General features: G+C 43.4%; 2 protein-coding genes across 10 annotated transcripts; both read left to right on the forward strand.

Annotated features, from left to right (window-relative positions):
- The first annotated feature begins 7,177 nt into the window (after positions 1-7,177).
- Positions 7,178-80,523, forward strand: IRF2 (interferon regulatory factor 2). Of its 9 annotated transcripts, none has more exons than XM_054029005.1 (9): positions 7,178-7,404; positions 43,783-43,875; positions 54,686-54,785; positions 55,409-55,585; positions 58,964-59,010; positions 66,226-66,340; positions 71,501-71,665; positions 77,209-77,255; positions 79,201-80,523. In XM_054029005.1, the coding sequence occupies exons 2-9, from the start codon at positions 43,789-43,791 to the stop codon at positions 79,513-79,515; spliced, it is 1,053 nt and encodes a 350-aa protein (XP_053884980.1). In that variant the 5' UTR covers positions 7,178-7,404; positions 43,783-43,788; the 3' UTR covers positions 79,516-80,523. The 9 variants fall into 9 exon arrangements, with proteins under 9 accessions (XP_053884980.1, XP_053884986.1, XP_053884981.1 ...); XM_054029006.1 differs by lacking the exon at positions 7,178-7,404 and adding an exon at positions 7,543-8,041; XM_054029007.1 differs by lacking the exon at positions 7,178-7,404 and adding an exon at positions 7,543-7,969.
- Positions 30,430-34,997, forward strand: LOC128837688 (uncharacterized). Its single transcript, XM_054029012.1, has 2 exons — positions 30,430-31,047; positions 34,968-34,997. Exons 1-2 carry the CDS (start codon positions 30,445-30,447, stop codon positions 34,968-34,970), a joined length of 606 nt encoding a protein of 201 aa, XP_053884987.1. The 5' UTR covers positions 30,430-30,444; the 3' UTR covers positions 34,971-34,997.
- Positions 80,524-105,341: the final 24,818 nt, after the last annotated feature.

The following is a 105,341-nucleotide window of genomic DNA, read 5'->3' on the forward strand; positions in this document are numbered from 1 at the left end:
TCAACTTTCTGCTGGTGGCATCTGATTCAGATGATGAAAATGAACATGCGTTGGTCCGCACTGCTTTGGATCGTTATTGAGCAGAATCTGTCATCAGCATGGACACATGTCCTCTGGAACGGTGGTTGAAGCATGAAGGGACATATGAATCTTTAGAGCATCTGGACGTAAATATCTTGCAATGCCGGCTACAACAATGCCATCTGTTCTCACTTTCAGGTGACATTGTAAACAAAAAGTGGGCAGCATTATCTCCTGTAAATGTAAAAAAACTTGTTTGAGCAATTGGCTGAACAGGAAGTAGGACTGAGTGGACTTGTAGACTCTAAAGTTTTACATTGTTTTGTTTTTTAATGCAATTATTTTTCTACATTTGTAAGTTCAACTTTCATGATAAAGAGATTGCACTACAGTACTTGTATTAAGTGAATTGAAAAATACTATTTATTTTATTTTTACAGTGCAAATATTTATAATAAAAATAAATATAAAGTGAGCACTGTACATTTTGTATTCTGTGTTGTAATTGAAATCAATATATTTGAAAATGTGGAAAACATCCAAAATATTTATATAAATAGTATTCTATTATTGTTTAACAACACAACTTATTGTGATTAATTTTTTAATTGCTTGACAACCCTAAAAATAAGATATGGAAAGATGAATAAATATACTAAAACAGCTTGATTTCTGTTTTCGTTGGATGGGCCAAATGATTTTTTTAAAAATATCAATTGTCATTGACATTGTTGGCTCTTTGTAAAAATGTAGGATTTCCTTGCAGGTATATTTTTAAATACAACAGTATTATAATATTTTAAATGTCAGTAAATTGTGTGAAAAAGAAACTAAAATCTTTTAAAGCTAGATCATTCTGTAAACAAACTGGAAATAAGAGTCACCAAATATTGCATAAGCTCACCCTTGTCACTGTTCTCCTTTTCCAGAATGAATTGTTTGAGCCAGTGTGTTGGGAATTTTCATGTCATGGATGATCTGCAGTCATACACATTTTGTCTTTCTTATTGTTATTTTAAGATTTAGAATACAGTGCTTTAAACAAAAAAATAACGTGATTTACAAATTCAAACCACGCCTGCCAATCTTACTTGAGGCCCAATCACGCAAAGATGCATGCACATTGATGGGATTACTATCACATGTGCAAAATTGAGTTAGAGTGTAAGGATTAGTACCCTATTTGTCTTCCCTCTGGCCCTCTGGATTGGGGCCTATATTTTCAAGAAGTAAATATCATCCTAACTATACCTCTACCCCGATAACGCGACCCGATATAACATGAAATTCAGATATAACGCGGTAAAGCAGCGCTCCAGGGGGGCGGGGCTGCACACTCCGGCGGATCAAAGCAAGTTTGATATAATGCGGTTTCACCTATAACGTGGTAAGATTTTTTGGGTCCCGAGGACAGCGTTATATCGGGGTAGAGGTGTACTACATGTATCTTCAATGCTATTTTACCATCATATTTGAAAAAATATTTAAGGTATTTATTATTAGGGCTCCCATTACTGTAATAGCTGAGCACATCACACTCTATAAAGTATTGAAACTCACAACACCCCTCGGAGGCAGGGAACTACTATCATTCCCATTTTACAGATGGGGAGCTGAGGCACAGAGAGACTCAGGCCTTGTCTACACTGGTAAGTTTCTGCACACTAAAGCAGCTTTCTACATTGTAACTCCTGAGGTGTACACACTGCCAAGCCATTTAGTGCACAGAAACTGCGCAGTTGCAGCGCTATAAAAAAAACCACCCTGACGAGAGGCGTACAGCTCTCTGCGCTGGGGCTACAGCACCGCAGTGCCAGTGTAGCCACCCTGGTCAATTACAGCACTGCGATTGGCCTCTGGGAGGTGTCCCACAATGCCTGTTCTCGCCTCTCTGGTCATCGGTTTGAACTCTACTGCCCTGCCCTCAGGTGATCAACTGTCATTCCCACCCCTTAAATTCCTTTGGAATTTTGAAAGTCCCCATCCTGTTTGCTCGGTGATGCATGCAGTGGTCTCAGCACATCTTTCCAGGTGACCACGCCAGCTCCACGGACCAGGCAATCCCCTGCTTGGAGCAATGCCGAGCTGCTGGACCTCATCAGCATTTGGGGAGAGGAGGCTGTCCAGTCCCAGCTGCGCTCCAGCCATAGGAATTATGATACCTACAGACAGATTTCACGATGCATGACAGAAAAGGGCCAGGACTGGGACACACTGCAGTGCAGAGTCAAAGTGAAGGAGCTGCGGGACACCTATCACAAGGCACGGAGGCAAACCACCACTCAGGTGCTGCGCCCACAAGCAGCCAGTTCTACAAAGAGCTGGATGCAATACTTGGTGGTGACCCCACCTCTACTGTGAAGGCCACTGTCGATACTTCGGTGGCTCTTGTGCCAGTCGAAAGTGGACCAAGCCAGGAGGAGGAAATCTTGGACGAAGATGTGAAGGGTGAGGAGGGCCCAGAGGCAGAGCACGACTCGGAGGTCAGAGATGCATGCAGCCCGGAGCTTTTCTCTACTCTGGAGGAGGCTAGCCAGTCACAGCTGTTGGATCTTGGCGAAGCAGAAACAGGAGAGGAGGCCCCTGGTAAATGGCTTGTATTTTGAGAATTGTTGAAGCGAGTAATTGGGGGTAGGAGGGTTGCAGAAAGCAGGCTTGTGTCTGTATGGTGTGCGTACCACCACATGCCTAGTCTGAGCGGTAGAACAGGTTGTTGATTGACTCCCTCATTTCATGGGAATCTGCCTCAGAGATCTCCAGGAAACTCCCATGGAGATACTGGACAATCCACTGCTGCAGGTTCTTTGGCAGAGCTGCTTTGTTTCTTGCGCCATTAAGGGTAACTTTCCCGTGCCACTCTGCTGTCACTGGGGAGGGACCATTACTGCACACAGGTGAGTCGCATAAGGGCCAGGGTGGAAGCCACAGTCTTGGAGAAAACCCTTCCTTGATTCCCTGCTCACCCCCAGCAGTGAGATATCTTCCATAATGAACACAGCCTGTGAAAAATGTGGGGACAGTAATGATTATAAGGCCCCCACTACAGTGTTGGCTTTCCCCAAGAGCCATGTACCCAGTGCACAGTACGGTCCTGGAACACTGATTTCCCCTGCCCCTGTGGTTACTCACCATTTTGGGGGTCTTATGGCTCATGTGTGCTTGCCTGGGGTCAGCCAGTTAGTGATAGATATGTAAATAGTGACTGTGTTTTAAATCAGTGGTCTCTGTGTTGCAAACAATACTGATTCTGTAAAATGTTGCATTTTGGCTTCACAGATATGACCTTGGGAGTCCAGCCTCCCCCTTTGTTATCACCAGCTGAACGGCTGCACAGAATTAGAAATTGGCCATGAAGAACTAAAGAAGACTTTCTGCATGAGGTCATGATGCACTCTGCGGCCGAAAAGCAAGAATTGAAGGAGTGGTGGGACAGGGAGAAGAGGGACTGAAAGGAGAACGCAGCGCACCAGAAAGAAGCCACGGAGCAGCTCTTAAACATTATGGAGTGCCAAGCGGACATGCTCCAGGCGCTACTAGCACTGCAAACCGAGCAGCTTCGTGCCCACCTTTCGTTGCAGCCACTGTCACAGAACTCTTTCCCATGTGCCCCCAAGACACGGCCAACACACTCTTATCAACCTCCTGGCTCCAGTCTGTACCCGCTGCATTCCACTCCTGCCCCATCACAGTCCAGCCCTGTGGATTCCCAGTACCCACTGCGCTCCACACCGGTTCCTCTGCAGTTTAGCTCTGCTGAGGTACAGTACCTGCTGCACTGTACTCCAAAGGAAAAGGTTGGAGATGATACCTGGACATACATAAATTTTTAACCGTCCCGGGACCCCACCTCCTCCTGGGACCCTCCCTTCCCCCATCCCCCTCAGTGCGGATGTGTTTTTTTGTTTGTGTCTCTGCCGGTTGTTGTTTTTTAATAAAATAATTGTTTTCGTTTGAAAGCAATCTTTATTCCATTAATTAAAAGTAAACAGAGCCCTGCAAAGCAACAGGCAAAATTTTCTTATACCTTCATAGTGCATCGTCTGCACCGATCACAATCACCTCCTAGCATTACAAGCTCTGCATTCCCGAGCATAGAAAAAATATTAGTGGCTTTCAGCTTCAAATTGCTGCCTCAAGGCATCCTTGATCCTTATGGTCCCGTGCTGCGCCCCTCTAATAGCCTTAGTCTTTGGCTATTCAAATTTAGCCTCCAGGCACTGAGCCTCTGCAGTCCAGCCCTGAGTGAAGCTTTCACCCTTCCCTTCACATATATTATGGAGCGTACAGCACGCGGTTATAAGCATAGGAATATTGTCATCAGCCAAGTCCAGCCTCCTGTATAGGCAGTGCCAGCTGGCCTTTAAATGGCCAAATGCACACTCAACAGCCATTCTGCACTTCCTCAGCCTGTTGTTGAACTGCTCCTTGCTGCTGTCAAGGTGCCCCGTGTATGGCTTCATAAGCCACGGCATTAAGGGGTAGGCAGAGTCTCCCAGGATCACAATGGGCATTTTGACTTCCCCTACGGTGATCTTCTGGTCCAGGAAGAAAGTCCCTGCTTTCAGCTTTCCTGAACAAGCCAGTGTTCCGAAAGGTGCACCGGACCAGCCTGCATTAATGTCCATAAAATGCCCACGGTGATCCACAAGCGCCTGGAGAACCATTGAGAAATACCCCTTGCGATTAACGTACTTGGTGGCTAGGTGCCAGAATTTGAATATTCATGCCATCTAGCAGCCCTCCGCAGTTAGGGAAGCCCATTTGTGCAAAGCCATCCACAATGTCATGCACGTTGCCCAGAGTCACGGTCTTTCGGAGCAGGATGCGATTAATGGTCCTGCACTATTCCATCAACAGAAGTCCAACAGGCAATTTTCCTATTCTGAACTGCTTAGCGACCGATTGGTAGCAGTCTGGAGCAGCCAGCTTCCACAGTGCAATCCCCACGCGCTTCTCCCATGACAGGGCAGCTCTCATGCTTGTGTCCTTGTGCCGCAGGGCTGGGTGAGCTCATCACACAGTCCCATGAATGAGGCTTTCCTCATATGAAAGTTCTGCAGCCACTGCTCGTCATCCCAGACGTGTGTGATGATGTGATCCCACCACTCAGTGCTTGTTTCATGAGCCCAAAAGCGGTGTTTCACTGTGGTCAGCACCTCTGTGAATGCCACAAGCAATCTCATGTTGTAGCTACTACGTGTGGCGAGATCAATGTTGCATTCCTCTTGCCTTTGTAGTTTAAGGAATAACTCCATTGCCACTTGTGATGTGATAGGGTATGTGTTCTCTAGCAATGTTAAGGCGCTGCCACAGCCACGAGTGGCTGGTGCCCTGTCTACACTGTAACTTTACAGAGCTGAAACTTGCAGCACTGTAAAGTGGCAGTGTAGACAAGGCCTTAGTCAGAGCGAGCAGCATATTGGTCAACAGTGCGGGATCCATTCCTGAAAACTGAAGAGGTGGAGCACGCAGTTCACAAATCGTTGAAAGATGGCGCCAAATGCAGACGGAAGCACAGGAATTGTTGGGATGCGAAGCAATGCATCACGGGGCATTGGGACAGGACCCAGGATGCCCCACAACCCCTCCGCCTTCCCACAACTCTTAGCAGCAGAAGAGGAAAAGATGCTCTGTGGGATGGCTGCCAAGAGTGCACCACTCCGAATACAGCTGCAAGTGCAACAAGTGTGAACATGCTATTGCGGAGGCAGCTGACACAATTGTGAACACACAACAGCGGTTTTCTTTCAGCGCTCTCTGCACAGCGCTGTAACTCTGCCAGTGTAGACATACCTTAAGGTTATGACTACACTACAGAGCCTATGCCTGCCTAGCCTCCTGGTGTAGATGCAGCGTACGTTGACAGAAGGAGATGTTTTACTGGTATGGGAACACCACCTCCCCAAATGCCATTAGCCATTAGAAGAAGGCTTCTGTCAGCATGACTGTGTCTATCCTGGTGGTTTAGTCTGCGTAGCTGTGTCACTAGAGTGTGTGTTTTTTTTTCACATCCCTGATCAATGTAGCTATGGGCCAGTATAAATTTTAATAGACCAGGCCTCTGTGACTTGCCCAAAGTCACACAGGAAGTCTGTGGTGAAACTGGGAAATGGTCCTGAGTCCCAGGATAGTGCTCTAACCACTAGACCATGTCTTTTCCAACACAACATACTGCAAAGAGCTGAATAACCCTAGGGCCTATTCCTGCAAATCTTTACTCATAATCCATTTGAGCAAAGACATGTGGGATTGGGGCCCAAGATGGGAAATATATATTATTTCAGTGACAACTGAAGCGTTGAATAAAGACTAAAGGAACGCTTGAAAATTAAACTTACTCAATTTCTTCACAGAAGAAAATCTTATGTGCTGGCCATGAATACACTGGCAAACTGCTGAATTTATACATACTCAGTTTTCAGAGTGGTAGTTGTGTTAGTCTGTATCAGCAAAAACAACAAGGAGTCCTTGTGGCACCTTAGAGATTAACACATTTATTTGGGCATAAGCTTTAGTTCTAGCCCACCAAAGCGTATGCCCAAATAAATGTGTTAGTCTCTAAGGTGCCACAAGGACTCCTTGTTGTTTTTGCACATACTCAGTGTAGTGGTAGCACAGACCTGAGTTGTGCTTGTCAAGCATACCGAATTTGTGGACCTATTTTAGCTTCAATCAACCATATTGACTTGGCTTTTAATTTTGGTCCATTTCTTATGTACTTTAGACACTAGGTTTGTTTTCCATAACATTTTATTTTCAGGCTTGTGCATGCCCAATTTCAGTACATAAATTTATTTCCCTTTAAACCTATATTTCCATAGAGATCTGGAGATTGGGACATTTTCCCCCAAAATCCCACTCCACCCTAGAAGAGAACAATCTCACAGTCACTTATTTGTGGATTTGGAGGAGGGGAAAAACATGAGGCTGCTGTCTTGTGTCTTTAGTTTTCTATGCCCTGGAACTGAAAGCTCTTTCTGTCTCTCTCTGCCTTTAACACACTAAGATGCTGCTGCTCGCTGCCGCTGCTGGAGGGAAGTGAAAATGAAATCGACTTTTCCGAGAAATGATGAAAGCGGCTGTGTCTGCCAATGAAAGGCTGCGGTAAACTTCCGCACCTCTCCCATCTCAGCCCCCCCCCCACCCCTTTGCACAAACAGGCCGGGGAGAGGTGGGGGGAATTTCCAAGCCTCAGCTCCTCGCAGTTTCCTCTCCTTGTTTTGCTTTCGATCTGGACTCTTCTCAGCCAAAGCTGAGGGAGTAACTTTTAGTTTTGCTCCTGCGATTATTCAGCTGAGTGTTTTCATTTCCATTTTGCATCCCCTGGCAACAGCGTTAACCTTGAGGAATTATATAAATACCGCGAATAACACATTAAACAAGGTAATTTTTTAACTACTACTGTCTCTGTATGTGGATTTACACAAATGTTTGGCAAACAGGAAGTGCCTGCTCTCAAATAATTAATATTGATTTAAAAATAAAAGGTCAGCGGTGTTATGGATCATATGATTTTAGGTGAAGCTGCTGCTAGGGAAAGGAAGGTTAATTTCACTTTTGCATTTGAAAAGGCAGAGAAGGTGATCGACTGGAAGGAAGGACATGTGTTTGTCTCGGACCGCGTCGAGACCGATTGTGTACAGATCGGCAGGGTTTTGGCTTTGAATTTATTTTGAGTCTAATGGGGGGAGATGATCAACAACGGAAACAAAGGAGGGAAGCATTTAATTCTCCCGCTGTGACGGATGGGAAAGCGAGCGAGAGAGAGTTGGACTGGGAAAAGAAACAGGCAAGAGGAGAAAAAGACGCCAAACAACACAGAGGGACATACAAGCAGCAACTTCCACCCCCGCGGCGCCAGCCTGACCCCCCGTAACTGCGGCACACGGAAAGTTAATGGAGTGGCGGAGCTGAGCGGGGGTGGGGGGGCTGCGGACATTTCCTGCAGGTGATCAGCGCCCCCCGGCCGCGGGGGATCCCGCTCGGTTCGGGGCCCGATGCTGGTGGCAGGGAAGCCGGGGTGAGACATGTACCGAGCGGGAGCAAGTGCTGCTAAGCAGCCGCGGGGGAGGGAGCCGGAGTCACAGGCAGGGCGCAGGGCAGCGGCTGCCCCCCGGGCTCTGCACGTTGGGCGGGGCAGGAGGGGCCGAATAACCCCTTCCCCGCCCGGCCCTGGGAGCGAGCGGCAGACGGGGCCGGGCTGGGCCTGGGTTGGGAGCGGATCCCCGGATGTGCAGGGCTCGGCCGCGGCACTTGTTGCCGCCCGGGGGCCTTGGAGGGCGATGGGGGCGAAGTGAGTCCCGCGGGGCCGCTGCTCCCTGCGGAGGCCTGGCGGCTGCTGCAGGCCCGGGCTGGGGCCGCATGGGCAGAGCCGGGCCTGCAGACGGGAGCTGCCTGGCGGGGGCCGCGTTCCCCCCTGGGGCCCGGTGCTCAGGTCAGGGTTGGGCTGGGGGGTGCGCGTTGGGGGGGTGTCACTCACTCCCCCCTCCCCCCCGTGTTGTTATACAAGCCCCAGCACTTCCTCCCTCCGGCCTTTCCCCCTCCCCCGGCGGTGACGAAGCCGCCTCTCGTGCCCAATGGCGGGGCCGAGCCCGGGAGCCTCCCGCGCGCTCCTGGCTGCTGCCGGCGTTCGGACTCTGGCAGGCGGCGCGCGGGCCGGCGCAGCTCCCTGGGCAGCGACACGGGACAGGGTTCGCAGCGCGCCCCTCCTCCCACACCGCCGCCCAGCTACTGCCTGGGTCTTTTCCCCCTTCCGCATCGCGAGGCCAGGCCCGGACCTCAGCTGCGGAGATGCTGACCCTGGGTGTTCCCTTCCCGCCAGCCGGGGGGAGAGAAGAGAGCGTGGGCACTACTAGCCGTGTAGTTAGGGCCCAGCCCCCTTCCTGACTCGCTGCAGGCCGCGTGCTATAGCCCTGGCCTGAAGGGCTTGTATTCCAGCGGCACCTGATCAGGGCTTCCTTCCTCGTCCGGGCACTGCCCAAAAACATAGGGGGAGAGTCCCTTCCCTGTTAAAAACGCACCTACGTGCACTGGGCCTAGAGCACCGTTGGCCCTGTCTGTGCTACCAGCCAAACAACCTTTACCCTCGAATAGCCCGGGCTGTACTAGCGGAAATGATCCAGATATTTGCTGGCTCAGTTCCCCTGGTGTTAGCAGTGTTGGGAGCCCTCTTGTGACTGTTGGTCTACAACTGGGGCCTATAACAGTTCTGCCTGGTGCATGTAAACTGCCATTTCCTACCACTGTTCTAGGTGGGGTTGTCAGTAGACCTGCCTTGAGCCATTTAGGTGATGTGGTGCTTAAATAGGGTTACCATACGTCCTCTTTTTCCCGGACATGTCCGGCTTTTCGGCAGTCAAACCCCCGTCCGGGGGGAATTGCCAAAAAGCGGAACATGTCCGGGAAAATGGCGGCTCTGTTTAAGAGCCTGGCTGCCTGAACGCTACCAGCTTCGGGCAGCCCCGTGCCTGGAGACCCTGCGCCGCTGGAGCCCGGGAGGGGAAGAGCCCGGCTGGGGGCGCAGGGTCCGGAGGCACGGGGCTGCCCGAAGCCGGTAGCGCTCCGGCAGCCCGGCTCTTAAATAGAGCCGCGGGGACTGGAGCCTCCAGCCGCCGGGGCTGTGTGTAACTGGAGGCTCTGTTTAAGAGCCGGGCTGCCCGAGCGCTACCGGCTTCGGGCAGCCCCGTGCCTGGAGACCCTGCGCCCCCAGCCGGGCACTTCCCCTCCCGGGCTCCGGCGGCGCAGGGTCTCCAGGCACGGGGCTGCCCGAAGCCGGTAGCGCTCGGGCAGCCCGGCTCTGTGTAACTGACACTGTGTCAGTTACACACAGCCCCGGGGTCTCTATTTAAGAGCCGGGCTGCCCGAGCGCTACCGGCTTCGGGCAGCCCCGTGCCTCCGGACCCTGCGCCGCCGGAGCCCGGGAGGGGAAGTGCCCGGCTGGGGGCACAGGGTCTGGAGGCACAGGGCTGCCCGAAGCCGGTAGCGCTTGGGCAGCCCAGCTCTTAAACAGAGCGGGGGCGGCTGGAGCCTCCAGCCCCCGGGGCTCTGTGTAACTGACCCAGTGTCAGTTACACAGAGCCAAAGAGGAGAAAAGCCTCCAGCCCCCGGGGCTCTGTTTAAGAACCGGGCTGCCCCAGAGCTACCGGCTTCGGGCAGCCCCCTTGCCTCCGGACCCTGCGCCCCCAGCCGGGCACTTCCCCTCCCGGGCTCCGGCGGCGCAGGGTCCGGAGGCACGGGGGCTGCCCAAAGCCGGTAGCGCTGGGGCAGCCCGGCTCTTAAACAGAGCCTAAGAGGAGCAGAGCCTCCAGCTGCGGGGGCTCTGCTCCTCTTCAGCTCTGTGTAACTTATACAGTGTAAGTTACGCAGAGCCGCCGGAGCCCCGGAGGGGAAGTGCCCGGCTGGGGGCACAGGGTCTGGAGGCATGGGGGCTGCCCAAAGCCCGAGCGCTACCGGCTTCACGGTTTGCTGGGCAGCCTCCAGACCCTGCGCCCCCAGCTGGGCGCTTCCCCTCCCGGGCACCAGCTGCGCTGGGGAAGCGCCAGCTGGGGGCGCAGGGTCTGGGGGCTGCCCGGGAAACCGTGATGCTGGTAGCACTGGGGCAGCCCTTTCCCCCTGGCTGGGAGTGGGAGGGAGGAGGGGGCGGAGTTAGGGTGGGGGAAGGGGCGGAGTTGGGGCGGGGCTAGGGGTGGGGAAATGGGCGGGGCCATGGCCCGTGGAGGGTCCTCTTTTTTTATTTATGAGATATGGTAACCCTAGCTTAAAACAACGGTGGCAGATGGTGGGTGCCTATACTAAGGCTCCCAACTTTGGTATGTCTAGTGGGAAAGCTGTGCAAAATGCCCTTCAAGGCATTACTGCTAATAGCTATAGTTGTAGGAAGTCCCATCTAGGAAGACCTTGGGGAACCTGCATTATGCATTGAGTACAGAAATAGTGCTTGGTAGTATGCAGAACACAGAGAAATTCCTAGTTCATTCCCCAACGAGTTTAAAATCTAAGATGCTCATTGACAAGTATGGGTAATTTCCCCAGTATAAACAGAAGCAAAATGTCTTTGAGACATGGGTCTGTAGATGTGGCCAATTGCCTTATAAGATTTTTATATGAAAGTAATACACACTTTGAATCTAAGATTTTTCTATAGCAGCTATTACTGTTTCAGAGTAGCAGCCGTGTTAGTCTGTATCTGCAAAAAGAACAGGAGTACTTGTGGCACCTAAGGGCTTGACTACATTCGGGACTTCACAGCACTGCCGCTCTCGCAGCGCTGTATGTACTCCATCTCTCCGAGGGGAATAGCTTGCAGCGCTGCAGGCACTGATTACTCTGGCTCTTTACAGCGCTGTACTTGCTGCGCTCAGGGGGGTGTTTTTTCACACCTCTGAGCGCAGCAAGTTGCAGCGCTGTACAGCGCCAGTGTAGCCAAAGCCTTAGAGACTAACAAATTTATTAGAGCATAAGCTTTTGTGGGCTACAGCCCACTTCCTCCGATGCATATAGAATGGAACATATATTGAGGAGATATATATACACACATACAGAGAGCATAAACAGGTGGGAGTTGTCTTACCAACTCTGAGAGGCCAATTAAGTAAGAGAAAAAAGCTTTTGAAGTGATAATCAAGCTAGCCCAGTACAGAGAGTTTGATAAGAAGTGTGAGAATACTGACATGGGGAGATAGAGTCAGTGTTTGTAATGGCTCAGCCATTCCCAGTCCTTATTCAATCCTGAGTTGATTGTGTCTAGTTTGCATATCAATTCCAGCTCAGCAATTTCTCCTTAGAGTCTGTTTTTGAAGCTTTTCTGAGGCAAAATTGCCACTCGCAGGTCTGTCATTGAATGATCAGACAGGTTAAAGTGTTCTCCTGCTGGTTTTTGAATGTTCTGATTCCTGATGTCAGATTTGTGTCCATTAATTCTTTTGTGTAGAGACTGTCCGGTTTGGCCAGTGTACGTGGCAGAGGGGCAATACTGTGGTATTAAATGCTTGTAAAAGCAGCTCTAGATAATAACACTGGGTTTGTTTGTGTTTCTGTTGTATGTGTTGGAATTGTGGTCTAAATGGGACAGCAATGTCCTGTAAAACATGACTGAAAAAGTATTTCTGTCATGTGCCCTTCATGCACTAAGGTACCAAGTTGATCCACCCAGGTAGATTCCTAATAAATGCAGGAAGCCTTACTGAAGTCAGGGGGGCTCTGCATAGGCACAGAGTACCAGCCACATGGATCAGCTTGCAGGATTGGAGTCTTGTATTTTTAAAAAATATATTCCACACTTGCACTACTTGAAGTTTCATCTTTCAGTTGGTATTGATGTTTGAAATGTGTTATTTTATATTGGTTGTCACTAAGCACATTCTGGGTGATGTGCTTAGGATCTGATTATTAATCAAAGTGAACAACATCAGGCTAAGGGCCATGTCCTGGACACTTTTCCCCAACAAAATTCACTATGAAAACAATAGGAGTTTTGTTTGTGTACAGCATGCAGGATCAAATTCTCACTCAGATAGAGCAGTCTTACTGTTTTCAGTGTCAAAGTCTAGAACTTTGCACTTAATTAGTATATGATTATAATTTATAACACAATTTGATGTGCAGAGATTTTTAGATTGCAGTCACTTAGATATAGTAGGAATTGTAAACTAGCACTCCAGTTTGTTGAGATGAAATATCAACTTCTATATTTAAACATACATTTAAAATAAATCTTTTAATAGTTTTGCATAGTTTACCTCTTGCAGTATATGCTTAACCTAGTACTATGAAAAGAGAATTCACTACTGCACCAACATTTAAATTCACTGTAACTGGAAAAAATGGTGACACAATTATGAAAGCAGCATAGTTAAGATTCAAAGTCTCTGTGAGATAGATCAACATTCTGAATGAGTCTGAATCTTTCCCCTGCTGTCAGATGTTGCTTAGGGCATGAACAAGGCCTATCTATCCTGGGCTGCTCTTTGCATGTCCCTCTAAGTGTTAAGTATCATAAGTATGTCTTCTGAGTAATCTTCAGTGAAAGTATTCTTTTGATTGGCCCTGTCTAAATTATCATTAATTTATACTGGCATAAAACAGCAGAAGAGTTGAGTGTTCAGTCTGAGAGTAATGGTTTTCTTGATACAGTATTCACTTGCATTAGCAATGAATATGTTGTACTCCACACTGCAATTTTGTATCCAGGAAACAAACTCTCAACATGGAAGATAAACAGTGTATTATTACCTTTTTCCTTCTCAACTGATCAATAGCCATATCCTTTAAACTTGCATATACATAGCTTTAAGCAAACCAGTAGTCCTATCAATGGCAATGGAACTACTCGTGTATAAAAGTAAGCACGTGTGTTAAGTGTTTCCAAGTGTTTCCCTGGTCTTGAGCTGTTTAGACCTTTAAACACAAAATTTTAAATTAGAGCTATAAAAGCATGGTGGTGTCTGCTTTGGTATAAATATTACAAATTGCTGGTGGTAGGCACAAGGGACCAGATTCACTAGTACATTTTAATTGCCTTGCACCACTTCAGTTATGTAAAGCTGCTATTAGCCCAGATTAACTGATCATTGATAAATTGCTTGAATGGCATAAGCAGTCAGGCCATATTGGTGAATCTGACCCATACATGGTGTCAAGTATCAGGGGGTAGCCGTGTTAGTCTGTATCTACAAAAACAATGAGGAGTCCGGTGGCACCTTAAAGACTAACAGATTTATTTGGGCATGAGCTTTCGTGAGTAAAAACCTCAAAGAAGTGAGGTTTTTACTCACGAAAGCTCATGCCCAAATAAATCTGTTAGTCTTTAAGGTGCCACCGGACTCCTCGTTGTTTCTGACCCATACAGTATTCTTTTTATCAAATATTGCAGAATATTTGATGAAAGCACATTTTGAATTCGCAGTTGTGTGTGTCCACAATGGTGGCCTAATTCTGAGTTATGCTTATCTAGTCAGAGAGGAGAAACTTACTATGTGACTTATATGTCCATTCAGAACAGTTCAATTTCAAATTTTGAATACTGAATATTCACAGTGAACTGATTGTGAACAAGCCACTGACTAAGACTTTCTGATAACAAATAATTGTAAGAAAATCTTGGTCTATTTGTAGACAATTCCTGTGCTGAAAATGAAGCAAAAAAAAAAATAATTATTCATTACCAGTTCCTTGTCCAACATTAGTATTGTAAATGAACAGGCATATGGCTCTTATTTGGTTCCTCTGACTGTAACTGTAAAGTTGAAGTTAGGGATTTAAGTACAGATTAGCATAATAAAAGCTCAGTTCTTCAAAATCCTGTGACGACTGTAGATTTAAGGACATAAGAGTTATTTAAGGTAACCTGACCATGCAGTATTGAAGGTATACATACTGAGGCCCCAGTCCTGTAACCACTCATGAACTTGACTTCAGTGGGACTATATACACATAACTAATGTTAAGCATGTGTGTAAATACTTGCAGAATCTGGGTCTGAATCATGCTGACAAGACGAACAGGTAACAAATGATACTTTATATAGAATTTTCATTTAAAAAAACCCCAAACTTGCCAGATGTTCAGTGCATTAGAAGTTTATATTGGAAGAAGTAGTAATGGAAAGACTGTTGATTAGTTTAAAACCCCTTCTAGTACATTTTGGGAAATTTACAAGTGAAAATAAATAAATTGGGAGTAATAAACCAGAACTGATCTTTGTTAAATTGTGTGTTAATTATGCATGGATAAAATCATAGTCCAAATGAATAATCAAATTAATGAATTTACCCCACTGTTTCAAAAGTTTTATTGAATTATTAATTAGGATCCCTACTAAGTTGTTATGAATTGTTCTCCTAATAGATATTTTTACGCTAAACAAAGTGGGTGAAGTCACCCAAGAAGAGCTCTCTGGAGCCCAAAAGCTTGTCTCTTTCACCAAGGAAAGTTGGAGCAATAACAGATATTACCTCACCCACCTTGTCTCTTTCATATCTTGGGATCAAGGCAGCTACAACAACACTACAAACAATATTAGAAAAACAGGAATTGACTTGACCAAAAAAAAAAAAAAAAAAAGCTAAACAAACTTTTGGGGGACAGTTGTGTGTGTTTGTGCACCTGTATAACATATATATAATCAGTTAATGATTTACACATAATAATTATACATTTAACACTTACATAGCGCTTTTCCTTCATAGAGCTCAAAACACTTTTTTAATTCCTGTAACCTTTAAAAACAGGATGGGACTTTTCAGATGTAGCCTCTTGTAAATGATTGAAGTATTCTAGTGCTCTTAATGATCTAAAGAGAAAGTATTACAGAAATTTTGAACTTTAAAGAAATGTTTGGGTTTTTTTTAAACATAATGATAGTCAATTTTGTTTAAATTAGTGACCTACTGACATTTTTGTTTTTGTTCGGGGGTGGCTTGCAGCAAACATAACACTCATTAGTTAGACATTTTAACTTGAAGTAGTTTGAATTCATGCATTAAAAAAAATCTTGCATGAGACATTGTTTCACTCAATGTAACATACAAAACTAAACTCTAATTGTACATAATGTTTAAATTCAGTTGTTGCAGTATAGTTCACCTGATTTTGTGGTGCAATTAGAAGAGCTAATTCACTGTAAACATAGATTATTTCTTGCTACACGAGAAGAGCAGATTGCAGAGTTACAACTAGCACATCTGTTTTCAAGTAACCTTCAAAGGTTAGTTTGTGGATATCAGTGAATCCTGATGTCAGGGATGGAGTTAAATTTTAGAAGAGACGTGAAGTTTTAAATGTTACTGTTAACTGCAGTTAGACAGTAGGCTACTGTAAACAGCCACCTACCTTCCTTTTGCTAGTAAATTAGAATTGTAGGAGTCTACATTTTCAGAGGTATTAAAGTTCATGTAAAACTAAAAGGATACATAATTTCTTAGGGGATGTCCAAAGAAAGTTGCAGTTCAAAGATATTGGCCACATTCTGTTCTGTGGATATGTACACTGGCTTTCCATGACATTGAAGGGCGCTTGTGTGCGCATGCAAGGGCAGATTTTGCTCCATTATATTCATATTGATATTGTACATTAATTGCAGACATTGTAGGCCCAGTTCTGATACCTGTATTCATGCTGTGTAACACTTTACTTCACAGGGAGTACCATGTGGCAGGGGAGAAATTAGGTGTCCAGCTAGTTTACAGAGTTTGGCTATGGCTACGCTACAGCTTATGCCAGCATAATTTATGTCACTCAGGGATGTGAATAAGCCATTCCCCTGAGTGACGTAAGTTACACCAACATAAGTGCTTATGTGCACAGCGCTGTGTTGGTGGGAGAGATTTTTCCCATCGACATAGCTTCTGCCATTCTCAGAGGTGGTTTTATTATGCTGACTGGAAAGCTCTCTCTTGTCAGTCTAGAGCAGGGGTCGGCAACCTTTCAGAAGTGGTGTGCCGAGTTTTCATTTATTCACTGTAATTTAAGGTTTCATGTGCCAGTAATACATTTTAACATTTCTAGAAGGTCTCTCTCTATAAGTCTATATTATATAACTAAACTATTGTTGTATGTAAAGTAATCTGAGCGGGGCTGGCGGCCGGTATCCCAGGCCGGCAGCAGGCTGAGCAGGGCCGGCAGCAGAGTGCCACTAAAAATCAGCTCGTGTGCCGTGCCGCCTTTGGCACACGTGCCATAGGTTGCTGACCCCTGGCCTAGAGCGTCGTCACCAGACATGCTGCATCGGTGCAGCTACAGTGCTGTACATGTAGACATGGCCTTTAAAATTTTCCCTTCCTGCAGCAAACTTTGCCTGCATTGTGTAGGATGGCAGGTCTTAGTTTCAAGATCACTTGTCAAATGGTGAGAATGAATGTTGTTTGAGAAGATGTGAATTCAAGTCTCTCTTAAAAGGGACATTGTTGACCTAAATTTGACTTGAACATTAAATTTTGTAAAAACAAGGTTTTTTTTTTTGTTTTTTTTAAAGTCTCCACTCTTTTAAAAAAAATGTAAGAGAGAAAAGAAAACAAAAACAGATTCTAATAATAAACTTTCCCTGCAGTGTCAGAAATTCAAACGTTGTAACATTAAAAACCTGAAAACAAAATTGAAACTAACTATAAATAAAACTGAAACCAACTCCATTGGATTTTATTTTCCAGCTGACAGAAGTGAAAAAAGAGAACACGGAGCATAAGTAGCACAAAGAAAATTGGGTTTAAAAATTGTAATTTTAAATAATTTAAGGTCATATTAGGTGAATAACTCTGAGTGTTTGCATATGATTTTTACGTGACAATGTCCTTTTACCCGAATACATGATAAAAGAATTAAAGGAGTTGTCATCTAAATAGTTTGGCCAGGACAAGTCCTCTCTCACCTGAAGGTATATGCAGTGACTCTACAGTACTAAAAGAGAAGTTGTTGAGGTGTATGTACCAATATAGTATGTATTATTCACTTGTGGAGGTAACTTTTTGAAATGCTATGCAAAATGTTTACTGAGTAAAATGATAGTAGTCATGTCAGTCTGACGACAGTGAGCCATTCAGCTGTTTTATGTAACTAAAATTTATTCAAAATTATTGGCATGTTGAGAATGGAATAGTTAATAGGACTGGTAACAGGATATAGAATTTTTCACCTGTGGTCACCGATTCAGATCCAGGCCAGGGTCAGTAGTAACAAGTGACATTTTTACATCTGATGGTGACTGCTAATTTCACTCAGTTACCTGTGAACAGGTGTTCACAATAGAAAACTCACCACACCACCACATCTGGAACTAATTAGAATGCTATCTGGGGTCTCAACAAAGGGGCAAAGTGCTGAACGGATGTGAAGCCTGACTTAGTCTCCTCTCTAGAGATGGACCTTCCAAGTCTATGTTGAAGGACAGTGCGGGGAAGCTCACACGGTCTATGTTGGAGCTGTTCTATGGATAATCGGAAGACTTCTATTTCCAGGGATTTCAGACTGACATCTTTGAGATGCACTAAATTCAAACACCCCAAAATTAAATTCTTGGCATGCAAAGAATGTTCTGGAGAGTTGAGATTTGGAAGAAAGGTGGATGAAAAACTTTTTAGTTAGATTTTTTTCCTTATTAGATCATAAGTGAAATAAGTTTGGTGGTCTCTATCTAATTAAGTGGATATTTGCCACTTATAGATAATCTCTACTTAGGAAAGTCTCAGGATAGAAATAGCTGTCATGTTACAAGTTAGGCTGTGTCTATTGCTGTTAGTCTCTGAAGAACACCAAATTTGCTAAAAAAAAAAACTTAAAAAATACAAACTGTAGGAGGATGTTCTCTATCAGTGGAAAGAGCCATTGTTGTTACAACAAGGAGGATTACATCATGAGGTCTGAGTAAGAGACAATATTGAGTATTTCTCATTTGGTGCTTCCTTTAATGCAAATCTTTAACTATATTCATGAAAAGAAGCAGTTTTCCTATAAATTTCTCAGTAATTTGAGTTAACCAGTAGCTTTGTAATAACTGCACTTGTTAAATCAGTCTTTTGTGTACACATCTGCTTCTTTCATGTGCTGTTTTTGCAATCATAAATAAGTCCATGCGTCAGAAACATTTTCAGTATACAGTCTGGGTGATTCAAAACATTCCAGGCCCCAATTATGGTATGATTCTGTGTTCATCTTTACTGCTTAGTTAGTTAGCTTAGAGGTGGAACTCAATGAGCAAGAATAAACATGTTCTTATCTTTAATAATGAAACTTCCAGACAGGTGTCAGGATAATTACAGTGCTTTTCAGTTAAGTGAAGTGAACCCCAATCTCATGAGCGGATTGTGTTTGATGCCCACCCATGTGGCTAGGCATTGGTGGCCTAAAGATAGGAATGCTTACCTTTGACAGTAGTATAGGTACAAGTTATTTATTAACTAGAATGGTAGACACCGTCCACACCCAGACAATAAAACGAAACCTGTAAGCAAACATTAGATTGTACTTTAGTATAGGGTGCAAACAGTCCTTGCTGTGTATTGCAGGGAAAGGTATGTTATGAAAACAAAGCAAAGCATGAGACGCAAGTGCTGTTTGAATGAGTTATAGTCTTACTTCAGGTTCAGTCCATGGCTAAATTACTTGAAAACTCCTCCTTCAACACACTCCATAGATTGCTTCCACTGAAACTGGCCTTTTCTCTCCTCCGGTATCTTCAGAAATGTAAACATAGCCTTCCTCATTCCCTCTGAGCTGCTACACCACTAAGGGGAGACTGAGATCATGGGATTTTTTTGTTTGTTTAAACTCTGTTTTATCCTTGATAGTGTATTAAACATTGACAGTGTGGTTGGTGCTGGACAGGAGACCAAGACAGAAACAGTCTCTACTGCGAAGAGTTTCAGTCTAAAGCTGGGATCCTGCAGATGCTTATGCATGTGATTAGTCCCAATGACTTCAGGGAGCCTATTCATGAAAAGCCAGTTACAGAGAAGACAGGATGTACTGGGATACCAGGACAAGGGAGTAATTTAAAAAAGTTATTAATTCAGTTCTTGTGGGAAGCACAAAAGAAGTGATTCTTTAAAGGGATTTGAGCCATAACAAAATTCTTCCTCATTTTCATCAGTCTGGGAAAATTCTTGCACAACAGCTATAAATATTATGGTGTTCTCCGAATGTGTTGCCACTCTAAGAATATTTTCCTTAGGGTGTGGCTACACCGTGAAATTGACTGGCATAGCTTTAGCATCTTGAGAGGTGCTGAGCACTTGCAACTCAAATTGCATTTAACTGGAAGGATCGGGCAATGACTTTGAAACAGCGTTTTCTAAAATGCCTAGAGATTGAGGGATAAGGTGGGTGAGGCGATATCTTTTATTGAACCAGCTTCCATTGGTCAGAGAGACAAGTTTTGAGCTTACACAGAGTGAGGGATGTAACATAATGTAGGAAAGAAAGGTAAAAATACTATTAAGGCACATAATTTTAGTAGCATGGTTCTTTTGTTTTTGGGACCTGCTTCTGCTCCCAGTAACATCAGTCATTAAACTCCTCTTTTGGGAAATTGAAAAGCTTGAGATTTTCCTCTTGATTGAACAAATTTTTCCCCTTGGTTTCTCCATGTCAGGGATGAAAGAAATTGCTTCTGCATATACTTACCAGTGGAAAATAATCTATACCCTCTTAACCCAGGCAAGACTGGGGATCAAGGACTTTAAGAACTCTCTTCTTTGTGCCTTGCTTGGATATGAATTCCCAAGGACTATCTTTGGGTTCAAGTCAAAAGGAGAGGATGGAGGTCTTGTTTATGCTATGAATCTATTTTCCCAAAACTTATGATCCTTTGGGCAATAGTGGTGAAATTTATCTGTAATGCTGAGGGCCAGTGCAAGAACCAGTGTGTACAGGCTGCACAAAGAGGGCCCAGTCTAGCAAAGTATTTAGGCATGTACTTGACTTCAAGCGTGTGCTTAAGTGCTTTGCAGGATTATGGCCAGAGAGGGGTTGGGAATGATGCTGCACTGGAATGCACCACAAGAAGGGTATTCTTGTCAGCCATGTATAGGCTGGCACAGAAGGCTGAAATGGGAATGGGCTTGGAGATCTGCAACTGCTGTGTAGGGGCTGTGGATGCTATCCCAATTTGGGGAAATGGAGTTCACCAAATCCTCTGCATCTCACCTTCATAGAGTCCAATGACTTGGGCTTTATGTAAGTGGAGTGCCTGTTGTTCCAGGTTACTGTTTTCTTTGTTAGTTTGCTAGTATATCTTTAAAACCTATATTGCTCCATGGTATTGATTTTATTCCCTCAAAAGGTTAGTAAACTGCATTTCTGCAAGTTAAATCCCTTCATTTTTCATTACACCTTATATCACAAATCAAGTTGAGACTGATATGATCTACAAATATAGTGTAAATATTAAGGGTGAAATCCTGATTCTGTTGAAGTCAGTGGGAGTTTTGCCACTGACTTGGATGGGGCCAGGATTTCACCCTAAATAATTTAACATTTTAACAATGCATTTAAATGTGTATTGAGCCAGGTCTTCAGCAGATGTAAAACGGTGTAGCTCTGTTGAAGTCATTTGAGTTGTTGTTTCTGTATTATATATGATTTAATGCAAGTGAGATTATTTGTTTAGATAATTGGGAGAAGATGAGGTACGCTGCGTATTTTAAAATTGATCAATTTAATTATGTGAATGAGATGTAGCTGTACTGTATTTACATAGTGTGGGTTTTCTTCAAGACAATTCTAAACTCTCTGTTAATCCAAGGGCGCTCTCTAATAATGCCTGACATCACTGTAAAATAACAGCTCTGTATTTGCTGCTGAGAGAAAATGAGACTTTGCATGGAAACCAAATGATAGTTTGTTCTGATGTTTAATGTATCCCAGCTAGGGAGTGTTAACATCCTTTAGGTAGAGCAGAGATGCTATTGGACTGATGAAATAACCTCTCTATGTTGTGCGAGTCAATTGGTAGTCATTGTACAGTGTCTAGGACCTGTCTATCATGCAATCTGTGTGTTTCAATGTAGGCATGGGATATTTCCTTCTTTGCCCCTTCACAGGTGTTTTTTATTGTTTTGTTTGTTTGAGGGAATGGGAGGGTTTGGGGGTTGGCTGTTTTTTGGTTTTTTTTGTTTTTTTTTTTCAAGAAAGGGAGGGGGTTTTCAAGCTACCTTTGCCTTTTGTGTGTGCATGTCTCTGTGTGTGTGAGAGAGAGCTTGAGGTTCACTTCTCTTTCATTTATTTTGTATTTCCAGCTTTGATATCCCTTAAAGTCTTGATGCCATCACTGTGCTGTTCTAAATCAGCCTGTACCTCTGCAGTGCTTTTCCCTTGATCAATGGCAATCCTGTTGGAGTACTTCTGTTAGTATTTAACTTAGGACCAAGGGAAGCCGAGAGAACCTTTATAATTGTTTGGAAGACTGATTCTTTATTAAGGATCAGAGTGTGCCTAACCCTAGGAGTTGTCAGGGGTCAGCCACCCTTCCCACCTGGTTGTATTAGGATTATCAGGAGATTGGGTTCTTGGGGCTGCTCCTCCCTGCAAGCAAGTGGAGTGGCAGATAAATGAGGAAGTAAGATGCACCGTTTTCTGGGCTGCAATGAATGATTTTTGTTGGTGATGCACACAAGGTAATATAATCCAGCTTCATTTTGCTGCTTCTGCAGTACTAACAAGAGTGAGAAGCAGGAAAAATATATTTGTATCACTGCAGTGAGGAGCTAGAACACTGACTACACATGGGGAGTGGCTCTGTAGAATGAGAAGATGCCACTTGTCAGGGTAGAATTGCACTTCAAACTAATAAGAACCCAAAGTGAGGGTTCCTTCCACCAGGAGTTATAAGGAAATCACCAAGGGATTAATGAAGTTTCCTCAGTGTGTTTTTATAACATACCAATAATATTCCTCAATATGATGAGAGGCACCAGCAATGGTTGAGATTAACAGGCCAGATAACATAGCTCCTGCCTTCAATCTTGACCTCGGTTGTCTAAAAATCCAAGGTATTTTGCAGTAGATTGTTTACTCTCCTTAATCTTATCTCCAGTTTGACAGTCTCAGGAACTTCAGACAACTTCATTAGAAATCTTAACCCCTGCAACACTGAGAATGTATACACCTACATGCATGCCAGATTTTGCTGCCACTTATTTGTTCCATGCTGCTGGTTCAACGATAGATCTTCTTTCAGTCTGTTTGCAATTTTGTAGCTGTGTTGGTCCCAGGATATAAGCAAGACAAGGTGGGTGAGGTAATATCTTTTATTAGACCAACTTCTTTTGGTGGAATGTACAACCTTTCAAGCTACACAGAGCTCTTTTTTGGGTCTGGGGAAGGAAGCAGTGTGTTGTCAGTTTGACCTTCTAGGATGGTTTTCTTTACCACTGAAGAACAGGTCAAGAATTGGTAGTAGAGGGGAGCCAGGTGAGAATGGGAGCACAGGCTTATATCTAAAGTTGATCTATGTATATTTTCATCTCTTTTGTTTATTCAAGAAAAAGTATGTAGCTTGGCTATTGCGCAAGATGCAATTTCTCTCTTCTTCATTGGAGCACTAGTTATACAGGGGAGGTAGGGGGCTCCCTTTTTTAGAGGTTTTTAGGGTCAGGAAGATTCAAATGTCTTAATTCAGTGTACTTGAAAAGTGAAGTTAAATGACAATGCGTGTAACAATTAAAATACTGATTTATATCTTTAAAATACCTCTAATCCAGGTCATTATAGTGGGTCATATTACCTGTGAAAAATCAAAATTTAATGGGCTAGAGCTTGTTTTGAAAGTATTTGCAAATACAATATACAAATATATTCATTTGAGGGGGTAGAAAGTATGTTGATGATGCCACAATCTTAGGCCCTGATCCTTAAAGGGAAAATATGTTTAAACCCCCAAAATGAGCAGTTAAACCAACTGATTTCCTAGCATACTATATTATTGTTATACCAAGTAAGTATGCGTTTGTACTAGCATACTATATTATTGTTATACCAAGTAAGTATGCGTTTGTACTTAATGTTACGCACTATAAGTGTCTCATTGACTTCAGTGGGACTATGTGCTGTATATAAAATTAAGCATGTGTATAAATCTTTGCAGGATACATGCCTGGTGATACATGTTTCCCTATCTAAGTAGGATCATATCTGTGATGTGATGTTTTAGGAACTGCCCCAGACTGATAAGGGGTCCTGTCACTGCCTGCCCTGTAACCTTGGGGGCTTTTGTGCTGTGTGGCTGTGGTTCAATTCCCTGACATCAGTAGCCAGCCCACAAAATGTCTCTCACCAGCCTAATTACTCCTTGCAAGGTGATGCCAACAGCCTTCCAGTCCCAGGTCCCCCCAAATACATCCTCCCCAAGTTCTTAATTACCAGACACCCAGAATCTTCCCCCTCTGGTTGGTTACAGCCCCCAAGGTGTAAAATCACCTTCCAGATACCAGCTTACTTTGGTATACTCCACACAGTTTGCGCATCTGAGACCTGCTCGGGGAAAAAAAAACAAAAACAAAAAAAGTTTATTTAATAGAAAAACCACAGATTCAAAGATAAAATAGTGAGGGAAAGCACGCAAGTTGCACAGAAAAATATAAAAATGCAATCTTAACTTTTACACTTTAATAAAATCCCTTTTCTAATGTAAGTTACCTATTGCCTTGAGTTAGTTTCTCAGCATACCCTCTGGCTACAGGAGGGATCCAGCATTCATGAACAGTCATTTGCCATAAGACTGGCCCTCGTGGTCTAGATAAAAAAACTTCAGGGCAAGTCTACACTACAAAATTAAGGCAACTTAAGTTATATAGACATATGGCCACCGCAGTAATTAAATATTTTTTGTACATTCACACTAGCTCCTTCTGTTGGCCGTGCACATCTTCACGAGGAGCACTTGCACTGGCTGTCAGAGTGGGGTATTGTGGGGCATAGATAGCCAGAGCCCCCGGTGTGGGGCTCCACTGACACTGCGTTGACCTAACTACATTGACCTAAGTGCTATGCCTCTGGACCTAACTGTAGTGTAGACCAAGCTCAGCCCCGAACCTGTTTTTGAAAGACTTTTTCCTTTTTTTCCTTTTCTTTCAGTCGATGGAGACTTAAGTTTATATGAAGTGGGGAAATTCCCTTTTGATGTGATAGCCTGGATGTCTCAATGTCTTCCTATTAACTCTAATGGTCTATCATTGTCCAGCTGGAGAAGACAATGGATCGTTACTTGAAGCAAGTTTTGTGTAAATCCCTGTCTTGGGAGGTGCCTCTCCCCACTTGATTGCTCACCCCCCTGCTGTGAGGTGTAGTGGATTTTTGAGTATAAATTCAGAGTACAGTTTTCTATATACACCTATACATTGATTCATAACCTGAGTCTGTATACATATCTCATAACGACTAATCAAATTCAGAACATTACATGCTTTCATAGAAGACCTTACTTGGTATAACAATAATATAGTATGCTAGGAAATCAGTTGGTTTAACTGCTCATTTTTGGGGTTTAAACATATTTTCCCTTTGGGGTGTCTCAAGTCGATTGTCACACACACACACACACACACACACACACACACACACACACTCTCTCCCTCTCCCTCTCCCTCTCCCTCTCCCTCTCACTCTCACTCTCACTCTCACTCTCACTCCCCCATGTGTCTGATGCTGAAGTTTTGGTCACTGACCATGATGTAAGCTTCACTTCTACTACACCCTCTTTTCTGGATAGGACATCATGCCTTGTTCTCCAACCCCTCAATATGTTTAATCTCCATATCATATGCCTGCAAAATTATACTCCATCATAGCAATCTGAAGTTTTTGTTCTGTGGAGCCATACTAATAGTGAATGATTTGTTAACACTCTGATCTGCCTATTGAAGAGGTAGGGTCTGGGTTGTTTTACAGCACATGCAATAGCATAACACTATTTTTCTATTAGAGTAATTCTGTTCAGTGGGAGACTGCATTTCTGAGCAAAAAACTATGAGCGTTTCTTGTTATCTTCCCATTTCCATTAACACAGCTCTGAGGCTGTGTTGGATGCATCAGTACACAATTTCTATTTATTTATTTATTTATTTATAAAACCTGGACTGGCCAAAACAGGCATCTTTGTTAACATTTCTTTTACTGTTATCAGAACTCTTTTGATAGGCATCTGGCCAAGCCACTTTTTCTGATTTTGTTTTCTGGTATAATCTTGTGATAGGAGCAACGATGTCACTGGAACCGCCCACAAATTTTCGGTAATAGTTAACCAGACCTATAAATGATTGAACCTGTTTTTTCGTTTTAAGGACAGGCCAATTCACAGTAGTTTCTTATTTCAGGGGATCTGGGTGGATTTGGCCTCCACCTATCCAATGACCCAGGTAAGAGGTATTTGCTGCCCAACTGTACACTTTGACACCTTGATTGTGAGACCTGCATCCCTGAGGCTTTTCCACACCCTTGCCACCTGTGTTTTGTGTTACTCCCAGGTGTTGTTAAATATAGTAATATCATCTACAGTGGAGTGCAAACTCCTAGAACCCATGTAGCACCTGCTTGATCAGCTTTTAGAGTGTGGCTCCTGCATTTAATTAATTTGAAGGATAGTACCTTAAACTCAGAAAGCTCAAAATTGGTAACGAATTCAGGATCCTAGGGTCCTAGAGCCTGGGCTCTGACCCAAGCCTGGAAGTCTACACAGCAATGAAACAGCCCTGCAGTTCCAGTCCAAGTTGACTGGGATGGGCCAGCCCGGAGTTTTTCTTTGCTGTATAGACATACTCTTAGGGGTCTTCCCCTGACTCTCAGACATTACATGTAGGAGAGGCAATGCTTTGTGGTCCTCATCTGTGTAGCATATTACATTTGCTATAAGCCTCTCTGTTATAGTAAATGTTCAGTCAGTTAATATGTACAGTTGGGGGTACACTCTGACTATAGGGTTTCTATACATTGCAAGCATTTTCACTTAGGGCAGGGGTTCTCAAACTGGGGGTTGGAACCCCTCAGGGGGTCACGAGGCTATTACCTGGGAGGTAATCATGAGCTGTCAGCCTCCACCCTAAACCCCACTTTGCCTCCAGCATTTATAATGGTGTTAAATATATAAAAAAGTGTTTTTAATTTATAAGGGGGGTCGAATTCATAGGCTTGCTATGTGAAAGGGGTCACCAGTACAAAAGTTTGAGAACTACTGACTTAGGGCTTGTCTACACTTAAACTTTATAGCGCTCTACCTTGCTGGATCAGGGGTGTGAAAAATCACCACCCTGAGCGCGGCAAATCTGAGCTCTTTAAAGCACTAGTGTATACAGGCTCCGAGCGCTGGGAGCTGCGCTCTCAGCTCTTGGAGCAAATCCCCTCGTGGAGATGGATTACCAGGAGCGCTGAGAGACCTCTCTCCCAGCGCTCGCGCGCGACCACACTCGCACTTCAAAGAGCTGCTGCGGGAGCGTTCCTGTGGCAGCACTTTGAAGTTTCCAGTGTAGACATACCCTTAGTCTCTCTATCTCCTCAGAGGACCGTCCTGTGAGTTCTGCATTTTATGCTTTATAGAGGGGCTAATACCAGAACCAAATCACCTGCATCAAAGGCTCTTTCACCTTGCTTTTTGTCATACCACCCTTTTTGTACAGCTTGGCTTTTTTCAAGATTATGCAGTACTAGCTCCATACTGGTTTTTAGCTATGCCCTGAATTTAGATTCCAGTTCATTCACTTGTTCCCCTTCAGAGTCAGTGTTACCTTCCCACAAATTTCTGACCAGATCTAAGGGGGCCTGTGACTTTCCTTCTGTATCGGAGGTTGAATGGGGAAAACCCTGTCAATTCTTGGGGTACCTTTCTGTAAGCAAACAATAGGGAAGGCAGTAGCACACCCCAGTCCTTTGCCTTCCTGTCTACAGATATTGCTAGCATGGATTTAAATGTCCCATGAAATCTTTCAACTAACCCATTTGTTTCTGGGTGATATGGGGCAGACTTTAATTTTCCACAGTTCAGAGAATATGTGGGCCATGAAATTTGACCCCCAATCTGGCAGTATTTCTATTTGAAAATGCACCCTACTAATTATGGAAACAAGTGCACTTGCCAGTTTCTGCTTCTATATTAGCTAGGGCCACTGCCTCTGGGTATCTGCTGGTGCTTTTTGGATGGTTTAGGGCAGTGTTTTTTAACCAGAGGTACGTGAACCCCTGGGGGTACACAGAGGTTTTCCAGAGGGTACATCAACTCATCTAGACATTTCACCTACTTTTCCAACATTCCACATAAAAAGCACTAGCGAAATCAATACAAACTAAAATTTCATACCAACAACAACTTGTTTATACTGCTCTATATACTATATGCTGAAATGTAAATACAATATTTATATTCCAATTGATTAATTTTATAATTCTGTGGTAAAAATGAGAATGTGAGCTATATTTCAGTAATAGTGGGCTGTGACACTTTTGTATTTTTAGGTCTGATTTTTTAAGCAAGTGGTTTTCAAGTGAGGTGAAACTTGGGGGTATGCGAGACAAATCAGACTCCTGAAAGGGGTATAGTAGTCTCGAAAGGCTGAGAGCCACTGGCTTAGGGAGTGGACCAGTAATGTCCATACCAACCCTATGGAATGCTTCTCCAATTACAGGTAATGGTTGCAATGAGGCTTTGCAGAGACCTAAAATCTTTTTCCACTTTTGGTACAAGTCACAAGACTGACAGTATTCCTTCTAGGTTTATACCATCCCAATGAGAATTTTCCAGAAGCCTTTCAAATATCCTCTCTACTCCTAGATGTCCAGTGGCCAAAATGGATGAACATCCTGTGTACCTCCATGGGTTCAGACTGTATACCCCCCTCAGTGTCCTCAGCTCATCAGAGCTGTGTTAATTTGGGCAGGATGGGTTTGGGTTTGGGGCAATATCTCTCAATGTAAAGCTTAGTAGAGTTACACATACAACATTTTCTTGGGCCCCTGTCCTGGGTCAGGGGGTTGTAACTGGGATTACTGGGTGGGTGCCTGTTGGGATATATTTGGCCTCACTTCCCCACTCCTTGTTTTCATGAACAATTTGGGGACTCACTTTTACACAGGGCCTTTGCCCTTCCCTTTGGGGCTTTCGTTCAATACCCATTCTGGCCCTGAGCATGCAAATCAACAGCCCAAGCAGCCACCTGCACTTTATCAGGAGACTTTTCCCATATGGCAGCTCTGATTTCATCTGAGAAAGCATTAAAGAAATGTTCTTGGGTAAACAAATCAAACAATTTCCCATAATCCCATTCTGCCCTTTTACATTTTACCTATTTTTTCATAAAATCACACATTTTATGCATAAACTCCTCATGACTGATATTATCATGCGTCTTTAGGTTGGTAAACATGGTATGATTCTGGAGTAAGTTGAAACCTTGACAATATAGTTTCCTTATATTTATCATAGTTTGTGGCTCCCCCGTGGCCCATGCCAGTAAAGACTTGGAAAGCTATACCCGAAATTTTGGGAACCAGTACTGACATTCATTTCCCAATGGAGATGCCATTGCCCTGGCATATATTTCAAAAGCAGTAAAATATTCTATGCAGTTTGCAGTCATGTATGCAGTTCTTAAAATGTGGACACAGTCTGTCCCAGCTGAGAGAGTTCCGGTAGGGATTGCCCATGGGTTGTGGAATACCTTTTTGCTGCTCCAGTACTCTGAGCTGCATTTCTTGTGTCTCCATTTTCCGCTTGTGTGCGCTCTCTTCTGCTTCAGTCACTGCCGTTTGTCAATGTGACGTTATTGACATAAACTGGGACCGTATAGATCATTGTTGCAACCAAGGTCCTGTGGTGGCACCCAAATCTGGTATAAAGGGGGTCAAATGGGGTGTCTAGGACAAGGTTATGGTTTACTGGTTATGATTATGCTGTCTATATGTGTGTATCAGTTTTGTAGTTGAAGTTATGAATATTGGCTCTATACTGTCTGTATGGCAAACTTATGCTATGCTTCTGGGTGACATCCCAGACAAGCTGAGATTAGCTCTGCCTAGCCTGCTTGATGGCCCATTAAGGACCATCAGCTATACAATGGACCCATTGAGAGAAGGCAGATACGCCTTATAACTCAGCAAAGTATGCAGGGACTGGCCCATGTGACTCCAGACTCCATCTTGCTGTAATTTTCCACAGTAAGAACAAAGAGGTGATCTTACACCTGGGAAAGACTATATAAGGCTGATGCCTCATCTCCATCTTGTCTTCAATCCTGCTTATACCTCTGGAGGAACTTTGCTACAAGCTGAAGCTTTGAACAAAGGACTGAGGACCCATCCCAGCGGGGGATGTATTCCAGAGACTTGATTTGAACCTGCAGTTTATTCCATCGCTGCTGCAAGCCTGAACCAAGAACTTTGCCATTACTGTATGTAATTGATTCCATTTAACCAATCCTAACTCTCATCTCTATCTTTTTCCTTTTACGAATAAACCTTTAGATTTTAGATTCTAAAGGATTGGCAGCAGCATGATTTGTGGGTAATACCTGATTTGTATATTGACCTGGGTCTGGGGCTTGGTCCTTTGGGATCAGGAGAACCTTTTTTCTTTTACTGGGGTATTGGTTTTCATAACCATTTGTCCCCATAACGTGTGGCACTGGTGGTAATACTGGGAAACTGGAGTGTCTAAGGAGATTGCTTGTAAGACTTGCGGTTAGCCAGTGGGGTGAGACCGAAGTTCTCCTAGTCTGGCTGGTTTGGTTTGCCTTAGAGGTGAAAAAACCCCAGCCTTGGGCTGTAACTGCCCTATTTGAGCAATTTGTCCTGAGTTGGCACTCTCAGTTGGGTTCCGCCAGAACCACATTGTCACAGTGGCGTAGTCGTGCTTGGATCCACAGAACCAGGTCAATTAAGCTTTGGGTCAGAACCCCACACTATCCAAATTTGAATTTTGGGATTGAGAGTTTTGTTGGTTAAAGAGCTGCTGCAATGGCTGAGCAAAGAGCATATGAGGGACTTGGCAAAAAAGCCCTGGAAAATTTGTGTTCAGAAAAGATGATAAGCTTTAGAAAGAAAGCTACAAATCAAGAACTGAGAAATCTGTTAATAGCCAGTGATCAGGGGGCAAGAGCACAGCCCTTACCTGAGGCTGCAGAAGAGGCAGAAAAAATTAGAATGCAAAGGGTGACAAGTCAACTGCAATTTGAGCATGAACAGAGGCTAGCAGATCTTCGATTGCTGGAGAAGCAAAAAATAGCAGAATTAGAGAAGGAGGCTGCTGAGAGAGAGAAGGAGGCTGATGAGAGAGAAGAGAGAGCTCGTAAGGGGCGTCTAGAGCTGCTCGTGGCTGAACAGGAGACGGCCAGACTTCAGCTCCAAGTAATGGAAGAGCGGAGAAAGTCATCCCCACCGGGTACTCCACTTCCCCCCCGCCATGAGAAAAACTGGGAAAGGATGTGTCCCATTTACAACGATACTGAGGATATAGAGGAGTTTTTGTCTACCTTTGAACGCCTCTGCAATCTGTACCAGATCCCTGAGGGTCAGCGAATGCCTGTCCTGCTGACCAGACTGACTGGAAAAGCCAGGGAGGTATTTAATGACTTGGGGGAACAAGAAGCCTTGGATTATGGGCAGTTTAAAGATTCTGTGTTAAGGCGATTCAAGGTTACTCCTGAATCTTACAGAGTTAAGTTTAGAGAGTTTAAAATGTCTAAGGATTGTACTTTTGTAGAATGTGCTCATAAGCTGATGGGTTTTGTTAAAAAGTGGGTTGTGGGAGCCAAGGTTCATGGGAGTTTTGAAAAACTGCTGAATTTAATAACTTTGGAACAGTTCTTAGACATTGTGCCTGACAATGTGAGAGCAGCTGTGTGTGACAGGGACCCTGAGTCAGTCCTACGGGCAGCAGAGATTGCGGATGCCCATACCCAAAACAGGGCTCGAGAAGGGTGTAAAACCCCGGGGAAAAGTAATCACCATTCTCCCCAGTTCAAGAGGAGGGAAGGATTTAAAAATAAACCTGACTCTTCTAAAGGAGTTCAAGGGGGCCTGGAGGGTAGGAACTCACATCCCAGGACGGAACAGGTTACATGCTATCACTGTGGTATCCTGGGCCACATGAGACCAGACTGCCCAACACTGAAGGGCAGCCCAAAACCAGCAACCCCAAATGCCACGGCCAATGCTAACCCTGTTGTTGTAAACTCACAGGCAAGCCACACAGAGCCCAGCATTGGTGCCCTGTGTGCAAATGCTGTTTCTGTGGTCTCTGAAAAATTTGACCTTAAAACTCACATTAAAGCTAAATATGGGGGAAATAACGCAGAGTTTATTAGCAGTGCAGAAGTGAATGGAGTAAGGTGTATGGCATGGAGGGACACCGCAGCAGATATTACTCTGGTTAAAGCAAGTCTTGTCAGGAAGAAAGATTATTTGCCAGGTGAAGATGTAACTGTTGTAGCCTTATCTAAGTATTTTGTCAGGGTGCCTTTGGCTAAAATCCACCTGAAATGGAAGGGTTTGGAGGGCACCATGGTTGTGGGAGTAAAAAACATAATCCCTAAGGATATCATGATTGGAAATGATATTAAAGCTATGGTCAGTCAAGTTAATACAAACCAAGCACAAGAGAGGATTGATCCTAAGGTTGTGCCTATGGAGGGTTTCTCCAAAAGCTTGTCCTTGGAAAGTAGCTGTTTGGCTGTGAATGAAGTTTCTGAATGTCCATCTAATGTCTCAGAAGTAAATCTGGAATTAGATCAAGCGAAGGGAGAGGAGAACAAGGAAATTTTGGATAAGTCTAGGCAGTCTTGTGAACTGATGGCTTTATCTAGTCAGCAGTTTGGGGAGGCAAGGAGAGTGGAAGATGAGTGTCCCTATACCTTATCTGTTTCCTGTGCGAAGAATAGCGACAGTGAAGGAAATGTGCCTGTGTCTGTCAGGGGTATTAACTTGCCTATGGAGGAAGCTACCCCAGTCTCCAAGCAGTTGTCTGTGAACAGCCCGGTTTGCTGGGACAAGGGAAATGAAATCCCAAACCGTATGTCTAGTAAAGGAAAATGCGTCTCCAACTCTTTTTTGTCTGTGGAGCAGACAGAAGGTGCCTTTCGGCCTGTGATGGTTGAGAGTAATTTAGCTGTCTCAGAGTTGGTTCTGGATTCAACTAAAGCCCAGGAAGGGAATGGTCCTAAGTTTGCATCTGCTGGGGAGAATGGCACCATAACTAGGTTGCATCCAGTTAGTGTCTTAGCAAAATCCCAGAGACCAGAAAATTCTGGTGCTTGTATTTTGCCTGTTGCTCATGTGTGGTTGGAGAAGGGTGTAACAACTCTGTCTAATCAGGGTGATACCCTAGCCAGGGCACAAGGAGAGCGAAAAGGTAGTTTGGTTGTGGTACCTACGGACAGTTTAACAACTTGTAGCAAAAAAAAAAAAAAATTCCTAAGCTTGTGTGTGGCAAAGAGAAGGGAAGTATTTCTAACCTTTTATCTAGGAAGTCTATGGGTTTGCCTGAAAGGGAATTGTGTAGAGATCTGCCTGATGGGCCAAAGGTGATCCTGAATGCAAGTAAAACCCAGACAAAGCCTGTTGTTGCTCAGGAAAGTGTTCCTTTAGAGCAAGCCCTAGGTGAAGAGGGTAAGGGCAGAATTTCTGTGAGGGGTGATTTGCTGCTTAGAAAAGCTCCTGGAGAAAGGAATCCTCATGGTACTCGGTGCAAGCAGTTCCCTGCAACTGAAGGGTGTGAGAGTGATTTAATCAAGGAAGTTTCAGTTCCTAGCAGCCAGAAATTGTCTGTTGTGAATGGATCCACTGACTGTCCTTTTAAAAGATCCAGTGTGGGTAGCTTTGAGAAGGTCTCAGAGAAAGTAAAAGTTGTTAAGGAATTGAGGCAGCCCTATAACCAAGTGGCTGTGTGGGGCCAACTTGTTGGGGAGACAATGGTGTTGGAACAGAAATGTCTCCTTTCTGATTCTTTAAACGAGCAGTTTGTGCTTCAGGGTTTGAGGACAGATTTGGTTACTGATGTGTCAGAGCAGAGCAGTTTTATGGCTGAATGCTTGAGGATGCGGGGGAGAGCAAGCAAACTCTCACCCGCAGACTCTTTGGATTTGTGTGGTATCTCTTTAAGGCAGAGTCCAGCCTTGGAAATTATAGCAGTTAAGGATATGAAAACTGGTGGACTGGCTCTGGTCTGGGGTAGTGCAAATTACTTGCCTGGCTGGGAAAGGGAGGACTTGCTAATAGCTGTTAGCACAGAGGGCCCACCCCATCAGCCAGTGAATTCTGTTAAGCAAGAGAAATCAGGGTTTAATTCTGCAGGACAAGGAGGACAGAGAAAACTAAATTTTGCAAAGGGAAGCCACAGGTTAACCCTAAAATGCCCAAACTCCAATGGTATTAAGCCAAAGGGGTGGCATGACAACCATAATTGCAGATGGACACTTGCAATGAACTTGTTGTTATTGCTTAAGTTTGTAATGAATGTGTTGCTATTGCCACAGACTGTAAAAATGTACAATGTGTCTAATCTTTGGGAGAATCCCTTGAACATGTTAAAAGGAATACATGAAAACACACATTATGTTAAAAGGCCTTGTTACACTGGGGTTTCACAGGTAATGCCTGTAAACAATATTGGAACTTTTCACAGGGGAAAAGACATTCCAGACCTAATGTGCGGTATAAAAAGGAAGACTGAGGCACACTACCATATTGCTTTCATAGCTAAATGCCAAGATTCCTGTACTATGAAGAACATTAATATCTGCATTTATTCGATGTTAATGGGGTTCCAAACATTTGCCCGAGCTTGTATGGATAAAGTAGCTGTTTTCTTTAGCTCTTGGCAAGATCACATGGCACATACAGGAACCATGCTGCCAGAGCAGATCCAATCCACTATTGTTCTAACTAAGTGTTACCTTGAGTTTGTAAAGAGGTTCAATCATGTGGTTGAACATGATTTTGATAAACCATTTCTGTTATACACTGGTATGGCTTCTAACCCAATACTAGCTGTAGTGAGACAGAACCCAGGATGGGGAGCTCTTGGGATGCAGTCAGTGATGTTTGTGTCATCCCTTCCTGCATCAATTTTGCGTTGGGGGTGTGACGTTATTGACATAAACTGGGACCGTATAGATCATTGTTGCAACCAAGGTCCTGTGGTGGCACCCAAATCTGGTATAAAGGGGGTCAAATGGGGTGTCTAGGACAAGGTTATGGTTTACTGGTTATGATTATGCTGTCTATATGTGTGTATCAGTTTTGTAGTTGAAGTTATGAATATTGGCTCTATACTGTCTGTATGGCAAACTTATGCTATGCTTCTGGGTGACATCCCAGACAAGCTGAGATTAGCTCTGCCTAGCCTGCTTGATGACCCATTAAGGACCATCAGCTATACAATGGACCCATTGAGAGAAGGCAGATACGCCTTGTAACTCAGCAAAGTATGCAGGGACTGGCCCATGTGACTCCAGACTCCATCTTGCTGTAATTTTCCACAGTAAGAACAAAGAGGTGATCTTACACCTGGGAAAGACTACATAAGGCTGATGCCTCATCTCCATCTTGTCTTCAATCCTGCTTCATACCTCTGGAGGAACTTTGCTACAAGCTGAAGCTTTGAACAAAGGACTGAGGACCCATCCCAGCGGGGGATGTATTCCAGAGACTTGATTTGAACCTGCAGTTTATTCCATCGCTGCTGCAAGCCTGAACCAAGAACTTTGCCATTACTGTATGTAATTGATTCCATTTAACCAATCCTAACTCTCATCTCTATCTTTTTCCTTTTACGAATAAACCTTTAGATTTTAGATTCTAAAGGATTGGCAGCAGCATGATTTGTGGGTAATACCTGATTTGTATATTGACCTGGGTCTGGGGCTTGGTCCTTTGGGATCAGGAGAACCTTTTTTCTTTTACTGGGGTATTGGTTTTCATAACCATTTGTCCCCATAACGTGTGGCACTGGTGGTAATACTGGGGAAACTGGAGTGTCTAAGGAGATTGCTTGTAAGACTTGCGGTTAGCCAGTGGGGTGAGACCGAAGTTCTCCTAGTCTGGCTGGTTTGGTTTGCCTTAGAGGTGAAAAAACCCCAGCCTTGGGCTGTAACTGCCCTATTTGAGCAATTTGTCCTGAGTTGGCACTCTCAGTTGGGTTCCGCCAGAACCACATTGTCACAGGCTGCTCCTCTGCCTCCTTGTTAGCCTTGGTTGTGTGGATCGATTCCATTTGCAGCTCCTCTGCCTTGTTGATGACTGCCTTCTCTTGGAGTCTGAGCCATCTGCACCTGGTACTCATCTGCCTCCTTGTCCCTGTGGAGCTGCAATTTAATCAGCTGTACCTGAGCACCAATTCCTGCAGGGGATTAAGGTCTGGTTGGTGTCCCAACTAGGGTGACCAGATGTCCCGATTTTTATAGGGACAGTCCTGATTTTTGGGTATTTTTCTTATATAGGCTCCTATTACCCTCCACCCCCGTCCCGATTTTTCACACTTGCTGTCTGGTCACCCTAGTCCCAACTCTGGTTCATCTCCATCTGTACCCTCCTCCTTCTGCTTAAAATGCTCAGTGAGCATGGTTCTCAGATCCTCTACTGATTTTCCCTTATGGGGTAAACTATATTGCAAACATAAGCTCCTAAGTTGTTTTTTATCCATTGTGTCCAAGGACTCTCTCTGGCTCATTTCCCCCCTTTCCTGGTTATACTTCTCTTAACCCGAAATAAACAAAAGAAAATCATAAACTTTAAGCTTGTACTTTGCTCCCCCCACAATTGACTCCATTAGGGTCTGTTTAGCAAGTATTTGGAGTGTGAACCTCAGTTCGCTGATATTGAAGTGCAACTTCTGTAATGACTATGCGACTCTGTTTTGGGGACTAGTAAGGAGTTCTGTCACTGCCTGCTCTGTAACTTTGGGGGCCTTTGTGCTGTACATATATATTTCAATTCCCTGACACCAGTAGCCAGCCTGCAAGCATAAGATCTCACCCTGACTCTCACCAACCCAGTTACTCTTTGCAGGGTGACACCAACATCCCTGCCAGTCCTGAGGCTCCCCAGATCCATCCTTCCTGAATTCTTAATTTCCAAACATTTGAACAGTTCCCCTCTGGTTTGAGTGCCCCATTGATGGGACTACTTGCAGTACATAAAGTTTAGTATGTGTATAAATCTTTGCAGGACTGGGGTGTTCTCAGTAGACTGTTTTAAAAGATGCTTGGGACACATGTTTCTATATCTAAGCAGGATCAAGTCTGTGATCAAGGGGCAGAATTTTCATCCAAGTGATGGTCCTTAAAATAGGATCAGTGCTCCTTTCCACCTTGGAACAATCCCAGAACATGGACAAACAGACCCAAATTCCCTGAATCCTATAATTAACAGTGTGGACTTATATCAGCATATCTGTCTGGTCACACAGGGTGGTTTATATGCTTATGAAGGGAATCTACATCTTAAAATGAGGGAAGCACTAAAAAGAATATCAGCTAATAAAGTTATAAAATACATCTCTCTTTTAATATATTTAGTTCTTTTTGTACGTGTGGAATCTGTGACAGAAAAATATTTCTCCCACAAAGCTCTAAATATCTTCCCTGAAGAGTAGGGTTTTTTCAAAGCTGTCCCTCCTTAACTACCTCTCTTGAACCATTTACAGTTTGTTCAGATATCAACAAGCTTTTTAAGGCGTGCCTACATCTACAGCGCTGCAGTAGCGCAGCCGCAGTGCTTAGTGAAGACGCTACCTGTGCTAAAGGGGTAGCTTCTCTTGTTGGTGTAGGTCGGGGTAGGCAACCTATGGCACGCGTGCCGAAGGTGGCACATGAGCTGATTTTCAGTGGCACTCACACTGCCTGGGTCCTGGCCACTGGTCCGGGGGGCTCTGCATTTTAATTTAATTTTAAATGAAGCTTCTTAAACATTTTGAAAATTATTTACTTTACATACGACAATAGTTTAGTTATATATTATAGACTTATAGAAAGAGACCTTCTAAAAACGTTAAAATGTATTACTGGCATGTGAAACCTTCAATTAGAGTGAATAAATGAAGACTCGGCACACCACTTCTGAAAGGCTGCCGATCCCTGGTGTAGGTCCTCCACCTTCCGGAGAGGTGGTAGCTATGTCGACAGGAGGAGCCTTCTTGTTGACATAGCACTGTCTACACCATAAGTTCACTCAGTATAACTGCATCACTCGGGGTGTGGATTTCCACATCCCTGAGTGACGTAGTTATATCAACATAAGTTGGTTGTATAGACGAAGCCTAAATCAGCTAAATTTTGCACTGAGAGGAGTAGGTAGGAAACTTGTAAATTTTTTTACCTTTAGAGAAAGGCAGCAACTTAATCAAAGAACTAGAATCTCATCCAGTCTTCTGCACTCAGGGCAGAAGTAAGTATTATCTAGATCATCCTTGACAGGTGTTGTCTAACCTGTTCTTAAAAATCTCCAATGATGGAGATTCCACAACCTCCTTAGGCAATTTATCCCAGAGCTTAACTACCCTGTCAGTTAGGAAGTTTTTTCTAATGTCCAACCTAAACCTCCATTGCTGCAATTTAAGCCCATTGCTTTTTGTCCTATTCTCAGAGGTTAAGAAGAAGAATTCTTCTCCCTCCTCCTTGTACCAACCTTTTAGGTAGTTGAAAAGTGTTATTAATAAGTTAACCTGGGAGGACAAAAGAGAAGACGTGTATCAATTGTGCTTTCAATTATTGTTGCAGTGTTTCCAGTTAAATGCATCTTATCCAGTTGCTAACGAACAAAAAATGAAACTGATGGGATTGGAATATCTTATATTGTTCTGGCCTACTGTATGCTGTACTTTAGTTTCACTTTCTTTCTACTTCTGCTCTAGTTCTGATGTGGAGATCTTCAACCATAGAGGTCACACTTTCTGTATGATGCTAATATTATTGAGTATGTGCTGGTCAACAGGTTGGTCTCTTGATTTTTCCACCAAGGTTATAATCAAGAATGAAGGGAAGCCAACAAGCTCTCATTGGGCATGAGAGAGGAGATGTGAAAACATATTGAAAAGAACACAGCCATCTTACCTTTTCATTGTTTAGTTTGTCTTTAAAGAGGGAGGTTTTCTCAGAAGAGCTAGAAAATAGTCCCATCATAGTTTTATCATCTGTTAAGGCCTTGCAGGAAGACCAGCCTTGCCCAGAAATATACCAGGCAAAATGAGTACAATGCTGTTGTCAACAGAGCTGCACTTTTTCAATGAAATCATAGGTACAACTGTCCCCAGAACTGTCTAGAGATTAAGAACCATGTTCTTAATGATCTTCGCATGACTGTGCAGGAAAATACAGCACTCATTTACACCTGCTGTCACTTACACCTTTGAAGTCACTTTGTGGTCACCGGAGAAAACTGTTTTCTCAAGCCCGTCTATGTTAAAAAATGGACCCTGCGGTCATGTTTAACCAACCACCGGTTGTTGCTATTACGATTTCAGTGTGGACAGGAATTTCATTTTTTTAAATAATCTGTGTTAGCAGAAACTGTGCTATAGACTGGCCTTCTATCAACAAACAATCTGATCCCACAGGCCTGACTCAAGCAAAACTACTGACGTCCTTGGCAATTTTGTCCGAGTCAGGCATGCAGGATTGGCTGTGTCAAGTGTGGACACGTGTGTCTAGCTGTAACTTTATTTGACAGTTGTTTGAAAGACTGACTAGATTGTAAAGATCTAGCAGTATTGTCAAACTGTATGAGCCTTCAAGAAATGGCCAAAATAATCAGTTTGTAAAGGAGGAGGTCACATACTCTGTTGCTCATTGCATGTCATGCCTGCTGCCATGGCTAATTATTTTAAATGAGCAAGTTAAATGTTTGTATTTTATTAACACCCATTAATATATTAAATTCTTGAATCTCACCAATGAGAAGACAAAAGACTAGCCTATTACTGAGTCCCTTTAGGGTAGAGTTGGGTGAGAGATGGAGGCGAAAAAAGAGAATTTTATTTTCAGAACCAGCAGCTTTAATTCACTTAGAAGAAGTGAAATATGGGTCAGAATTCTGGTTCTTTAAAACAAAAATTCTTGGATGGATTGGTTAGCAAGGGGAAGCACTTTTATAAAATTTAAGATCCCAAAAGATGGGCCAAATTCTTCTTTCACTTATACATGGGCTATCCCATTGGGGTCTGGGTAAAAAAACTGCTTTGTTGGGCCCCATGTACGCTACGAAGCTGACCTGTTGCTGACTGTGGAGAGAGCCTTGGAGAAGAGATGAAGCTTTGCAGCGTGAACTAAAAGCCCCCAAATACAGGCTCCGACACTTATGAGGGAAGCAAATTGCAGAGTTATGGACCCTTCTCTAAAAGCACCCTGCCTCCCTCAATGAGATGCCATAAAGTTACTTTGTCATCACGAAGAGAGTTACCTGTTGGAAGAGGAGGATGTGTCTAGTGTTCTATAATTTCTGGGATACAGAATTTATATTAGGGATTTTCCACAAATTCCTACTATAGATTACTTACTTACTGGTAAGATTAAGTTTCTTACTGCATTGTTAATTTAGCTGAGTTGCACATCCTGTATATTTTTATGGTATGCACATAACATAAACAGAATTATTTCAAACTATACATTTAACAAGAAAAATAGGAACACAAAATATGACATTTTATGGCCTAGTTAACATTACAGTAGAAACTTAACTTTTACATTTCCTGATTTTGTTTTCCACTCTAACTATGCACCAGTACCAATGCCTTAGTGTAATTTTTCTATATTTAAATTATTTGTTACCTGAGCTAAATTAATCCTGTGTTAATACTGTACTTTTGTGTAAAGGAGTGGTGGACATGCAATTGTTTTAAAAACCACAACATTCTGTCATATCAGATGTGGTCAGTGCTCTGCTTCTGAGAAAGAACTGCCTGGAGATGTTTCTGAAAATGTTACAGCTTTGTTTTCTATAGCAGAACTCTGAACATTGCCTCTGAGAGCATTGCCTGGGCTTGTATATATTTTGGTTAACAGAACTTTAATAGTGCCTGTGTTTGTTCCTCTGTGGAAATGTGTCCCAGACAATGCCCACAATCTCCTCCAACTGGACATTATTTAGAGGGTTTTGGTATTTTGGTTTTTGTTTTGAAATAAATAGGCCTTAAATCCTCTCTCCTAAAGACCTTTGATCAGACTGAGTGGGTGTGGCCCTATATACGTGATACTGTATATGCTACCAACAGCAGATAGAGTTCTGCCTTAGAAGATCCCTAGTCTGGAGAAGAGGAGAGAGCACTGTACCTGCAGAGGAAAAGCAGGGAGACCCCTCTGGGGGCATCCATCTCCATGGGAGAAAAGAGAGAGCCACACAACTTTGCACTTCCATCCCACGCAAGACCAGCTTCTCTTGAGAAGTGGTGTTGGCAGCTGCATCTCCTGGCTAGACCCAAAGTGGAGCTCACTGTATTACCAGGCCAAGGGCTGGGCACTTCAAGTGAAATTAGCTGCTGCTCCCTTGAGGATGCTGATGGGCTCCCTCCTCTTTGCCTCTTAACTAATTAGTTCCCCAAAAGTAGGCCTGCAATTTTTGTCCTGGATATTTTGGCTTTTACGCAAATATATACAATATATTCTCTTGCTGAGCTTCAATGCTCACGATTGGAACACTGACGGCTGCATTGCATCTTGTCAGGATATATTTACATAGTTTACGTGAAGAAATGCACCGAACCACAATATTTGCTTGTTCTTGTATCTTCCTTGACAGATTAATAGAAAATGCGGTTGGTTGAGTTCACCAGCAACAGAAATTTTCAGTTGCTCAACTTTTGTCCTGCTGCAGTTTTGGGGAGATGGTGTCTGTAAGGGGGCTACTTTTAAGGCTTTCCTGGGCTGCATCTTGTCCCTGATGTATAAACAAAACATGCAGTTGACTTGCGGGAAAGCTAGATATTGCATTTAGGGTTCAGTTCAAACAGTTCTGTCATTTCTGTCACAGAGGATTCAGTGAATCAGCCCTGAGCACAGCTTAAGATACGTACGTAGTGTTTCCTGGGTCTGAATTCTACATGAACTCATAGATACTGTTCCCGTTCTGCAGACATTTCTCAAAGCACCATACCATGTGAGCAGGTGAACCTGCTTTGCTGTGACTCACATGCCAGCTTTGTTGGCAGGTCTTTGACACGAAGACTGAAACTTTGTACATTCAGCTTTCAGCTATGGTCAGTTTCTGGAGATTTGGTTATTTTTTTCATATATGAAGCTGGCGGGGCTAAGCAGTTACTAATTTTCTGTGTTATTCTGAAGTTCTTAGTCATTTTAGTTAGTGACTGTAAAGAAGGCTGAGGTTGAAACGTTTTGTGGCTTGCTCTACACAGCCCTTCCAAGGTAATAAAATGAGGCAGTATGTTTGCCAAGAGCTTATGGTGATCATGCTTGTTATAAATTTGCCTTTCTGTTTGCTAAACATTTTAAAGAGCCATATTTTGCCCTCAGATTTTAAACATAATTCCCCAGTGGTTTCAGTAAACATATCTCCTTTGGGCAGTGAGAGGAAACCTTAATTGTTAGTCAGCCTGATATTTGTAATCCCATAGGAAAAAGAACAAACCCATTTAAACTAATTGCTGTCCACTTTCAAATATATGGCTCTGGCCCCTTTAAAAGTGTGAAGTACAGAACAATAGCAGAGTGGGGAAGCTGGAAGTAATGCAAAGTTCTTTCCCTTTTGACATAAAGAGCAAACAGAGAAAGGGGAGGAATTTGGGGTGAAAAAACCCAAGTAAAAGTCTTTGAACATGGAAGTGATTGATTGCAGGCTCCTTAACAGTTTTAATGTGACAGTTGGGGGAAGGATAGCTCAGTGGCTTGAGCATTGGCCTGCTAAACCCAGGGTTGTGCGTTCAATCCTTGAGGGGGCCACTTAGGGATCTGGGGCAAAATCAGTACTTGGCCCTGCTAGTGAAGGCAGGGGGCTAGCCTCAATGACCTTTCAAGGTCCCTTCCAGTTCTAGGAGATAGGATATCTTTATTTATTTATATCTAATATCTAGATCTCATGGTCATTGACACCTCAGAAATGCCTGGGATAGGTTAAAGTTTTCTTTAGCAGGTTCAAGACTTTGTACTCTGGTGTGAATAATTTACAGGTACAAACAATGAAACAACATCAAGTTTGTGTGGTGTGAGAGAGAAGCAAGTTTGGCTCTAAATTGGCTTGAAGAGCACTGATTCCCGTGTATTTTAAACTGTAAAATGGTTGCTAAAGAAATCAGGAGACCCAGTTTGCCCTCAGGTAGAGTGACAATTGCTACCAGATGGTTGCCCACTGAATTACATTATTCTCCCATTTATACAAAACCCTATTATTCAAATCTGACATCTGATCCCTGCAGGCACAAAGTACAGGGAAGGCTGTGGTCCTGGCAGGACAGAACAGAGTCCTGGCCAACTGTCTCTGCTCTGCCCTGTCAGAATCGCAGCCTTCTCCTGCACCTTGCGCCTGCAGGGATCGGGAGTCACTGGCCCTGCAGCAGCGCCAGAAGCCCTCTGCAGTCCCACTGTCGCAGGAGTGAGTCAGCAGGATAGAACAGACATCCCCAGCCAGGACTGTGAGGAAGAGCCCCCTTCCATGGGGGAGGCCACCCTGCAGCTGAATGGCTCCTGCCATCTTGATTATCTGAACTTTCAATTATTCAAATGAAATCCATATCCCCCATGCAAGTTGGATAATCGGGAGTACACTGTGCTACAACATAAAATGTGTTAGGAGTCTCGGGGGGAGGCTCAGTGGTTTGAGCATTGGCCTGCTAAACCCAGGGTTGTGAGTTTAATCCTTGAGGGGGCCACTTAGGGATCTGGGGCAAAATCAGTATTTGGTCCTGCTAATGAAGGCAGGGGGCTGGACTTGACTTGATGACCTTTTGGAGTCCCTTCCAGTTCTATGAGATAGGTATATCTTCATATTAAAAGTTCCTGGTGGACAGGTTTCCATACTACAGAAAGAGCCCTCTCAGAGGGATAGAGGACTGACTAAATAAGAGTTTGAATTGTTCGTTCAGTTTAGAGGTGATACCACTACAAGATCAAAGTTGAGGCATGGGAAAGCTTCACTGCTGCTGTCTGAGCTGGACCTGATGGGTGGATAAGCAGAACATCAGTCTCAAGGACTGTCAGGCAGATGCTGTTTACCAGCCCTGTGTTCACACACTTTTAAAATAAACAATTCAAATTAGCTTGTTATCGCTAAGAAAGAAAAATCTACTTTTCTGCCTAGGACACGGTTAAGTACCTGTAACACTGTCCCTCATTTTCTTCATCTTCTTCTATTAAGGTAACGATGCCTGTGGAAAGAATGCGGATGCGTCCATGGCTCGAAGACCAAATAAATTCAAACACAATACCAGGGTTAAAATGGCTAAATAAGGTAAGATTTGTACGTATTTGAAAACAGATCAACTGTAGCAGGGTCTGAGATTTGGTTCCTTAGATCTAATTCTCATGGCTTCCTGTGAGACAAAGCAACGAGGGTAGACAGAGTTGAGCTGTTCTTGCTGAACCTGTTCTTCTAGCCCTGCATGCAGGATTTGAGGAGCTATTTTTGCTTATCAGATCAGTGACTCTTTTAAAAAACATTTTTCTTCCTCTGTCTTCTTTTGTGGGAGCAGGTGCTATGGAAACTCCATTGCTTTATGCTGGGAACAAAGTGCAGAGCCAAGCAGCTGCAGTGGGACTTGAGCAGAATGTTCTTCTGAATTGTAACAGTTTACTCTGCATTAACCCCTGAGCTGATATGCTGATCCCTGCTTGGAGCATGGATGCTTACTTGATTTCATTGCTACGGGCCGTATGGTAGAACTTAGAAGGGTAATGGGTGTCTTTTCCCATATAAGTCCCGATCAGCATTCCATACTTACCTAGAACTCTCAGTGGGAGGTTAAGATGTTCAGAGAATATAGGATCAAGCACGAGAACATTGGAGAAATGGTTTTCTTGAGCTAATTTTTAAAAAGTTCAAAATAAATGTAAGGCCTAAACAAACCCAAGTAAAATCACATGTATTCTTACTATGGAAAATATTAATTTATCTCACATAAAAGCGCGAGTCAGTGTTTTTTCAGCCATTGTGTGCTAATTTGTCATTTAAAGGCATGGAAAATGCATGTTATTAAGGCATGTTCTGATGTATAGAAATGTAGGATTTGCCATTCAAGGTCAGACAGTGATCCAATTAGTTTGGAACTCTGTTTCCAGTAGTAACTTGTTGCTTATGTGATCTGCTTTTGAACTGATGTGTGATATTTAGCTTCTATTATTTTTATCATTGCTTGCATAACTGTAAAGGCTAGCAGTCACCAAATTATCAGGTACTTTTTAAAATTCATCCATAATATTTTGTCTCAATAGCCTCCTGCAGCATTGAATTTCACATGCTGTGACTTGATGCTGGGTAAATAAATATTTTCTTTTATCTATCCCCAAATTAGCTTGAGAGTGCTAGTTCTTGTATTATGAGCCTCAGTAAAAAGGAGGGACTGATCAGTTTTGAAAGTTCCCTTTGTAATTTGAATACTACGTTCAGGTCCCTACTGAATCTTCTCCTTTGCTGTCTGTAGTCAGTCATATGTCACTTCTTCCATACCTAGGATCATCTTCATTGCCCATTTCTGGAAATGTTCATTCTCTGCTGAATCTTTCTTAAAGCAAGGCTGTCCATACAGGGCACAGTACTCCAGATGCAGGCATACCACTGTTCAGCGGCGTATTATTGCTTAGGCCGACAAGGCCTTGCTCCCTCCCCAACTCCGCCCCTTCCCCAAATCCCTGGCCCGCCTCCTCCCCCAGGCGCGCTGCGCTTCTCTCCTTCCACCTCCCTCCCAGGCTTGCCGCGCTGGGAAGGAGGGAGAAGCGACTTTCAGTGCGCTCGGAGGAGGCGGAGCAGAGGTGAGCTAGGACCCGCAGGTGCGGGGAGTAACGGGGGGCCAGGAACCGTTCCCCGGCCCGCCCCAGCTCACCTCTGCACCACCGCCGCCGCCATCCCCCGAGTGCGCCGCAACTCCCTGTCTCCCCCCTCCCTCTCAGGCTTGCTGCGCGAAAGCGCTGGGAGGAAGGGAGGGAGGAGAAGCAAGTAGCAGCGCGTTTGGGGGATAGTGGAGGTGAGCTGGGGCTGGCGGGCACGGGGAGTAACTCTTGGGGGGGGAGGGGCAGGGAACCACTCCCTGCCCCAGCTCACCCCTGCTCCACTGCCGCCATCCCCCAAGCGCGCCACAACTCCCCTTCTCCCCCCTCCCTCCCCGGCTTGCCGCGGGGGAGCGGAGGTGAGCTAGCGGGGGGAGAGGGGGCAGCGACAATTTTTTGACGGCCTAGGAGTGGCAAATTTGTTAATCCGCCCCTGCCACTGTTCAACCCAGTGCTATTGTAGCATTTTCTATATTATGTTTCACACCCTTGTTTAATACACCAAAAAAACCTGTTTGCTCTGCACTGAGAAGACCTCTCTATTGAGCTAGTGGACTCCTTAGTGTGTTTGTTCAGACAGTCCTGTGAATTCAGAGCCCATAAGCACATCAAGGTAGACTGTAAGGCACACTGTTGAGTTGTTTAATATTTGCAACTATTCTGCCTAGATCAAGGTGTTACAATGGTTATCTGCCCTTGCGCTTCTGGGCATAAGCAGGAGCCATAACGTATTCTTTGTTCCATTATATCATACTACACAACTGGGCAGCCATGTCGTGCTAATAAAATATTTTGAATTTGGATTATTTTTTTAAAGCAGAAGGCATTGGCTGCTACCAGGAGCAGAATACCAGATTAAATGACCTACATCTTCAACGTTAAGTGCAAAGTGATGCACACTAGAGAAAATAATCCCAATTTTACATACACAATGTTGGGTTTAAATTAGCTGTTTCTACTCGCTCAAGAAAGTAGTAGTTGGAGTCATAGTGGATAGTTTTCTGAACATATCTACTCAATGTGCAGCGGCAGTCAAAAAAGCTAACAATGTTAGGAAGCATTAGGAAAGGGATAGATAAAAAGACAGAAAATCTCATAATGCTACTACATAAATTCATGGTACGCTCAGACCTTGAATACTGCATTCAGTTCTAGTCACCAGATCTCAAAAAAGGTATATTAGAATTGGAAAAGGTACAGACAAGGGCAACAAAAATTACTAGGGGTATGGAACAGCTTCCATATAGGGAGAGATTAAAAAGTCTGGGACTTTTCAGCTTGGAAAAGAGACAACTAAGGGGGGATATGATAGAGGTCTATAAAATCATACATGGTATGGAGAAAGTGAATAGGAAAATATTTACTCCTTCACATAACACAAGAACTAAGGATCACCTGTTGAAATTAGTAGGCAGCAGGTTTAAAACAAATAAAAGGAAGTACTTCTTCACATAACGCACAGTCAACCTGTGGAACTCATTGCCAGGGGATGTTGTGAAGGCCAAAAGTATAGCTGGGTTCAAAAAAGAATTGCTTAAGTTCATGGAGGATAGGTCCATCAATTGCGATTAGCCAAGATGATCAGGGATGTGATCCCATACTTCGGGTGTCCCTAAACTTCCAATTGTCAGAAGTTGGAACTGGACGACTGGGGATGGATCACTCGAAATTGCCCTGTTGTGTTCATTCCCTCTGAAGCACCTGGCACTGGCCACGGTCAGAAGACAGGATAATGGGCTAGATGGACCATTGGTCTGATCCAGTATGGCTATTCTTACGGTCTTGCACTTGTATATGGCATCTGATCTTGCCCTGAAAATTCACATATCTTCATAGTTGCCTCTTACAATGTGAAATGGCTTCCTGAATCCACTTCAAAGTGTTTCTAATTGCAACTGATCACTCCAACAATGAGTCATTAAACCAAAAATAATTCCTATCATTAAGTGTAAATCCTGACCTTAAACAAGGCAGCACATGCAATCTGTGATACATAAGGCAAAGATTTTTGGCATGGATATTTTTATTAGAAATAATGGACAGGACACGGGCAATAAACAATAAATCATGGAAGTCCCAGCTTCGTGGTAGCGGGGCTGGAGTCCCAGCCCCACTGCCTGGGGCTGAATTACTGGAATTTTCAGGAAGTCAAAGAGGTCGCCTAAAATCACGGAATCTGTGACAGACTCGTAGCCTTAATGATACGGTATCATTTGCACCCACAGCTTTGTTTATAGACTAAACCAGGGGTCTCAAACTCAAATGACCACGAGGGCCACATGAAGACTAGTACATTGGCCCAAGGGCCGCATTACTGACACCTGCCCCCCGCCGCCCTCGGCCCCGCCCCACTCCACCCTTTCTGTGAGGCCCCGCCCCACTCCACCCTTTCTGTGAGGCCCCGCCCCTGCCCCACCTCTTCCCACCCCTTCCCTGCCCCCATTCCAATCTCTTCCCCGAAATCGCCACCCCAGCTCCGCCCCCTCCCTGCCCCAGGGGGTGCAGGAGGGGTGTGGCAGGGGCTCAGGGCAGGGAATTGGGGTGTGGGGTGCAGGAGGGATGAGGGGTGCGGCAGGGGATCAGGGCAGGGTATTGGGATGCAGGAGGGGTGCGGCAGGGTGCTCCGGGCAGTGGGTTGGGGTGCAGGAGGGGTGCAGAGTTTTGCAGGGGGTTCAGGGCATGGGGTCCAGGTGCAGGGTGCTGCAGGGGGCTCAGGGAAGGGGGTTGGGGTGCAGGGTACAGCAGTGGGTTGGGGTGCAGGAGGGGTGTGGCAGGGGGTCGGGGTGCAGGAGGGGTGTGGGGTATGGCAGGGGGTTTGGCTGCAGGAGAGGTTTGGGGGGCGGGCTCTGGCCTGGCGCGCACCGGGGGCAGGGCAGGCTCCCTGTCCTGCCCTGCTCCCGCGCCGCTTCCCGGAGCGGCGCGGGGGCAGGGCAGGCAGGCAGGGAGCCTGCCCTGCCCCTGGTGCGTGTCGGGCCGGAGCCGCTCTAGGTTAACGCTGTGGGAGGGCGGGGGGCCGCGAGGAGCTCGTGGCCCGCGTGTTTGAGACCCCTGCACTAAACCTATGGTTTGCCAATTGTAGAAGTTGTGGGGTTTAGGTGCTGGTTTTTTTTAACCATAGTTCTGCAACGGTTCATGGTAAAGAAAGAATCTGCGTAGAATAAACAGTATACCTGCTATTACAATACACAGCTTTTAAATTGTATTAAATGTAAAACCTTAAAAGTTCAGTATTGGGACTTTCATAGTTCACTTTCATGGGGAATATTGTCAGTTTTCATACACAATGTTATGTTGGCTAAATGGCATCTCAAGTAGTTACATTTTACTTACCTAAATGCTCCCTGCACTTTCAAATGGAGAAGTTTTTTCTTCACTTCCTGTCCTGTCCTGTCCTGTCCTGCTGCATAAGGTTACTGTGCACTGTTAAATAGTTACTATGTTCCACTCTAGAAGTGGCCACATTTCAGTGGTAGATTAAGTGACTCCTGTGTACTGGACTTGAAAAATCTGTTTGCTGGCTCAGCCAGGGCAAGCAGAAATTTTGTCAGTGTGAGTGGCGGAAGGGTAGTGGTTGTTCACCCTTCTGTTGAGACAAAGTTGGGGTGTGTGACATGCAGAGCTGAGGGTGGAGTAGTGTCCCTAATGCAGCTGGAGAGAAGGGCTGCAATGACAGGCCTGGGGCTGGGAGCAATCAGAGGACCTGTAACAAGAGCAGGAATTGAAGCACTTGGCTCTTTGCACATGTTTGGGACATTACCATCAAGACAGACACAGCCTATTTAAAACTCGCCCTGCAACTCTCTAGTTAGGAAAGAGCTGACCTCATGCTCTGTTGTTACCTGTTGTGACAACATAGCAAGAGAGTATTAAGTCTTCAAAGTTGTTTTCCTTTTCTAGTTTGTTGCCAGATTGCAAGCACTATTTCTACTTTTCCTTTGATGTCTCCAACTGAATGTGGTGTTGGCAATTTTTATTACACTGCTTTACAGTAGAATCTCAGAGTTATGAACACCTTGGGAATGGAGGCAGTTCATAACTCTGAAATGTTCATAACTTTGAACGAAATGTTATGGTTGTTCTTTCAAAAGTTTACAACTGAACATTGACTTAATGCAGCTTTGAAACTTTACTATGCAGAAGAAAAATGCTGCTTTTAACCATCTTGCTTTAAATGAAAGAAGCACAGAAACTGTTTCCTTACCTTGTCAAATCTTTTTTTTTAAACTTTCCCTTTTTTTTTTAGTAATTTAAATTTAACACAGTACTGTACTTATTTGCCTTTTTTTTTTTTTTTTTTTGGTCTCTGCTGCTGCCTGATTGCACACTTCCGGTTCAAAATGTGATGTGTGTGGTTGACCGGTCAGTTCGTAACTCTGGTGTTCATAACTCTGAGGTTCTACTGTAGTTAGTTAGTTTATGATTCACATATTTGTTCTACGTTTTCTAAAGATTACAGTGAGCCTGATTCATTTATTCCCAATCAGATTCAGCATCCTGCATGAATGCCTGAAAGACCAAATACTGTGTGTACAGTACGTGACTGAGCAGGGCTAATAATCTTTGGAATTTTCAACACAAATGAGAGAGCATGGAAGAGTTGCATTGAATTTTAATAGAAATTGCTGGGTTCTAAATTAACTGCAGTCATTCAGGGCATCATTTTGGAAAGCTCAATAAAAGCCTATGCTCAGCATCTGTCAAAACAGAAGACAATGGGAGGATGTATAAGGAGTAGGATGGAAAATAACACTGATGATATAATGCTATTATATAAATCAATGGTATGCTGTTACCTGAAATATTGTGTTCCGTTCTGGTCTTAAAAAATATGAAGCAGAAATACAAGTGATTCAGATATGGGTGATGATAATTATTAGATGCAAGGGAGATTTCCATGTGAAAAGACAGAGAGAAGACTGTGACTGTCGAGAGGTGATTGGTAAGTGGGATCGTAGATGGGTACAATATAACAAAGAGCATAGAGAACATAAACTGGGGGCTCTAGTTACACTTTTTCATACTTCAAGAACAAGGGGAGGACAGTGTTTGCTGAAGATATCACCTTCTTACCAGCCATTGATCTTGATGGGCAAGGTTTAAGTAGGTTCTGCTGATTCACTGAGGCAGGTGGTTCATTATCTCTCCCCAAGGCATCTCTGAAGGCTGTGAAAGTGGCTGTCCAGCAAGAGAGAAGATAGTATGGGCTGAGCAGTTCTCCAGTAGGACCTCTAGGTGCAGCCAAGCCTAAGGAAATGGCTTGTGATTGTTTGTTTTATGTCTTCGTTAATAAAGCAAACTCCAGGAAAGGGATAAAGTGAGTTTTTGACTCCACCCAATGTGGATTTTGCTTTAGAACAGATGGATGTAGCCACCTGTTCACAAGGGCTTTCAATGAAACTGAAAAGACACGTTTTACATTGAAAAAGGGTTATTTCTGGTATCCAACCCATATTTAACATGTGGAACTTGTGGCCACTGATATCACTGTAGTCAGGAGTTTAGTAGGCTTCAAGAAAAGATTAGACGATTCTATGACTAATGAAAACATTTATGTTTATATTGGATAGGATTGATTTTTACCTTACATGATATAAATCCTCATGCTTCAGGCCACAAACTGACTGCAGTTAGGAAGAACCTTCCCCTGCAGGCAGACTGTTACACAACTGACAACTTAAATGTTTTCTTGCACTTTTCTTTTAAGTTTGAAGCGTTAGGTACTGACTGCTGTTAGCAACAAAATCCTGGACAAATGGACCAGTGATCTTAGTCAGCATGACAATTCCTATAGGGCTTTTATGAACCATCCTATAGAATGGAAGTAAATGTAAAATCACTGCTCATAAACTTGGCTGATGACACAAAGATTGATGGAATGGTAAATAATGAGGAGAACAGAGCAGTCAAACAGAGCAATCTGGATTGCTTGGTAAGGTAGCTGGGTCTGTTCAAACAAAATGTGCATTAATACAGCCAAGTGGAAAGTTATACACCTGGGAACAAGGAGTGCAGGCCATATCTACAGAATGGGGGGCTGTGTCCCGCAAAGCAGTGACCCACGGAAAGGATTCAGGAATCAGAATTAGAGCTCTGTGAAATTCTTTTTGCTTTTTTTATATATATATTTGGGGGGGGGAAGGAGAGGATTTTGTTTTATTTCATTTCATCTGTGGGGGTGGAGGAGTGGGTCTTGCCCCCCAGGGTGGGAGGTCTTTGCAGGATTGGGTCCTGCTCTGGGAGGGAGGTGGTGTGGGAGTGGGAGGCACTTTGGATGGGGTCAGGCCCTAACTCGGAGAAGTGGGGGTGGTGGGAGGTTGCAGAGCAAGCCTGCCCTGCACTCACTCTGCAGTGACAGCTCCTACAGCTCCTGTCCCATGAGGCTGGGCCTGGCTCCTCACTCTCGGCACTGTGACCTGATGAGGGGGTGGCAGAGCAAGCCCATCCTGCAGCAGCAGCTCCTGTCCTGTGGAGCTGGGCCCAGACCTTCCCATACCAGGCATTGCAACTGGCTGTATGGAATGGCAGAGCCACTCAGGTTTGGCCCAGCTGGCCCTCCATTATGACAACGAGGTGGCTGGGCCAATCCTGAGTCGTGCTGCAACCCCATGTGCCAAGTTGCAACACCGCTCACCAAAACTGAGTGGTGCTGTGACCCCACATGCCAGGTTGCAATGCCCAGAGCAGGGAGCTGGGCCCGGTCTTGAGGATAGGAGTCATTGCTGCAGGGGAGTTTTTTGGTTTTTCTTCTTATACATTGATTTTCATTTCATGTCATGTTATTTCAAATTTTCCAAAACCAGGGGCTCTAGCCCTAGTGGACAAGCAACTCAATGTGAGCTTCCAGTGTGGAGATGTGGCACAAAGGGCTAATGCGATCCATGGATGTATAAACAAGGGAGTAGTGAGCAGGAATAGGGAAGTAGTTTTGCCGCTGTACACGGTCAGAGGAATTCAAATTGGAAATAAGACAAACACTTTCAACAATAACGGTGATTAACCGCTGTTTCTTGATGTATTTAGATCAAGACTGAATGCCTTTCTGGAAGATATGCTTTAATCAAACACAGTTATTGTGTGCAATGCAGGAATAACTGCATGAAATGTAAGGACCTGTGTTATGCAGGAGGTCAGACTAACATAGGTGCTGGAACTAGGGGTGCTGGGGGTGTGGCAGCATCCACAGGCTTGAAGTGGTTTCTATCCTATACAGAGTTTATAGTTTGGCTCAATGGCTCTCAGCCTCCTGCTATACAAATTGTTCCAACACCCCTGCAGACTAGATGATCTAATGGTCCCTTCTGGCCTTAAAAGCCTATGTATCTATGAATATAAGCACTCTTAAATTCTATAAATGTTAATATAAAAACCTAGAGAACTTGATTAATTTTCTGAAGTACACCATTTGTTTCATCCCTGTTAGATTGTATAAGACATTTCCGTAAAGTGTACTTACTGCCATCTTCAACATGCTCAAACATCTCTCAGGCTCAAACCCATCTTTTATTAATGTAGAAGGTGCATAGTAAATATTACGCAAAGAAAAGAAGAGGATAATTATATATTTAAACCAGCCTTGCAAAAATCCACTCACTCATCTGGGGCAAGTATTTTGTTAACGGGCAAGAAATATGTTATTAGTATCTTCATTGTTGTTAAGTTAAATGTAGGCAAATGGAATTTTATGTTTAGGCTGATAAATTTTCACAACAATTTTGAAATGATGTTTAGAAAATACATCTAGCCCCAAACTTTTACAATGTTTTGCCTTTTTTCATTCTCCATCGGTTCTTTTGGTTTCAGTATTGTTTTGTTGATTCACTTGAGTATATTCCCTCTTGCTGCATGACCATCTCTCCCTTTGATACTCCTTAGTTCATGACACACACATTGTGTATTATCACAGGAGAAAAGGTTCAGGCAAGCATTGAGCTGGAGCTAGGGATTGCTAAATCATTGACTTGAACCATTACTGCTGTGTCTTGCATTGCAGTGCTGTTTGTGCTTCCTACCAGGATGGTGCTGGTTGGAAGCACGGATAGTGCTGACAGGCATTAAAGCTTTGGGCCTGTCCTTGCTGGGTTTGGATGCAGTGATGCTTTGGACCCGAGCACAGCAGGGGTGGGCAAAGAGCTTTCACCTTAGATATGATCAATTATAGCTGTGGAAGGAGGAGAGCTTCTTTTCAGACTGATCAATCAGAGAGAAAAAAATGAGAATAGAAGAATAAAAATGAACATAACTATATAGTCCTAACAAACAAGAGAGAGAAAAGTTTGAGTGGAATCAGAAGCTGAAGTAAAAGGCAGAATCAGAAAAAGAAAATATCATTGAGAGATGAGAAAAGAAAAAAAGTAAAACTTTACTTTTATAGAGATATTTGTGTGTGAGAGAATACATATGGGACGTAGACTAGGAGGAGAGACAGATAGAGAAGGAAAAAAAGTGGCGCTGAAGGAAGAAGAGAAGACCACACACGAGCTACAGTTCGTTAATTTTTAGATTATTTCATAGAAATGTATAAAATGCATTGATCACAATGTTCTTAGATGTAACCTTCAGAGCAGTAAAGAAAGAGTACATTCTTCTGTTCTATACTGAGATACTAAAATGATCCTTAGTCCCTCCCCTTTTGCATCCTGCTTCCTTAATGACCTTTGATTCCTGCTGTGAAGGAGTCTTGTACATTTCACTGTGTTATTGTGTCTGATTTGCTTGCCTCACCCAATTTTAGATGTCATCATCTCCTACTGTGCTGGTGCCTCATAGGCTAAATTTTAAGCCCCTCACCCTCCTACAAATTTCTAATCGTAAAAAGAAAAAATTCTGCACTGCCAAAAGTGCCTTGATTTTGAATATTTATAAATGTGTGGTGCAGCATATGATATACATGTGTCAGCTTGGAAAACCTGCCCAATTTTTAGTCCATAAAGGGTAGGCTGACCAGATGTACCATTTTTAAAGGGACAGTCCCGTTTTTGGGGACTTTTTCTTATATAGGCGCTTTTTACTCCCCACCCCCATCCCGTTTTTTCACAATTGCTGTCAGGTCACCCTAATAAAGGGGCATCTGAAGGTTTCACAGATTTAGGGCTCTATCCTGCTCCCTCTGATGCCAGTGGATGTTTTGCCATTGACTTCAGCAATAGCAGGATTGGACCATAAGGGAGCAAATGAAACAAAATACTTGCAGATGCTGGAACTGTAGATGTGTTTTTAAATGAGTGGATTAAAGTCCTCAGAAAATCTGTGATTCAATCAGAGTTTGTTTTTCTTTCCAGGAGAAGAAGATTTTTCAGATTCCCTGGATGCACGCTGCACGACATGGGTGGGATGTTGAAAAAGATGCTCCTTTATTTAGAAACTGGGCAATTCACACAGGTACTGGAACTCTCATTTCTGCGGACCAGATTTTGTTTGCCTTTGTGTTTCTCCCGGAGATTTTCCCTTTAATTTTGTTCGTTTTTGCAAATGCGGTGAATGAATTTAAGGACCTGAATCTGTGAGATGCTGAGAACCTCTTGCGACATCCTTGGTACTCTCCTAACTTTATTGAAGGGCCGTAACTTGCTTCCATTGAAGACAACAGTGAAACTTCATTGACCGAAATGGAAATGAAATTGGTTCAAAATCAATGGGAATAGAGACGGCTCAGCAGCCCTTATGCTCTTAAATTTTAATACAGGTTTGAACCAGGTATAATAAAGGTATGTGCTGTAAAAGCTTACTCGCACAACTCTAGCATTGCATCTGATCTGCAACACCCATACTATTCCAGCTCAGGGCCTTTCTTGAGAAGAAGCTGTCAACATATAGTCTAGAGATGTGCATGAAAATGAGATCACCAAATGAGCCTTCTCTTGTAACCTAAACTGTGGTTTGAACTTGTCTCTCCAGAATCAAAAGGAGTGCACTGACACTAACTCATGGTGCTACTAGCTCTCCCTGGGCTTTGAAAAAATGTTTAATATGTACCTAACTTTCTTTATTTTCTTGCTTGTTAGGAAAATTTCAACCAGGAGTAGATAAACCTGATCCAAAGACATGGAAGGCAAACTTCAGATGCGCTATGAACTCCTTGCCTGATATAGAAGAAGTCAAAGACAAAAGTATAAAGAAAGGAAACAATGCCTTCAGGGTTTACAGGATGCTACCCTTATCTGAAAGGCCTTCCAAAAAAGGTAGACGAAGGGACCCATGAACATGAAATCAATGTTAGGTACCTAGCTGGATCTTAATTTGATGATGGAGACTTCTACTCCAGTATCTGAGACCTGCAAAATATGGCTGTTGTACCTTGGCTTCTGTGAAGTCACATGTATTTATCCAAAATATTTCCATGAACAATAGACAGACTGCATTCATTTAAAGGGATAATATACTTTTTTTTTTTTTTTTTTTTTTTGAAAGAGAGAGCATACACAGGATGTGATGTCTGAAGATCAAGTGTCTGGTATAAATTGGTTTAGCTTCATTGAAGACAATGGAGCCATATTGATTAGCAGCTGTGGCTCTGACTCCAGATATCGAGTCTGTTTCATATTTGGAGCAAAAAGGAAACCATTATGGTCAAGATGGGACATGGAAGTTCTGAGTTTCTGCTACATTTTAAAGGGAAAAACCATTCTACTTCTACAATGTTACAATCATTTCATTTCTACTCCCAAAGAGAAACAAATTGACATTTCCCCCCATCCTATGAAGTGTCTGACTAAGTGTCCTACTGGGTGGCACTTAGCACTGGAACAGGTATACATGCATAGGTTGGAGATCTGTGCTTTGTAGCAGATCCTTCCCTCCACCCCTGCTCCCCCCCTTTGCCTGTACAAAAAAACTCTTTCTGAAAGAGGTGCAGATGTGGATTATTCAAGAAACATTAATTTAGGCACAGGTATCTACCACCTTATAGGACATGGGAAAGCCATGGAGAATGGCGCCTTCTTCTCACCCATGGTTCCACCTTCTAAAGCCTCCCATAGTCCAATCTCCATAGAGTGTCCACAGGGGAGAAGATAGCATAGAGACATCTCCGCCCTCTCTTTAGGCCTTCTGGGAGATTTCTGTCTGATCAGGGTAGCCTCCTTTCATGGAGAGAGATTAGGGAGATAGTGGATATGATTATAGTTAACAGAACTCATTCAGAATTAGGAGGCAGACATCTTGCTGCCTGCTGGCTAATTGGGTTAGGAAAAAACCCACTCTTGGTTGCATTCAGTGGCAGAAATATGGTACATCCAGAGTGTAAATTAGCTAGGGTCTGTGTGGACACACCTTTTTCTGTGTTGTTTTTTTTTAGTTTTGTTTTCTTCATAAATAGTGGCTAGGAGTCCCAAAGAAAACAGAAAATACACCCCCTAGACCTAGTGCTCCTCTGCAGTCTGCTTCATATCCTACACCGTTCAGACCAGTTCCTGCCCCAGATGGCAGGTTCCCTGCCTGAATCCTCTACTCCTATCTGCCACTAGGCATTTACAGCTCCTGTTGGCCACTCTGCCCCTAAAATCATAGAAGATTAGGGTTGGAAGAGACCTTAGGAGTTCATCTAATCCAACCCCCTGCTCAAAGCAGGACCAACCCCAACTAAATCATCCCAGCCAGGGCTTTGTCAAGCCAGGCCTTAAAAACCTCTAAGGATGGAGATTCCACCACCTCCCTAGGTAACGCATTCCAGTGCTTCACCACCCTCCTAGTGAAATAGTGTATCCTAATATTCAACCTAGACCTCCCCCACTGCAACTAGAGACCATTGCTTCTTGTTCTGTCATCTGCCACCACTGAGAACAGCCGAGCTCCATCCTCTTTGGAACCCCCCTTCAGGTAGTTGAAGGCTGCTATTAAATCCCCCCTCACTCTCCTCTTCTGCAGACTAAATAACCGCAGTTCCCTCAGCCTCTCCTCGTAAGTCATGTGCCTCAGCCCCCTAATCATTTTCATTGCTCTCCGCTGGACTCTCTCCAATTTGTCCACATCCTTTCTGTAGTGGGGGGACCAAAACTGGACACAATACTCCAGTGCCAAATAGAGGGGAATAATCACTTCCCTTTATCTGCTGGCAATGCTCCTACTAATACAGCCCAATATGTCATTGGCCTTCTTGGCAAGGAGGGCACACTGCTGACTCATATCCAGCTTCTCCTCTGCTGTAATCCCCAGGTCCCTCTCTCTTCTTCTCCACCCAATCAGAGATTGCCACACCAAACACTCCTTCCACTACTATCAAGCACAAGCCCTCCCCCTTTTTCCATTCCTCATGCTACCTGCAGCCAAACACACCCAGTGGTGGTTGAAAGGCGAGGAGTGGCTGAGGTGATGCTATACTTGGTAAGGTGAGTGTGACTGGAGGAGAAAGACAGGGAACCGGGCACTTACAGGGGAAGGACTAGACTGAGCTATGTATGGCAGATTGGGCACAGCAGATATTTGGTTTTAAAGTTACTGGGTGTCACCCGCCTATGATGCATTTTATAGACTCTGGCATACCTTGTTGCACTGAGTTACACTCCATTCAAATTTGTACGGTTCTCTTCATAGCCATAAAAGCTAGAAACATAATTTGTCTTCAAAATGACAGCTGAGTTTCTGGAGCACAGAGCTGATTCTGGAATACGCAGGGCCTTGTCTGTAATTGCATAATGTGTTGCCACCTTCCGGCTCTGTCTCTTAAATAAATTGAGGCACAAATAGGGGCAAAAGAAATTGGCTGAGCATCACTGTGAATTAAAAATCCTTGCAATGTCCCAGTACAAGGGATGGCTGAATCTCATAGAGTTCAAGGTTTTGTGAATATGGTAATCTATTTGGATTCTCAAAACAAGTGTGTTTCACAAACCATTCCCATTCTAATTGAAATCCATGTGTTTTTTTCCAAGTGTGATTACATTCAAACAAACACGTTTTTCTAACTAAAGGGACCCTTCTACTACATATCAGGGGGGAAAAAAGGCCAGTCATGGGTGCTGGAATTAGGGATGCTGGGGGTGCTGCTGCAGCAGCCCCTGGCTTGAAGTGGTTTCCATCCCATACAGGGTTTACAATTTGGTACAATGGCTCTCAGCACCCCCACTGTACAAATTGTTTCAGCACCTGGGGCCTTTAATGCCTCCTGTCTACAAGCTAGGCTGAATGTGTGGGCGATCTGTGTATGGTGTACTGCATAGACTGTGTTTATTTTTAATTAGGAGGTGTGCTTTCTTCCCCTCTGCTCCTCTTTTCAGTCCCTGTTTTTCAATCTGTTCTCTGTGTTCCATTTCCCCCCTGTTTTTCCACTGGATTTTTTTCCCCCTCTCTGCCCCATCAATGCTTCTTTTTTACAGTCTGTTCAAAGCAGACTATGTACCCAAAATATTGGAACAGAACTTTTTGGCCCCTCAGTGCTGAAGTATGTTCAAAATTAAGCATAATGAGTCCTCCCATCCCTAGCAGATCCTGATGTTTTGAGGCACCTCGTGATATTTCCTAGTTAGTATTTTTTTTTCCTGCCAAGGGGTAGGAGGGGGTTGATTGGTTGTTCATCTCAATTGGTTGTAACAAAACTTCCTTCCTTCCTTCCATTGCTCCAGGAAAGAAACCAAAGACTGAGAAGGATGACAAATCCAAACAAATAAAGGTAAGAGTTGGCTGTTTCATAGTGAGCGACACTCTAGCTTGTGTCAGTTATTCTGTTGTAACTTTTCTTATACCCACTCTAAAATAATATCCGAGCTACTTGTAGTCCATTCTGCCATCTTTCTTTGCCTGTGGTTTCTCACCTAACGTCTTTAGAATGGCACACTTTCATTTCTTTAACATGAAGCTTGTTGCAACTGTGGCTGATGTGATCAGAGTAGCACTAGCTTTTGTGTTGCAGCTGGATATTGGAAAACAGTCAGCTTGTGGATATATTTAGCAAATGTACATTTGTGTTGATAGAAATAAAATAACTATGTAGGGAATGGTCCTAGGCAACAACAATACCCTATGTAATTAATTTGTGTTGCTGTTGTGTTGGAAATTAGTTTGTATTTAGGTAAGAACGGTAGCTCTAATAGGGTTGCAGTCTGTGTTCATGACTCCTTTGCACATCCTGGAACTGAGCGCAGAGCTCCTGCCAAAACATACTATGGGCCTGAACTTGCCAATCCTCACTAGCAAGTGTTGTGCTTCCTAGCTGGAGTAGTTCCATTGAAGTCATTAGAGAGAGACTGACGCATGCTCCAGAGTAAATGTTAGCAGGACTGGGCTGTAAGCCAGAAATAAATCCGAAATCTTGTTCAGAAAAAACAACTGAAAACAAAGTTTACCGTCTCAAATCATTAGCAGAACATGGGGCAAATCCTGCAACCTTTTCTCTGGCAAAGCTGTCATTGAAATCTGTGTCCACAGTAACAGCTCCTTTGTAGTGTATGAGTTGTAGCAGTGTGCAGTAATGAGCAGCCCCTGACTTCCCTGCCACTCCCTATTAAAGAGAGACCAAATTCAGTCCTGACATTAGCAGGTTCAGCTGTCCCTGGGTCAGTGGTAATTTCATCTGCTTACACCAGAGGAGAATTTAGCGCCAGCTGTTGTGAAGTCAGTGGGAATTCTGCCTGAGTATGTACTGAAGGGTCTGGCCTTATATTTCTCCTAATTAAATTGAAATTTTTGAGAAGAAACTGTAGTTCTTATATATGTGTGAGCTATTCCACTTAGCAGGCTCTGCATGCCATGGCCCCCCTTAAGGACATGGAAAGGATTTTATGCATTGTGAACTCAAAGACCCTTTTTGAAATGCACCCTTGTTAAAACTGAATTCAGGGTAAAATTCTCCTGATGCATCACAGAATCAAATTCTCCACAGTTGGACTATGGCTTTCAATGGAATGAGGTGGCAAACAAAACCTGTGCTGGCATTTGTCTTATTTAATACATAAGTATACTTAATATTTCAAGATATTACTTTATTGTATTTTTATTGAGTTTAAGATTGTTTTAAGACAACACTATTTAACCCTGGTATCCAGATTACATAGCCACCAGTATTCATTTTAATGCAAGTGCCAATCATAATTAGCAGCCAGAGGGATGCAAATTGCCAGCAGAGAAACAATTCTCTACCCATACCTACTCACATGGGTCCAGTCCTCTGAGCACTCATTACCAGAGTACTTCAAGTGAAATCAGTGGGATTATTACTCATGGCATTATGCCTGGTAATAAGTGTTCGTAAGAGTAGGCCCCAAGTGTTGGGAGCAGCATCTTCCGGATATTATATCCTGTAACACTGGAACATGTAAGCTGTTTGTCTGTACTTCCAGCCCACTCTCCCATACACCAATGAGCTTAGAACTCACCAGCCCCTATGAGCTGGAGCCAGGATGCTATCCCAGAGTATTCTGGTTTATTTCAACAACTGTGCATGTGCCGATTTTAGATTGTTTATGTTTTAAAATGATTGCAGTCTCTGTACTCAACAACTATTAGAATGCCATCAATTATTGCAGAAGTAATAGTGATCCTTAATTCAGACACTGCCACATAGGTAAAGGATGAACTAATTTACAAATATGTTGTTTGAAAATTGAAACACACTTATAATTTTCAAGTCTACAAAGGTGTTTTGTTGATGATTTGGATTCTTTATTTTTATTTTATTTTAAACGAAAGCTTTGCACTTCACCTTTAAAACAGTGTTTCATTCTCATGAAGATTACTGGGAAACTTTTCCATGACATGATGGCTGTTAAAGTGCCTGAAATAATCCTGTGGTCTATACTTTACAGATGGAGAAGACTAAGGACTGGAAGCTGAGTGCTCAAAAGGAGTTAGGTGTTGTGACACAATGCATAACTTTTAGATGCTCAGAAAATCACAGGGACAATGCTGCAATTTGCAAAGCCTGAGTTAGACATCTAGATTCCCTATACAATGAATAGGAAGAGAGAGCACCTTCGAATGATATTCTCAAAAGCCAGTATGTGAGGCAGGGAGACACCTAAGCTAGCCAACGGGAGAAGCTGACAAGAGAACTGAATACTAAGCGCTGCCCCTCTTACAGAGATAGATGCACAAAGATGCAAGGAGATGCTGATCTCTGTTGCTGATGCTCGCTTTATAACTTTTGGCCCTATGGTAAAGTGCTCACCTGGAATGTGGGAAACCCAGGTTCATTTCCTCCCTCAGGCAGAGGGGGAGAGAGGAATTGAATAGGGATCTCCTACCTCTCAGAAGAATATTTTGATGTGGGGGCTCCCTCAGTCTCTCCTGCTGAATCTGTCCCACTGTGGAAAACAGTGAAAGAGAAATTGGAGCAGGGTACTGGACCCAGGGTGTCCCATGTCCCAGGTGAGTGCCCTAACCACTGGACTGTAGAGCCATTCTCTCTCTCCCCCCCACCCCCCCATGACTGTGGATAAATATTTAAATAGTAATTGGGCCAGCAAGATTGGGCTCCCAGCTCCAATCACAGTTTCATTATTTTTCCACACTGGAACAGCTTTATCAGGAGAGACTCAGCGAGCCCCCCATCAGAACATCCCATAGTGTGGTGGCTAGAGCACTCTCCTGAGAGGTAAGAGACCCCTGTTCAAATCCTCCCTCTTCCTCTCTGTTTGAGTGGGAAATTGAACCCGAGTCTCCTGCATCCCAGGTAACTGCTCTAACCATGGGGCTCTTCCTCCAAGTGGGCTTTGGTTGGGACCTGATCTGGAAGGCAGCCTCTGAGTATGCCTACCGGTCAGCTCCCACATGCAACTTAAGCATCCCAACACCTCTGTATCTCCTGGTTTGACAGTCGCTCTGGGGCTCAAGTGGGAAGTAGGGATCCAGACACCTAAGGTGAACCAGCAGTGCAAATGCCCAAAGGCAGAGACATTGGTCCTGAGGGAATTTTTACCCTGAAAATGTAGGCATTGAGTGTGTTTAGGTATCTACAGGGGTTAGGCAGGAGTCTTGTGCCTCACAGTGGAGCCAAAACTGGAACATAGATGCCTAATTCCTTTTGAGCAGCCGGCCCTAGATCCCCAGCTCTGACACCTTCTGTCTCTACAGTTCTACGGTGCCAAAGGCTGAAAGAGCCCATCGTGTAACTTAGAGCAACCTAAATTCAGTCTGCTTCACGTTACACTGTCTGCTGCATTCCCATAGGGATTGCTCCACTGACTAAGTACCAGCTGGGACACAGTGTGCTCCCTTCCTGCCCCCAGCATGCCCCTCCTATCCCTGCCCCTGACAAACCCCTGCTGAAAATCTGCAGCTGCTTCCTTAAAGTGGCTTTAAGATCCTTTTTGTACCAATGAGGTGCTGGTGCAGTGCAAAGTAGACTTAGTCAGGGCCAAGAATCTGGCCCTAACTTCAGTGTTATCTATTGCTGATTATTAGTATTAATATTGATAGTACACTGGTGCCCAATATTGGTAGCCCCTTTGTGCTAGGCATTGTACAAACATGCAAATGTTTGTTTTGTGGCTGCAATGTTAGGGTCCCATTGGAAAATTACTGCCTAACTTTTACAAACACATGATAGGCAGAAAAGCATCTGCTATGGCAGAAAAGTACCACTTTTATAGTAACCACTTGCACAGTTTGATCTGAAGATTTTGGCCTGGATCAGTTTTTGCTGAGTGGAGGCAGAATTTAAGGCAGAGAGAGAGAGAGGAATTGTCACAGTTCGGGGCAACTGCACCTGTATTTCCCCTCCATGGTCCACCAAGGGCATCCATTCTCGGCTTCTGGCTCCCAGCTATCACCTATCCTGGGTGGAGACTTGTGTCTCTCTCCCTCCTGACCGAGGGTTTTCTAGGCTGCACATTTCCTGCCTACACTGTGATATCCCAAGCAAGCTAGACTGCCTAAACAGGCCAGTGTCTGTGTTTTGCTCTGTCTCCAGAGGTTATGACCAGGTAATTGCCCACAGTTTTAAGTTACCACGCAGTCCTTTCTAAGCAGGCTACTTTTATTCTTCAGGTGGAAGCATTACAGAAAAAAACATATTAAAACAATAAAAGAGCCTATACACATGCTAATAAGTTTACCAGAGATCACCCCTTTCTCTTCAGCAGGGCTTTGGTAGGAGTCAGTCCTTCAAACCCCACCAAGGATTTTGTTCTGTGGTTACAAGTTCATATCTGCTTTAGCTCAGAACAAGCACACTGACACTGGGCAAATTAGCCTGTTTCTTTACATATAGTGTGGCCTTTGATCGTCCGATTCTGAGAACAGGAGACGATGATCCCTTCCTGAGTGCATAGCTTTAGAAGGCTGGGTTTTTGCATAAGTAGGGGGAAGGAATTTGCATTCACCTCCCTCTAGCTATTTCCCAGGAACTCCACTTTACATGTATTGTCCCAAAAGATCATTTTTGTCTGCCATATTGTTCAATATAGTAGTCTGATCATCCAAGTCCACAATAATAGAGAACCTTTGCATTTAATACAGTGGACTCCAAAGATAATTAATTCAATAAGGGTTTTCAAGGATATTTCAGGAAATTGCCATATCTGTCACATCAATTTTAAAAAGCTCTTTAATGTATTTGAACAAACAATGGGCCAAATTAATCCCCATTATAGCACCATTTACTTCCCGATGTACAGTAGGGATAGATTTGTCTCTATCTTTTAGACTCTTCCTGTTTAGCATTTTTTAATTTATGGTACTTTATTCAGCATCCACTGCTAACAAGAGAAAAATTGTTTTTCACTTTAATTTCCACAATCAATTCTGATTTTAAAAAAATCACAAAAAATTGGTGCATGTCCCCAGATAATTTGGGACCATTCTGATCTTTGGCTCTTGCTGTAAATTCATCCTGCTTGTGTCCATCTGAATCGGTTTTCAGACAGTAGGCCCTGTCCTGCCCACAGTGAAAACAATGAGAATTTTCCCATTGATTTCAGTAAGAGCAGCAGCTGCCCTGCTGTAGTAAGAATAAGTGGTGGTTTTATAACTTGTTTCATAGCTTATCAGGTATAGCGTATGGGAACTGTAACAGGGAAACACCCCACTGGAAACCTTCCCAAGACCAATAGATTATAACCTACCACTGCATGTTCTCACATGCACACATAGTAAGTTATCCATTTAGAGAGATTTATACAGTTTACAACAAGGTAGCCAAGCTTTGCGATGGTCTGAGTACAAGTAGTACATGTTATATACATGATATAAGTAAAAATATTTGCCTCATAATGACATATATCCCCAGGTAACAGCCCCATATGCTTCATCTTCTCCACAGTTCCTGTGTGTGTGTGTGTGTGTGTGTGTGTGTGTGTGTGTGCGCGTGTGCATAGACAAAAGGCCTGATTCTCTTCTCACACTCATTTAAATTAGGAGTAACTTCACTGAGTTCAGTGGAGTCTTTCTGGTATTAAACCAGTGCATGTCAGAAGAGAGTCATGGCCCAAGTAACCTAGAACTTTTTGTAGTCCTAATTTTTCTTTGCTGTCCATGGATCCTTTATGAAGGACCAGTGAAAGTTATCAGAATTCATCCTTTCCAATAGTGAACAGAAGACACTGATGCTTTGATTTATGGGACTGACACAACTGACATCACATATAAAGGGCCTGATTCTCATTTATGCTAAGGGCATTTTATACAGCTCTGGCAGAGTAAAGAGTCCTTCAGATGGGACTGAATTATATTGTCACTCACTTTAAGGCCCCATTGTAAAGTCAGAAAGATGTAAACAAGAATCAGGACCAAAAATGGTAACTACTTGGTTGGTAGCACTGCAGCTATGACTGCCAAAAACTATCCAGTTAGAGCAAGCTCATTAGAAAAGGGACATCACACTGTCCCTACAGTCTCTCTGACACCATGATCACAGAGTTTATTGGATTTACAGAGTGAAGGGCTGGGAACAGAAAACTTGAAGCCCAGTTCACCTTTGCTCTACACCTTGCGTGTTCTTTTATACCCATGCAAAGTAAGTATAAAACACTACCAGATCTGAATGGTATCATGTTACACCTACTTTGCACGCAGTTTGCTCAGATGTAAATGATCACACAAGTTTCAGGGCAAAATTGAATCAGGCCCTTACTATTAATCCTGGTATTGTCAGTCCCAAATCAAATTATATCTTATATGATTTATAGGCCTTGTCAGGCATCCAGCAGGGAGGGGGGCTGATCTTGCAGTTAATCCCTTGTTTTAAAAAAATGATGATGGTCTGTTAAAGAACTCCCAAGTTTTTTGAATATACTGTAGAAGTTATTACAAAGAGAATTACATATATTCCCCAGCTGACACGCAGCAAATACATAGAGGTATATTGTGTATAGAACAGGGGTGGTTGTTTTCACAACAGAATTGCTGTATGGCAACAGCTGTGATGAGATCTAGAAGGTTTGATTTAGTATAAATGTTTTGTTTTGTTTTGGACTCTTGTGATAGAGAAAAAATAAGGATAGAATTTAGTAATGACTGTACAGACACCTCAGGCGGTCTTTCAGAAAGAATTAAGTGCTGCAGTATGTTTGGAAAGCACTGAGGATGAATATTTAATAAAATGCTGTTTTAAGGCAGTGTGTCAGCCTCATTACCCCCAATGTTAATCTTTTATAACAAAGAGTGTATTAATTGATTTGTTCTTTGGAGGCTTGCTGTCAATGTAAAGAGTCACTTTTAACTTCAGTTTAAATGGAGAAGGCATGGAAATGTAGTTATCTCTGGCCTCCTTTTGGAGAACTTAAGTGTTGATCTTCATCCTGCTTCTACCTGGGAGCAGTGGGTATGTGTCTGGCAGAAACTGATTTGCTATGTTGTGATCTTGGCACAAAGAGATGACTAGGGAATAAAGTCAAGGTTCCTAAAATAAACGAAAACTAAATCTGACACAACTCCACTGTTTTCATTCTAGCAAGAACCAGTTGAGTCATCTTTTGCAGTGACTAATGGAATAACTGAGGTCTCTTCTGACTACTTCCTACCCTCCACTATAAAAAGTGAAGTCGACAGTACTGTGAATATTGTAGGTAAGTGCTTCCAGTGCATACTTCTCACAAGTAGTAAACCAGTATGCATGTGTCTTTAGACTTTAAACTCCAGTTCATGACATAGATGGTATCAGAATAGCACATATGACTGCATGAAGCTGACTCTAGCATCAGTATTTTACATTTTGGAGTATGCCAAAGTTATAAAACATGCTTCACAGGACCAGGTTTGTGATCTAAAGGTTTGCCACAAACCCAGAATGTGAGTTCAGGTCTCTAGCTCAATCCCTTGCTCCAAGGCTAGCAGGGGTTGGGAGCAATAAGCTCATCTTCTGAGGGGGAAAAAAAGTATTTCTCATCACTTTGGTGGCCCTTCCTGACATTAACCAACTCCCGAGAGAACCACATACAGCGTTCCACAGCCAGGTTGATATTTTATCCAGTGCACGGTGAGTAGTAACCTTGGGGCATAGAAGTTGAAAGAGTTCTCATGATTCCAAGATGGCTTGAATGGCTTTTGACAGGTTGCCATTTTGGTGGTAATTTAAAAATATATATTAAAGGGTTAAATGTGATGTGACCCAGATTATTTTAACCAGCACTTCAGTAACGGAATGTGCTGTTAACATCAAAATGTCAACAGCGAAGATGAATGAAAACTGCATTTAAAACTGGTGCGTTAGGAGTTAGCTGACAGAGTAAAATGTGAATAATTGGTTCTTAGCAATGTAAGTTGGGTTATGTTTTGACAGCTCTTTGGCTGTAGTTATTGTTAGAGTGAAATGAAATCCAATCACCACTTGGCCTAGAATGTCTTTTTTTCTGTACAAAGTGAAATGTTTGAAAATACGTTAACGTTCTCTTTGCAAAGATGATAGGTTTTAGTTGCAATGACTTGTTTTTTGTCACGTTTATTTTGCAGGCTAAGTTGTAGGCTTTTTCACAGAGAGACTTTTCTGGATGGAAAATTTAGGGTGCTTCTGCTCTCCAGGGAGCAGTATGTTTAATTGCACTGTGTTTTTATGAGCATGTTTAGATTTCTACTCCTTCTATTACAGAGGGTCTTAAAATTAGCCTTGGAGGAATTCCAGCACTGTAGTGAAACATTTTTCCCAAGTAAAGCAGACCCAAGTGCAAAATTGAAATCTAAAATACCCAAAGGTTGATGTGGAGCCAGTGGGAAGAAACTTTATACATTTTTGCTTTATTTAGAAAACTGTAAGTCAAACAATGGACAGTTTAAATCCTTTTGGGGCATATTGAGCCTGATTCCAATTAAGTCAAAAGAAAGACTGACTTCAATGGACTATGGATTTGGACTAGGTTTATAGAGCTCAATTCTGGGAGGTACTGAGTGCTTTCAACTTCCATTTAACTTCACTGGAAGTTAAATGCACACTGCATTGATAAGAGGTTCTCAGTAGTTCATAGGAAAAGACTAGTAGATGACACTAATATTTATCAGTCTGGTCTATGTGCCATAATAAAAATAAGGAAAGTTCTTCTTCGAGTGCTTGCTCATATCGATTCCAATTAGGTGTACGTGTGCCTAACTGGAATGGATATGAGCAACACATCTCGAAGAACAACAGTTACAAAGGTGAATTACCGTTTTTTACTCCGGCAAACAGAAGCGAATCCAAATGTTGTAGGGCTTTATTTTTGCCATTGTTGTCAGGTATACATCATTCATAGCAGGAATACCTAGGGCCAAATCGTGCTCCCTTCACTCATGTGAGTAATTTTTATTTCACGAATAAAGCATTTGGGATTTGGTCTACAATTGAGAGCATCCTGTTTGTGTGAGTGTGCTTTCTAGTTTAATTATCTAGGCTGTGTAATTCGGATAGGCAGCAGACAGGGAAATCCTTATTTACTACTTCAAGGAGTTTTTCAACACAAACAGCAAAAAAAAAAAAAAAGAGAGAGAGAGAGAGAGGCAGAATAGATTCATCCTGTGTGTGCTGGGGAGGGGAAGGGAAAGAGGGCGATGGTGCAGCTGAAGCTAAGCCCATGGCATTTTGTCCAAGCTACCAGTATTTTTGCTGATGAGCGTTGAATTTCTCTCTCGGGGTTGGGTAAGAATTCTCCAGTTACTGAAGAGAAAGATAAGGCCATCGAGGCAGAGTGTTCTTAATAAGACAGCATTGCACAATACAGCGCTTTCACACTGATAATGAACATGGGATGTTTTTTCCCCCTCTCTGCTCTTATTGAGAGCTTGCTGCAGAACCAGGAGGAATGTTGTTTACAGTGGAAATAAGTATCTGGAGCAAAGTGGTAGGAATTCTAAATCAGGCTCCTTCTAAAGTGCCTAGTCAATGTCTGTTTAAAGTTATGTTTGCTGGAATTGCTTCATAAAATACTGGTTTGGGGAGGTTTCCAGATTAGCTACTTGTCATTTTACAGAACAAAATTATATGCAATTATTTTAACTGGGAAAAAATGCTTCTTTCCTTTTTCTTGTTTAACACTTTTGTTAATAAGAATAGCATCTGCAGTTATGTCATCTCTGAGAAGAATTACTAAGTCTGTCATACATCAGTGTATAATCTTGGCACCAGTTTGGGGCTAGAAAAAATGTCTCCCCTGCATCCCTCCTGTTACTACATGTGTCATGGTTACTTTTTAGCTTGTTTTGAAGCATCCAATATTGGCCATTGTCAGAGACAAAATTCAGACTACATGAACTGTTGTTCAGATCCAGTATGGCAATTCGTATTCCTTAAAATAGACAAAACAATCCATCATTTTATAATCCTTCAGTCTAACAGTATATCACTACTCACAGATCACTCTGAACCAAATCCTGCAGCGCACATTCCCACAAAACTCCCATTGAAATCCATGAGATTTTTGCCTGAGTAAGGAGTTTTGACCCGCTATATTCAAATGAAAGTAGAACATAATTTTCTCTTTTGACTTTGATTATTGTAAATTCAGAGGAACACTCACGAGACTAGGTCTAACCCTGAGCTTTTTATCACCTGCTGGTTATTTTAGATTTATATTTGTGTACAACTTCTGCTTAGCAAATGTATTTCACATCAGTGCTGGAATCCCTGTTAATTTTAAAAACCTAGTGTAGCGGGGAGCAGACCACATACTGCGGATATGCTCTCTATAATATAATGCCCCCTCCATTTACTAGACAGAGAATGCATTTTATTAGTGTAATTGTTTTATGATTATATTGTTGAGATAAAGAAGTTGTACAAAGAGGAAGTATTTGTCTGTCTGTGGGTTGAACACATGACTGGAAGTTCAGGGTTTTCTTCCTGGCTTTTACCTTTGTTTCACTGTCAGTTAACCTCTGGGTGCCTTAGTTTACTCATCTGTAAAACAGGTATAAAAATATTAAGTTGTCTCACAGCTGTGTTGTGTGGCTTACCTAATGTCTGTAAAATGTTTTGGGATCCTTGGATGAAGAACTTGCAGAATATTACAGGCTGCCTCAACTTTGTAGAGAAAAAAAATGGAACTTTTTCTAACCAAAGTGTGGAGTAGCATTTACCTGCCGAAGTGGGAAACTCCTTTGTTAATATTTAACCAAATTGCGGTGCAGAGATCATGAAATACATTTCAGTCACAGACCCTGGTGCTTAGAGGCTACAGCTCAACATTGCTTTTTACATATGGTAGCTGGTATTGCAGGGGATGGCAAGAAGTCCCTGCTTCATGCCTGTCTCTAGGAGAAACTCGGCCAGATTCATTCCCTGTTTAAAACCACTGAAGTCAGTAGAATTACCCAGGGATTAATTTGGGCCACTGTCTGTAAATGAGTTTTGAACCACTGTGCCTTACAGTACCTGATGTGTATCAGGGCATCCAAAGTCCACAAAGCATTGGCAACTTGCCAAGCGCTGCATCTGACTTACATTAAGAGGGATGTATTGCAGTTACCCATCACCATTAATACAGAAGTGTAGCCTACAGTAATCACTGATTCTAGCAAGTAATGTTCTGATAAAGATGGAGCTCTGTATACTCTGGTAAGGCCTCATTTCTGTTTTAAAGATTAGCATAGCTACAGGCTGCATTGTGGAACTGTGGGCTACCTCTGGCTGGGGGCCATACTTACTGATCTGCTTAAGCATTTCCAGTGGTGACAACTGGAAAGGAAGGAGGCAGTTTTGAAGGTGTTAGAGACTGAAAACAGCAACCAAAACTTCCTTAGAAGCCTTGCTAGAAACAGTCAGGCATGGAGTGAGAACACCACAATTTAGCTATTAACGCAGGGGTGGGCAAACTTTTTGGCCCGAGGGTCACATCTGGGAATAGAAATTGTATGGTGGGCCATGAATGCTCCAAAATTGGGGTTGGGGTGCAGGGGGGGGTGAGGGCTCTGCCTGGGGGTGCGGGCTCTGGGGTGGGGCCAGAAATGAGGAGTTCATGGTGTGGGAGGGGTCTCTGGGCTGGGGTGGGGGAGTAGGGTGCGGAAAGGGGTGCAGGCTCCGACTAGGGGTGCGGGCTCTGGGGTGGGGCTGGGGATGAGGGGTTTGGGGTGCAGGAGGGTGCTCTGGGCTGGGATCTAGGCTTTTGGAGGGTGGGAGGGGGATCAGGGCAGGGGGTTGGGGCGTGGGGAGAGGCTCAGGGGGTACAGGCTCCAAGCATCGCTTACCTCAGGCGGCTCCCAGAAGCAGTGGCATGTCCCTTCTCCATCTCCTATGCGGAGGTGCGGCCTGGCCGCTCTGCACGCTGCCCCATCTGCAGACACCACCCCTGCAGCTCCCATTGGAGCACCGGAGGGGGCCATTGGAGCATGTACGAGCCGGGGGAGGAGGGGGGGGATGGGACGGGGTGCAGGACTATGCCGCAGCTGCTGGGAGCTGTGTGGTGCGGCCTCCGACCCTGTGCCCTGGCTGGAGTGCCAGAGCGTGGCTATGCTGCGGCTTCTGGGAATCACATGGATGGTCCTCAACCCTGCTCCCTGGTTGGAATGTTGGAGCGGGGCCATGCTGCGGCTTCCAGGAGCTGCATGGAGTGGACCCTGACCTTGCTCCCCGGCTGGAGCACTGGAGTGGGGCAAACCCCAGACCCCGCTCCCCAGCGGGAGCTCGCGGGCCGGCTTAAAACAGCTCACGGGCCGGTTCCAGCCCATGGGCCATAGTTTCCCACCCCAGGACTAATGCAACAGTTCAATGTGTCTGACAAATCAGGGAGTCTTGCAATAACCTATCTCTTCCTTTTCATATGGAGTTGTAGGACAGCCCCATCTTGATGGCAGTACTGAGGAGCAGGTGATAGTTGCCAATCCTCCTGATGTTTGCCAAGTAGTAGAGGTGACAACAGAGTGTGATGAGCAGCCCCTCAGCATGAGTCAGCTGTACCCTCTGCAGATCTCCCCAGTCTCCTCCTATGCAGGTAAGTCATTCCTCAAAAGAACTTTCACAAGATTCAGGAGAGCTAACAGGGTAGCGCTGGAATGTTACATAGGCCTAAGCAATTAGGCAGATACCACAGTTGGGGAGGTGGTGGATGGTTTCTTTGCTTTGTACCAGTGGTCCCCAACCTTTTTCGACTGGCGGGTGCCAGACGACGAGCCACGGAGGACCATGGCGGCGGACAAGCATCCGCCGAAATGCCGCTGACAAGCGGCAACGTCAGTAGGCATCGCCGCCAACAAGCAGCATCCAGAGGTGTCGCCGCCGAAATGCCGCCGCCTCTGGATGACGTTGCTTGTCGGCGGTATTTTGGCAGATGCTCGTATGCCGGCCAGTACGCGGGCGCACTTAGATGCCCCGGCGGGTGCCATGGCGGGGACCCCTGCTTTGTACCATAGGGTAGTTGACAGAGATTCTGAAACACTTATACTTCGCTGGTCATTTTTTTGGACCTGAGTTCTAATACTTCCCAGTGTCTTCCCTAATTTCACACTGGGAAGCCAGAAAGCAACATCTATTTTAGGAGGGAAACATAAGTGCCAATGAAGTAAACCTTTGTAGGTGCAAAATCAGTTAGGGATGCACATCTTTTATTAGAGAGACAGTGTCAATTTAAAACAGAGGTCGGCAACCTTTCAGAAGTGGTGTGCCGAGTCTTCATTTAATCACTCTAATTTAAGGTTTTGTGTGCCAATAATACATTTTAACCTTTTTAGAAGGTCTTTTTCTGTAAGTCTATAATATATAACTAAACTATTGTTATATGTAAAGTAAATAAGGTTTTTAAAATGTTTAAGAAGCTTCATTTAAAATTAAATTAAATTAAAATGCAAAATTGGACCGGTGGCCAGGACCCGGGCAGTGTGAGTGCCACTGAAAATCAGCTTGCATGCCGCCTTTGGCACATGTGCCATAGGTTGCCTACCCCTGACTTAAAATGATGGGCCATTTCACCTTGAATGGTCCCTTAGAATAAGTGCTAACTACTGATGCTAAACTATCTGTTTGAGCTTGTATTTAGCTGTGACTCTGAGTTCCTTTCCCAGACCTAAGGAAGAGCTCTGTGTAAATTGAAAACTTCTCTCTCACCAACAGAAGTTCATCCAATAAAAGATATTACCTCACCCACCTTGTCTCCTAATGCTGCAAACAAATTTATTTCTCTATAACACCTTTGATTATAAAAGTTGAAAGAGTTAAAAATCCAGTATTTCTGCCACTATTTATACTGGTGATTTTTTGTGGGGGTTTTTTTTGGTATTTTTCTCAGCTTCAACTGAAAATCAATGAAGTTAGTTTCACTTTGTTGACATTTTAGTATTGCTTTCAGATTCTTAGTGCTGGAGTTTTGGGGCTTTAAATGCTGATGGAGAAGGTTTGTTTAAAAACAACTGTTTTCATTGGATATTTTCAATATGAAAACATTTCTACATTTTATAAAAGCTTATTTTTACAATATGTAAACACTGGCCCAAATTTAAGTTGACAGTGTTATTTTACTATTACTGCCTTATGGCACTGATGTTGATTTTAGAGTTATCACATTTGCTCTTCATTCCACGATTTCCCTTGATTAGTCCCTATCATTGGTTTACAGATGAATCCTATTTTAAGAGGCTTGGGAAGCATAATGGCCTGTTTTCTCTTCCCCTTCTCTCCCTGCACAGCCTTGTTTTTTCATATTGTATCTCCCACTACCCACTCCAGTTTTCTTTAACATTTATCATACTGTAAAGCAAGAAAGTTGTATGTATAGTATATTTTTTCCATTTACTGTTTACATGTAATTCACATTTACTGATTGTCCCATGTGATGATTACAGGGAACAAAGAGCCAGATACTGCTAGCCTTACTCATGTGAATAGAAGCTTGTTCCACAAGTAGCTTCAATGGAACAATTCCTGGAGAAAGGTGCTATTTAACATGAGAAGGGCTAGCAGAACCTATCCCCGAATAGTCTAAACTACATTTCATTATTACTTATTTTTAATCAACCAAAATATTAAAATGTAGTTATCAGTAATCATTTAAAAATGTACAGTTCGTTGTTCAATCTGAAGGCATATTTGAAAGCTTTAGTTTCCTAGGTGCCTAAGGTAAATACTAGACTAAGGAAATCTATTAGATAAAGTATTTCATAGTCTCTTTGGGTGTGCATGGAGATACATTGCCAACATTCCACTAGTGCTCTTGCTCAGTGGGTCTAAAGTTATAGTTCGTGGAGCCTCAGAACAGATAGAGAGGGTGGAGAATTGGGAGATGGGCCACAGAACTGAGCACTATAGATACTTTGACACTGAGACCCACATCCGCAAAGATATTTGGGTGCTTAACTCCCATTGAAATCAATGGAATTTAGCCACCAATATAACTTTAAAGATCTGGGCCTAAACTCTTTGGGGTGGGGACTGTCTCTTTGCTATATGTTTGCACAGTATCTAGCACAAAGGAGCTGGTGCCTCTGTGCACTTCAGGTGATGATAATGTCACTGTGCAAGTGTGGAATTGGGAGTTTCAGAGGGGAGGCTGTCTCTGTTGCAGAGGTCTGCAGAATGGCAAAGCTGGACAATTATTGATCTAAACATACTTGAAAGGTGGCAACAGTCTGAGACACAACATGTTCTTCATTTTTGCACTGTTGTCAACGAGCTTACAAGCTTTCGGAGGGCACGAGTAGAAACAGAAATATTTGTCCTTTTAAACAGTCATTAATATTACATTGGTCTGGGTGTGACTCATTACTCTCTCTGTGGCTTTATCTTTCAACCATTAGGCAAATTAGTTCCAGACACATTTTTATAGAAAATATTTTTATCTTAATGTCAGGGTGAATAGCATCATGTTCTCTTGGAATCACCTCCAACATTGGTCTGTCACATGCTGATATATGATCATCATGGCCACTGTGGTTAGTCTGTAATGGTCAGAGCTTCAGAGGGGCTTTGGGAAGAGGATGTCATAAAATGTATTACTAATGGAAGATCGAGCCTTAGAAACATTTGTCTGTCAAATGCTTTTTGCACAACTCTCCCAGTATAACTGAACATGACAAAAATGCTTCTCTTAACCTCAGCCAAAGAATCTGAATAAATAATTTGAGTACATAGAAAATATATGGAACTAGATCTTGGGATGTGCGGCATCTGCTTTGCACCACTCCGTTGTCATGAAGCAGCCCAATAGCCAGCATAGCTGACCATGGGAGGATCCCGCACGTGAGGCATATCCTCCAGTGTTCATGTAATGGCTTTTATGCTACCCTCCCTAGCACAGCATTCGGGGCATGCATGGGGAAAATGAGGCACAGTTGTGGTGTCCCTATGCATTGCTGATTCTCCACTGTTGTACTGGCATTGTGGGTGTCTTCAGGATGCTCTAACTCCATGCTCGGGGATCAGCCTGGTTCACAGGTAGTTCAGGCTTGGCTAAGCACAAAGGTAACGTAAAGAATGCCACCTTCTATTTCATGAGTGCATGTCGTGGCAGCAGACAAGGATCTGGTTCAGGACTTTTTTTAAGCATACAAATGATTCACAGGATAGGAATCCTGTAGGTTTTATGTAAGCACTGCCACCAGTCCTGAAATTCATAGGATAATCTCACTTCACACTTTGCACTGTGCAAATCCAAATGGTACAACCATTCAAGAGTCCCAGGTTTGTTTTGGACCTTGCAATAGCATGGTGTGGCAGAGTAATGCACAAAGGATGCATCAGGCACATCCCATGTGCAATATTGCATGGTGTGAGAAGGCCACCTCATTATGCAGTGACTTACCATGATAACAATTATTTTATCATTGCTACCAAAAAGTGGTCTGAAGTACCCAAAAATGTTTTCTTGCAAAAACTCATCTACCTCCTTTTTGAAGCTGTTCAAGTTAACACCTATTATTGCCCTCACTTGCTAGCCTCATTCTTTGCTTACCTCATCTTGTTGACAATAATTCAAATAGTCTTGCAGCCTCTCTTTCCTTTAGAATTTTGTGCATCCCAGTTACCTTCTGCCTTTGCCAGTGCTGAAACCATCTCTTGCTCAGACTTTGATAATATATAAACATTGAGGACTGATTCCTTCTTGTTTGCATTACAAAATTCTTTATTACCACACATTTCTGTACATTGGAGTATCTGTTTCATGTCTGCATGTGAATTCCTTCTATCCATGTAGTTCTCAAATTGTGCCCCTCGTCTTCTATACAGATTGCTTGTAGTTTGGCGTAATTGGAAAAAACACCTTGCGGCAACTCTGTTTATCCAGGTCAGCACATGTGAAGCTGTGCAAAGTCCTAATCTTTATCAGAATAACTATTCAGCTGTTTTTATATAACTCCCACATGTGGATAGGTTATGCTGCAATAAAGTGACATTTCCAGAATGCAATGATCCCATCTATTTGCTTAGCACTGTATGTGACACAGAGGAGGGTCTATGGCCCACTCACCTCCGTTCGGTTAAGTGTGTGCATTTGGGTTAGGAGACAGGAATACAGATGTGATGAGAAGTGTGGAGGTGGAGGCACTGCGTATGTGTGGGGAGATAAGAGGCATGATAGGGTTCAGTGCTCAGGGGAAGTATGGGAGGGGTATATGTGTGTGAAGGTGCAGTGGTTGGTGGGATTATGGCAGGGGTGTGTGTGTGTGTGTGTGTGTAGGTGCAGTGGGTGGGGGGGGCGAGGAGAGGGTGTGTGCACGCTTGTGTATAAAGGTGCAGTGCTTGGAGGAGCTGATGGTGGGTGTGTGTATGTGGAGGTGCAGTGATCAAGAGGATGATCATAGGTGGGGGCAAGGAAGGTACAGTGGTTGTGGGGATCAAAAGGGATGTGTGTGGAGATTCAGTGATGGAGGGGCTCGGGGTGGGATATTAAGGGCAAGAGAAGGATGAAATAAAAGTAAATGAGAACAAATTCTATAGTAGCAGTAACAAAACATGTTACAGAAGACTAGTCCTTGAGGCTGAAAGTTTAGATAGAAATTATCAAATGAAAACATTTTGATCTCTCTTTGGGTGCGGTTGTGAATAGTGTTGCTTTGATAAAGCAAAGGAAAGGGCTTTGACTGCAACATTTTATCCACACCATAAAATGGTATGCTAGGTAGCAAACACGATGGCGAAGGAAAAATAAAGTCTCTCCTTTTGCCCATAAGGTTAAGCTCCTTGTGAATCTGCTTCTCTTTAACATTTCCTACACCTAGTGTAGTCTATTTCCTTGTTTTAAGTGCACAGGTTTGTTTATCATGTTAATCTTTTTGTTTTTCTCTGTTCAGGTGCTCGCAGGTTCAGCCAGGTGCTTTTTATATAGGCCTCATGTTACAAGTCTGGAGTCAATTCATGCATGACAGGGAATGAAGGCTCTTGTACTGTGTATTTAATTTATTTATGTGTTTCTTTTAATCTTTGGTAGCTCTAGAAGAGGTTATAGTGACCTGTTTCTTAGCAGTGGATATTGTCTTTTTAGATGGATTTTGATACTTCAGGTAGAATGATGCCCACTTTCATTTTTACTTCCATTTTGTCCAACAGAAAGTGAAACGACAGACAGCATTCCCAGTGATGAAGAAAATGCAGAGGTAAGCACTTGGTTTTATAGTGCTCAGGAGAAATTCTTCAAGTACTAAAGTGATACATATTGTGGAGGTTCTTTCCCATTGTCCCCATCAAAATACATTTCTACTCGGACAGTATTAATTTTGTATGGAGACGAATGCTCAGATGCTTGTAGAATGAAGTTGATGCCTGTTTTAAAAACAAAAAACAAAACAAAAAACAACTTCATGATCTCTCAAAATTAGAAGTAAACTAATTTGTATAGGAAAATCAAATATGTGCTTTGGAGAGATGTCAACTGTGGAAACAAACAAATTTATTTATACAGAATAAAGCAATAGAGGGGCTTTGTGCATGCATGTGTGTTATGGCTCAGTGCTTTCTGGGTATCTTGGTTACGAGCAGCCTTGTTTGGATTTTCTTGTATGTTGTCTGGGCTCACACAATAGCAGGAAATGGCGATCTTAATGATGGAGAGACTCTTGCAAATGTGGTGCATGTGAGCTTTCCTGACGAGTCTGTTCTCATGCTTTGAATGAAAAGAAATAAAAGGAAATAATATATAACCACCAGATGTTGTGTGGAGCTATTGCTTGTGACCTGACAGAACCCATGGAACAATTTTTCATTTCCAGCCTCTAATTTTGCACCTGCTGAATAGATGCATGCACATCTATTTGTGCATGTAAATCTCAGCTTTATATATGTAGATCATGTAATTGGACATAAAAATACATATGTATATTAGAGACAAGGCTAATTTGGCTTCAGGATTCCAGCTTCATATTCATGAAAGACTTCCCTGCAAGGCCCTTTTCTTGCTCAGTTTAATAACAAAAAAAAAAAAAAAGTTGGAATCCCTTTGGCGGGAGAATTCTGTTATGAAGTAAAAAATGAGCAGCAACATTAACTCTGCTCTCAGTGTACATACTTTAACGTTAAATAAGCTGTTCATCTCTCATCCTCCTGAAGAGGGAGGGGAGCTTGGGGGGAAGAATTTACCCAGCTAATGACATTTAATACCATAAAAAGAAGTGAAAATTCTCTAAGGATGTAAAAATAGCACCTTGCAGGGTAGTGTGCTGGAGTACGGCAGAGCTGCTACTTGCTGCCAGAAGGAGGGTTGGCTTTGGTAGGGCCTGACCCTAAAACATTGCTGATCCTGTGGGCCATATTTTCCATCCTGCTGCTGCAGGCAGAGGAGAACAAAACTCAGCAGACTCCCCTAGGATAGTCTGAACAACCTGGGAATGAGAAATGCCTCTACTAGCTTCCCAGTGCGGGGCTTAGCACTAGTTCTATAGTAAGATTACCCTGCTCCCCGGTCTCATAGAATTCCCTTCCTGGGTGTGCACTGATGTTCTGCATGCATTGGGGAATGGAGCAGATGCTCTCTGTGGCATGATTGCCTATAGGCCACATAGATATCAGAGTGGATAGCCCATGAAAGAATAATGCTAGCAGCTTTGACAGCTGCTGGATTCTGTTCTGTGCTGGCTAAGGAAAGATATCTATGTTTAGGCACTTGACTTCTGTGGGTGACCACACTTCCTCTGGATTCAGGTGCTGAAACTCTTGCCCATTCCAAGGAGGGGGGAACCCCCTGATCGACCAAATGGGGGAAATTTTGCACTTTGATGCTCAGAGTTCCTTGTCCCCGTGCCCATTTTTCCAGAATAACTGAGAATATGGCCTTTGTTTTCCATCAGCAGGGTAAGTTATGCAGAGGAACATCTAGACTTAAGAGAGTGGGATTCTGGAGGGAGAAGAAATCACAAGATCACACATAAAAGGCTAGAAGCACAGGTTTTAGTGGCCATTCCTTAGTATGTGATCCTTTATTTGGCTACAACACTATAATGCAATTTAGGGCATGACTGAAAGAGACAGAGGCTGCTCTCTTCTATCAGTTATATTAGCAGGAGTAGTTTACAAAATCACATTCACTGACGGTCTTTTTCTTTTCAGGGTCGGCTTCAGTGGCAAAAGAAAAACATTGAAGGCAAACAGTATCTGAGCAATCTTGGTATGAGGAACACTTCTCATATTCTTCCCAGTATGGCTACCTTTGTGACTTCCAACAAGCCTGACCTCCAGGTCACCATCAAAGAAGAAAGCTCCCCACTGCCTTACAACAGCTCCTGGCCCCCCTTCCCAGCTGTCCCTCTCCCACAAGTAGTGTCTTCAGCTTCTGCCAGCAGCAGCAGGCCAGACCATGAGACACGGGCTAGTGTCATCAAAAAAACATCAGACATCACCCAGTCGAGAGTCAAGAGCTGCTAAGCCTCTGACTGTGTCTCTTTAGTTTTGGTTTGTATTTGTATTTTATGTTTCTCTAGAAGAGGTGCAACTCTGACGCACATTAGACAAATCTAAGGGAAAGCCTTGACAATATAGAACATTGCTGTGTCCGACTCCAGTACTGGAGCTTTTTAACTCAGGACTCCAGCCATCAGTATGTATACCTGAAACCAGATGGATTTCCAAGGTTACTGCATAGGAAAAACAGAACTTTGGCCCACTTATATAAGCTCCAGTACTTCATAAGAGGACCAACAACCCCAGGGGAAGTGGTGTTGCTGCACTTCTTGCAGTCACAGCTGTGATGGAACTGAAAGCCTCAGAATGGAAGAGAAAATGTGAACTAGCTGGAATTTTTTTTTAAATAAAAAAATCTATTGTGAATATGTACATAGTGCAGTACTAGCAACATTGCAGTCTGCTTCTGCACCTTATTAAAAAGCACTTACAAAAAGGCCTTTTATTACCTTGCTCTAATTAATGGCACATTCAAAGCCCCCTCCCATCTTTATTCTTTTCTTGCTAACAAGTCTTGAGAAGTAGGGGAAAGAAAAGGAAGGTAAACCTTCCTATATGGATTTCACACATTGTAAGACTGCTTTTCTCGTGTTTGTTTCTAATCTGCTATGCTTGAATGCCGCGTGGTACAATAGGAAGAAAAATATTACAGAGATATTATGCAAATTCCCAGATTTCAAGAAGAAAAAAAGTACTCTAATTCTAACCAGAGCAAGCTTTTTTATTTTTTATACAGGGGAATATTTTATTCAAAGTAAAATTCTAAAGTGAATATAATTGTTTTTTTAATCTTTTCTACAGCAAATTTATAATTTTAAGATTCAGTTCTTGGTGGGTTATCAGCAGTTATTACATCCTTGTGGCACATTTTTTTAATTTTGTAAAGGTGAAATAGCTTTTATGAGCTCATGTAGCAATCAAATTATCCTGTGGATTGATAATAAATATGATATAGAGTTAAATTTTTAATAATCCTCTTGTTTGTCATTTTTTAATCTTATCCACACAGCTTTTGGTATGAAGGTGAAGGGGGTCACCTCTCATCATGGAAAACTGGGATTAGCCTTTGCTTTAGAATCGAGAACTACCTTGTACATTGTAAATGGAATGGGAAGTACTGTGAGACAACTGCAGCACAACACAGATAGAAAGAGGAACTCAGACTTAAAGGCAATATGGTCCAATGGTCAGGGCACCAGATTGGTAATCAGGAGACCAGGGCTCTGTTCCCAACTCTGCTACTGACCTGTTGTCTCTCTGCCTCTGTTTCCCTGTCTATAAAAAGGGGGTAGTGATATTATTTTTAAGTCCTCTGAGTAATAATAATAATTATTATTATTAGTGGACTGAACACAGGATTGGCAGCCATGTAACCGCCATGCTGACTTCTGATCCAGGTCATTAGGAAAAGGAGGTTTGGATAGTGGGGGTTCTGATCTGTAGGATTCTGCTATATCAGTAACTCAATGCCACGTCACACCCTCAGTTCTTAGCACCACTTTCAGTGCTGCTTACAAATCCATGGCACAACACAGCTGATGCTCTAATGAGTGATCTTGGTAAAGAACTTATTTTGCCTCAGTAAACCCAGATGAGGAGTTGGAGGAGGGTTATAGAAAAGATAATGCAGCTCAAGGCTTTTCTGAGATAGTTTTGTAGGACCTCCCCTTGCGTGATTTCAGCAGCACAGAAAAATGCCCAACTGCCTTTGTGGTTCTGGGCCTAAGTCAGTCACTTCTCAGGGGAAATTCCCATTGAAGTGAAGCAGCTGAGATTGTGTTTCTTTGATTTTTTGGAAAAGATTAAGCATAACCAAAAAAACCACCCCACCCTGAATCAGAGGCAAGTTCCCCCTCTCACCAAACCCAAGTTTCTTTAGCAAGTGGGAAAAGGGACAATTAACCAGATTTTGTAGAGTAATTCTACTTCCCTGCTGCTCTGGTTGCAAACACAGAGCACGAGGGGAGGGGAAAAATGATGGCAATATCTTGACTTTAGCCAGCAAAATTATTTCTCAAATTAAATTACATTTCCTAATAAGCAGAACATGTATGGAAACCTAATGCACAGCGTAACCAGCTGAGGGAGAGGAGGCTAACTGTCCACAGATGGAGTAATAAACAGGGTTTTGTATGGCACCTTCAGGCCTTCATCCAGGGCAGCTAAAATCAGTGCCACCTGATTGTCACTTAGTTTTACAGCTGTGTTAAAGAAGGCAAAAGGGTTTGTTTTGAGCTGTTGAAGTGACTTACCTGTGATCATATGGTGTGCTAGATTCAGCCCTGGCATAACACAACTGATGGAACAAGTTGCACAGAGCTGAATATGTCCAGGTGTGTATTGGTCATTCAGGTCAGATTCCAGATGCTGCTGAGTCCCAGGCCTTTGCACTAAGCACTAGCCTAGAGGGTCCCAAACTTTTTTCTCTCAGGCTCACCTGTGCAGCTGCAATAGGCACCATGGCCCACTATTAACACACATCTGTCAGGGAGAGGGGTCCCATGGGGCATGCGCAGCTCATCGCCTCAGCAGGGATCAGAGCCAGCAAGTGGGCGAAGGGGCCAGGCAGGTGCCACAGCCAGCCCCTGCTGACATCCTCCACCTCAGCAACCCACTGAGTGCCTTGCACCTGGCAGCCCTGCCCTAGTCACCCACCCACCACCCTGGCACGTCTCACAGGCACCCACCTGCCTGAGAATGAGGGAAGGGCTTGAGGGCCACCAGTGCTGGGCAGAGCTAGGCACTCTGGCTGGGCCTGACCGTTACCTTGATGGTCCCAATCACAGCGTTGTAGACTCCAGGCCATGAGCGGTGGGTATCGCAGGCCAGGAGAAGCTAAGCCTCCCCAAAAAGCCACGTGTGACCCCCACCCATGCTCTGCCCCGAGGCCCCCTCCTGCTTCCCGCTCGTTCCCCTGTGGCCCCAGCCCAGGCTGCTCCTCTTCCCAGAAGCAGGCTGGGGCTGGGGCTAGGGTGGCCAGCCTATGACCCGGGACTTTGGGCAGCTGGAGCCAGTGCTTGGGTTGCCTGGTGCTGGGGCCACCTAGTGCTCGTGCCGGCCGGAGGGGTCTGGGGATGAGGGTGCTCGTGCCGGCCGGAGGGGCCTGGGGATAGGGTGAGGGGGCCAGTGGCTGCGGGTCAGGGCTCTGGCAGTAGCAGGAGGGGGCAGTGCCTTGGGCAGAAGGTATGGTGGCTAGCTTCCCCTTCATGCACTGCCCTTACTACAGGCAGAAACAGCAAAACCACCGAGACCTGGTCCCTAGGGCAGTGGTGGGCAAACTTTTTGGCCCAAGGGCCACATCTGGGAATAGAAATTGTATGGCGGGCTGTGAATGCTCACAAAATTGGGGTTGGGGTGCAGGCTCTGGGGCGGGGTCAGAAATGAGGAGTTCAGGGTATGGGAGGGGGCTCTGGGCTGGGGTTGGTGGTGAGGGTTCTGGCTGGGGGTGTGGGCTCTGGGGTGGGGCTGGGGATGAGGGGCTTGGGGTGTAGGACGGTGGTCTGGGCTGGGATCAAGGGGTTCGGCAGGAGCTCAGGGGGTTGGGGCATGAGGAGAGGTTCAAGGATATAGGCTCTGGGCAGCACTTACCTCAAATGGCTCCCGGAAGCAGCGGCATGTCCCGTCTCGAGCTCCTATGCAGAGGCACAGCCAGGCGGCTCTACACGCTGCCCTGTCCACAGGCACTGCCCCCGCAGCTCCCATTGGAGCACGGAAGGGGCCATTGCAGTGCATGGAGCTGGAGTGGGGCCATGTCATGGCTTCTGGAAGCTGTGTGAAGCGCCCGCCCCCTCTCACCCCCCCAACCCTGCTCCCTGGCTGGAGCGGGGGCCATGTGGCTGCTTCTGGGAACTGCATGGAGTGGCCCCCAATTCTGTTCCCTGGCTGGCGCACCGGTGAGGGGCAAGCCCCAGATCCCACACCCCAGGGGAAGCTCGAGGACTGGCTTAAAATGGCCCGTGGGCCGTAGTTTGCTCACCCCTGCCCTAGGGCATGGCAGCTCAGTGCAGGACTGGCTGGAGGGTTACCATACTTCAAGTTCCCAAATAGAGGACACTGCTGGAGGCAAAGGGTGGGGCAGCTAGATGTGGGGGGTGCTGGAGGGTGTGTCCCCCTTAGGAGGCGGTATTTGGGGGGTGCTGGAGGAAGCATTTGGGCCTCATTCTCAAGGGGGTGGGCAATGTCGCTCCCTGTCATGGTAGCAGGGTAGCTAGCACATTCCCAGGACGCAGCACCAGCCTATTAGTCAGAGCCTCCCTACAAGGATCATCCCCTGCCCAGGGTGGGGAGCTGGGACCTGGCCTTGTCATTTCTTCCGGCCAAGTTCTGGGGCCCCACAGCGAGGCAGGTGGCTCTACTTATGGCCACAAACCCTCCAGCCTCCTCTAGCTGCTGTGTCTCGGGGCCAGCCACATCTCCTCACTCTCCGCCCACCACTCAGCAGCTCCACTTTGCCCTCTACCACTGGTACTGGGCTCCTCCAGCACTGGCCACCACTACACCAAAGTACACAGGTTGTTTGTTTGTTTTTTTTTGGGGGGGGAGGGGGTTCAGGTATTGCATTCCCAAAAATCTGGGTAACATCGTCAAATCACGTTAGGCACTTACGCCCCATTTTCATTCCACGTAGGACTCCAAGGTAATGGCTGCAATAGAAGTGTTTCCCCAGTGTACGAGTCCCAGCAAGGCACTCCTTGTGGATGCTGTTTATACTGGCAAAGCTGTGCTTTGTAGCCGTTTAGTAAAACCACCCCCACCCTGCAAGTGAAACAAACTATACTGGTAAACATGCAGTGCAGGGTGTGCTGTATAGCTGCTGCTACACAAGAGCATGTGTTAGCTCAGCTAGAATCATCAGAGATCACCCCCCGGCTGTCTGGCAGAAGGCTACAGTGTGGATGTGGCCTCAGTCTCACTGATGGGCAGTGGGACTTTGCATGCCAGTTTTGAAAATGAGCCTTAAGCCCAGCTCCTCAAAGATATGTAGGTGATTGACTTCAACGTGAGTTACACACCAAAATACAATTGAGGGTCTGTGCCAAAGTTACTTAGGTGGTTTTAAAAAATGTTTCATTCATCAGTAAAGCACCTGATAAGACTTTTCATAGTCCAGTCCATAACTCAGGTAATACATAATTATGCTTTCCAGCTGCTATATCCTAATTATTTTCATTGTGGCTTTTGGATTATTAGGCTGCATGATAAAGTGCTGCCCCCTGAAGCATTTCCATGTTCCCGCTGGAGTTTCCCTGGAGCACTACTATGTGGGGCTTGTAGGCTGTTTTTTGTACTGCTTGCAGGAGAAAAAAAACAACAATGACCATTTGAGCAAATGTGTAAAGGTGGTTGCCTTCTCTGTAGTAATATTAACATGTGCAAGATTTTTTTTCAGTCAACAATGCTGAAAATAGTTATTGAGAGGAAGGAAACTGCAGGGGCCAACAGCTAGTTCTAGCACCGAAAGCATTTTGTCCAGGAACTTGCTTGTTGTATGTAGATTAAGCTGCTCACAGTAGTGCACCATTTGAGTTTCACCCAGCTTGACAAGCAGATGTAACTGATAATCATCCCAGTCATTCTGATATGCTGCAGCTTTAAATAAATCAGTCATGTCTGAGGCAATTTCTTTCAGGTTGAATCTGTTGAGTAGTTTATGCTACTTAGGCCCTTTGGGCCAATTCCACTCTCAGTTAAACTAAATAATTCAGCTGTAGTTTAAGTACTATAGAGTTAAATGCTGTTAGCGCAGTATTTAGCTCACTAACTAATTTGACTGTGGTTCAAATTCTGTCCTGGTGGGAAGTGGTGGAACTCTATTGACAGTGGAGGTTGGCCCTTTATCTTCCTTTTTTAAATGTCCTTTGTTCTTCTATACAGAACAGTCTTGGTTTAGGGACATTGCTGCTTTTTTTTTTAATATTACAGTTATTCCCACCCCATTGATGGTTTTAGACATTCTAAGGATTTCTCACTATGTTACATTAATTTCCATTGTTTATCTGATGTATGCTTTATATTTCTTTATGTTATACAATGAGTTAGATCATTTACATACACACACACATTTTTCTCCAGAGAAACTGTTCTTTGGGTATGGTTAATTTTACAGTAGCTGTCTTATTGCTTGCTGAGTGGAATTTGCCAGGATTATCCAACAGCAACTTTATTAACTCCATACAAGCATTTGCAGGTGAAACTTAACACAGCAGCAGGAAACTGGTTAGGTGCTAAGAACAGTTGCTCCAGCACTTGCTGCTTTTACGTGTACTTCAATTTAAAGATGTTATCTCCTTTAGTCAGTTTTTCTAGTTTCAGTTTTCAGTAGTAGTTTTGCTCACATGCCCCACTGTTCTTTTAAAACTTAAAAAAAAAATCCTACAGTTACTTTTAAAAAAAATTATTTTGCTCTTGTCACGTATCTGCAACAGAAACAACACGAACGGCTCTGACACAGCTGCAGCAATTTGAATACTTTCCCATTCAGGAAATATGATTCTCTATCATGGCAGGAAAATGTTAGATCCTTTTTGAACTGATAAATATTGGGCCAAATTCATTCTTGGTGCAAACCACACCATTCAATGGCATTAAAACATATTTACTTCCGTGTCTGTGCTGGAGCCAGCCTATTTCCATAGGATGTACTGGACCAAAATCATCCGTGGTGTAACTCCACTGACTTTTGTGTAACCTTACAACTAATACACTAATTTTTTTCAGTCACAGGAAGTAGCACTGCTGGTAAATTACCTCCCCAACATCCTCAGACGTCTTAATTACAAGCCCCTGAAGTATGCATATAAAAAATAGCCATCCAGGAGACATTTGTACCTTGGTTTATTTGCTTTGCACCAGAAAGCAGCTAATGTATGGTATGATTTGAGAACGGAGGGATCCATATGTTGCTATATCATTAGCACAGATAGGAATCTTTTCCACATTCATTTTTGGTTTCCATCACATTTTGCTTCCTCCTTGTTGACTAACCCTCTTTGACAAGTGTTTTTTTTTTAAAACCAGTTCTACCTTTCACACTGTCACACTAATGCTGCCTTAAGACCACTGCATAAATCAAGGGTCCAATTCTGTGTTCAGCGACAAGTCTGCATCTCCTGCTGAAGCTGCAGCGATTTGTACCCATTCATCCAATGGAAGAACTGGGCCCACTGGCACATCCAGAATTCCAATGTAGCATTTGTATTACAGTGATACGCAGAGGCCTCAGTCAGCATCAAGGCCTCATTTGCTGGATGATGTACAAGATTCAGTCCTTACCTTTTAGATTAACATCCTGTAGTTTAACATCTCGATGTGGGCAAATCCTGTAGTAATGCAGTGGCCTAACCAGGAAGGCAGGAACAACTTAGACACCTGAGTAAATCATGAAAGCTGAGATGGCCCAACATTTTGCAATGAGGTAAAATGAGTGAGTGTTTTTGCCTCAGTTTGGTGTGTTCAGGAGGAGTATGCGAGGGGGAGAATTTATGTGGGGAGTTGAGGCCTAAAAGGATCTATGACCTGTAGAAAAAGTAGATTATTTGAGGGTACAAGGAAAATAAATTAATCCAACAATGTTGTAAGTGAGAAGTAGGGAGCCTAAATCATTGATACAAACTAGGGTAGCCCCTTAGCCCCCCAAGACACAGTCCAGTGTCCGCACAGTACACAGAATATAATCCACAAATCACATATATGATTCTAATGCCATTTGTTCTATACTGCAGATCTTCAAGATGAAGAAGAATGGGCCTTACTTGGGCTATTGCCTATGAAAATTGCAACTGTCCTTTCTGTATCTGAAATTTACACTTTTCATTTACCAAAACATTCTCTGCCTCATTGGTTTCAGTTTTCAGGTGGTTCCTTGTATACAAATTGCTGGCATTAGAACATGTAGTATTCAAGGAATGTACTACTCAAGCCAAACCTTTTGCACATGAAGATTACTTGTCATACAGAAAAGTAGGAGTTGATAATTTACCAACTGGCTGTTGCCAAAGCACAACTAGGAAGCCACCAGCTGTGTGTGAACGGAAGTTTTACAGTCATGCCGTTCCCTGATAGGAAATTTCTGAGAAAGCTTTGTATTTTCTTCAGTTGTTAACTGTCAGAATTCTGTGGTCCAGCATTCTAGTCTTCTCATAAATAACCAGGAATAATATGCAAAACATTGGTATTCTTTGGAGAGACATGGAGAGAGGGAACTTGGAACTAATATAGTGTAGTAATATTTACATTACTTAGCTACTGGTTTGTGCTACTTCAGCAACACAAAATAGCCCTACAGCCAGCATCCTGAGGAATCCCCCTGCACTAAGGAATTCAGTAGTGCTATAGAGCAGAGGTTCTCAAACTGTGGTCTGTGGACCACCAGTGGTCCGCGAGCTCCATTCAGGTGGTCCACGGATAGTTCCCTCTAAGGTACATTCCTGGTTGGTTGCACATGAGAGAATGAAGGGCCACTCACCTAATTAATGGAGCCATGCAGGCCTGGACCTTGGAGAAGATGCACACATAAGGTGAGGTGGTGGCCTTGAGGGGAATAGGGGTAGGTGGGAGGGGGCAGTGGGGTGAGAAGAGGGGGTGGGGGGAATTTGGGATGTGCAGGGTTGCGGCGGCCAGAGAAAGAGGCAACTTTCCCCAGCTCCAGGGATGTGGCTGCCAGAGAGAGATGGCCTCCTTCCCAGCCTCAGCTCTGTTGCTGCTGTGGTGGGGGAGAGACCCCCTCTCCTTCCCAGCCCCAGCTCGGGGGCTGGCATGGCCTGGGACAGAGGGCACATCCATTGCATTAGAAAGGTAAGACTACTGATATTAAAATATGAGTTGTGTGCTTTTATTTGTAAAACAAAAACCTTAATTATTATTAAGTTTTTTATATATATAGCGCTTTTATCCAAAGCGCTTTACAATAGTTAGCTAACGGTACAAACAACATTTGGAAAGATCATTTAGTGGTCCGCTGAGACCCTCAGCAATTTTCAAGTGGCCTGCGGGAAAAAAAAGTTTGAGAGCCACTGCTGTAGAGCCTTCTACACTAGACCCTGGCTGGCCCCCAATGTAAGGGGCATGCCCAGCTGTCAGAATGGCCGCTTGGGGGCAAAGAGCATCCAATATAAGTTAGCATACCTGAGACTCCCCTACTCTGTGCCAACGGAGAGGGCCTGCACAATCTGACTCCAGTTCAGCCAGATGGAAGAACCTGGCCTCAAGGCTCTGAACTAGATTTGGAGCCAAATCTTGAGCAGCCTCCATGCTCAAAGAAGTCAGTGGAAGTCAAGGATGCTCAGATCTCCAAGGAGACCATGCAGAACAGGCTCCTTAATCTCTGTTTAACACTCACATATATACATTACCAGATATGCACAACATAGCATATTCTATTCCTAATGTAAATCTTTGCAAGGGGGAGAATTAACCAATTTTTAAGATGTCTCACCCTTTAACTCTGTTTTCCTGCAAGGTCCCCACTGCTACAACTCATACAGTTTGAGACATCTTGAACTTTGTAGAGGCACACAGTTTTCACAGCTTCCTTTCACATTTGCTAAGCTTAACTTCCAGGAAAATTAAAATATTCCTGCATTCTTTGAGTACAGATTGAAAAAAACAGTTTAGAAAACCCAGTAAATTATGACCTGGCCAATCCTTTAGGGATTAGTGCAGCAGTGCAGAACTCTAGAGACCCAGGTTTGAGTCCCAGCCCCACTCTCCCTCATTTATGCTGGTAGGGACTGGGAGTAGTTCATAGGGAGCATGCTCTGCCCCAAGGGAAGGTATGTGTCACATTACTCAAGAGCACCTCCTCTGGTCAGTTAAGGAATGGCACTGGAAGAACTCTGAACAGATTGCCCAGACATCCTCATCCTGAAGGCTGGTGATGTAAAGCACAACAGGGGTGGTGCAAGACACTCCATACTTCCACCACTAGTTTGGAAATTTAAGATGAGGAAGTTACCAAATTCACAGGGTTTTTGTGATGATTAATTCACCAAAGGTATAGAACTCTGAGATCCTTGGATGACACACTGTGCACATACAAGGTATTATTGTAATATATCACCAACTCTGCCTCATGTGGCCAATGAGTCAGTCCTGAATGGATTTAATTGCTATAATCCCAGTGGGCTATCAGTTATACAGATTTATGTAATTTCAGACCTCACATTGACAGGGACAGAAAAAGGATGTTACTGACAGCATAGAACTACACTTAAACCCAGGCTGGGGCACACACAGGAATCACACTGATTTAACTAAATGGATAGCTAAATCAATTTTGCTGAATCAGTGCAGTCCCTTGTGTGGACACTCATTACATTGGTTTAAGCATGGTTACTATCAAGTAAAGGTAATTCAATGTAAGGCACTCTGAGGGTATGTCTACACTGCACACTCTCTTATGGTGACGTGTAGAGTACATGCACTGCACGCCCTCCCCCGCCCCCCAGCAGGGGTATAAATAGTGGTGTAGATGGTGAGGCATTGCTTAGCCGCATACAGACATGCCAGAAACTTAGGGTATGTATCCTACTTGTCTTTTGCCATGCCCAAGCAGTGCATCCCCCCATTTACACTGCTATTTTTAGCATTGTAATGTCCTGCTTCCTCCATGCTGACATAGCCTTTCCCTGCTCCCTCCCCCTTTCAGAGCCTTTCACTGCTGCTTGTAGTTACACACCACACATACCCTACATGCAGCCGCCAGTGTAGACAAGGCCTTAAACCGATTTAAGGAGTACCCCTCGTTCCAAAATGAACTCATTCCTCTCTATTCCTTTGTATTAGGAAACCAATTTTAAATGAGGATTTAAAACAGAGTTTCCATAAACACAGGCCCCAATTAAGGAAAGAACTTAAAGTATAAAATGGGACTATTCATGTATTTAAAGTTACACATGTATTTAAAGCACCTTCCTGAACTGGGACTTCAGTTGTGCAGGCCAGAGTGAATGGGGCACAACACTGCTCACACAGAAACCAACTGAAGATTAACCTGAGCCTGAGCCACCTAATTCTGACACTTATTTTAACCAAAAGTGTTACCAAAGTTTAACAAGTCACAGTTGGTTCTCTCCTGCTGGCCTCCCTATTCCCACTCCTGAGCGCCTTCAACAGCTTCCTCTCACCTTCTGCAGGATCCTCAGTATATTTCAACACCATGCCCAGAAGGCCAACAAGGTTTAAATAAATACAAAATTAATATGATACATAACACTGCTCTACAGCCAAAATGCTTCTGAAATAAATGTAGTCAAACTTTACTAATTCTGGGTCACTGAGAACGAAAATGATGCTTAAAATTGTTGATTGGCTCTAGTTTTCAAGATATGCTATTGGGTCAGTATATATGACCCTTGACTTGGGAATGGCGGAGGATAAGTGAGTTATAAAGGGAAGGGATCTCAATTTAAACCAGAAATGACTAAAATACATCTTTGACTGGATCTACGAATAAATCTATGACTGGGTTTGGACAGTACTTGCTTTTTAGGCAAAACAATGAATGATGCAATCTGAAGCTGGTATTGCGTCATACATGATATGAATTGCATCATGTTATTCCTAGAAGTCATGGATGATGCAATCATAACGAAGCTTACATCACTCTGCTGAACAAATTGCCCTATATCAGCTCTAGAAATCATACAGTGTCATGCTCTCTTATTTGTCAGTGTTTGATTTTGCAAAGGGACACATTTCTGTTTAGCCAAAGTGAGCAGAGATGCCTCGTACTTGTGTGAACAGTGCACATAACTTCTGCTATGTTTGTGGTGAAGTGACTTTTGCATCACAAAAGCGCAGTATAACCACTATGGTTAAGAAAGGCTATCACCTTTATTTTGGCTGCCAAATTGGAGATCAGGACAAGAGGTGGGCCCCACACATATGCTGCAACACTTGTGCAACAAATCTTCGCCAGTGGTTGAACAGGAAAAGGAAATCTATGCCTTTTGCAGTGCCAATGATTTGGAGAGAGCCAGCAGATCATACTGGCAATTGTTACTTCTGCATGGTGCCTCCAGTTGGGAAAGGTGTGTCAAAGAAGAAAAAGTGGACTGTGCATTATCCAAACAGTCCATCAGCTATACGCCCAGTACCCCACGGAGAAGGACTGCCGGTTCCTGATGCACCAGAATCATTCTCACTTGAGTCAGACGAGGAAGAGGAAGAGGATGAAACTTCTGGTCCTGAACCATCAATGTCACAGGACCCACATTTTCTTCCATCCTCCTCCTCTGAACCACACCTCATAACACAAGGTGAACTGAATGACCTTGTCAGGGATGTGGAACTACCCAAGAGTAAGGCAGAGCTGTTGGGCTCCAGACTACAGCAGTGGAATCTCCTGGCAGGTGATGTTAGGGTTTCCATGTTCCGTGACTGTCAAAAGGATCTTGTCCCATTCTTCTTCATGGAAGGTGATCTTGTAGCCTGCAACAACATCGATGATGTGATGGCAGCCCTCAACATCGTTCACGATCCAGATGAGTGGAGACTGTTCATTGATTCATCGAAGACGAGTCTTAAAGCTGTTTTACTGCAGAATGGCAATGTTTTGCCATCAATTCCAGTTGGTCATGCAGCCCATATGAAGGAAATCTATGACAACATGAAACAACTTTTGAGGTGCATAAACTATGACCAACATCAGTGGCAGCTTTGTGGCGATTTGAAGGTTGTTGCTCTCTTGCTTGGATACTGGATACACAAAGTACTGCTGTTTTCTCTGTGAATGGGATAGTCGTGCAAGAGATTCCCACTACATCAAGAAAGACTGGCCACTCCGACAGTCATTGGAGCCTGGGAGGAAAAGTGTTCAGCATCCACCACTTGTTGAATCAAGGAAGATTTTGTTACCACCCTTATACATCAAGCTGGGTCTGATGAAGAACTTTGTCAAGGCCATTGACAAAACACAAGCAGTTTTCAAGTACCTCCGTGGAAAATTCCAAGGTTAAGTGAAGCTAAGATAAAGGAAGGTGTCTTTGTTGGTCCTCAGATTCGTGAACTTCTTCGAGTTGATGCATTTGACCATGCACTGTGTGGCAAGGAAAAGACGGCATGGAAATCCTTCCAGTTAGTGGCAATACATTTTCTCAGAAACAACAAGGCAGACAACTACAGGTTGTTGGTGGAAAACCTCCTCAAGGCATACAAAAGCCTTGGTTGCAACATGTCACTAAAGATACATTTTTTGCACTCTCAGCTAGATTTTTTTCCACCGAACTGCGGAGCAGTGAGCGACGAACACGGCAAGCGATTTCACCAGGACATTGCAACAATGGAAAAACGCTATCAGGGCAAATGGAGCCCATCAATGCTTGCAGACTATTGCTGGACAGTGACAAGAGATGCTCCATTTAATGAATACAAGAGACAAGCCAAGAAGCACCGAGTAGACACTGAATAGGACTAAACTATGTACAAAATAGTTTTTTGCCTTTTGTTTCATAATAAATTTTATTTATAGAACCCTTTTGCTGATTTTTAAAGTGTTACATAAACAGGACAGGTGAAATAGTATCATGTAAAGCAACCATAAACACATGAAAATACCTAGGTTTACAATTTATGATTAAAACTCTACTATCTACACAATATACATAGACATAAAATGTAAAAACTTAAATATCTTAGAAACAGTAGCCAATCAGTTGTTTTAATTGTCATATTTGAATTCAGCACATCAAAATACATAATAAATAGCACATTTTATCTCTGAAGCAGACGACTTCTCAAAAATTGTAGACCAGTGTAATACAAACTAAAGAGCTCTGGGAAAATTAACAGAATTAAATAGAGTGTTTTCAAAGATCATTTTAATGCCTTTTTTGGGTACAGTCATAACAGACTATTGACATAAGCGCTGAGTGCTTTCACCTCCCACTGGCATCAAAGGGAGTTGTGTAGGCTCAGCATCTGCCAGGGCTGCACCCGGAATGAAGCAATGTTCTGATGAAACGTATACAAGTGTCATGAGTAGAGATGGGCTGAAGTTGCAAAGATTGGTCTGTGATGGAACTTTGCCAACGTTCAGGGATGTTGGAATCTTTTGGGTTCAACACAATAATTCTTTGCATCTATGTGGTGCTTTGCAGGTCAAAGACAATGACTGAGTCATTCTCAAACCATCCCTGGGAGCAGTGGTGCAAATAAGCTGGTACGGTCAGGTACACCATACCATTAAGACATTTCTTGCTGGTACGCCATACCGGAAAGACACGTTTTCAAGAATTAATTGTAGAGCCTTGCACAGATACAAATTTATATCTACAGATGCGTATATCTGTGGATAGAAATCGGTATCCGCTGAACCGCAGGGCTCTCCGGAAACTGGAGCGGCGAAAGGAGCAGAATGTGGGGCCGCCATTCCCAGGAGCCAGCACCCCATGCTGGCAGCTCCTCCAGCATGGCTGTATCTCCCCCAAAACCTCCACACAGCTGCGTCTTCTGTCTGGGATCTGTACAGCCTCACCGGAGGACAGGACGGGGGGCGAGGCTCAGGGCGGGGCACCTGGGAATGAAGGCCCCACGTTCTGCTTCTTTTGCAGTTCCCAGGAGAGCCCTGTGGTTTCACAGATACTGATTTATTTCTGTGGAAATACACATCCATAGGTATAAATTTGTATTTGCGCAGGGCTCTAGTCACGGAACATTTTTTTCTGAGGGGTGCGGTGGGATTGAGGGATTGGTACCATACCGCTAAGAGTTAAAATCTACTTGCACCACTGCCTGAGAGATAGGTAAAGTAATAGTGTCCCCATTTTAGCTTTAACAAAATCCATACACATGTAGAAACTGAGGCAGAGAGGTGAAGTGACTTGCCCAAGGCTGCATAGCAAGTCAGTGGCATTTCTGGGAAGCGGCTGAAGGAGCTCCATGAGACCTTTAGATCAGAAGAGCACAAAGCCAAATAGGTAGTAGCCATAATCATCATCCATTGACTTCAGTGGGAGAAGGAATGAGTCCTTAAACAGCATTAATGAACTAAGAATCAGAAGTAGGCTAGCCCAATATAGCAACAGGGCTACTGCACTGTGGTAGCACGCTATTCACTATCCCTGCCTGCAGAGGCTGAGTATGCTGCCTCCACAGTGCTTCCACTCATTTATAAAAAATGGCCAGGCGAAGTGCCCAGATCCTGACTGTACATTTGTGGACCTTCAGTAGGCCATGCACAGTGGTGACTGTGTGTTTCCATCTGGTGTAAAAAACAAATCAAAATACTCAGGCTTAAAATTCTTCTGTACCTGGGAGTACTTACATTAATTTCACTTACCCACACAAGCTATCTTACGTGTATTACACATTAAATTGATGTTTACTGGTCACTAAGGATAAGATAGGGCTGTGTACGGCAAAACATTCAGTAGACTTTGAACTCAAATTACCACTGTGTACCACTTAACCATGGAATCCACTAAAGCTCATTTGAAACACTGTATTGGATTAAACACAATTAGCCCACTGTACTTTTCCATTAACTCTAGAATCATTAGTGAGGCCCACAGCCATCTAGAAGAAAACTTCTCTAGGCTTAATTCCAGTGTATTTTTTAAAGGATCTCTGAAGAAAAAGAGTTGGATGTGCATAATATGCCTTTTCCTTGCTCACACTCAGAAATTTTAGAATTGCTTAGAGTGGAAGGTGTTGACCTTGTGGCTAAATGCTCCTTAAAGGTCAATTCAGAGAGCTTTGAATCATTTACTAAGATTGCATAATGGCAAGTTATTGTCTAGTAAATTAAACGAGTTGGACAGTCTCACATTCTACTCTCTGGGTGATGTTATATAGATTTTCTGAATTTACTGGACCAAATTCATCCTTAGTGTAACATCACTGATGCCACTGAAGTTAGACTAGTGGGGAACTAATCCACCAGTCACTCACGATCTGTATATATCAGATTTTCCATATTGTATGTGATGCTCAAATGCTTGATCAAAAAATTGTTTTCTCTGCATGCCATAGGAAGAACCAGGGATATATTCTTCATGCTACAGTATTTCCTTTGAAAGGTCTAATTACTAGAAAGAGGAAGCATAGCCCAGTGGTTAGGCCACTAGCCCAGGACTTGGGAGACAGTGGTTTAATTTCCTGTTCTACCAGACTTCCTGTGTGACCTTATATAAATTAATCATTTAGGGTCTCTGTGTCTCAGTTCTATATTTGTAAAATGGGGATAATAGCACTTGCTTCCCTCACCGGAGTGTTGTGAGAATAACTGCCTTAAAGACAGTGAGGCAATCAGATACTATGGTAATGTTGGGGGCACAGAACTACTGAAGATAGACAGACTCTGCTAGGGAGGCAGCATGGTCTAATGCAGTGGTCCCCAAACTTTTTATGTCATGCCCCCGCTTATCTGTAATAGACTCTGTCCACACTCCCTGGGAGAGGCGGTTGGGAGATGGGGCCAGAGCCACAGCAGGGGGCTGGCATGGGAATGGAGCCACAGCTGGGGACCAGGAATGGAAGCAGACGTGGAGTTGCGGACAGGGCTACGGCTGGGGCTGGAACAGGCCTGGGCGACAGGGGCGACGGAACGGGGGAGGGGCGATGGGCCCATAGCCTCATCACTTTTAAAAGTGAGGGGGCTATGCCTCCCACTTTTTACCGGCTGTAAGGGCAAACAACAGGGGAGTGGGAGTGGAGAGGATTGAGCAGAAGGGCGAGACCTGGGGGGAAGTGGCAACGTGCGGGGCGGGGCCCTGGTTCGGGTGCCTGTGGCCCTCCCATTTTTAGGGAGCTTCTGCTACTCCCACTGGGGGGACACCCCCTCTCTGCCCTCATGGGGGCTGGCCTGGGCCTCACTGTGTGTCCCCCCTTCGTGGGGCAAGCCCCACAGTTGTGGGACCACTGGTCTGACAGTAACCGTACAGGATTGGGAGTCAGGAGCCTTAGCTCTGTACATAAGTCACTTCATCTTTCTATGCCGCAGTTTCCCCATCTATAAAAATGCATGCTTTGAGATCCCTGGCTGTAAAAGCACTATAAGTGCAAATTATTGGCATTAGAAATATATACTCATATTTTCAGAAATGTGCACATATAATTTGCATGAACAACAATTGCATGCAAAATCTTAAGAACTGCATTAGCCTCGCATGTGAATAATTACACACACACACAAAAGAAATCACTCTCACAATTTTAGAGGCGCGGTTGAGGCCCTTTGAAAATTTGGGCTAACGGGTCACTGGGTTACTAAATGGAGACATATGCTTGTACCATATTTGCACTACTAGTTCTGTGTGGTAATGGTATTGAGTGATTAAAAATAGAAGCCAGACAAAATATGACGCATTAGATGCACACGGGCTTGTACAAAACACGATAAAAGAAAAATTTCAAGTGCAAGGGTGCCTGCCTACAAAATTGAATCTTAGATGTCAATAAGTGATTGACATTTGTGTGCTTTACACAACTTGCTTTGCTAGTCACACTGTTCCCGAGTTGCTATAGTAACTACTTACTTGGCTGCCTTGCCATAGTAACTGTCATTATCTCCTAGTACCTGTGTGACCTCTGATTTACAGAACAATTTTTAAAAGAACAATGAGTACAAATGTCTCATACATTCGTATGTTCTACTCTGTAGAAGAACATGCTTTATGTAACAACCAGACCTATTTTTTTGTGTTTTTAAAAAGCTCTGATTTCAAACCATTGTTTGGTTTTCCTTTAAATTAACTACATTCCCTGTTTTAGGGAAGAAATAAGTTATATGAAAATTTACACAAAGGGTTGAATACAGTTTGATGATCAAGTGAAATGCCATATGGGTAGGGGAGTGGTGAAATAGGAGGTCTATATTTTGTTACTTCAGAATGCCTCACTCAACAGCAGCTGTTGTGTACTAAGCCCTATTGAAAATTTGGCCTCAGATGGCAAGGTACCTACAAGTAATGTTACATTTCCTAGGAGGTGATTAGAAGATCACACAGACATAAAAGCTATCCAGTGAAGTGACTATATGTATGCTGTGTATTCTCACAATTTATTGTTGACATTTAACTCAGGAATGGTATGCTGAAGAATAACACCCTCTTTTATATTTTCTATTAAATGAACAGCAAAGATAAAAAGCAGGAAGTGACAAGCCAGCTGATCTGAAAACAAGTAACACTCAGGGCCCATATATAGCACTGTCCCCCTCCAATGTTCTTGCAAACATTAGCTATGGTACTCAGACACAATGTTTGAGAAGTGGTCACGAATTCTGGCTGCCTCATTTTTTGGATATTGAAGATGTCTCAGATTGGGCGCTCAAAAATGAAGGCATCCAAGAACAGTGATCCTTTTTGAAAATTTGGGCTTTAATGTCCAGGCTCCATTTCATTCTAGTAGAAGAAAGAGCTGGGAGGTTCTAAATAGCCATGCTGAGTGGTACTGAAAAGTTTTCCCCTATTTCAAGTAGCCTCTGGCACAGATATGCATAGGGATTCACCACGTTTGAAAAATACAGAAATTTGTCCTGATAATTTTCTTACTTGTTCCCAGCCTTTTCAATATGGGTGTGCAGGTGATAGGATTTTTCTGGAGATTTACATTATCTCATTATTTTGCCAGTTTCTTTACCACACCCTGATGTTCTTGGCTGATATACTGTTTCATTAGATGGAATTATAAAGTTGGGCAGATTGAGAGTGTGGCCTCTATTACTTTGCTGTGAGAATATTTTCCAAAAAATCTATAGGCCAGATTCCCCTTCCAGAGGAAATTCTTCACTGACATAAACCTGGTGGAGGCAGCTCATGCATCAGCCAGCTCTTGCCAGGGGGAGGAAAGGGGGAAAGGAGGAGAAGCGTGCTGGAGATCCACTCTTTTATGCCAGTCCTCCATTGGCATAAGTTCCCTTAGGAATCTTTGGTCCAACAGCTGGCTCCCTCACCTGCTCTGCTGCAATGAGCAGAGTAAGGATCCAAGGGAGAACTGAGCTCAATAGTCGTGGAGTGGAACTAGGCCTCAGAAAATACCTTGGGTTACTATTGTATTTTTAAATTCTGGCATGATATGAATCCAGAGCTCATCAATTTGAGGATAGGCTGAGGTTTAAATTGATGTTACAACTCTTGCAGCGGCTTGACTGCAGTGAAATAACTTTCAAATATGTCAGAGCATGACATATAACCAATATGGTAGCTGCAGGTCTCCTGGTGACACTGCTTGGTGGAGCTGGATAGGGCAGCATTTAGTAGACTAGAATATTGCCTAATGATCTGCAACCACCTCTGTGGAAATTGATGTCTGGCCCATATATCTATGATGAAATAAGCAGTGCCAGCTCTGTTAGTTTTTGTTACTTGAAAAACAGGTAACAATTTCCACCTTACAGAGCTTGCAGTCTCCATAGGCAACATGCATTGAGGTGATTGAGCAGTCACTAAACATCCTGAAGCCCTGGCTGACCACTTGTTTACATCCCATGTCCATTGCACCATGCTTGTACTGTGTGTAGAACAAGACAACTTTAGCTTGCTTAAGATCATACATTCTTCTTCTCTGCAAGGCTGTATAGAAGTATCTATACATTTCATAGGAAGAGATCAGACTGCAAAGGAATTCTACACTACTTTTAGAGGCATAATTCATGGAGTCCTTGCTCTTTGATGCTGCCATTTCATTGCATTATTTGTTTGGAGCAGGCATGTGCATTCCTCTGCAGAAGTTTCTGATAGTTCTCATTGCAGTGCCTCTTTGGACATGACAAAGAAAAAACCTGTCTTTGGATACCTCACTCAAGAGATTGGGGCCCACCAGAAAATAGGAAAAGAAACAGGAACTTCTTTGTGAAACAAAATCACCACAGAACTGAGAGAAGAAGTGAAATTTTAGGAAAGTTTGTAAACATGCTGCTCTTGTAGCTTAGCAGTTCCCAAACTGTGGTCAATGGAGAGCTGGCTGGATTGATTGTGCTGGTTTCAACTCCTTGTTTCCAGCTGCTAAACTGCATTGAACATTAGCTAAAAATCACATTAAATATTTCTCTGTTACTTTTTCATACAGAGGGTAGGAGTCAATGAGGGAATGTCTTGATTAAAATGTAGTCCACACTAGGAAAAGGTTTGAGAATGCTAGAGCCTGAGTGCTCTGACTCTTGCTACTAGTAAAACATTGCATGAATGCAGCTGCAACCTTAGAATGCCTGCTATTATTAACATAATAAGTCAGATAATTGTCTCAGCATGGAATAAAATAACACCTGGACTATTACTCTGTGTACCTGAGAGTTCAGAAGCAGAAACAAGCATATTTGTAAAGGCAGCAGGAGAGAAATACACAGATAAAAATCAATAATGGCAAAATTCACTATTATGTATTAAAATTGTGCATTGAAATTTCTCTAAAACACATGTGCTGCCATAGTAACAGTGGGCCAGATTTACAAAAGGTAAATAAGAACATAACATAAGAATGTAAGTGTGATGCTGGAAGATCATGCCAAGGCCCCTTGCTCTCAGCTGAACATTGATAGATACATAGCTGGAACCTGTGTGTTAGCATTGTTCAAATAGGTATTAGAGTTACAGGTATTAGAGTTTTATATCTAGACTTTATTAAATGCTTATAAATTGATGCATGCAGTAAATCTCACTTATAATACTTGTATCCCATGTTATGGGGTAGTATTTCAGTGTTTGCTCTGTAACTGTAAATCACCAGACAGGAGGGAAGCATTAACAAGTGTGAAATATTAATTTCCAATAGGAAGTGTTATCTTTTGCCTAACAAAAGAAGGTCCATTCACAGAAGACAAACCATTGTGGAACATCAGAAGAGAAAAGGCTTTGTGGATTGCTCCCTCTCCCCTACTCCACGAAGAGGAGATGTGCACGTGAATTCTTCCCAACAGCTGAATTTACAAGTAGAAGCAGAAGGGGAAAAGGAATCAAAAGCCCTAACAACAAGGAACTGTATCTTTTATGCTGCTTGGACTCTGAGGGGAAAGGATTATTAACAAAAGCAAAAGATAAGCAAAAAATCCCCAGTGCTTAGCCTGGGTTAGCCCTAAAGGACATCTAGAGCTTGCTCGTTATAGAAACTTCTATTGCCTTTTGAAACTTACGACCGTAACTTGTTTGTGTGTGTGTGTGTGTATGTATATATATATATATACACACGCACACACACATATATACACACCCACCCACACCCCTGCTTTAACCTTGTAAATAAGAGTTATTTCCTTTTCCTAGTTAATAAATCTTTAGATAGTTTATTATAGGATTGGCTACAAGCATTGTCTTTGGTGTGAGATGCAAGGTGCAATTGACTTGCGGTAAGTGACTGGTCCTTTGGGACTGGGAATAACCTGAATATTGTTGTTGATTTTTGGTATAAGGAACCATTTATCACAAAGGCAGGCTTAGCTGGGTGATAAGATAGATTGGAGTACCCCAGGGGATTGTCTGTGACTTCATGGTTAGGCTGTTATACTGCTTGAGGAGAATTCACTTGATACTTGGTGGGGGAAAGCTAAGTATAGAATTCACAGCCAGTTTGGGGTTTGTGCCCTGCTTTTTAACAGTCTGCCCTGAGGTTGGTACTGATGCTCTTTAGCCAATGCAGGACAGCTTGGTAATCAGAACAGCCATACTGGGTCAGATCAATGGTCCACATAGCCAAGTGTCCTGTCTTCCAACAGTGGACGGTGCCAGATGCATCAGAGGGAATGAACAGAACAATTACTGAGTGAAATATCACATTCTCCAGTCCCAGCTTCTGGCAATCAGAGGTTTAGGGACACCAAAAACATGCAATTGCATCCATGACCATCATGGTTAATGGACCTATGCTCCATGAATTTATCTAATTTTTTTTAACCCAATTATATTTTTGGCCTTCACAACATCCCCTGGCAATGAGTTCCACAAGTTGACTGTGCATTGTGTGAAAAAGTACTTCCTTTTATTTGTTTTAAACCTGATGCCTATTAATTTCAGTGGGTGATCCCTGATCTTTGTGTTATGTGAACAGGTAAACAAACACTTCCCTATTAACTTTCTCCACACCATTCATGCTTTTATAGATCTCTATTATGTCCCCCCTTAGTTGTGTCTTTTCAAACCTGAACAAATTCCAGTCTTTTTAATCTCTCCCCCTATGGAAGCTGTTCCATACCCCTAATCAGTTTTGTTGCCCTTCTCTGTACCTTTTCCAATTCTAATATATCTTTTTTGAGATGGGGTGACCAGAACTGCCTGCAGTATTCAAGGTGTGAGCGTACCCTGCATTTTTATAGTGGTGTTATGATATTTTTTATCTTATTCTCTTTCCTACTGGTTCCTAACATTCTGTTAGCTTTTTTGGCTGCCGCTGCACATTGAGTAGATGTTTTCAGAGAACTATTCACAATGACGCCAAGATCTCTTTCTTGAGTGAATCTATTGTGAAAACTTGAACTATATATTTAAAGTTACTTAGGAAATTAGATGAAAGCCATAATATACCCCACAACTTCCATAAGAGAGAATCTTAATCTGTCCCCATAATATTAGAGAGTAACATGTCTCCTCACAGAAATGCAATGAATATACATCATCTCTTGATAGACTGGCAGACGTAATGCAGATCCTTATATCACAGGCTTGGTAACCTTCTCATCCTTTGGGTAATATTTTGCATCTATTGCCCTCAGAAGTAGGCAGTATTATATTCCTTGACCAAAGCTATGTTAAGGTGGAGTTAAGGTTAACAATACATGTAAGTAACCCAGGAGTAAAAGACATTACAGGGATGTTGTAATTATCTAAAAACCGAAGCACTATACAACACAGGAATATTAGAATTCTTTTAAGTTTAACCTGAAATCTGAATATTTCATGGTAGGGTGCAATAGGTTGCTCTGCTCACCTCTGGCACCTCCTTGTGGCTCCATCTGGAGAATTAGGCCAATACCCCTTCCGTCAGTTTCTCCTTTGCGGCCCCTCTCTTTTCCTCAGGAGGTGCAGTGTTGGCTTTGTGACTCAGCCCCCTTGTGAGGTAACTATCATGGTTTCCCCTTCCAGGGGGGAGTGTATCACAACAAGGTTCCTACTCTCCAGCAGTCTCAGACAGTCTTCTGCTTCACTGCCTCTTAGGGCTTGTCTACACTACAAAATTAAGTCGACTTTATCTAATTCTACCTTGAGCCTCTGAATTAATTAAGTCGATTGTGCATGGCCACACCATGCTCATTGTCTCGATGGTGTGCGTCCTCGCTAGCAGTGCCTGCATTGATGCACAAAGCAGTGCATCATGGGTAGCTATCCCAAAGTGTAACTTGCCGCAGTGTGTTTTGGGAAGTTTGTGCAATGCTTCATGGGACCAAAACATTGTCGCAGGGAAGAATGAGAACATTGCATAGGCATCCCATGATGCACTGTGCTCCCTCCCTCATATCAACGGCAAACAACCCAGTGGTTTTCGTGCCTTAAAACTGCTGCGTGTATGCCATAACCCCAGAAGCATGGAGTCTGCTCAGTTGTGCACTCTTGCTGTGAGCATCTCAAGTACCTCGTACCTTCTCCTGCAGTATTTCCAGAGCCGAAGTAGGGTCAGCCGCGTGGAACATAGCAATGTCCTGCAAGCAGCCCTGCTGAAAGCCATTGAAAAAAAAATTCACAGTTGCTGCTGGCAGTCACAGAGCAGCTGCACTCTGTTGAGCGCCATTTCTGGTTCCATGAATATAGCACTGACTGGTGGGACCGCATTGTTTTGAAGGTATGGGATGATGAGCAGTGACTGCAGAACTTTCGAATGTGGAATGCCACCTTCCAGGAACTTTGTGCAGGGCTTTCCCCTTCCCTGCAGTTCAGCAACACAAAAACGAGAGCTGCTCTGACAGTGGAGTAGCAAGTGGCGATCGCTATTTGGAAGCTTGCAATGCCAGACAGTTACCAGTCAGTGGGGAATCAATTTGGAGTAGGTAAATCAACCGTGGGAGCTGCTGTGCTCCAAGTGTGCAGGGCCATTAATTGACTTCTGCTATGAAGGGTAGTCAACCCAAAACCAAATTTTTTCTAATTTTTTGGAATTGCCAGCAAATCAGAAAATCCATTATTGTCTCAGCTCTACACTGATCTACTGTCATCTCCATTCATTGACCAGAAAGGCTAAAAAAATGGTCCCATAATTCTCTTAATCAAGGAAGCTATTACATAGGCACAACACTATTTCTGCACAAATCCTCTAATTATCACTAGTTCTGTATTAAGTGAGGTCAAATGTAACAACTTGTTAAAGAAACAAAGACAGGTTTAAAAGACACACATCTTCTGTCCACTTAAGTGACACAATGTCAAGAACTCTTTTAGAGCTTCACCAAATGCAAGATACACCAAAATATAACACACAACTGACAACCTGCTTGTGAAAGAAATGGAACTGTTCAATTAATGCACTGTGCCACACACCAAACTATGGCCCCAGCCCGCAAATCACTCCAGCATGTTCTTTACTTAATACGACTACTCAAGTTAAGCATGAGCTTAAAGTCCTTTGCTTGTAGGAACAGATCTATTAAAGAAAATAGATCAGATGCTGATCTCAGTTATACTGGTGTTAATCTGGTGTGACTCCACTGAAATCAAGAGTAACTCTGGATTTATATGCTTGTAACTGAGATCAGAATCTGGCTCAGTATAGCTTTGTGTAAGATGGTTATAAGTTCAATTTCTGGTGGGAATTTTTCATCATATATTTAAGAATGTCATGCACATGGTCACCAGTTAACAATAATCATATACTTGAAACAGAAATACATACTGCACTATGTACTAATTACATACTGGAATACATCTGAAACATTAGACTAATAAATCAGATATACATGAAACATATCACACACACAGTATGTAGTAAATCAAACCTAAATATTAAAAATTGCAGTATAATACAATGCAGGAAAATTCAGATTTAGGAGGCCTAATTTACCCAGTTGAAACTTAGAGTATGGTAGATCAACCCCCTTTAAGGGTCCCTCTCTGAAAACACACCTGACTTTCATATGAATATATATCTGTCATACCAGACTGTCTGTCTCTTGGCAGCATTTTGTACAGTCATATAGGGGAATTAGAGTAGATGTCTCAAGTGTACTTTCTTGGGCCTCAGTCCCAAAAAATAGCTAGCTAAAAAAATAGTAGCTTGCTTCACAGCCAATACGTCTGTATATGTATTAGTGCACTAGTGTATTAAATGCCTGTCCTTCAAACATTTCTGCATGGGGAGTAACTTTACAAATGTGAGTAGTCCAGTTTGTTTCAATGGGACTCGGGTGAGTAAAGTAACACCTGCTAATGAAGGCTTAGAGGGGCAGGTCCTTGTAGAGGAATGGCCCAAACGACTATATCTCACAATACCAATAATGTAGTATGTGGGGCTATAGTGTAGAATACTGCTGTATTTTTTTTTTTTTGAATAAGTGCAAACACGGTTTGGGGGGGGGTGCGTGCTGAGATCCATTCTCCCCATAATCATTATTTCTTTAAGTTGTACATGGGAAAATACCACACTGGGTTGCATTTCAAAACACAACACCGTGCTTTTCAATTAAGAGAAAGGGTCAGATTCTAAGTCCTTCCTATTGTCTCAGCTTAAGAAAAATGAAAAAGAGTCCATTTGCTGAAGGTGAAGAAATAGCTTCAGATGCTAATATGCCTGGTACATTTAGCTTTCTGAATATCAAGACCAATAGCATCTTACAACGTTTTATAAAGTTTTGATATATTTTGGTGTTTTCCTTTAGAGGCCAATTCCTTTTGATAAATGTTAGTTAAAAATAGATCTTTCTTTTTTGACTCATCTCT

This window comes from Malaclemys terrapin, chromosome 5 (genome assembly GCF_027887155.1).
Source record: "Malaclemys terrapin pileata isolate rMalTer1 chromosome 5, rMalTer1.hap1, whole genome shotgun sequence".
Lineage (NCBI taxonomy): Eukaryota > Metazoa > Chordata > Testudines > Emydidae > Malaclemys > Malaclemys terrapin.

Coding starts and splice junctions, on each gene's coding strand:
- IRF2 (XM_054029002.1), top strand. CDS start 19,423: ATGACTTCAGGGAGCCTATTCATGAAAAGCCAGTTACAGAGAAGACAG. Junction 19,498..43,782: donor TGGGATACCAGGACAAGGGA/GTAATTTAAAAA, acceptor TCTTCTATTAAG/GTAACGATGCCTGTGGAAAG. Junction 54,786..55,408: donor AAACTGGGCAATTCACACAG/GTACTGGAACTC, acceptor CTTGCTTGTTAG/GAAAATTTCAACCAGGAGTA.
- LOC128837688 (XM_054029012.1), top strand. CDS start 30,445: ATGGCTGAGCAAAGAGCATATGAGGGACTTGGCAAAAAAGCCCTGGAA.